Source organism: Sturnira hondurensis, unplaced genomic scaffold (assembly GCF_014824575.4).
Source record: "Sturnira hondurensis isolate 20B ecotype Veracruz unplaced genomic scaffold, ASM1482457v3 Scaffold0004136, whole genome shotgun sequence".
Taxonomy (NCBI): domain Eukaryota; kingdom Metazoa; phylum Chordata; class Mammalia; order Chiroptera; family Phyllostomidae; genus Sturnira; species Sturnira hondurensis.
Window position 1 is genome coordinate 51,749,315 of NW_028076767.1, and position 144,179 is coordinate 51,893,493.

At 37.6% G+C, this 144,179-nt stretch overlaps 2 protein-coding genes and 1 pseudogene across 2 annotated transcripts; all 3 read left to right on the forward strand.

Moving 5' to 3' along the window:
* The window catches only part of LOC118985171 (glucose-6-phosphate isomerase-like), a 9,197-nt pseudogene extending 7,828 nt beyond the window's left edge, over nucleotides 1-1,369 (forward strand).
* Nucleotides 1,370-10,510: 9,141 nt separating this feature from the next.
* FAP (fibroblast activation protein alpha) lies at nucleotides 10,511-83,536 on the forward strand. Its single transcript, XM_037044582.1, has 26 exons — nucleotides 10,511-10,638; nucleotides 10,967-11,051; nucleotides 26,599-26,697; nucleotides 27,637-27,731; nucleotides 28,633-28,707; nucleotides 30,383-30,435; nucleotides 34,428-34,500; nucleotides 35,164-35,284; nucleotides 36,180-36,334; nucleotides 38,333-38,436; nucleotides 40,558-40,693; nucleotides 44,400-44,444; nucleotides 50,110-50,214; nucleotides 50,313-50,383; nucleotides 53,061-53,114; nucleotides 54,793-54,917; nucleotides 60,002-60,049; nucleotides 65,437-65,535; nucleotides 65,869-65,938; nucleotides 66,675-66,869; nucleotides 71,842-71,896; nucleotides 79,693-79,792; nucleotides 80,842-80,906; nucleotides 81,379-81,451; nucleotides 81,714-81,787; nucleotides 83,164-83,536. The coding sequence occupies exons 1-26, from the start codon at nucleotides 10,633-10,635 to the stop codon at nucleotides 83,263-83,265; spliced, it is 2,283 nt and encodes a 760-aa protein (XP_036900477.1). The 5' UTR covers nucleotides 10,511-10,632; the 3' UTR covers nucleotides 83,266-83,536.
* A 21,140-nt stretch (nucleotides 83,537-104,676) lies between these two features.
* Nucleotides 104,677-112,879, forward strand: GCG (glucagon). Its single transcript, XM_037044743.1, is given in 7 exon segments — nucleotides 104,677-104,721; nucleotides 104,723-104,815; nucleotides 104,817-104,904; nucleotides 107,871-107,967; nucleotides 109,428-109,589; nucleotides 111,266-111,403; nucleotides 112,732-112,879. Coding segments are annotated over 7 exon segments (771 nt in total).
* The last annotated feature ends 31,300 nt before the right edge of the window (nucleotides 112,880-144,179 follow it).

A 144,179-nucleotide genomic window follows, 5' to 3' on the forward strand; every position in this document is an offset into this window, starting at 1 on the left:
TCAAGCAGTGCTGCTCGTGGCCATGTAGAACCAGTCAAGCACACTCATTCTTGGTGCCTGGCAAGGATGAGATGCCAGAGGTCAACAGAATCATGGAGAACGTGAAGTCTTTCTGACAGCAGCCTGAAGCAGTTACTGCAAGGGTTACTCAGGCAAGCCCATCAGAGATGTCATTAACGTCAGCATTGGCAGCTCAGATCTGAGACCTGTCACTGTGAGTGAAGCTTGTAAGCCTACTCTTCAAGAGGTCCCAGGGTCTAGTTTGTCTCCAGCATTAATAGGATCCCCACTGCCAAAACCCTGGCCACCCTGAACCCTGAGTCCTCCCTGCTCATCACCACCTCCAAGACCTTTAACTAGGAGACTATCATGAATGCACAGACAATGAAGGAGTGGCTTCTCCTGAGGACCAAGGATCCTTCTGCAGTTGTGAAGCACTTCGTGGCCCTATATACCAACATGACCAAAATGAAGGAATTTGGAATCAACCCTCAAAATATGTCCAAGTTATGAGATTGTGCAGAAAGACACTACTCACTGTGGTCAGCCATTGGACTCTTCAGTGCTGGGCACATAGGATTTGACAATTTCCAACAGCTGCTCCCAAGGGCTCACTGGATGGACCAGAACTTCTGCATGGCACTCCTGGAGAAGAACATCCATGTCTTGCTGTTTTTGCTGGGTGTCTGATACATCAACGGCATTGGGTGTGAGATGTATAATATGCTACCCTATGACTAGTACCTGCACTGCTTTCCTGCATACTTGCAAGAAGAGTGACATGGAGTCCAATGGGAAGTACATCATCAAGTCTGGTATCCTTGTGGATCACCAGATGGGCCCCACTGTGTGGGGGAGCCAGGGACCAATGGCTAGCATGCTTTCTACCAGCTCATCCACCAAGGCACCAAGGTGATATGCTGTGATTTGCTTATCCACGTCCAGTGTTACCCGCGGATAAGAGAGGGTCTGTATCACAAGATTCTTCTGGCTGACTTCTTGGCCCAGATTGGGGCCCTGATAAGAAGGAAGTCAACAGAGAAGGCTGGAAACGAGTTTCGGGCTATGGGAAATAGTCCAGGAGACTCTGAGAAGCTGTTGTCACACAAGGTGTTTGAAGAAAATCATCTAGCCAACTCTACTCTGTCCACCATTCTCACACCATTTATTTTTGGAGGCTTGATTGACATGGATGAGAACAAGATCTTCATTCAGGGCCTCAGCTGGAACATCAACAGCTCTGACTGATGGGTACTGGAGCTGGGAACGCGGCTGGCTAAAAAAATTTAACCTCAACTTGATGGCAGTAGCCAACTGACCTTTCAGGATTCTTTCAGCAATGGGCTGATCAACTTCATCAAGAGGGAGTGGGAAACCAACAGATTCGTGCTGGGCTACAAACCAAACAAATAAAAATGCCCATAATTCTGGCATGTGTATCCCAAAATATTTTTTCTAGATCCCTAGTATGCTTAGAATTTAATCAAATGATTGCAATTGTAATTAATTATAAGATACTGGTACTATTATTTTGATACAGTATATTTAAAATTTCAATTTGCTAGAATAATCATCAGAATGGCATGCAGCATTGATTAGATTATGTATTCATTGAAATTTTGCTAATTAGAATGTCAAAAGGAAGTAGCCGTGGAGTTCAACTAATTCTCACTTTACTCATCCACACACAGGTACTTCTCATAAATAGCTGGTAATGTTTCTCCAGTTCTCAGGAAAAACTAACTGAATAGTTTTGGCAAAGTCTCCTATTACTAATTCTCTATGTTATAGTGAAAAAAACCGCAATTCATGTTGAAAAACACCCTGAAGCAGTAGCACAAGGATTAAATGACCGTTGTTCGATAACAATAGTTAATATCTAATTGCTTGATAATAATGAGCTTGGCACTTTAATGGTCGCAGCTGGAGATGCTGCCCTTCCCCATTAATCTAGTTTGGGTCCATGGTAAGCAGGTGAGCCCCATAGCTTCCATTTCCTCCCTTTCTTTCTTCACTCACTCATTCATTTAGACAGCAATCTTTATTAAGCACCTAGTTTATAGCAGGTATTACTCCTATATCCTTGGGACATATGAGTGAAATAAGGCAAAAGTGGAGCTACATGTGGGCTGAAGAATAAGCAGTAGAAATTATATATATACATATATATATATGTAAGCCTCTTGTACATTATATATAATAAAGTGCCTGATATATATTATATATAATATATATAAGAGGAATAAGCAGTAGAAATTATATATAGAATGTATATACGCATATATGTGTATATGCACCTATTTACACATTGCATATATATGTATATATATACATACACACATATGTGCGTATGTGTAAATAAATATTACAGGACATTGAGAAGTGATAAAATCTGTAGGAAAAAAAGAAGAAGAAACTAAGAACGATTGGAGGTTGAAGGTGGTCAGTTTTAAATGAATGAGTCTGCCTCAGAGAAAAGGTGGCATTTGGGCAAGGACTTGAGCCCACGTTGTAATGTCTTTCTTATTTTCTGATCCATAAATCATATCCTTCCTGATGTTGACTATTAGACCCATAAGAAAAGTACTTATTTATAGGCTTAAGACAACAGAGGTGTTAGGTCAGTGCGAGGTGATATTTTTTTATGGTAGCCTATGATTTACCCTTTGAGAGCGCATTTACCCTGTTCTTATGCTGTGACGTGGGTGTCTACCAAAAGTTGTCTCTTGTCCTCCCTCAGTTTCTTTCTGTTTGAAAATCTGCTTCTTAAAGAAGCGGCATAATTTTCCCATCAGTCAGCCAACCTGCCTGAACTCACCACCATTAAGATACTCATTATGTTATAGTAGTAGTAGCAATTCTGTTTTCAAGTTCAAATTTGCAATGGGAAATTTGACTCAAGCAAAAAAGCATTCGCATCATGAAGGGAAAAGGCTGTGACATAGACTGCTTTACAGACAGAGGACTTCAGGCTTATACCAGTAGACCAGGGTCAAATGTGGGGTGGGGGCAAGAGAATTAGACAGTACAGATAGAGACCAGAAAAAGATTGTAAGGCCTTAAACTTGTCCTCATACTTAAGAATGTTGTGAGTTCCCCCTGCAAAACAGATTATCTTCTGGAGGGTGGTCCCCTTATAGTAAAGGCTTGCCCCACTAGGTGAGTATTCTAGGAACCCATCTGTATCATTGTACCACCTGACATTGCTATGAGAGGCTGCATTCAGCTTCAGTGAAATTTTTTGAAGACTCAGTGTGTTTGCCCATTTGTGATGGCTGATTTATCGGTGTTCTTGCCCACTCATGCTGAGTGTTCAGCAGTTTTTGACCAAAAAAAAAAAAAGGCATGATTCCCATCTCCCACTCTCCCTATTCACCTGATTTTGCCCCAAATGACTCTTTTTGTTGTTGTTGTTTCCCCAGATGGAAAAAGTCTTCTAAGAGAGATGTTTTGCCAATATGGAAGAGGTGAAACAAAAAACGGCAGAAACACTAAAAGGCTTCCAAATCAATGAATTCAAAACCTGTTTTGAGCAGTGGAAAAAAACATCTCGGTAGGCATATTGCACCAAATGTAGAGCACTTTAAAGGTAACTGAAGTTTAAACATATAATAATCAATACAATTTTTTAAAATAAATCTGAGCCCCCCCCCCCCTCCGCAGCCCATACTTTGTATAATGAACACACAGGATTACTTTTTACTCTCACAAAGAACTATGTTCTCATATAATTTTCTCAACCACCTGGCCCTCTGATCTCCCTTTATTTTCTACTAGGGAAACCACTTTTTGACCTTCAATGGAATCACAGACTGAGATCAGGGTATATGGTAGGAGTGCAGTGGTCTGCTTCAGCAGGAAGGAGCATTTATCACTAAAATTCTTTAGAATTTCTGGACATGGTGGTAATAAAAATCAGGCTGACTTTAGTGGGTTTTATTATTTTTTGTAAATGTGCTATAAGCCAGGTACTCTCTTTATTTTCTGCTTCCAGGGAAGACAACACCCACCACACTCTCCTTTTTTGCCCAGTGCTCTGAGGAATGTATTTACAGAGTTTCTACTAATCATACAACCACATGAGTATTTTCTTCTTCCTTCCAGAAAAACGAGATCATACTGTACATATTAAGCAATAGATTGTGGATATTTTTCTATGTCAATACACTTAGATCTACATCATTCATTTACATATGTTCCATATTGGAATTTTTAAATTTTCTTTGGATTCCCTGTCAGACAGCTAATCAGTTTCTCGATATTGTAAGTTGAGCTTCAACGATATTCTTATATTTGCATTTTTGTATACTTATTATTCATGTGTGTTCTTGTGTGTTTTGCGTTTCAGATATTTTATTCTTCATTACTAACTGGCACTTTTTCATGGTTTTTATGTCTTTTTTTAATGCTGTTGAAATTCCCACTAAGTTCCTTGAAGTTCTCGCTAAATTCCTTGAGCATCTTTATAATCATTTTTTAAAAACCCTCATATCTAGTAAAGTGCTTGCCTCCATTTCATTTTGCTCTTTGTCTGGAGATTTCTCCCGTCTTTCATTTGGAGCATGTTTCTTTGTCTCCCCATTTTGGCTGCCACTTCGTTTCTGTGCACTAGACAGACCTGCCCTGTGTCCCAGCCTTTGTGGGTGGCCTTATGTGGTAGGTGTCCTGTGCTGCAGTCTCCTTGATCACCTGAGCTGGGTGTTTCAGGAATGTCCCTTCTGTGACATCTGTTAACTGTTACACAAATGAATTTGTTCATTTGTTGATGGACATTTGGGACAGATTGGTAGTCACAAAATAGTTTCCATATCTTGGCTACAGTAAATGGTGTAGCAATGAGTACAAATAACTCTTCGATACTCTGTTTTCATTTTCTTTAGATGTGCAGCTAGAAGCGGGATTGCTGAATTCAAGCTTGTTTAAAGGTTGGTGTCTATTTTCAGAATTATCTCCATGGTCATTTTTTTCTATTTTCCCTGAGTGCCTTTTTTCTCTCTTTTCTAGTTGTTCTTCTTAGTATCTTTACTTTTCCTTTCATGTTTTGGAGTTTTGACTCTTCTCTTAAAAATATTCTCTACTGATTTAGGGGGGTTGTAGCAGACATACGAATGAGGCAACAATGGGGAGACCCTAACATATAGATAGGGCTTATCGGCTGCTGGATGTTGTTTAAGGATAAGAAGTAAGGATGCCTTTAAGCTGGAAAACTGGATTTACTCTGGTGTGCTGACCCCCAGCTCCCCTTCTGGTATTCTCCAGTAATAGTTTATTACCTCTTAATATTAAATCTCCTATTTTTTGCCTGGAATAAACACCTAGCTGCAGATTGTTGAATACTAGCTTGTTGATACTAGCTCCATATCCAGAGGTGAAGCATCCATATAAAATTATCTAACTAGCTCCCTATTTTCCATCCCCATTTCTCTCACCTACTATTAGTGGTCAATGTAATCTCACCTCTGAATTGTTCCATGCAAGTTCCTTCTTAGGTGTGTCCCAGCTGATTGTTATTTCTGTTCTGCTTTATTCACTGATGATACTGTCTCCATTCTCTCTACTGCTCTCTGTCTTACCCTTTCCCTCCACTTACAGTGAGTGTAATGGAGTTTCAGAAAGCAAAGCAATGATGTCTAAGTTTAGTCTACCATCTTGAACTGGGAACCTCACCAACTCTTTAAAAAAGAGATTAGAATGCAATTCAGAGTACTTTCTCCACCCCCTTGAGTACTGTCATAATTTGTCAGACATCCCAAATGACACCCTCGCTATTCCTTCACTTCTTTCTTCTACCTCAGTCACTCATTTCTTGGATCCATACCTTTGTCCTTGCACTGAAATCTTAAGCCGATGACTGCTATTTTCTGGTCCAATTTTTCTTTTTTCTTTTTACTTTGCACCCTCTCACTCAGTTACTACTACAACACATGCTTTTTGGCTTTTCCAGATGTCTAGTAGCCCATCTAATTTCTTCCTTTTGTTTCACCTCCTCTTAGATCCAGCCTCAGTTACACATTCCATCACTCTACCTATATACACCCTCCTGTAAAAACCCAAAACAGACCAATCAGACCAATCAGATTATGCCATAGAATAAGGCTGCCTGGGTTCATGTGCCATCTGTACTAGCCATTTGCTTATGAGCACATGGTCATGAAAATAACAATAGTATTGATATGCTGAGGATAAAGTGAGGTAGCATGTGTCAAGTGCTCAGAAAAATGTCCAGCTCAATAGAAGTGTTCAGGAAACATTAGCTAGTAGTAATAGTATTATCTAATCTAAAAGTATGAGTAAAATAGCACTGTGGTTTAATGAATTACATCAAAATATAGAAGGCCCCTACACAGTCATTTTATAGTACTTACTCAGTCTTCCTACTGATAAACCACTTCTAAGGAGATGTGATATTTGCATTTTTTCATTATATTGAGACACCCCAAAGAAATACGTTTTTCTCTAATGTATCGTTTCTAATCCATTTTTGATATTTAACTAGCTGCACCTCCAAAGCCAAGTTGCCTTAATTCTTATAGGATAATGAACCAATGACACCCAATTATAATATTTATTTAGGTGGAAGGTACCAGTTACAAACTGGAGAGCAGGTTACTTCATATTCTCACTTGTGGAACAATTGTAGCTTTAGAAAACAGGCCAGATTCAATAATTACTTTAAACTGTATCTTTTAAAAATATTTTTGTATTTATTTGTAGAGAAAGGGGAAGGGAAGGCGAAAGCATGGGAGAGAAACATCAGTGTGTGGTTGCCTCTCACATACCCTGTATTGGGGACCTGGCCTGCAACCCAGGCATGTGTCTTGACTGGGAATCGAACCAGCGGCCCTTTGCTTCACAGGCCTGTGCTAAATCCACTGAGCTACACCAGCGAGGAAACTGTATCTTTTCTCATTGATGCTATGTTATGCTAATTCTTCCTGATCTGTTATGAACATATGATAGTCATTATGTGCTTCAAAGATCTTAGGACTCTTCTCAGCTTGGATCTCAAAATCTCTTTGATGATGGGTATTCTGATGAATATATTAGTTCAAACAAGTTCCCAGAGGAAGATCTTTAAAACGCAGGCACATTGTAATTATTGCCCTAATTTCTAGACCCCATATTCAAAAAAAAATTCTAACTTAGTATTTTTGACACCATCCCTCTAGAGCAAGACTGTGGACTTCTGAGACATGTGTAACAATGTCCTCTGAAGACATCAGGGTTGTACACGTCATTCTGGTGCTAATGGTTCTGCCATCACACCCTTTACATGTCTTTCAGTAGAAAATCAGTGAGATGCTAATCAGATTTTTTTAGAAGATACTAATTACTTTGAAATTAGTCTCAGAAAGTCACAAAGAAACAGCATGATACAGTAACGCTGGCTCATGTTGCAGTCTTGAGCAAGTTGCCTACATTTTCCTAGGTTCCATTTCTTAATCAGTTAAGCGTGGTTGGATATGAATGAAATGCATCATGAATGACTACATTAAGTGATATAATGTATTAAAGCACTTTATGTATAATGGTAAACAGGAAACGTTTATTGAATCTGAAGAATCAGAAGCATAGACGTAGCCTCTGAGGAACAAACCCTTATTTTAAAGAGTATAAAATCAGGGCTGATGTTGGCTCTACTCTTGCCTTCTAACCGGTTACCTATCACTTGTCTTTACATAATGTCTTAGCTTTCAGCAAATAAATGCATCCCTCTTTTTTAATCTCCCTACTCCCAAATAAAAAGACAACATCTTTATTTATGCTTGCAGCATGGTCTTACCTTAACACTTTAGGAATGTGTTTTCTGGGAAAACAAATAAATAAAAATGATTTTTGGCAGACCTACAATGGCTATTACTAAATAGTTCTAGAAATCTCTCTTAGGAAGTTAAGGATTTATGTTCTAGCTACCTTAGCCAGCATATAGTCATATTCCAAACTGAGCCTCATAAAGTTTGGGAAAAACTCAGATGAGCATCTACTATACTAATTCTTGCTCTTAATTTTTACAGGCCAAAGTCTTACTTTCCATTTTTTGTAGCATTCTAATGGACATACACAGCTGCTTTCTGAGAAAAGTTCCAGTCTTGACAAAAATCAGACTTGAGTTAAGGATTGAAAATATGTGCTGTGTGTACTTCCTGTCCTTCTTCCTAGGTCCATGAAGAAAGCAATGACCAGTCAGGGCACTCTTTCCTGCTAAGCACAAACCCAGCTTCAGGCTCATTCTCAGCAAGAGCTCCAGGAAGGGGAAAAACATTATGTAAGAACTTACGTGCCATGCTTGTCCAAGAATGTAAGCTCTCTGAGGACACAGACTGAGACTTTTTATATTTTTTCCCAACGAAAATGTTGACTGGATGCTAACTGTGTAAAATAAGAATGGTAGTGAATTTCATTATTTTTTGAAAGTGCTAGCATTTTTGTTTTGATGCCAAAAGGAGAAAAAGCAGGTAAGGGTGTTCTAATATAAAAGAATCCAAATTTTTGCAGCAAGCCCTGTTTGGAGAAAAATTGGAACACTTAGACATTATCTCAAAAGGATGGAGATGTGTGGCTCTGCTATAAGCAATACATCGCTAATCCAAGAAATCAAATGGAAAAGCTCTTGACATCTTTATTCCCATAGTCAGTTTCATTTTTCTTCAAACAGTTCATAACACTAAGTTGCAGTTTGAATCACCCAAACTTCAAAATAAAAACTAAATAAACATATTTTAGATTCATAATTTCAACTTAAAGTTATTTCTCTTAAAGCATCTCCATTTCTTCCTGGGACCTGTTCAGAGAGGCTCCTGTGGGTACCCACACTTGGAAGCAATCCTGTGTGGTACACAGACCAGCCACGTGTCCGTGCATTTTTTATTGCTAAAGCAAATAGTATTCATTTTAATAATACCTTAATTGTTTATTACCGTTAATTTTTTTTCCGGGCATACAGTCTTGGAAATAACCCACCACAAAGTACTCGTGGACTGTGGGGCTTTGGCAGGCTGGGCCAGAGCTTCTGAGAACATGCTGTGTGAAGTGTCCAAAGAAGAGAGCCAATCTGAGAGGACCCACGTGGGAGCAGTTCATTTGGAACCAGGCTGGTGGCTTTTGTCTTAGATTTGAGAATCTTACAATCACATGAGATGCCTACAAGGGTGTAGCATAGCTTGGCTACTTCCGTTACTGATTGTTTCAGTTTGTAAAGAGCTGGCCCCATCAACGGCAAGGGAGGAGGCCTCCTCTGGAATCAGGGTGGCTACATTTCTCTGCCAGTAAGTGCTTAATGACTCATTTTCCTCAACAGAATTTCCATAAGGCTGGAATTCAGGAAGGGCTGTCTGGAGAATGTCTGAGAGGAGTTTCACAAGCATCCATCCCGATATTCACTGGAGGAAGCCTCCGGTGAGAGCTGGACCAGTTGACAAAGGGAAACAGCAGCAGACTTCAGTAACGTTTCCTCTTTATCTTCCATGAACAGTTCATGAAAGGTCACCCTGCCGTTCGTTTTAGTCAGGCTGAGAACATTATACACTTCCAAAGAAGAAAACTATTAGTGGAAAAACTGAAGACACAGTAGGTCAGCGCCTGTGTTTATGTGGAACCACAGCCGCTGTCCAGGGGAACTGCAGTCACCCATTTTACTGACCTGTCACGTTGACCAATTGCTTTGAAATTATGTGGAGTTATCCACAAAGAAATTGTGCATAAGTTTTCCTTCTATTTTCAAATGTTTTTGTATTTATTTTAAAGGTTTTATAATTGCAAAATGGTCCTCTCTCTCAGAAGATATTCTGAAATGGAAGCAAAAATACCACTTTTGCAGAGCCATTTCCTTTCTTCCAAAGGTCTGCTGGTAAATTATTCTTGCTGATCTTTCCATCTTTCTGGCCTGTGCATACACACCTAACCCATACTAAATTTCACCAGATGGCATTTTATTTCTCTAAAGGAAAGCAGTCGTGGGTTTAGACAGTTGAATTTTTAAACTTCTGTATTTACTGAAAGTGCATATGGTGCTACATGGACAAAGAAATTGTGCTGAAAGAAAAACATTTCTGTCTGCAGTACCTCACGATCTCTCAGAGGAAGAAGAACGTGCAATTATCTTGTACATTTCTCACAAAATCTTCCGTGACTTTAATTTTCTTCCTCTCATCAAAATTAGAGTATATGTACTGCAAATACCTGAAAGTTTGTATTACTTTTAAATTCTTCTTTTGGTAGCAAATAGAAAAGTTACACGAAATCCAATAAATTGCCAAAGTCAACAGTGAGATATTTGTCGAAGAAAATGAAACATAAAACTAAACTTGTTTTTAAAAAAGTTAAAAACCTCTGTATGTCAACGTAAGCAGATGTTGGTGTAGAATTTACAAGGATGAGAAGGCTGTAAAAATCTCCCTTGAGCCACTCACAGTTCATTTCAAGGCCAAGAACGCCCCCAAAATCTGTTTCTAATTTTACAGAAATCTTTTGAAATTTGGCACGGTATTGGAAAGTCCGTGGAAAGAAAAAACCTTGTCCCAGCTTCGGCTTCCAACTCTGAAGACAGACTTGCTTCCTTTCAACGGTTTTCAGAGATCCAGTGACCTACACTCTGAAGTCAGAATTAGCTAACTTTCAAAAACATCTGGAAAAATGAAGGTTAGTATATGCAAACTCAGGTGTTGCTAGAGAATGAGAGCCGGCAGAATTGAATGTGATCAAAGTTTTACGTTGTTTAGAAGGTGAAGATTTGTACGTAAGTATGTACTTCCTGGAGTGGGTTGGGATTGGGAGATTGTTCTAAATATACTGTAGAAACATTTGTCCTTGTGAACTGGAAAGATTCCAGCAATTATAGCCAGACCAGTGGAAGACAATGAAAAGTTTTGTGGGGAAGGCGAAATAAGATTTAGTCATAAGCAAAATCTTGCCTTTTCTACTACTCAGCAGAAACTATGTGTATGTCTAATTTTTTAATTTTATGTAGATTTGGTTAAAAATCGCATTTGGAATTGCCACGTCTGCTGTGCTTGCTTTATTGGTGATGTGCATTGTCTTGCGTCCTTCAAGAGGTAAGAACTTTTCTCTAATTTGCTCCGTCAGCCTTGAAAAATGCACTAACACATGGTCACTTGTGACTGATCGTTCCCTTAGTGCTTATTTTCCAAAGTAAGTGTGTTATTTCTAAGACATCTTATAAGCTCACAGATATGTTCCTGTACAGCCAGAAATAATGAGGAATGTAAGTCCAGAGTAGAAAGAAATTTCCAGTATTATTTCAGCAATAGAAAAATCTAAGCAGTATTTTGTATCTTCCCCATCCCCCCAAAATATATGCTATGACAGGTCTTTAAAGTCAATATGTTAACGTTGTTTTTATCATGGCATTGCCTCATAGAAAGTAAAAATGCGTATGAATGGAAACCTTAAAGCAGAAGCCATGTTTTTTTTTTAAATCATGAGTCTTTACAAAAATTTAGGAAGTCTAAAATAGAAATGTTGAGAATAGCTGTATAGAAAAACTGAAGGTGTTCCAGATGCAATATCAATGAACAACTAAATTAGAATGCTGACTTATTAAGCAAGTACTATGTTTAGTGATAGGTCAATTATTTTTAAAATGGTTTAGGTTAACATTTGTCTCCTCTTGCTGAAAGTTGGAAGCTACTATGGACAAATAGTGGGCCAGTTTACATTTAAAATAAGACCTTGTCTATAAATTATTCAGCAATATTAAAGAAATAGGCTTCTGTGAAACTATTATGAAGAGAAGCTCAAGCCTAAAACAGGAAAAAATACAATAATAACCAGTCTCGTGACTTGCGGTCTAGGGAAAGGGAAAAGTTTGTAGCAAAGCTATTAAATAGTAGCTAAGGTGGGAAATACTTTTGGTTCAGAGTAAGTGTCAATTAAGGAAAATCAATGATAAACCTTTAGCTAAAAAATGTGTGAGTTCTAAATGCTCCATTGCCTCAAAAAATTTAAATACAGAAAATATTTTGAAAATTTTAAAATAGCGATGGGATTTTCACAGAATTACAACAGGAAGAGGTTAGTCAACTAGATGAAAGCAATATGCTGGTATCTTCAGTGTTAATTGTCAGTCCATTTCCCGCTCTCTGCTAGCACACAATTATCCTTAGGCTGTTGAGATGTGGTGTGTCATCCACATATTTCCCTCACACAGCAATAGTCAGGAGACAGATTAGGTCCCATTGACTTGTTGAATGTGAATCCATTCAAAATTAGCTCCTTACTTTAAAAGGAACTCCCCATTACTTGAAGTCGACACTTTCCTCCCTCAGAAATAAATAGTCTGAGAACAAAAGCGTATGGATTAAATTGTGAGCCTGCTTCCACATCCACGGGCAAGGATGGTTGCCCTTGCACTTTGGAATTTGAGCCATAATTTCTAATAAGAAATATTCTATAGTTATACATTTACAAATAACATGTAATTATTTACACACATAGATACTCGTGTAATCATCTATAAAACCAATTCTTACCTTCTCTCCAAGTTCAGCAGACATGCATGCACTATATGCACATAAATGTATGTTATAAAAGTACATATACTATGAAAATTTTATGTCATTTAAAACTGAACTTTTTGTTTCAATCAATGGGATAGTTCTCAGAGCAAAATAATTGCCTGATAGAGTGAAGTGATCAAATTAAGCTTTAGGAGAAATTTTATTGCTCATTCAGAAACAAAAAAAATTATTAAAGAGCTGACATATTTTTTCGTCTATAATATCATTCTTTTTATACTCTAAATTGGCCAAAGAACTTCTCAGAATGTCACTTAAGTGACTTGAATAGGGGACTTTCCACTCACCTACTTTCTTGAGGATGACCAGGGTTGAAGCCCTCCTCCCCAACAGTCAGTGGTCTAGGCAGTCTTGATGCTAAGTGGGTCCTCTGACTCCCCTCCTTCTCCCCATATCACTCCCTCAATCTCGTTAGTCTAGAGCTCCAGGTCCAGTTCTCACTTTCACAACTGCCCAGTGCCTGGTGAGCATAGGATCTAAGGTGGCAAGGCAGGGGAATGGAAGGGGGAAGGAGGAGGGGGAAACAGAGAATTTGAAGCCAAGGAAGCTTCTGCTTGTCCTTCTCCAGCTTCCTCAGAAATTCTATTACCTCACATTTTCCTTAGATGCTCTTGTATTCTTCGCCCAGGATTATGTGCTAGCATAAGAATAGTCTTCTTTTAAGAAATGTAAAGACACACTTCAGAAACATTCATTTGTTTATGTGTTAAGGAATTAAGTCCCACTGACTACCTGTCCTCGTGCCAGTTGTTGGGGAAACAAAGGTGCAGCCTTCTAGATTTCCCTCCGAACGTCAGAGTGAGAATCCAGACGAGAGGCGTGGTCTTCGCCACAAGTAGGAGAGCACAATTTCCCTCCCGGGTCTAAGTGAAAGAAGGAAAAAGAGGGGCTTTTCCACGGAAAGGGAGGGTCTCAGGAACACCAGCCTCAGGATCCAAAGAGCCACGAAGAATCGGGTCAGAACTTTAAGAATAGAAGAATGTAGTGGTGAAATGAGAAAGATCCATTTAGGTTTGCTTACACAGTAATAAAAATAAGGGGCAACTCTTTTGAAACTTTCAAATTTTCCCACTTTAATTTTTACCCGATGAAAAACACATATGGGTTTCTACCCTTTCACCCCAGGCTGTGCTGCTTGGCCTCAGTCTACTCCCCTTCGACTGATTCCTTTCCTCCTCTTCTGCCCCTGTTCACGTTCTCTCCTCTTCCCAAACACCTTGCCCCTCCCTGTGTGAAGACGCAACCAGGTGGAGAGTGGGCACTGAGCTCCACACCTTCCCCTGGGTTTTGTCAACCCCAAAGAGAAACACACAGGCCTCGTTTCAGGAGATTTACAGAGGTGACAGTGACAAAAAACAAACAAACAGGAAACTAAAATTGGAAAGCGATAGAGGTTACAGAATTTCCAAAGTAGATTCTATAAGATCTTGCTTCGTGATTTACAGTTTCTGAATTCTTGGACCTGCCTTTGTGAAATTAATTTGTGAGAGAATATGTAGGAGCTATCTGCTCTCTCCTTGAGTTTATATTCAGTGTAGAGTTTCTCACATGGTGATAAGCAAACAATAAATGTCAGCTATTATTTTTCTATAATTTCTAATATGCAGTAGCTACTTAGTAAGTGATAGCTAGAATTTTATTGTGTTCTTCATCCTCATGTGCTTATACACACAAAGATGGCAACTAGGTCCTTCTGTCCGATATATTTCAATTTCAACAATGTCGTTAATTCTGAGGGGTGGGGTCTTTATTCTTGGGTATCACCCCTCTTCCTATTTCCCTCCTCCTCGGATCAAAAAAAGCAAATTGATTTTTCAGAAAATTTTATGTGCAAGGTACTCATATGAGACATAGGCAGGTCTGAGGCGAAAACAAAAGAGAACAAAGGAAGAAATAAAGGGAACTGGGGAATCAAGGTGAGTGAAAGAGAAAAGAGGGGTCCCGGTGCAGCGGGGAGCAATGAGACAGCCTCCTAGGCACGGCCTCCAGGACCGCTCAGTGAACGGAGAACCGCTTCATCCGCCTCAGGCCTGCCTGGTGTCCGGCCTAACTTTGACCACTTTTCCTCTTACTGTTGCTGTTTGGAGCCTGCTGTGTTTTCACAAGACCTTGTATTAGTTGCCAACTTTTAAACATCAGGAGATTTCATTTAAAAATTTAGATTTCTGCCGTCTCTTTAAACATTACACTGGCAGCCTTGGGCCTATGGTAACAGCTGGGAAGCAGGAGTCTTTACACGGAAAACAGACCCCTCAACTTTCCATTTCATTACGTCCATATTCATTTCAACATCTGCCTGGCGTCTATGAGCATTGGACTTTTAACTCTCGGACTGAAAAAAGTACACGGTGCCTGCTGGGGTTAAACATAACTACCCACTGAATATGAAGAAAACTGAGATGAGTGTCTCACAGTCATCCACGATCCATGATGTCAGTCCCTCGTGGCTCCTGGACACTTTGCTTGTTCGTCCAACAACTATGTACTAAGTACCTGGCAAATATCAGCCACTGGTCTAGGGCATGAAGGACAAAGTCTCTACTCTTAAGAAAGAACAGTTTGATGATAAACAAGTAACAAAAAATGAATAGAATGTTTCAAATTCTTAGAAGTGCTATCAAGAACAACCGAAAGGAGGGTTTGTGTTAGATACCTAACAGCTACCATTGTGAAGCACCACAGGCTGGAGCCCTTAAGCAACAGAAACTCACGTCTCAGAGATCTGGAGGCTAGAAGTCCAAGATCAAGGTATAGACAGGCTTGGGGTCACCAAAATCTCTCTTTCTTACCTTGTAGATGGCTGCCTTCTCTCTGTGTCCTCACAGGGCTTCTTCCTTCATGCAGGTGCACTCCTGGAGTCTCTTCCTCTTTTTGTAAAAACACCAGTTGTATTGGATTAGGGCTCCAGCATCAGGGTAGTGTGAACTTGATTACCTCCTTAAAGCTCTATTTCCAAATACTTTCCCAGTGGGGGTTACAGCTTCAATCTATGAGTTTTGTGGGGATACAGTTCAGTTCATAACACGGGCGTTTAATGAAGGCTTCTCAGAGATCATATTTGAGCTGAGACCTTAATGACAAGGAGGACACGTGCTGTGGGGAAAATTCTCACTACAGAGGGAAGAGAAGGCTCGAAGTCCTAGCAGCCAGAAAGTGTTTGGGAAGTCCAAGGAACGAAAGGGGACTGATAGCTCTTAGGCCAAAGTTATGTAAACAAATTAACACAGGATAATATGCATATGCATATATATTTATGATTATAGACATATACAGGGTGGGGTAAATGTAGGTTTACAGTTTTCATACGCAAAATAATATAACAATTAATAAATAATAATACACTAAACTCTGTTTAGTGTACTCACAACTATAAACCTACTTTTGCCCCAACCTCTATATAAATTATAGTGATTACTTACTTAGCTAAGTAATGCTTCATATGATTTATTTCAAGAGGTGTATGAACTCACAAACAATTTAGATAGAAAACAATATTTTGTAAGAAGAAATATCATTTAGAATGTCTGTATTTTAGGCAGAAATCCATTGTTATTAGTATTATTGTTACTATTACTACTACTCTAACCTCAACAAACGTTTTTTATAAAATAAAATATATGTGACATGACATCATCTTCAAAGGAGAAGTGAATTTTTTTTAAGGCTTGAAATTTTTCAAGTGTCAACATTTAGAACTGTGAAACAGACTCCCTCAAACATTCTCAGAGTTTTAAGCTTATTTATTCACTGTTCTTTTGGAGGAAATAAGGGAAGTCTAAAGGGTATACAAAGTTCACGAACATAAAAGAGCTTTTGAGTGGCAGTTAAATAAATCAGATTATATTTCTCTAATTTGCACTTGGATTTTAAAATCACAGAAGATAAATGTTGGCAAACACTCTTTGAGTTTTGCCAAATTCTAAATAATTTAGGAAATCACCCAAACCTTTGCATGATTTCCGTAATGCAGAGGAGTTTACCTGTCTTTGTTTTCCAAAGCAAGTTGTGTTACAACTTACAGAAGAATATCTAGTCATAGACACACCTTAAGAAAAACACGTCCTAGAGCTCAAATCATGTGGAATCAGAGCTAGAAGCTCTTAAGAAACAAAGGCAGTCATACAAAGCTTTAAAACATAGCGATAACTAACACAGTAGGCTCAAATTGAAATAATTTTTTTCATATGATAATCAAATACTAATTAGCCTATTTAAAATATATTGCCCATTTTAAGTAGAGCAAAGAACTTATTGTTCATTTTAGTAGCCTGATGAACTAACAAAAATTATGTAGCATAAATAGAGTAACATAATTTTTAATCTTTATTTCCATTAATATAACTAGAATAGGATTTCTTAGTGTCTAAATTAAATTTTTCATGCAAATTATGATTTTATACTTTGTAGAAAAACAGATGTGATAAGACTCTTTAAAAGAGCAGAATAGAAAGACTATATGTCAAAAATCAGATAACTTACATGAAACAAATTTCCAAATATATACAAACTGCCATGATTTACTAAAGAATAAATAGAAAACCTGCATAGAACTATAACAATTATAGAGATCTATTTAGTATTTAAAAACTTTGCCCCCTGCCCAAGAGAGAAAATAACATCAGGCTCAGATGGTTTGATTCAAGGAAAAATTGTTAATGATCACTTACAAACTCTTCCAAAAGATAGATATAGGGAGAATATTTCTCAACTCATTCTATAAGGCCAGTATTACTGTCATACCAAAAGAATACAAAGATGTCACAAGAAAATAATTTATAGACCAATACTAGTTACAGACCAATATCTCCTATGAATAGAGATGAAAAAATTCTCAACAAAAGGCTAACAAACCAAATCCAGCAATATATATAAAGAATTATACACCAAAACCAAGTGGGATTTATCCAAAGCATACAAAATTGGCTTAACATCCAAAAATCAATTACTATAATAAATCATAGTAAAAAGTCCAAACACCACATGGTTATCTAAATAGGCATAGGAAAAAATTTAACAAAATCCAGCCCTCTTTCATTATTAAAAAACTCATCAGACTAGAAATAGGACAAATTTCCTCTATTTGATAAAAGGTTTCTACAAAAAATCCACCGCTAACATCATACTGGTGAAAGATTCTGTGTTATCTCCTAAGGTCAAGATCAAGACAGCTTACCTGTTTTCACTACTTCTGTTTAAAATTTCATTGGTGGTGTTAACCAGAACAATTAGGTAAGAAAAGAAATAAAAAGTATTCGGATTGGAAAGGAAGAAGTACAACTACCTTTATTTGTAGATGACATGATCTTATTTATAGAAAATCATAAGGAATTTACTAAAAACTATTAGAACTAATAGACAAGCTCAGAAAAGTTGCAGGATATAAGATCAATATATAGAGGTCAGTCATATTTCTACATATTAGCAATAATCACTATAAAAGGCCTAAATAAATGGAGAGAAATTCTATGTTTATAGATCAAAATTTAATATTTTTAAGATGGCAATACTCTCCATATATATCTATAGATTAAATTAATCCATATCAAAATCCTAGATGACTTTTTTGTTGAAATTGACAAGTTGGTCCTTGAATTCATATGGAAATGCAAGGGACACAGAATAGATATCCTGGGAAGAAAAACGTTTGAGAAATCACACTTATTTGAAAACTTACTACAATGTTCACACACAAAAGCTGTGCAGTACTGACAAAAGGACAGATATATAGATTAATGAAATAGAATTAGAGCCTTACATTTATGGCTGACTTTCAGGAGGGTGCCATAACAACTTAATGGGGAAGGTCTCTTCAACAAATGGCACTGGGACAACAAGACATTCACATGCAAAAAAGTGTTGTTGGACTCCCTTTTTCACACCATGCATAAAAATTAACTCGAAAATGGACCAAAAACTTAATTTAAGAGCTCGAACTGTAAAACTCTTAGAACAAAACATAGGAATAAATCATGTCTTTGGCATAGGCAGTGGTTTCTTATATATGACCAAAAGTACAAACAAGAAAAGTAAAAGAAAATAAACTGGACTTCATCAAATATTTATTTATTTATTTACTTATTTATTTGACAGAAGAAAGAGGAAAGAAACGTCAGTGTGTGGTTACCTCTTGTGCATCCCCTATTGGGGACCTGGCCCACAACCCAGGCATGTGCCCTGACTGAGATCAAATCCGTGACCCTTTGGTTCACAGGTCCATGCTAGATCCACTTAGCCACACCAGGCAGGGCTGGACTTCATTGAAATTTAACACTTTTAGTTTGCAAAGGATTTCATCAAGAAAGTTAAACCCTCAAAATGAGAATATATGCATCCAGAATATATAAAGAACTCTTTTTTAAAAAATGTATTGTCATTCAGTTATAGTTGTCTCTCCTTTTCCCCCTTACTCACCCCAACCCCATTGCCCCATAGTCAATCAACCCCATGGTCTGTATCTGTGAGTCTTCTCTTTGTGTTCCTTTGCTAGCCCCTTCTCTTACAAATAAATATTAAAAAGGAAAAACAGAAATGAACAAAAGATAGGCATTTCCCTGAAGCAGATACACAAATGTCCAATAAGCACTAAAAGATGTTCAACATCATGTGTCATTAGGAAAATGTAAATCAAAACCACAGTAAAATACTAGGTGAAGCATTAGGCACCCATTACAGCCTGCCTAGTGAGAAGCGGGTAGGCATTACGGGTGCACTAGAAATAGAGAAAGAGAACTGCAGACAGAATATAGAGACTCTGGAGATAGAGTTGTTAGGCCTGGGTGTTGGACAAAAGGCAGAAAAGAAAGAGGGAGATCAAGGGTCACTCCTAGGTATTTGATTTGAGGAGCCATATGCACGATAGTACTATTGACTTGGAAAAATCTGGATGGGTGGCATGGAACTGTTTTCTTCTTTGCTTTATATAAAATGAGTTTGAAGTGCTTATAAGATATGCAAGTGAAAGTAATACAGAAGATGTTCAATATTCAGGTCTGGAATTCAGAGAAGAAATGCAGTGGGGGTCATGTGAAGCAGTGGAGGGGGGTTGGCCTAGCGATATGTAATGGAAAACCCCGGGAGCATGAAATGTCTGAGGAAAGTGGCTCCTTCTCAGGCCCCAAGTAACACCCATATGAGCCACACCAAAATTAAATTCAGAGACTAGAGGAAAGTGAGCTGGCCAAAGAGACTCAGTGAGCCTACATTTCGAGGACTAAATTATTCTACCCCTCACCTTCTGCATTGCTTGGCCCTTGACCTTGTTTTTGTTTGGCTTGTGTTGTTGTTGTTACTGTTGTTTTATTACACATGATTTTTCACTTTAAGTCATAGAATAATGATAAGTGTCCACCTCTAAAATTGGATGGAGCTGGATTTAAACCCAGGCTCTGTTGTATATTAGACAAGTTACTTTGCCCGTCTGATTTCTATGCCCTAACCTGTAAAATGGAGTTAAAACAGTATGTGTCTCAGAGAGCTGTGGTGAGGATTTAATGAGGCCATGAATGCTTGGTAAAAACTTACACTTATAAAAACTTACTATTGGTACTTAGTATTGGTCTACTTCAAATTCATTTTTTCCAAGTTGTCAGCTTTTGCCCATATATGATATTAGTTTTTAAGTAGAAGATTCTACATGTGAGTATTTTCTACATTTGCCCCTGTGGTGCTCACTCCAGAAACAAACATGATCTACGTGGTAGCTGGAGATGATGGCCCCTCATAGACAACATCTCTGCAGAGGCAGCAGAAAGACGTGTGGTCGCCTGGGAACCCACGTCACTTTCCCTGATGTAGCCCCCTAAGAATCAGTTCTGAAGCAAATACAAAAGGGAGAACAAAGGGACTTGTCACATTTGTGTGCCCACTTTAATAAGCCATATTTTCTTACGTAGTTTGTGGTACATATTAGAGCTAACATCGGATGTCTCCACTCTGACACTTATTCCTCATTTTTCAGGATTAGAAAATTAAATGGCAGAAATAGAAACAGAATCTTAATGAAGAATAAGCACAAAGTTTTAAGAAAGAATTAGAATAGTGAATCATTACTTGTGAATCGTTTCTGTGACTTGTAATTTCTTGGATTCATAATTGAAATAATTTCAGCCTTGCTTTAATAAGTTGAAATGCAAATAATTAAAGAATACTTAATTAGAGTGTTTAAGTGGTGTGTGACGAACTGTGCTAAAGATGGGCAAAATTGATTACAAGGACACTGTTGGTTATTAAGTGTTAATCAAATAAGCATCAGTTACATACAGAAGAAACATATGTTTTCAGAATTTATTTCTACTTCTCATCAAATATTTAGTTTAAAAATTATACATATCAAAGTTAGACTTGAAAGCAATCGAAAGATTATATTTCAGTATTAAAACATTATTTGGAAAGGGGCATGAAAATCCATTTATTCATTCAATAATTATTAGTGGAATCTTTTTCAGGTGATTGGAACTTGTTTAGTGTATCCGATGCTATGGAGGTACATGCTGACTCATCCACACACTTATCCACATGTTCCAGGCACTAGAAAACAGACTCTTAGTGCTTTCCCTGCAGTCTTGCTTAAATCTAATCTGGGGAAGATTCATTCTCTTTGCTCTGTCTTCATCATTCATGGATCAGCAGGGGGAATGCACTTAAAAAATACAATTGGGTATAACCTCACAAGACAGTGAGCAAGAGGATTGAATGGGCTATAAGCATTACAGAGGACCATCAACATTCCTTGAAGGCCACGATCAGCACTTAGTTATGGGGAATTTATGCCCCTAAGGTATGGAATGCTAGGCAGGCTATGCTTACCCACCTACCAGAAATTTATAGGCAAAACGAGATTCCAATGACAGGCACAGGAATACAACGATGTACAACTCACTGAGTACATTAAGTGAAATCACTAAATTTGGATTCTTTGCAGGAGAATCTCCTGGGAGGATTGGTAAAAATGAAAACTGCCAGGGCCCCATCCCCAGAGATTCTGAATCATTAGGTTTGAGGTATGGACTAAGCATCTGTTTTTCAAACTAGCATTCCAAATGACATCCAAGACTAAATTTTGTTACATTTTTAAATAAGGGCATATGTAGGCAGAAGAAGGTATACATGAAATTTACAACATGGATATGAGGGTAAAGAGTCAGCGCAGGTATATATTTGGGGGGAAATTAGTGAAAACAACTTAACATAAAATCTGTCAAGTTGATTTAATTTTTCATTCAACAAATATTCATATTGCTCCCACTATACAAGGTCTATCTGGGGAAAAAAAACAAGGATGGCTTGTGCAATATTAATGTAACCTGGCAGCCAAGGAGAGGGGACTGGAATGTGCGTATATGAACAATGACTACTTCACTGTATTAGTCCCTAGGGATGGTAGATGCCAACGAGTGAGCATGTGTTCTATGTGGCTGTTGCATTCAAAATGACTGAGGGAGGAGAGCGACAAATAGGCACCAAATTTTGCAGTATGCTTGAACATTCAGAAGGCCGCAGCTCTGGGCAACTGGGGATTGGCTACTTCAAGATGACAATGTGCCTGCTCATGCATCACATCTCGTGCTCATGCACATCTCACATCTCATCACATCTCAATTTTTTGGCAAAACATCAAATCACCCAGATGACTCCACCCCCTACAGCCTAGATATAGTGCCCTGTGACTTCTGGTTTTCCCCAGACTAAAATCACCTTTGAAAGGAAAAAGAGTTCAGACTGTTAATGAGATTCAGAAAAATACAGCGGGATAGCAGATGGTGATTGGGAGAATTGAGTGAGGTCCCAAGGTGCCTACTTTGAAGGGGAGTGAGGTATCATTGTCCTATGCACAATGTTTCTTGTATCTTCTTTAATAAAGGTATGTGTCATAGTGCACGGCTGGATACTTTCTGGACACTCCTAGACATATGCTAGTGAGACAATGAAACAGAGACTCTGTTCTTATGGATAAAGCCCTATGGCTTATACAATTCACATAAATATAGAAACAAAAGTGTTTATTTTCAGTAAGTTGAGCTCAAGTGCTGAGATAGCGAGGAGCCAATAGCATTTTCACAGAGCCCAATGGAAGGTCATTTCTACTGATGGTAGGGGTCAGCGTTGATGGCGTAGGGAAACATTATTATGTTCATAATCTTTCTAAACATACAAAGAACCGGAGTTTTGATCAGAAGTTCTAAGTAAATTTTATGTTTTGTAATTCTGAATTTGTGAACTGATGCAACATCTCAGAGCAGACACATTACTTCATTGCATTTATGAACATGTGGACATTTTCAGCAGAAAGAGAAAAAATGACTAACTTAAATTCTTCCCATTTGGTTTGGTATCATTCTGAGCCCAGCCTGGCCCCAGCATAATCACACCTTCTGAGCCTCACCTGACCACATGTGGGATTAGGAGCACCCGCCTACCCCAAGTCTGTGCAGGAACCCTATTTCTGCATAAATATAGCTGGCACTCTGGATATATTTTCTGTATGTCTACTCTTTACTTCTTGGATGCTGGTGGGCTCATTATCATCATGGTAATTAGTAACATAATTAATACATGATTAAAATTGTTATACAGATAATCTGAGTCATGACATAAAATATGCTAAATTCTCTATATAGATTATTGGCATTTATAGCTACTGTGAACATTGAAAATAAATGACTAACTAGGAAGTAATATGAAGTATACTCTCTTGTAACTTTCCTGGATAATCTAAATTAGATCTTATAAAAGAATAAATAACTAAACCTTGAAATGTTTTTGAAAAATCTGATAAGGGCCAACATAATTATTAATGGTATGAAAATGAAAATGAACTGGGGGGGAGGGCTGGGAATATAAGACAGAAAACTGTACTTGAACAAGAATTAAATTAAAAAATGATTTTAAACTACTGTTTTTATAAATTTATTTCTCCATATATGTAATATAAGTGCTAACTATATTTGTGATTGTAACTGTGATATTTCAGTTATAAAAGTATAGGATGACCAAAATGTTCCAAGTATAACTGCTAAGTTTTATAGTAGACTAAAAGTTAATATTAATTGTATATACTAATAGCCTAATCTGAGACTGCCTTTTTCCCAGACTATGATTTCAGTAGATATTACAAAATAAAAACTAAAATGTCTCATTGGTCAAATTAGCTTGGGAAATACTGGTCAGAAATGTCCATTTGAAGAATACTAATAAGCTATAGTAACGCCAAAAGTTGACAGGTATTGACTGTTTATCATGTGTCAAGCATAGAGCCAAAAATTGTATTTGAATTAACACACTTAATTTAACTTTCTACTAAAAATGAAGATTAATTTTAGCTAAGAACTTGTCAATTAAGCATAATTGCAAGTATGTACAATTATATGTAAGTATACTTAAATTAGAAATCTATTATGTGTCATTAGCCATAATCAGAGCATTCTTTATGCTAGACAAGACATCTCTACAGTTATATTTATTTATTGAATTATTATTTTTAGAAGTTTAAAAAATTTTATTGATTGATTTTAGAGAGAGAGAGGAAGGGGAGAGAGAAAGATTTGTTGTTCCACTTATTTATTCATTTATTGTTTGCTTCTTGTATGTGTCCTGACTGGAGATTGAACTCACAACCTTGGCTTATGGGGGCAACACTCTAACCAACTGAGCCACCTGGTTAGGGCCATCAAACAGGTTTTATTGGTGTGCTTTTAATAAAATAATTATATAGGGTTTTTTGGTATACACACTAAAGAGATTCATAAATTTTATATCTCTATGTTCTAGATTATAGAGACATAAATTACATTTACTTCAAAATAAAAATAATTTTCACTGCCAGTAATATTGCCAGAATTTCCCCTTGACTGCATTAGAAACAGATTGCAATTTGCTCTTAGGAGAGCTGAATAAAATTGAATTAAAATGCTTAGCAGTTATTACTATGCTGTTGCAGTAAAACGGTCTTTTATTCATTGAGAATAGAAAATCAGTGGTATGAATTTTGCACAAGGCTATTTCATTAAATAGAATAACTTTTATTATAAGTAATCATATGGCATGTACAGTCTTACTTAATATGTAAAAAGAATGTAGGAAAATGATCGTTTTAAAATATAGAATAAGCTAATATTATTAAGTATTTACTGTCTGGTAAAAAAGGGCTCGCCAGTCACTTGTGTTCTTATAGCTATCAGAGTAATTCTTAGTAAATTAAGAAAACAATGCGTGGCCCTAATCAATTGTGTGGAGCACACATACATCAGTGTTAATCAGGGAAAACAGAAGAAAATTCTATTATCCAGTTGGTCAGTTGGCTTTTATCACATGGCAGTGCATTTATATAACTACAAGGCTAATAGAGTATGTTGAGTCTCACACTTTTAAATCTAATGTGATAGAAGGTACTGTCCACATTTTCTAGTCCAGTCCTTTATATTACAGGCGAGAAAGCCATGATGCCAGAGAATGACTTACCAAAATCATACAGGAAATTAGCAGTGGAAGCATTCTGAAACGAAGAGGGCAGAGATCCCACCAGTCATCCATCCTTCCGTCCTTCATTTCATGCATCCATTTATTCAACAAATATTTATGAAATGCCTATTACATGCTAGTCACTAGGAATGTGATGATGACTAAAACTAGGCACAGATAGTCTCCAGCTTTATGGTGACTGTTTCAAGAATACAGAGGGAGGTGGAGAAATATTACTAAAATAGTCACTCAAATACATACATAGTCACAAAGACAAGGGCTCTTAAAAACAGTAACATGGCCTACAATAATGGAAAACAACTGAGCCAGACCTAAACCAGGGTGTCAGGAAGGGCTTCCCAGAGAAAGTGCCCTGACACTGAGTACTAAAAGCTAAATGAAAGTTATAAGAAGAGGAGAGAGGGTAGAAAGAAATGCCAAAGCTCTGGAGAAAGGAAGGAGCATTTGAGAAACAGAAAGCCCAGCACATTTGGGCTTTCTAGAAAATAATGGGAGAACAGGAAGATGAGGCTGAAGGGTGAGGCCATCCATACCAGGATATTTTTGGCCTGTACCCTAAGACTCATGGAAAGCTATGGAAGAGTTTAGCAGGAAGAGAAAACTCTCATCTTCAACAGTTTTATTTTTTAACATGAGCAAATACCAGATTTATAAAGTCTTTTCAAGATATAAGATATTTTTCTAAGTTTGGGTTCTGTGAGTGAGGCCTGGAGAAGGCATACAGAGGGAGGAACAGAGAAGGACAACATGGACATAAGGGAGATGGGAAGTTGGTCACTCCCCATTTGGCATATCTGACTGTTTCGGGGCTCTGAGAATAGTCATGTTTGACAAACACAGTTGTTTCGGAGGATTTAAACATTGGCGAATTTCGCTTATGGTTATAAACTACATTAGGTTAGCTTTTATATGGCAAAACTCTACTCTTGTAATGTCTGAGATTATTTGTGTAGATTATGTGGTTTTCTTTTCTCCTGGTCAAGTTTTTGTTTACAACAATCCAGAGTCAGGATGAGCAACTATTGCTATTAATTAATGCCTCTTTGGGGATGTCTGAAGGTCAAGATTCTGGCTGATCTCGTCTGACCAAACTGGGATGCTAAAATATATCATTGCTAAGTCAGTAGAAATTCAAAAGAAGCTATATGTGAGGAAATGCAATAAAGTGCATGAGAGGCTAGGTTTTTAGTCAAACTCACATGATCTTCAACCCCAGCTTTGCAAGGTTTAGAGTTGTTGGAATCTCATCTCACTTTCCATCTTAAAAACCCCTGACAACTGCTCACCGACTGAAGAATAAGGTTCCTGCTGCCCAGTGACATCCTCCCCCACACCCTTCATGCTCTTCAGCATTTTCCCACCAGTTTTTCCTTCAGGCAATCTGACCACCTGTCCAAGCTTCATTTACCCTGTCTATAAAAAAGGAGATAATACTTATAATAGCTATTAAGACAGGAATTAAACAAGTGTTTTGCAAACGGCAGATTTTTTTCCTTACATGTGAAAGAACAGACGAGAGAGAGGCTTAGAATTAATTTGAGTTATTAATCTTCTTTTTAGTAGTAATGTATTTCCTCTTCCTCCAAAGACCATAACTCTGAAGAAAATACAACGAGAGCACTCACACTGAAAGATTTCTTAAATGGCACATTTTCTTATAAAACATTTTTTCCAAGCTGGATTTCAGGTAGGTGAATTATTATTTTACTTTTGGGTTTTATTTTTTTAAATGTATGGTTTTGTTTTCGCTTTTAGTATCAATGCGTCTCTATGGTGACAGAAACCAAATCCTTTGAAATGAGGGGGAAAAAGAGCAATTATTTAAATAGGTCAAGTGGTCAGCAAAGAACCTTGGAAAGAACCAGTTAGACCAGATTCCCCAAATAATTAGGCCAATAGGAGTTTAGCAGAAAGTAAAAGTTGAGAATTGTTAGAAAAATCTAAGCATAAGGTATAGTTTTTCAGAATGGGAGGTAAGTATTGATGTGTATTTAGGAAAGGTTATGGGAATATTACCAAAAAAGAATTTCTTTGTTAATCTGGATTATCGCAGAAATGGACAAATCCCACCCTAAAAAGTCCTCTAAGAGCCCAAAAATTGACATTTACATACAGTTTTATAAAAGGGGATATTGTCAAATAAGTCTAATCAAACAAATAGTAAAGTCAACTAAATTATTTATGACATTATAGTTTGTCTACAGTGACACAAAACAAAATTAAGTATTTTCATTTTTCTCTTTAGGAAATAAAATGTACATAAGATAGGTTTTAAGTTAAGTCAAACACAGCCCAAATAAAATCCATTTTTATTGCAAGAGAAATTTACCACTTAAAACCAGTTTATCTTCTTTATATATGGATAAAATCTGATTTTATTCCTGAGTACCCTGAACTTGTTAAAATAAGGCTGCTGCTAATAAATAAGGCATATTTGTGGGAAATAGAAAAAAGTATTATTTTATCCCTTCCACCCTCAACTTATTTTAAATCCAACAAAGTAATATGTACTAGACAAAGAGGAAAAGCAAAGTAAGTCTGCGAAATAAGAGAGGTTTCTCTTTGCTATTTTCTATTTCCTATTAAAGGAAATTATTTCAAGTTTTGTTTTCCTTCTTGTTTAAAGGACAAGAATATCTTCATCAATCTACAGATAATAACATAGTGTTTTATAATATTGAAACAGGAGAATCATATACCATTTTGAGTAATACCACCATGGTATGTATCCAACATCACCTTCCTCCTCAAGAATCTTTGCCAGCTCTTCACTGACCAAGAAAAAGGCCAAACTCTTAGCAACGGATCTGAACCCAGCAACCTGCCTTCTCGGCTCCATTCCCACTGTAGCTCTCCTTTAATTATCTCTTTTAGTCCCGCTAGACTATGCCCTTCCCTCCTTTAAATCCCCTAACATCTTTCTTCCTCTGTGCAAATAACATGGTATGAGGAAAAGTTAAAAACTCAATCTTTGTCGTCAGGCAAACTGAGGTTCAAACCCCGGCTCTGTCACTGACTAATACGGAAACTCGGGTGAGATTCCACACTACACTAACCTCGCCACACCTCCACTTCTTCTGTAAAGGAGAAGTAATACTGCCTCTTTGCATTAACATAAGAATTAAATGAAGCAACGTTTAAAAGTGCTTAGGACAGCATCTGACGTGGAATAATAAATGCTACTCAGTCCTCCTGGACTCTCAATCCTCCTCCTTCCTCTCCCCTCAAGGGCCCATTCATCCTTTAAAGCCAAGCTCAGGTAACACCTTCCCGCTCTGTTGCGGGCAGTTACACTCAGTTGGATTCAATCACTTCTTCCTTAATGCTCTTGTGATGCTGTGTTTATATCTGTTTTACAGAACTAATGTGTAATATGTTATTTATTTACAAGTTTAACATTACATGCTTCTTGAAATCACAAAGTAGATCTTTATTTACTACATCCTTCTCCCATGGTACCTAACAAATTTCTTTGTATACAGTGAGCACTACATAAACATTTTAAAATTGCATTGAATATATATGTATGTAGGGTATATCAAAGATATGATATTCTCTTAGAACTACAAATTAACGTGATCTGTTATTTCTCTGCCTTCTAATCGTTTTTTAATAATTTCAGAAAAGTGTGAATGCTTCAAATTACGGCTTATCACCTGATCGGCAGTTTGCGTTTCTTGAGAGTGATTATTCAAAGGTATTGGCTATTTAATTTGGGTAATTTGAGTAACAGGGTATGTATAGAAGGAGATTTAATTTGGGGATTAAATCTCCTAATCCTCAACTTGGTTTATAATTGTAATAGGAGGCAGAAGCCTATTTTTATATCTAAATATTCAAGAAGTTAATGTGGGCTTGAGGTGAGCCCAAAAGCATAATTGAAACATATACAAATAGTTTAGCTTACTTGTCTGGTTATCATCCAGTCATAGATATTATATTCCTCTAGTGAAAAATACTTTGTTTGGGGGCACTGATATTGATCAGAAACAGGCGAATTATCCTTGTATTTCTAAAGCTATTTGACATCATAAATCATTAGCTAATTCCCACATTTTAACCTTATAAAAGTTTAGTGTTATTTAAAATTGAAAATCAAGATGTAACTTATTTAACTCAGTTGTTCAATCAAGATAATATGCAGTCAGTGATACATCAGGGTTAAGTCTCTGTCTTTGAAAGTCTAGTGTAGGAGAGCCACACCAAACTAGACCATTTACCCTTACCTAATTTTCCTTTTTTTCTATTTATACATCTTCAAAATGATCTTTATTTTTGAAAAAGGGAAAGAGGATTTACTATTGCTTTAAACATGTAATAATTACTTATAGATCAAGAACTTTTAGTTTTTTTAATATTTTACTTTTATTTTTTTAGAGAGAGGTAAAGGGAGGTAGAAAGAAGGGGAGAGAAACATCAATGTGTGGTTGCCTCTCACATGGCCCCCACTGGGAACCTGGCCTGCAACCCAGGCATGTGACCTGACTGGGAATCGAACCAGCGACCCTTTGCTTCACAGGCTGGCGCTCAAACCACTGAGCTACACCAGCCAGGGGAAGAACTTTTAGGTTTAACTGTCATTTTTCATACCCTACTTGGGATGCCAAACTCCTGTAATATTCAGAATGAAAAGTCAATCTTGCCACACTTCCTGTTGTTCAGTCCACGGACCAGTTTCCAAAGGACTACGTCTTGGTATCAGCAATCTCCAGAAAGATATGTTTCAACCCTCTGGAGCTTCTTTGCCAAGAATTTGAACTCCCTTTTAAGAAAAAGAAATCCAAAATAATACCTGCATTATTTACTAACCATGATATAAATATACTTGTGAGAAAAAAGCAGTTTTTATAAGGAGAAATTATAAACTATCTCATTTATTTTTCCATGTTTATTAACTTGGAAACCCATACTCAAAGAAAGGCAAGTATGTTGTAATAAAGCTACGTGTTGAATGAATTTTTTTTACCCAGTTTTAATGGGCATGATGATAACCAGTTACTCAGGTGCAGGATAATCCTTATGGGCCATGGAAATCATGGAGGTTTTACTTCAATCAAGGTAAAACATAAAAGGGAAAATTCTTAGGATAGAATGTGTCAAAGGGAAGCTTGTTATGTTAAGAGCTGTCTTCAAATATGGTTCTTATAGGGTGAGGGGTGAATCACTGGTGAGTTCTGGAACTTGGACAAACAGGACAAAAGTAAAATAGTTTAAATGAAGACTAATTAAGAATTGAAACATATCCCTCCTAATGCCATGTGGAAATAGTCCTTTCGTAATTTCAAACCTTGAATTAAATTATCTATATTATGCATTCTTGATATAAGCTTTTACAAATTAAAATTTTTCTTTGCCTCTCTTCTTCCCAACAGCTTTGGAGGTACTCTTACACAGCAACATACCACATCTATGACCTTAGGAATGGGTAAAACTTCACGTCTGTTTATGAATACTACTTAAGTGCAATGTATAGACTTTCTCATTTTAAACACTGACCTGAGGTTAAGACTAAGACTACATTATCTTCTTACTGATCATAGTTTCTTACGTCCTTCCAATATATGGGCAACCATAAATTAAGACATTCAAGAAAATATTTCTATGCAATATTCATCTCTTTTGTAAGTTAGTATTTTGCATTTTTATACACAATATAGTCTCCAGGTTTAAATACCAAATTACAAATATGCCTGTTATGGAAATAAACATATGCACGAAAGTACAAAACATGCAGGGGAATAATACGCTGTTTTCACCAGGGTAGCTCCTTCATGGGAAGGAAGCAGGAGGGAGGGAGATGCAGCATTAGTTGTATCTGAACATACACAGTGTTAGTTGATTTTACTTAATCGTTCTTAAAGTTAATATCTCAAATTTAGATGATGGATGAATTGGTATGTATGATATCATTTTGTTTCTTTGCCTGCATGGTTAAATATTAAAATATGTATAATTTCAAAAAGAAAAAGTAAGGAAGTCAGTAGACAGAGGGCCAAGAAAGAAAATTCCTGGCAGAAGGGATATTATTTAAAAATACAAAGGGGGTGAAGATCGTGGTGTGTTCAGGAAGCTCAGAGTAGGTCTGTGGAGGTGAAATTGGAGGAGGGCGTGCTGACTACTGGGAGGTGGTGTAAGGTTGGGAGGGAGTGGAGGCCAAGAAACATGGGCCAAGTAATAATAAGGAAGCCATTAAAATGAGTTTAGATTTCATTCTGATGACAATAGGGAATCACTGAGGAGTTTTAAATGGGAAATGACATGATCAGCTTTGCCCTTAAGAAAAACGGACAATGAATTGGTTTAGTTACTCATCTTAATGTGATATCTTATTTGTGTTATATAAAAGGGAAAAGTAAGACATTGTATGTCTTGGAGAGGTATTAAAAATCTTATGGTCTATTTCTCCTTTTGTTTAGCAAGAGCACAAAAATTCAAAAAATATTTATCTACTTTTTAAAATGTTCAGACTAAAACTTTAAAAGAGTATAACTTAAAAAGAAATTTATTTTGTTTTCCCATTGCCATTTAGTCCCCTTATACCTTCTCCCCTGCACAATCACCACACAGTTGTCCATGTCTACGAGTCCTTTTTCCTTTTTGTTCAACCCACCCACCTCTTAACCTCCCTCCATCCTGCTATCAGTAAATCTTTATTTTGCCTGTTAGTTCAGTTTGTTCATTAGATTCCATATATGAATGAAATCATATGGTATTTATTTTTCTCTGACTGGCTTATTTCACTTAGCGTAATCTTCCCCAGGTCTATTCATACTGTCACAAAGGGCAAATTTTTCTTCTTTTTTATGACCGAGTAGTATTCCATTGTGTAAATGCCCCATAGATATTTTATCCAAGGAATATAACTCTTATCTTCTTAAACTGTCAAATTAGGAAATAGGAACCAGTGCATAAAGTAGTATATAAATTTATCTAATGCACTCTGAGTATTTCATGTCTGATCCACTTTGTCACCAAATTCAAGAGATACTTATTGAGCATCTACTGTGTGAAAAGTGTATATGGGAGGACACAAATGAACTCAAGGCACTAACCCTACTCTCAAGAAACACTTAGACAAGTGAAGTGAATCTACTCTTTCGATCCAATTAAAAAATTGTACTGAATTGATTCTTTCCTAAAGAAAGAGATTAATCATTTTCTTATTTTTCTTTTAATCAATTTGAAATTTTCCAAGTTTTACCTATGTGGAGGCTCACAAAATTAAACAAATTCCAAAGAATAGGGCAATACTAATGTTTTAATCATGGTTTGTATGTTTTAAGGCCTAGAATCATTTTAAATATTTAGCTTTTGTGCAGTGAATTTAATCAAACCACTTTCATTGGTTTTTTTTTTCTTTCACAACTATTAATTTGCCAGATTGTTTTGTTTGTCAAGTTAACATACAATAATTTAGAAAGTGAGGGATGACAAATTTGTTGAGCTTCAAAACAAAATTGAATGTTACCGACTCCAAGTCTTCCACGTGCCTCAAAAGAGTCTATAAAAATCTACCACAGAGAAAATGAAGATGGTCTCATTTCAAGGAAGGAAAGGAATACTGAGGAGATAACAGACTTTGAAAAGCAGCCTCCTCCACTTTCTCTCATACTGTTAATTACTCAGAAAACACAGAAAATGGCAGCTGTGGTGACTTGCCAGTCATGAAGAGACCGTGTGCTGAGATTTTCTACTTGGCGCTGTCTGCGTAACTACATAGATGATTCCACAGCATATGGCAACATAAGGCAATGTTACAATGTCAAAGGTAACACGAAGGCGGGCTTGAGACAGAATTGTAAGCCAGGTGAAGAATGTTTTCTCTTTGGGTTATTCCTTTGCCTGTGCCCTCATATGTCTTTCACTATGTTCCGGACCTTCCAGGGGCCTGGTGCCCAAGAACTGCTCTCTGGTAGTCAGGGTTCCCCTTGCATTACCAATGGCCTTCTTCCCCCAGGGCACCACCCTTCGTCCAATCAAAACTGGTCTGTGCAGCGCCATGTTCCCTCATTGTTTGCTAGGTCTCATGCTGCGTGGCCAAATACGTTACATCAAGGTGATGTATGTTACATCAAGGTGATGAATGTTACAAGCCTTCGCAGTTTCCAAAGTTTCAAAGAATTAGAAAAGCAGACTCATAGACGGATCGAGCAAAAGGAAAAAGGATTCGTGGACATGGACAACAGTGTGTGATTGCTGTGGGGAGGGGGTATGAAAAGGACTAAATGGTGATGGAAAAAAACACAATAAAGATTAAATTTTAAAAAATGTCAGGTATATGTTAGGTCCAGGTTGGAGACATTGTTTTGAAGAGGAAGCTGAGGAGTCTTTCTTCAGACTTCTTATATTATACCTTGGAGGTAGGTCTTTTTGCTTTGTTGAGAAGTTTTATAAAAGTTTATTTGAGCCAAACCGATGGCATATGTTGGGGAGCAATATTTCAAATGTTCCCCAGGTAGGTCTTGCTTTGCATCTCCACAGAAGCATGTTTAGTGAAACTATTAATATAATCTTCAAAAAGATAAAAATTAAAACTTAAGCAGGACATCCTGTGATCCTTTAACACATAAAACCTGAACACATTCTTGCTGAAGAACTACAAAATCTCCACAGTAGGAGTCAGTCAACTGAGTATTTGCAAGATGACTCTAAGGATCAAAGTGAGATTTCTGGCCAAAAGGATATTTGAAGTTTCCCCACGGGTGTAGGACTTTGCAAGCTTAAGGCACACTGCCCAATATACGATCTGTTTTTCAGTTTAGCTTGAGATCAGATGTTCCTTTCCGTTTCTGATTGCAAGTCAGATCCCTGGAGAGATTGTCAAATGGCATCTTATTTTCAAAAATTCGAAATGCATATGCATTCACAGAGCTGAGGCTTGTGAATGGGAATGTGCAAGAGTACATATTGAACTTCAACACCATTATAGAATTTCAGAGCTGGAAGGCACTTCAGCGACCATCTTAGCCCATGTGCGCAAATGAGGGTTAGAGGCTTGAGTTTAATTTGGGGGTCTGCCAAGAACTAACAATGTGATTTTTAAGTCACGTCACTTCTGTAACCTCATGTTTATTTTCTATAAAATGAGGGATTTCTTTGAGACACTTGCTAGAGATTCCCACTTTTGCAGCCTATAGATCTTGAATCCATTTACCTTGCTATATAAAGGTCAGAAAGTGGAGACTCAAAGAAGGTAAATGACTTCTCAGTAACTAGTAAAGAGTTGCTAGGTAGTTGCTAGGTGGTCGCTCCCATTTCAAGTTCCAAGTGGCCACATTCTTTCTATTTGGTTTGAAGAAGCAGAGAGGATGAACCTTCATTTATATCAGTTGCTTGTTTTTTCTGCTCACCCAGAATACTATTTGCTTTAAATAGCAAGACTTATTTATTTTTCTCTCTGTCTGTCTTTCCTTCTAGAGATTTTGTAAGAAGAAATGAGCTTCCTCGTCCAATTCAGTATATTTGCTGGTCTCCTGTTGGAAGTCAATTAGTAAGTGTTTAAATTATAAAATGTTTAATCCTTTAAATAAAAATAAAAGAGGAGCCATTTGATTTTGGCCTCTCTTAAATTTCCTTGTGTAAAAGAAAAAATACATTTATTACTATTTTTTAGTGCTTAAAAACAAAAAGAGTTTTGATAAATTGAAACCCATATGAGAATTCCGCAAAATCTCAAGCTCATGGATAGACTTCTTTAAATATCGCAGTCAGAAACTTTATCCTTATACTCAGCCAGAATGCGTTGTGCCAGAAAGCTCAGGAAAAATATGGTTTTCACAAGTTTCCCAGACTAGCTTCAGACAACATGAAATTTTGTCCAAGCTCTTATTTAAGGACTCTAAATAAAGATGAGATCTGGCTAGCTATTAATATTCAGAGATTTATTTTACTTCCTGTTAATATACATAATTATTTACTTGGGTAATGAAACCACTAATAAAATATTAGACTTTATTATTTTTATATAGCCTTCAAAAATCATAATTGCTGATAATGTGAGTTGGGTTTTTAACCTATTAAAATTATATTTTAGTTATGAGTCTTTCTGCATCTGGATTAAAGGGTATTGGGTGAATAATTAACATAAATACACAGATTTAATTGTACTTCTTGTGGAATTTTCCCTTATTAACAAGCTTACCACCATTTCCAGGCATATGTGTATCAAAACAATATCTATTTGAAACAAAGACCAGAAAACCCACCTTTTCAAATAACACATAATGGAAAAGAAAATAAAATATTTAACGGGATCCCAGACTGGGTTTATGAAGGTAAGTTGTACTCTTTTTCTCCTGCTGCTGTTTTAAGCTTTTAATTGAGAATAATTGCATACATTTAGTACCATTTAGAAGAGTGGTGTGTTCCCGAGACGAATGGTGGCATTTCTGAAAGCTGTTATCCATGTTACGAACAGGGCGTGCGTGTTCTGCGAGAACAAAACCTCATCAGGCTGGTAGGGTTTATCCGAGCATTAGAAAGTGGGAGAAATAATTTATATTCCAAGGAGATTAAGGTCCTTAGATGCTGTTAGTTCATTTCTCAGGTTTGTTTCTTCTTGAGAAATAAATATTTTTTCCCTAAAACTAAACAACTGTCTATTTTATTTTGTGGGAAAATATTCTTAATTTTTGAAACTTTTGTGAATTTTGCCCTCTTTCTAGGTTCTGTAATATTCAAGACTTAACTGGACTTTAAAACGTGCTTTAACCTTTGCCTTTATTAAAAAATATATAGCTCAACTGTTTTTTAAAAATAATATTCCGAGGAGAGAAAGTCAACTTGTTTATGTCACTCTGTATTATAATTACAGTTTCCTGGTTTGGGCTATTTTAGGTGACAGTAAGAACCAGCAGCTGCCACAAAGGGAAAATTAATTCCTGTTAATATAATGAATTCCTGTTAATATGTTTAGTAGGTACTTTAAAAATTACATTTCTGACTAATATCAAATCCTAAGAATACTAATCATTTGATAAGTGATATAAGGATGAAATATTCTTAAAAGATTATTTGCCTTTTTAATAACCAAAATATAGCATGTGTTATATCTACATAAGTATATTATTTTGGATGATAAATAGATATATACAATAAAATTTGAAATATTTACAGTGATTTTAAGAGTAAGCTGTACTTGTGATTAATATATCAGTATTTATTTTTCAGAGGAAATGCTTGCTACAAAATATGCTCTTTGGTGGTCTCCTAATGGAAAATTTTTGGCATATGCAGAGTTTAATGATACAGAGATACCAGTTATTGCCTATTCCTATTATGGTGATGAGCAATATCCTAGAACAATAAATATTCCATACCCAAAGGTATGTTGAATACTTTTAGCAGATGCTTCTATTTTCCTGGTGTCAAAATGAGCAACCAATACCATGAATAGAGGTGGGATCAACAAGTTTGGAGAGCTTCTTATCCTTGTGCATTGTAAAGCAAACATTGTACTGTGCTCTATTATTTATGTGGACATCTGTTGCTTTGGACATCTGGTTGTGCTGGATGAAGGAGTCCTCGCTAAATCCTATTGCAGAATCTTTGAAAAACATATGGTCTAGATCATGGAGGAAAAACAAGCTTAACTTAAATTTAATTTTTTGTATTTCATGCTCCAAATTCAGAATAAAGTTCTGTTTTGCAGTTCCTTCTTGAATTCTCATGTAAATGCAAGCTAGATTGAGAAATACAAATGTTGAACTTGATGTTTCAGTCAGGTAGAAGCAAGTATGAGTTATAATCTTTTCTGCACATACAAGGTAGCTTAAGTTTGTGAGCCCTGAGTGAATTAAACAGGGTGTGAGTCCAAAGTTTTTTGCATAAATATTCCAGAACCCTCAGTGTACATATTTTTGAATTATTCCCCTGTTGAAGAGAAGAGACCCGTATGTGCATATGGAGAATGGCCAGGTCACAGTGAAGAACATTGCATCCAAATTAAATTTAGAAAAGAAATCTGAAAGGGGATCAAATAATACATTTTTTCTTGCACAGGGAGTGAAAGTGGTTTTAGAATATAGTTCACTGTCCTTTTGTTCCCATTGCTTTTACTTGCCAAGGGAACCCTGTCATGAATGGATCCAATGTGTCCCTAAGTGACAAAGATGAAGCGGATGTGCATATGCACCAGTGGGTTCTAAAGTGAGCCTAAGAGGCCATAGTGACAGAAATAGAAATTCCAGACAGTCTAAAATCTACGTTTAAAGTTATTTGAGAAAAACCAAAGGATAGAACATGAGCGTTTAGGTAGAAGATCCCTCAAAGGCTGCATATAAAGTTTGAAGTCTGAAGATACTTGGAAGTGAGAGATGAGATACTTGGGATCCAAGATGTACAAGGACTTGGATCTTTAGGAAGCTGGAAGGGAGCAGGAAGAGATGAAGTTACTCCCTGCAGAGTAACTGACACCGACAGAGAAGCTGGCACCCAAATTCTCATGTTTCATTGAAGAATGAACTTGGGGAATCCTCTGACTACGGACTGAGAGGTGAGACTACTTGGAAGAACTAAGAAGTCCCAGTGAAGCCTTGAGTAAAAAGGCAGGTCAGAGGAAAGCTTGAACAGTTCCTTACATAAATCCAACAGCAGAGAGTCATTTAAAACTACTTACCTAAACAGGGGATTTAAGTTATTTAACAATTACAAGATTCTCTTTTTCTGTGGTAAAATAGCAGAGAAAATATAAAAAGCTGAGTGTGAACTATACTGTCATATACTATTCAGGGTATGTAATAGCATAGAAAGCACAAAACAAGAACAGTATAAGTTCCATAGACCTTTATTTGGAGGTGAAATTTCCTACTTTTGGAGGGATGATAGCAGTAGTAATGTAACCAGCTAGGAAACAGAGTGGTGCTTGTCTGGACCAATTTATAGGGTAAAAGCAAAACGTATCTTTCATTATTTATTTGTACACTCTCCCCCCAGCACCAGTCTACCTCTGCATTCACCCTAGCACATGGAGAAATGATAATAAAAATAATAATAATAGCAAATATCTGTCTTTAAAAATTAGAAAAAACAATATCGATTACAGAACTGCATTTTCATGCCCAAACTATTTTTTTCTATGAATCAAAGGGCCCTCATTCATTGCTTTAAATATGTGTTTTTACTCTGGCTGATACAGCATTTGTAATTGCCCTACAAGTAAAATTGAAATGAAATTCCTCATTGTGTTGAAATGAGAATGTTTTCAACCGTAATACACTTCACATTTTTAGCTTATAAAAATATGCCTAAATTCCTAAAGTGTCTTGAAAATCTTGGTGATAACTATAATTTTATGAGCTTATTTATCCCCATTTTCTTGGCAGGCTGGAGCTAAGAATCCTGTTGTTCGAATATTTATTATTGATACCACTTACGCTGAATACGTAGGTCCCACAGAGGTGCCAGTTCCAGCAATGATAGCCTCAAGGTATACTATCTCAGATGGTTCCCAGAAACTGAAGTTTAACACAAATTTCTTAATCAGTGTATATACTTCTTTTCTACTGAGTAATTGATGAGTATATATACTATAAGCAAAAATAAATAATATTAGCATGCAAAGCTAAATACAGGTAAAAGTAAAAAATCACAATTAAGTTTCTTAAATTTTTAAAAAATATTAATACTTTTTAGATGTATAAAAATGACCACACTGAACCACCTAAGTGATACTTACCTCCAATGTATGATTGTCAACTTAAAACCAATAGGTAGATAGTAAAATTTATGTATGTCCTCAGCCTGGCTTCTTTCAAATCTGGCCACCTTCTTCCCAACCTAGGGTTTGTAGTTCATGCCTATCACATGTGTGTGGCAAACAAGAGAATACCAACTGACCCTCTCCAAATCTTTACCTTTTTAAGTAGGAGGTAGTCTGCTTGCAATTACTGGTTGTAGAATGAATTATCTGGGAGTAGCAAGACAGAGATATGAAGCATCCTCACTTCCCCAGCATGGTACCCAATGTAGATCTTGTTGGATTAGTCCTGATTAGAGCAGCCTTCCAGCCTTCCAGCCTTCCATCAGTCCTCTGTGGTCACTCTGGTTGAAGTTGATAAAAGGAAAAGTTCCCTAAGTCTGCCTGGTAAAAGGAAAAGTTCCCTAAGTCTGCCTCCTTACCACTTTCCAAATCTTAACCGACCAAGGCTTGGCTTCTCTCCTCCTGCCTCATGAAGAGAAGTCAGCTGTATGATATGACCAAACATTTCACTAGTATGAACCTGGCTGATGTGGCTCAGTAGATTGAGTGCCAGCCTGTGAACCAAAGGGCCACTGGTTCAATTCCTAGTCAGGGTACATCCCTGGGTTGCTGGCCAGGTCCCCAGAGCGGGTGTGAGAGAGGCAACCACACCGTGATGTTTCTCTCCATCTCTTTCTCTCTCCCTTCCTCTCTCTGTAAATATGAATAAATAAAACCTTTATGAAAAGTTCACTAATAAGGGAAAGAGTCTTATCATAAGCTTTTGCCAGGTCTTGCCAAGGTAAATCCACTCTTGGTTAATCAAAAATATTGTTATTTTTTTGAGTTATCCATTATTCCCAACCCTAACCTAACTTATAAAAACTTGACTAAATGCATCTTTGTGAGCGTGTGTCATTCTCCTTAGGCTGCAAAGGGAATGTTGTAAAGAGCATCATGTCAAGTCAAAAACCTTGTTTGACCATCTGTAAAATACTAACAATATAGTGAACAGTAATAACTAACATTTTTTATCGTTCATTATATAGCAGGCATAGTTCTTAAGCACTTTAAGCACTCAGCAAATCTTTACAGCAACCATTAAAACTGGGAATATTTTCATTTCCCTGTCTATATAGAAACAGCAGCACAGATATGTTAGGTAGTAAGCCTGAGGTAGTATTAACCAGGAGCAGATAAAGCCAGCATATGAGCTAGGGACTCCTACAACCTCTGTGATTTACATCAGTGTCCAAAATTCTGTGGGTTATTTACGTTAGTGTGTTTTTATCTGCAAGATCATCCTCACACAGTCATTGCTACCAGTCATTGACATCCACTACGTGCCAAGCACCATTGAGTTACTTCGTGTGCATCTTTATGATTTTTATATTAACCCTAACTTCAACTCCTGAACGTGGTCAGCTCAGCTTCCAACACAAATCTTCCCAGAGAGAAAGGTGATACTTGACCACACTTGGCTCTCTCAACTAGTGAAAAAGTGAAAAATTGAGGTTACCAATGCAAAATAGCTAAGTTAATGTTTTTTCCTGTACATTGATCAGTAGCTTTGGGTTTGTGCCTTAAATTCTTTTTTAAAATGTCAAAGTCCAAACTGGGGAGGAAACTCCCCAATAATGGAATGACAAAGTAATTCCATTAGATAAATGAACTCTCATAATAAGTATTCTTTAAATGTCAGCAGATACATTAAACTTATCCTGCAGAAAAAAAGAAAGTTTTGCCTTCCTCATCAATGGAATAAATACTTAATAATAAAAATACATCATTCAGCAAGCCAAAATGAAGGAATTATTTGAATGTGATATTGGTTTATGGTTGTGACTTTCTGTCTTGACTTATTTGCAGTGATTATTATTTCACTTGGCTCACATGGGTTACTGATGATCGAATATGCCTGCAGTGGCTAAAAAGAATTCAGAATGTTTCAGTCTTGTCAATATGTGATTTCAGGGAAGACTGGCAGGCATGGGATTGTCCCAAGGTAGGTTATATTGAAACCGCAGAGGTGTCTTTGTGAAGGTCAAAGTTCAGTAGTGGGGACTGACTTATAGCTAACTGTTATATTACAAAGCCGGAATTACTGCATTTGACTCCTGATTTACAAAAGCAGACAAAATAAAAACATTCTATATCTACAAGTTCATTATTTATTTCTATAACTAAGAGACTTCTTATTTCCTTGAATGCGTTAGCATTGGTTTTAGAATAGAGAACAAAACTAATCAAATAACATTACTTTGGAAAAATCAGGTATTTGGTTCTGAATTAGTATGGAAATTCATCCTTTTGGGATTACAAAATTGGCAGTCTAAAAATGAAAAATACTGAAGATGAAGAGATAATCTGGGTCTATAAGGGAAACAGCTATGCTCTGTTCAAAAGAACTGAGATAATATGCAAATGATGGCACATTCTATTCAATGTCAAAATCAAAAATAAAAATTCTAAAGGAAAGGAATACTATCAAAAGAAAGCTAAACATTTTTGTTTTAAAATCAAGAGTGGATAGTAGAAAATGAGATAAACTATTAGGTCAAATTATCCTGCAATCCTGTCTTAGGAGCGCCCTCCATACTGTGCTAATTTTAGGGAGAAAAAAAAACTTGAAAAGTAGGCACAGATTTATTGTTGAGTTTTAATTGTTTCTATCACTCAAATCCAAACATAATCTGTTGAATTAATGAGTCAGGAAACTACTTCACCAATCTGAAAGCTTTAAAATGTGCTTGTTCATAAGCACTCACATTAGAGACGAAGAAATACAAAAATGCTTTCTTTAAATAGGAAATTTGACGGGTACATTTCATGAGACTTCTAATTATAAAGAAATGTTTAATTAAACCAAATGTAGGATAAACCTATTTTATGAAGTAAGAAAAGAAGCACAGGCAATCAAAGTAAATCACTGAGTTCTATCTAGAAATTAGGACATTATGTTTTGCAAGGAAAAAATCCTGTGAATCTGTTTGGAAATATATCAGGACTATAATAGTCAAGTTACTCAGGCTAAAAATATTTTTTTAAATCACTACTGTGTCTGTAACAAGCTTGACTAATTTTGATGAAATATGTTAGAAGCTTATTTTTATCTTATTTATATTTTGATATACAAAAGAAAGATGTTGGCCTTAATGCAGTATCCTAGGCAAAAATAAAAAAGAAAGAATTAACTTGATTGTGTTAGTTAATTAGAAATCATTGTTCTGATTAGTCAGCCTTGATGTTTTCGTTGAACCTGGGTGTTAGAAATTATTGTTTTAATTTTTTAGTTTAAAACTATAATATTGATTATTTAGATATCATTTTAGCTCTTAAAACCAGGCAATTAAAAACAGGATCTGAAAATTCTAATTTATCAAAGCCAGTGACAACTTTAATCCAAACTGATAGAACATATAGATGCTCATTCAATAAGATGTGGAATTCCCTGAAATATCAACTTTAGTTTTGGGCCCAAAACAGTAATTACATTTAGAATACCAGGTTTGAATAAACTTAGGATCTCAAAACAATCTCTTTTTCAAAGTAATCTGGTAAATATATGGAGCACATTTTTAGATTTAAGAACAACAGAGTATTGAATTTTCCAGCAACCAGACTCATGATGTTGTGTGTGTGTGTGTGTGTGTGCTTAAAACAAATAACACTTAAAATTAAGTGACCTGGCAACATTTTATTAATGTTTGAAGATATATGCAAAACAAAAAAGTGAAGGAAACTGGCAATAATTACTTACAATATAATTATTTTAATGAAATTCATTAAGAAATTTATAACTTGGGGAAGAAACATCTTTCATATGGTTCTTCCTTCTCTGAAAAGGGGATTAAAATCAATTTCATCTTTATGGCTAAAAGTAACAAATCAAAATGTTTCACTATTTTTTTCAAGTCTTGTTCTCTCCGAGTCACTGGCTTATCCCTATAGGAGAAAATTTAAACTACACTATATTTTAATTATATTTGATTGATTATGCTATTACAGTTGTCCCAATTTCCCCCCTTTTGCCCCCTTCCATTTAGGACCCCCCACTTCCTCAGGCAATCCCCACACCATTGTTCATGTCCTTGGGTCATTCACATAAGTTCTTTGGCAACTTCATTTCCTGTACTATACTTTACATCCCCATGAATATCCTGTAACTACCTATTTGTAGTTCTTAATTATGACAGTACTTCCCTCATGGTCCTCTTTCTACTTTACTAACTGTTCTTTTTCTTTCCATCTCTTCTTCTGACTTCTCTAGAAATCTTATTATTCTCCAAGTTAACATATTTGCAAGGTAGGCTAACAGCTATAACAACAACAACAGACCAGCTCTAATAATTCAGTGGATTAATAGAGTAGAAAATTTTTGTAGATTTATGTACACATCTAATAGTGAGTCCAGGAAAGTGTAACTGGAGACTGGTGAGGGTATAGGGGGCTGGGGTGCACTGCCCTACACAGTCATTAGATCTCGGGTAATGGCATTTCTGCTCTCTCTTCATCCAGTGACTTCCAAGGCTAGTCCAAGGTTACTCACACCTGACCTTCAACATCCATCTGGGGGATGGGAGGAAAGAATATAGATTACATATGGGAGGTTTTTATAGATTAGGCCTAGAAGTAACATAAGTCACTTTTGCTCTCACACTATTGGTTAGAACTTACCACATGACCACATCCAACTGGAAGGGGCCCTGGGAAATGTAATCTTGCTATAGCACTAGCAGAGAAGAAGAAATAGTTATTAATTATCTTACACTCCTTGTCACAACTCTCTGCTTACTCTCTTTAAGTAATTTTTATTTATACCAGAGATTTCGGTTACTGGCTGCCTGTCAAATTCATTCTGAAAATTTAAACTTTTAAGTATCTCTAGATACGTCTTCTCTGCTCCGTCAGTATTAACGCAACCTAGATTTGGGTCTTTATCATGCTTTTCTAAATAGTACAGTCGCCTTCCAACCAATCTCTCTTCCTCTTTCTATCTTACCCACTTCTAATCTAGTTTCTATATAGTGTTCACAATTATGTTTTCCAAATCAAAGGATTTACCTACAGGAGAACTTTAAACTTCTTAAAGTGGTATAAAAGTTTCTCAGAGATCTTGTGGATATCTTGGATCCACTCATATCTTTTCTTTCCCAAAGTCGCTCTTCACTCAACATACTGAACCACCTGCAGTTTATTTACTAACCTTTCTCTAATTATTTGTCCAGAAAAGCCTACTCATATTTTTTAGGCTTTTCTGAATATTCGTTCAGTAAATGATTGTTTGTATTATGCCAACATATACACCAAAATAAGCTTCAGTGCAAGTTTTAAGATTCCTACCTATTTTGTAAGACTGAGAAAAGAAAAACAAATTAACCTAAACTCCACTGTAAAGTGCCTTTTTACCTATATGATACCAAGTACTTGGTTTGTGTTAGGCCTTCATTAATGTTGTGATACTTCCAGTCACTATGTCATAGGAAATTTAACCAGAATATTAAAGGCTTGCAATAAAATCTAGCCTTTAGATTATACATGTGCTGTTGTATAAGATTTTGGAAATAGTCATCTGAAATTCAAGTGTGAAGTTAGTTGGCTAGCAATACTACAGTCTGATGAAGCAGCATAATTTGTTCAAGTGTCCAGATTATATTTAGGAAAAACTGTCTTCCTAATACTATGCTTGATGTGTTCTTTCTTTCTTTTAGAGCCAGGAGCATGTAGAAGAAAGCAGAACTGGATGGGCTGGTGGAGTATGATTTTGCTATCTTTTCTTTATATTTTATTGAAACTCAACAGATTTTCTGCTATCAAAGAACTATTTGAAATGTATTTAAACCTTTTCTCATAGAAAAAATATCAAGGTAAAAAACCCAACAGTAGTGATCCCTTCAGCAATTTTGTACTAGACGTTTCAGTGTCTATATACTTAGAATTATTCGTGTTCCAACCTTAACTTTTTCAACTGACTCTGATATTTATAATTATTGCTTCTTAAACAAATACAGTAAAGATAATTTTGAAAAGGAGACATAATCCCTGACCTGCCTTAAAAGATCTTAGTAATCATTAGCAATTTGAACTCAAGAAAAAAATACACACATTGGGTATCCTTGGTAATTTAGAGATAGCCTAATTCTTATTAAATTTTATTATAAACTATAATAAATAAATAAATTTATATATATATACTTAGTCTAGGTTTTAAGTAAAATGGTAGCAAATAGAAAAATTTGTGTTTTGTTATGGTTTGTGATCATTTATATCTGGATTTTTGGGAATAGTTTAATTCAGTGATTTATGGAGATTTTCAATGTAAACAATTATGTTTTAGGAAAATATCAATTGTACACTATATCCTATATAAAATACATAAAATAAGACATAAGTGAATGTTCTGTGGTTGCTGTCACTTAACACAAATATATGATTAAAATCAACCATCATTTGGATTTTTAAAAAAGTTTGTTTCTCTGAGATTTGGACACAATTAAAGAAAGAATTAATTCTTATGACTTGCTTTAACACATAAATCCATAATACAAGAACAACAAAAAATTTAAAAGCCAACTCTAAGATGTTAAGTCTTGTAGAAATTTAGAATTAAAATGGGTAGGGAGAAAGTAAATTGTGAAGTAAAAGTATTCAGATACTAAAAACTCTATTGTACTTTTTTTGGATCCAGTGTTTTTAGCTTGCATATCTTTACTCAGTCTTCACCGTTATTTATTAGCTAAAGAATTATATGTAATAAATGTAAACTATATTCTAAAATAACAAAGTAACAAGGATAAGTGTAAGTCATTAAACAATGGGAAAGTTCTACTTGAATTTATTCTTTGTCATTGTTCTAACACAGGAAAAATTATTATTCAGTGAAAGAACAGGATTTTCTAAATTTTTTAGATTCTTGGTCAATCAGAAGCTCATCTTCCAGAAAGGTAATTCTTAGATCAGTGCTTGAAAACTTGAAGAAAGAGGAAAGTTAATCCATGAATTCATTCCCATTATAAAGATTTCCAGTCAAGAATGAGAGGAACAAAGATTTGAATCTTCCTTTAGTTGTGTTCTCTGTGATGACAAATATAACTAAGGTTACTATGAAGGAACATGAATGATGTGATTTTACAAACAGAAAAACAATGATACTATAACCTTCTGGACTGGAAACTGAACCCACCACTTTTTGGTGTACGGACAATGCTCCAACCAACTGAGCCACCAGGCCAGGGCATCACCAGCCTTTCGATCTCATCAAACATTAGCTGGATAAATGGGTGAATGAGTGAATAAATGAATGAATGAATAAACAAATTGCCTTCTAAAGCTGTAGACACTATTTTAAATACCCTCAGTGGAGGAACATATATGTCGTTTGAGGGAAGATGAAGTGCTACATTAAATCAAAAGCCATGCCAAAATAAATCTAGTGAATGAATAAATTACTTATCTGCAACATATGCTTTTGTACCAGATCTCTTTAATATCTATAGCTAAAATTCTATTGGGAAACATTATTTTCCTTATTTACTAATCTGAATCTCTTAAAATTTTTCCACAGTCAGTGAACTTTCTAAATATCAGAAGAAGGATTGTCAAAAATTCTCTGTGCTGATAGCTTTCGAGAATCAGTAAACTTTGTAAATACCAGAAAGGGAATTGTCCAAAAATGTTTGCAATGATAGCTTTTAAGAGTAAGTCCACACTCTCCCAAGGCAACTGCTTTGCTGAGGTCATTCATTCGATTTTGTATGTTCAGACATGTCTTTTGAAAACAGTCAGGGCACAACTTTGCACAGTCCTAACTCATTTGTCATATTTGTACTGCACAGCTTCCTTTGACTGATAATCAAATCAGCGACTTAATAAAATTGCCCAGAAATATGTCTTCTTGACTGTTGTTCAGGTAATATTTATGAGGAGTGCAGACAAAGTGTCAGTATAAATTTAAAGAGCAGTTTCAGAGTTCTTCCTTTAGAACTTGTCCAAGAGAGTTAAACTGGAAAAGGCCTTTAGAGATTACCTATAGATTAGAAAAGTGAGACTAAATGATTTGCTGGAAGTAATGGGCCTGTTTATTTGCAGGAGCAAAGCTATCGAGTAGTTGCTGGAGAACTTTACCTGTTACTTTCTTTCCTCCAGCGCGAGATAATCCACGTCCTAACTTGGAGGAAAATAGACAAACTTTTTTGGTATTTGATCAGAAAAATAACAACAACAAATTCGCTTTAAATAAATCTCTTCTTGCTCTGCAGAGAACAGACAGGAAGGGGCAGGGATTAAATCAAAGAATCTGGAATTTAATTGCTGAATTTTGGAGAACACTGCAAGCATAATGCTTAGACTACAAAGCCACATTTAAATTGTTTCAAAATAATTAAGCAATACACTACACCTATTTTAGGCTGTTGACAAAATCCCTGGGTGTGGAAAAATAAATTTTCTATTTGATGCTTAAAAGTCTGTGCTTTACTAAATGTGGACTCAGTTTAGACATCAGCCTTAGGTAAGTAGGACCTCAGGTCATTTGCCAACCATAGCAAAAAATTATCTGGTGGTAAATAATCTTACTTGCCAAGTAAAATGTTTTAAAAGGCTTTGCACATAGAGATGAGTAACTTATCAAAACATCTAAGCGTGATAAAGTGACCTATGAAGAGGTCTGGTTAAAACTGAGGACCACCTCGTTATACACGATTATCTAGGGTCCAGGTGTGACTTGTTGCCAGAAGCACTTAAGTGCAAATGCATTGTGGACCTAGCTTTGACAGAGTGAATGAGGAAATATTTTACACTCTCTTTACCTCATCCAAGCTACCTGTTCATCTAAAGCAGCTATCTTTGATGTGTGCAGTAAAAAGGGAAAAGATAACAATCTCTGCTTAGCAAAAATATTCTTCCTGCTTGCCTGATTCTAATATTTTAAGACATAGCAATCTGCCCTGTTATTTTCTATATTCAGTGAAAATAAAAATTTAAGTTTTAATCAAGAACAAAAGCTTTTTTCCAATTTCTCAACTGACTGCAGATGGGAGTAAATTTTTTTTTTAATTCTGACACCATGAAATATTTTGTGACCTCGGCTCCTTTCTGGCAGTTAAGACAACATAGCCAGTTTCTGAATTTTGCCCTAAGTGAGAGGGGGTACTCTGAAGTGGTTACTACTAAGTATATGATCATTTGCTAAGAAGGCAGGAACTTCATTCTAAAATAAGAGAAAGATTTTTGCCAGACATACACTAATGAAATTCCATCTACAAAACTGCAGATTGGAATTTCTTATACCTAGGACTCTTGGCTGTCAATTTCACTTAGAGTTATTAGTCTCAATATACAAAATCCTGCCAAGACTGGTCTTATTAATGAGGCTAATAAGGAGATCATGCAAGGAAACACTTCTTCCTCATGATTCCATTTGCGATTTTGTTAAAGATTTATTATTTTTATACCAAAGTGATAAGATTTAGAACACTGTATTAGTTTTCTGGGGCTGCTGTAACAAAGTACCACAAATTTGGTGGCTTAAAACACCAGGAATTCATTCTCTCACCATTCTGCAGAATAGAAGTCCAAAGTCAAGGTGTCGGTGGAGCCATGCTCCCCCTGGAAGTTCCAGGAAAGAACCCTCCTGCCCCTCCTCCAGCTTCTTCTGGCTGTTGGCAATCTTTGGACTTGCTGACCTTGCAGCTAAATCACTCCAATCCCTGCTTCCATCTTCATATGGCCTGTATCTCTCTGTGTCCCTTCGGGTCCTCTCCTCATCTTGAGAGAACACCAGTCATTGGATTTAGGACCTACCCTATTCCAATGTCATCACATCTTGATTCTTACCTTGATTACATCTGTAAAGATCCTATTTTTAAATAGCATCACTATCTTAGTTAGTTCGGGCTGCTTTAACAACATATCATAGCCTGAGTGACTTACAAACCTCAGAAATGTATTTCTCACAGTTCTGGAGGCTGGAAGTCTGAGATGAGGGTCCAGCAGAGTCAGGTGCTGGGAAAAGCACTCCTCTAGTTGCAGACTGCCAATGGCTTGTATCCTCACATGGCAGAGAGCAGAGCAAAAAAAGCAAACTCTGTGGCGATTCTTATGAAGGCACTAATCTCACTCATGGGGGCTCCAATCTTATGACCCTATCTAACCCTAATTACTTCCTAATACCATCTTATTGGGGGAAGATTTCAACATGTGGATTTGAGAGAAATACAAAGACACATACAGTCCATGATAGTCACCTTCTGAAGTTCTGGATGGAAATGAATGTTAGGGAACACCATTCAGAACACTGCAGATACTACATCAAGTGAGTTGCATTTTGAAATCACACAATCATAGTCATCAACTTTATCAGAAAGCATCAAGTATCAGAACATACGTGGGGCCATCACTAAAGAAGCAAACATCAACTTTCCTTGTTTTCTTCTTGCTCAAAAGGGAGTCTCAGACTGGGTGTCAACAGGACAGGTGTTTGTAGTTAAAAGATGATGGTAGTTTTTTGGTGGTTGTTGCTTGGTCAGTTCTACAGGAGCTGCCCATCTTGGTTCACTGCCATTTGCAAGGCACTTAGCTAGAAAGAGCTGGTTTTGGATTATGTGTGGGAATACTGACTCTGAGTGATGTAGACTAGCTGCTTCCTCATGTAGGCCTTTCACCGCTTTCCTGTCCTTTCAAAACCCTATAATTTTATACTTGTAATGGGAAAAAGTGCCAGCTAAAATTGGGTATAAGGGTATTGGCAGGATTTTAGTTATCTGTACCACTCAGGATGTTGACGTGTGGCTTTCTGGGCTCCAGGGCACAATGGAGCTGAGTGTCAGGGATTCTTTAGGGGGTTCCCAGCAGGGTCCTTAGGAAAAAATCAGGTGCTAATGAACTCAAGGAGTAAACCCTCCACTTGCTTGTCCTAGGTAACATTTTTCTCTCAAGTCCCTCCCTTAAAACTGTGGCTAGCAGGCCATGATATTTTAATCTTTAAAATGTCTTCAATGAATCATTCATATTAGGTACTTGGCACTGGACAAGTCAAGAATTAAAAGAGCCATCAGCCTTCATAAGAGGCACATGTTGGTCAAATACCACATTTTGAAGATTTGACTTGATTAATATCAACATTCATGTGTGATTCCTTTAACTCTATTTTAAAGTACATAATCTCAGAACATAGAAACTCAATCAAATTAAGTATTTTAAACCCAGGGGTGTGAGGTACCAATTAAATAATAGTTGGAAAGTGTAAGTGCCTATTAGAATCACTAGAAAAATCATCTGTCTAGCTGAAAGATGCAATTTCAGATGTGAGTGACGGACAGTAGGGGAGGGAAGGCATTCAGGTTCCTATATACATTCCTTTTAAAAAACCTATAGATTTAGTTTGGTTTGCCTTTTGAACATAACCTCTGGGGTTTTTTTCAGTTCTTTGTTTCAGCACCAGTTTTCAGCTATGATGCCACTTCATACTACAAAATATTTAGCGACAAAGATGGCTACAAACATATTCACTATATCAAAGACAATGTGGTATGTTCCTTCCAAGATTTATCTCCTCAAAGATCATTCACTTGAGGTTGCTCAAATAACACTCAGCTTCACACAACATAATGTTTGTCTTTTTATAGGAAAACGCTATTCAAATTACAAGTGGCAAGTGGGAGGCCATAAATATATTCCGAGTAACACGGGATTCACTGTAAGTGTTGCATGAAGCATGCTGCACCAATCAGGGTTTAATGAGCTGATGGGTGTACAAATGATCCTGGCCCACCTCCTTCCGTTAACAGCATTCATGCTCCGTGCTCTACGGTTTAGTTCGGACAGCTATGGGTTTCTTAAGACTGCACATTCTTTAAAATCTAGTCAACAGTTTTTTTGGAAAGAATATATAGTAAGTGGTCATTTCCCTTCCAGCGCTTGATAGGTAATTATATAAAAGCCTAAGTTAAAAAATAACTGGTATTAAGGGTATTAAGGACAAAATTTACTCCAGCACTTGAAATAATGAGCAAGCTCGACATGGCCACTGAGAGCAGCCCATAGATATAAAACATTGTGCACTGACGCGCTGTTATAGCAATGTATTATTTGTGACACCTATTGTTTACGGAGCAATTACTGTGTACCACGTCACGTAAAGTAGAAATGATTGTCCCAGCTTTACAGGTAAGAAAACTGACACTTGGAAATCTAACTTGGCCAAGGCCACAAAGTTAGGGGCAGAGCTAGGGTTCAAATGTAGAACACACTAAATGGAACATTCTTGTTGTTCCCCTTGACACGGGACTTCTTCCTTTCAGCCTCTCTTTTTCAGTCCGCCCTGCATACAGTCTAAATAAACACCCTAAAATAACCATTTTTAGTCAAATTTCTTTAATCAAGGGTGTAGGGTTCCTTTCTGTTACTCCTAATAAAGTCCATATTCAGGGTCTCCCTGATAATCCCCCTGCCATTTGCTGGAATTCTAACAACAAAAGAGAGGGGTTATTAGTTCAGGCTCACTGGCTAAAACCGGACAGAAACCATTGCCAGTCCATGGAGTTCTTTGACCAGTGAGCAAAGGAGTTTGAGCGTTACAGGGAGCAGCCATTAAAATCACCAGTGTAAGAGAAGTGACAAGATAAAAACAGATGGGAACTTTCAGACATATGTTTGCAAAGTAGGGGAAACTGAAAGCAGGAAGACCCAGCTATGGTCATAATCTAGGCCCGAGGTGGCAGAGACCTGAATTAGCACAGTGGAACTGAAATACGGACTGTAAGGGAAAAACTATGCCACCCTTTTTTTTTTGGCATCCCTGGCACTTGTCATAGTGCTTGACAGAGCCCAGGTTCAATGAATATTTGTTAAATGAATGAGAGGAAAGGTAGAGAGACAGTAAAGACACAGGGAGGCTGAATAGGACTGGTGAATGAGTGGCTGTGAGGATGAAGGGAGAGGAGAGAGGGACATGGATGCTCTTGTGTTAGATATGAAGACAGTTGTGAAGCCTTTGACATAAGAAAACTGCAGGGGCTGTTTGAAAAAGATCTGAGTCGTTTATTCACAAATAATCTGAGATGATGTGGCATAGGCAAGTACAAGTGATGACTGGAGTCGCATGAAGTTAGTAAAGACAGGTAGAAGGACGCTGGTAGAGAAGATAGATTTAATACTAGGAGTGAGTTGTATTCTGTTGCCTTTTCCTTTTATTGGAGAATAGTAAGAATTTTATGACAGTGAGGGCGGAGAGGTACCAAGAATTTAAAATTGTCAACCAAACCTTGGTTATTCCAAACTTTTCATATCTTATTATGCTCTTCCAAAAAATAAAAAGGATGGACACTTTGTAATGTTCACATGAACTCCAGAAGAGTAAAAATCGTGCGGCTAAATTGGATTTCCCACTTCATGGCTATATTAAGACAGGTTAGAACTAGGTTCCAGATACTTAAGTAACAAGTATGGTCTCTTGTGACTTCTTTTGCATCTGAGTAAATTAGCATGTTCCTTTGAATGGAATCCCAATGTGGGCGAGTTTCCTTTTTTTAAATTTTATTTTTCAATTACAGTTTGCATTCAACATTATTTTGTACTAGTTTACAGGTGTATATACAGGTGTATAGCATAGTGGTTAGAGGATCAGACTTTATAAAGGGTTCCTCCCAATACTTTCAGTACCCACCTGCCACTGTACATAGTTATTACAATATTGATGACTACATTCCCTATGCTTTACCTGACATCCCTGGACTATTTTGATTTCCTTTTTAAAAATATATATTTTATTGATTATGCTGTTACAGTTGTCCCATCTCCCCACTTTATTCACCTCTGCACTGCACCCCACCTCCTACCCTCACTCCCCTCGAGCCCATGTACCTATAAGTTCTTTGGCTTCTCCATGTCCTGTACTATTTCTGGTTTATGGGAAGCTTATCTAATGTCAAGGCAACTGCAAAATAAACTTAAAACGTGTTTAGAATCATAGACAAAATTAAATAATATAGCTTAGTGGAATTAGTAAACTGTTAATCATGGGAAAAATGGGTGACATTAATCAAATAGTTTATTTTCTGTGGCTATAGCTAATGAATCAGAATATAGTATTCCTATAATAAAAAAGAGTAGGCTGCATAATTTAATTTTTTATGACTTGAAAATTAGAGTAAGCACACAAAATTCAGTTATAAACAGTAGCAATTTATGTACATAAGTGCCAATTAGTAAATAGTTCGTTTATTATTAATTTATAAATTGAGTTCAAGTACTATTTATTAATAGAGTAATTTAGATGAACATGTGACTATATTGTTTAATATATTAGAGTTAGTTCTAAACTATCACCATTTAATTATTGATATTTATTTAATAACTTCTAAATATATTTTCAGGTTTTATTCTAGCAATGAATTTGAAGGTTACCCTGGAAGAAGAAATATCTACAGGTAGTTTATGCCAATTAACTTTGGTATTTCTATATATTGATATTTGAATAAAAATATGTCATAGCCCTCAGGATATATAGAATATTTGTAAAAAGCCTCAACTGTAGTAAAAAGCCTAAAATGTAATAGGAATAGTTTGTGAATTAAGATAAAATATTCAGAGAATGTTGTATCCTACATTAGTGTAGAGTTATATACCCCCAAGACATTAGCTAATTCAAATGTTTGTTTTCAAAAAGAAAAACCAAGAAATTTTAAGGCAGACATAAACACAATGCTAAATAATTTAACTAAATTTATAGGTAATTGAAGACATTTAGTCACACACATTTATTAAGTACCTACTGTATTGATTCCCGTACATGTGATTTCTTTTAACATCATTTACTTTGCCCATTATGATTGGAAGGAATTCATCTCTGTTCCTACATTAGTGCTTAAGTTAGTCCCGTTGTCCCTTTAGTGATCAGAATAGTGCCCCCAACAGCCTCTTCTGGATGAGGAAATGAAAACAATAGTTACTATAGGCTGGTAGTCTACCACTTGCCAAGTACCTTTTTATCTGCTTTACATTTTTATTTCACTCCCACAACCGCTCTGTGAGGCAAGTAGTACTGCTGGAGCCAGAATTTGTACCTGGGCATGCTGCTCTTGACCCCTTACTGTTAACAACCTGCCTAACACTTCCAAGGTCACACCAAACTATGAACATGAATATTAACCGTGATTGAGAAAATAAGACAAGTTCACCCTGCTATATTCTTCTGTTTCTCCTTGGAACATAGCTCCTTTTCTGTTGGGAAGAATCCCCCTATGGAGCTAGTCAAGTCTCTGACCACCCCCTACCCAACACAAAGTCAGGGGCAACAGCAGAGGGAAGACAAGGTCAGGAGCTGCAGGGGCCACATGTAATCTTACCCCCTATACTGTGTTTCTGACCCTGCCCCCATTCTGGCATAATACCACCTAGTCTGCCCCAAATGAGGTTCCAATTCTGATATGATCTGGGACTCTGTATGTTAAGGCCAATCACTGTATTCGGGAATCACGCAGGCAGCTCTGCTGAGGAGAGAGTAGGCCCAGCGTGTTAGGTAGGGGTTGACTTGTGCAGAAGTGTGCGGAGGGTGTATTCCCAGGAAGAGCTTTCACAAGCCCACATTTCCTGCCCAGTGGAATGAAAGGCACAGGACACCCATAAGCGGTGGTTTCTTATTTCCAATTTGCTTATTAGTAATCTCCTTCCAGTTATATGATAAAAACAGGGGCCCATTTCTCGGCGAGACCACCAGATTCTCCTTGTATGTCTTGCTGGTGGGAATACAAAAACAGAGGTGAGAAGATGAGGAACCACCCATTCCCAACCACTTTGTAAAGTGTAAAATATGAATGGCTCTGAGAAGTGATTACCTCGTACCCATTTGAGGTGTTAGATATTTCTCTCACCCCACGAAAATTGCAGAGGGCTCCTCCCTCAAGGCTAGTGCCTATTCCAGCAAAAATTGAAAATCAGACTACATCAAAATACTAAGAATTTAACTTTACTTTAAATGACCTTGGCACCAGAGAGAAGAGGGTGGTTTGATGTCAATATGTAAATCGGTCATTTTATAGGGAGTGGTACATTTCAATAAATACAATCTCAAACTTCAGACTTAGTTTTATTTTTATTTTTCTCTAGAATTAGCATTGGAAGCTATCCTCCAAGCAAGAAGTGTATTACTTGCCGTCTAAGGCAAGAAAGGTGCCAATATTACACAGCAAGTTTCAGTGACTACTCCAAGTACTATGCACTCATCTGCTATGGTAGGTAACAGACTTAACACAGCCTAACGCTTCACTGCTACTGTGCTCATCTTTGTTACCACTGTTTGATCAATCCTTAGCTACAGATTATTAAGCACTTGCTATGTGTGAGGGTCTTATCTACATAGATAAGGTATCTGTTATCTATGTTTTTGAGAAAAACAAAAGAAAGATGGGGAAGCATTAACATAGCCTTTTTTTGCAGCTGAGAACACCAAATAACTTGCAAAAGGTCCTCACTTCGGATAAGCACTGGAACCAGGATGGGAACAAGGGTCTGTTGATGTAAATCCCAACCTCTTACCCACCAGTGCCATAGCACCATCAGGTTATGTGCAAGCACTATCCACCAGCTATCACAGCAGGACTTGAAAAATATCATACAAGGAAGCAGCCTCTGATAGAATGGCTGCTGGTCTTCTCCCACTTGCCTGGAGAAATGCCAAACTCTTACAGTCAGGGGGAAGACGGATGGCCTAGAACCCTGAGCTCTTCCCTTGGAGGCCAGCAGTTTTTTACAGTACAGTTTCAGTGGGGATGAAAAAATGAACTTTTGTCACCTAGTAAGTATGTCTTTTCTAAATTTTAGAAACATAATAAGTATTTATTTAAATATTTTAATCATCATAGGTAATAAATTATACATTTCCAGCTTACTTAGGCCATGTGAATAATTTCTATCCAAATACTTTTATTTAATGCGTAAAATTTTATTCATATCTTGAATAAGGGACAAGCAATAAAGCAGGATAGGGTAGATTGAAGAGCTATGTTGGGGTCTTGGGAATTTAGAAAACAGACCTTGGAAATAGCTAGTCCTTGATTCTCTGTCCTGTTCCCCAGTTAATTCCTGAATGTCCCTGTGGGGGACAGAAAACAGAGGAGGTTATTCCAAAATGCCTGCCACTCCCCTAGTTCTGGTTTTACCTTCCCATGCAGGGGTGGGCTGCTCAGAGAACAAATGGAATCGACTGATTGAGGTCCCTGCCTAGTTGCCAAGGACCTGGGGGTGCCCTTTCCTACCCAGAAGGAAGGCCACCCTGACCTCCCACTTTTCTCACCTCGACCACCTGGCTCCAGAGCCTGCGCCACAGCTCAGCTGACTATATGGAAATGAATAAGCATCTTAACCCAAATGCTCCTTCAAGAAATCAGTTTGATACAACACTTTCATACAATGTTTGGTCAATGGCATCTTTGAAGAGTCAAGAGACTGTTGTTATGACCATATGTGTGACTATGGCATTAACAGGTATACATTAAATGTCCTCTCAAGTTATATGCAACATTTTTCAACCAAAGCTGTGTATTTATGCAACACATATGGAAAGCTTACATTCCAGGGATGTAGGATCATTCAACTATCTGTAATGAGTCATCTATCTTTCTTCCTCCAAAGGGACAGTCTGCTTTCTTTTAATCTCTATAATCATAAGGTCAAGAAGAATAGCTAATGCATAATAGACACTGAATGCTTGCTGAATGAATATAAGTGCTAGAAAGATCCAAGCATTGCCACCTTTCACAAAGTCTACCAAATAACTCATTCTTATGCTGATATATTTACTGGTAAAGATATCAATGATATGAGATCTGTCCAGGAGGTGTCCAGAAGTTATCCAGCGATGTACAATAAAGAATAAAGACATTTATTAAAGAGGATACAACATACAAGGAACATTGTACATTGGACAGTGATGCCTCAGTCCCCTTCAGAGTAGGCACCTTGGGGCCTCACACAGTTCTCCCAATTGCCATCAGCTGCCCCATCATATTTTTCTAAGTCTCATCAGCGGTCTGAAATCTCTTCTCTTTCAAAAGTGATCTTAGTTTTGGTAAAAGCCAGAAGTTGCAAGGCCCCAAATCTGGGCTGTAGAGGGTCTGAGTTACCTGGATGTTTTGATGTTTCACAGAAAAACTCTGCATGAGACGTAATGAATGAGCAGGCATGTTGTCATGATGAAGCTGCCAATCACCAGTTGCCCATAGCTTCAGCCCTCTAAATCATATGAATAATTTCTGTGGAGAAATGTTCAAGTTTAACACAAAATTTGATGCAGATTTGTTGCTCCACTTGTTCAGTCATTTCGAATGCTATAGCCACACAGCACACATGCTCACTCAACGGCACCTACTGCCCCCACTGACTAGTACAGTGAAGTTGTCATTGTTCACACATGCTCATTCCAATCCACTCTCCTTGGCTGCCAGGTTGCATCTATGTCATACAAACTGTTTTTTTTATATTAACAATGGCTGGACTTTTTCTGGACAGACGTGGTCACAAAGACCAAGCTCTAATCAAAAGTTGGTGGAAGAGTCCTTTCGAGAACTTGAATTGCCTGACTTTTCCACATTCACTCTTGCTTGGCAGTATGGTAATTTCCCATTTAGCAAAAAATATACTGTGTGGGAAGCATCACATCGTCTGGTGTTTTTGAAGCTCCAGTAATATGAGTCACCGCACCACCATAAGAAAAACCTTGAAATCGTTCCCTTTAGGATTAAGAGTAAAGCCTCATTATGTAACATCCAACTCCCTGAGAGATGGCGAGTAAATCCCAAATAATAGGTTTAAAATAGGTGAACTCACATTGATGATGCTGGTGGCACAAAAGGAATGCAGAGGAGGAATTCTAGACAACTGGAGCTTGCTGCACGACCCTTACGCTCTCAGGATGTCTGTGTCAGGGCCAGTCAGTCATTAGTGTGTCTTGGAGTTTGGGCAAAAAAAAGATATGCCAGTTCTCACTTCTGGAGCTGCATACCCATGAAAATTCCATAGGGCGGATGCTGGTTGCCTGAAGTCAAGAAATCCAGACTCATGTCTCATTTCCTTACATCCTGACCAAAAATATAATGTGTGCTTGTTCCTTTTAATAACTTCGAAGAAAAGCAGAACAAAATAAAAATCTCTGAAGTGAAATTCTATAAAATTCTGAAACTCCTCACAATAATAAAAAAATGTTGCTTTTTGAGGGATCTTAATCAACAATAGCCCTTCTCCTTACTCCCAAGTTGGACTGCGGTGTCAGGAAGGAAATCAAAATATTAGCTTTAGTACCTGGAAAGGTTAGTTGGAAAATGTGGCTAAGGTGTGCGGCTTCCTGATGTCGCACCCAGAATTAAGGTTACTCAGATAGATGTGAGTACAACCCGGTGGCCGGCCACTGGCTTCTCCTGGGGCTCTGGCACTGCCCTCCTGCAAGCACGGAGCAACAGCTCCAAAGCATGTGTCTGCAGGCAAGAAAATGCCACGAACAGGGCAGGATATGGAGTTACTTATACCCCAGCCTTCTCAGATCTCACCAAATAGGTCATTTCCCTTTACTCTTTGGGACCAAGGATGCCACTCTCATGCCACTCCTTCCACAAAGAAAGAAGTGGGCTTCTGAAGGAGGGAAAATGTACCCAGAGTCCATGTTTATTGCTTTTAACCCACTGACTGCCTCAGCAAATTTATCCTTTAGAACTCTATTTCCAGGTATCATTTTATTCTACAGTTAAAGTAAATGACAGATGGTGTTTAATGATTTGTAGATCTTGTTTAAATAGCCAATTTCTACACAGAGAACCCGAATTCCATGTTGGACTATGTGGTGGACACTGGGGTGCCACCCAGACTTCCAGACTTCAGGACTGAGTTGCTCATTTCTCCCAGCCCAGCCTCCATGCTCCCCCCGCCCTGCCCTGGGAATTGCTCCCAACCCAGGCACATCCAATGACTGCTCCATTATGTGGTATAAAAGCCAGTCCCATGGACACCATTCGAGACAACTCTGTGAGCCGTCCAGCTCCAGACCTCTCCTAGGGGCTGGCTGAGGTCCCCATTGTGACCGCACAAAAGCCCACCTTCCCTTGCTGCCCCAAATTTCCTCTCCTCCCCAACAGATGTGTATTCAAACACCAGCCCCCAGATAAACTTCTGTCCCACAAAACTCCTTCTGGGTCTGTTTCCTAGGGAATGTGACCTTCCACAGTATATTTCAACAGGCAACATATTCCATATAAATTTATTTCTTCATGTATTAATTACTTCAAAAAAGATACTGGATTCTACCTACCAATATAAACTGAACCAAGAAGATAGATTGAAAATAAAATGTGGGTACTGGTGAAGGCTACTTGATAATAAAGACACAGATAAAATTGGTCCATACAGCATGATGTCTTGCCAGAGGCCATACATCTCTGCCGCTTCTGGGGTTTATCTGTGTAATTAGATCTAAACTATTCAATATCACTTTTGGAAAAGTGCACAGGCAAGTCTTCTCACATCTGTTCTTTGACTGGGCTTGGATCTTATGTGTTATTTAAATGTAACTTGAAAGGTGATGTGTACTTCTCTATGGGGGAGAAATAGCTGCAGAATTAAAAGCTGTATTGAGTTGGCCAAAATATCCATTTAGTTTTTTTCCAAAAAGTAAAAGATACATTTCTCATTTCCACCGATGACTTTATTGATTTTGATATTTTTAGTATGTCAGCTATCTCCCACTATTGGCTTCTTGTGGGCAGAGACCTGGGGTGCACTGCACGTCTTCCAATGCATAAGACAGTGCACAGCAAATAACCATTTGCTCAAAATGCCAACAGTACCAAGAACTTTGCAAACCACCTTTTGACATGTTGCACCATGTTGACATGTTCCACTTTTGACACATTTATCCTAGAGTTTTAAAGGATAAATTTATCACCTCTCCATACATTGCACAAGTCTTTTTTTGCATTTCAGCTGCTTTTTACCTTTCTTGACATAATAAAGCATAATATGCTGAAAATGTTGCATATCTTCTTCCATCTTCAATTTTAAAATGGCTGCACAAAAATTTACCAATTCTGATAAGTTTTCAAAGTGCATGCTGATATAGCAGTTGTCACAATACAATCTAACAAAATTGTTTTTGAAGGAAGTTAAAGACCACTAAGCACTACAAGAGTCATCATAAGGGAAAAAAACAAACAAAATTTTTGTCCAACCCAATACTTGAGTTTGATACTAATCACAAACACTACTAGCAGTTCTCAGAAAACTAAGCATTATTTTAAAGTTAATTCATGCTATGTTTTCCCTTTGTGCACAGGCCCAGGTCTCCCCATTTCTACCCTTCACGACGGCCGCACTGACCAAGGTACTCTCTGCAGCACGCTGTTGCCCTGTCTTTGAAAAGAAACCCTGAAGTTTCAGACACTACACCAGGGGAAGCAAGAGAGTTTCCCCACACCAAAAAGGGGAGGGTATCCTGTTATCACATAGATTATTATTTATAGCTTATTATTATACAGAGTTGGGTATTCTTTGAGTCAAACCAGATCACATGAAATTCAGTAATTATTTGCAGTAGGAACCTGGTATAACACAAATGAGTTATGTCATAGGGGTTAATTCTATCTTCTCCACTCAGCTTTATAAGAAGCACAGAAGCTTAGCATTGGAAAGAAACTTAGGGTATTTAGTACAACCTCCCTCCCCCCCTTTTTTGTAACGTCTCAAACTGGAGATAAATTCTAGATATAACTCCAGTTCAAAGCAGAAGGTGATATCATGCTAGCTTTTTTGTTTTAACAGCTACGTCACACTGTTGCCACATATGAAAGCCCTGCAATTTGCAGGCTCTTTCTATTTTCAACTGCTAGCAAGATAGTCCTTGTCCAGCCCGTAATTGTAATACTGGTTCAAAATAGTTCACAGATCAACGATCGCCCTTTTTGTTCTCCCCAGTGTTTTCTAAGTGTAATTGACCTGAAACCCTTCCTGAGTTTCTCCATTATCCTTTGATGTACTATTAAACAATGTTATAGCATGGAAGTTGGAGGGGACTAGGCACAATGAGGGACTTCAGTACAATTTTGGTGACAGGTCAGGCCACCGCTTTGAGATTTGTTTGGCAGCCAGCTCAATGGCTCAAAGACAAGTGAAAATAAGGTAATGAGGAAAACAGAGTCAGTTCAGTACCTCTGGGCAGAATAGGCATTGTAATAATGAGATTGTGAATTTAGTTTCATTTTGAAGTTTTTTCTTTTCTTTTTTTAGTTTGGGTCTAATACTAAAATACTTTTAAGAATAACAGATTGTATTTCTTAGTTTGGCTCATCTCAATCTTCAGAACTTTTAAGGCAGTTATACTTTCAAATCTGTAACTCCTCGTTTTAATGGAAGTTGCCATAAATGTACAATTCCCATTTTTCCATGACTGCAGAATGAAGGTCGGCTTCTCTTTTCCAGACAGCAATTTCTGTAGGGCTTACAAAACTTTAATACTTAACCTAATATTTACAAATATACGTAATATGTATTTATAGGTTTTCTAACTCACAAAATAAAATGCACATTTCTTAGAGTACAGTTCTGCAAACTTGTCTAATGGTGAAATTCTCCAGAGATGTTTATTATAAATGTTCTGAGATTCTTCCTAGAAATTTCAATTAAATAGACCCTAGATTAGGTTGATTAGGTTAGGTAAACTGTATTTTTAATAAATTTCCAGACAAATTTTAGAGTAGCTTTTTATAGCAGATACTGTATCTTCTATTTATTTGTTATTTTTCCATCCATTTTTCCATTGTATTTGATGCTAGAAATTTCTCACAACAGATTCTTACTAAACACCTCTCACACTAAATCAGACACTGTGCTGGATAATAGATCCTTAAAATGAATTAATACTGGGTCAGATATGGTTTCTGTCTTCAAGGAGAATATAGATCAATGGGGAATGCAAATGTGTGAATGGACAGTTACAACACAGTGGGGTAGAGTACTAAGGTGAGGAAATAGAGAGAGCAGAGAAAGCACATAAACCGGGCAGCTCATCTGGGTTTCTGGGTTAGGAGGTGTTTCTCAATGACAGCTACATCAGACTGGTGACTCATGAATATGAAGGAGGGATTGATGCTGCTTGGATACCTGGCTTAGTCGGTGGAATGATATTGATGTTTTTTTATGGAAATGAGGGACTCTCAGTGGACAGAACACTTTGGGGAAGATGACAAATGTTGTTTTGTATGTTGAGTTTGAAGTACTGATGGGATATCCAAGTGGATCTGTCCTGAACAGTTTTGGGTGTGGATTTTGGAGAATAGGTTTGGGCAGAAGATGATGATCAAGAAGTCACTCATTGTATGGACATAAATGACATGGTTACTACAGCCACAGAAGTGGATGTGACAGTGCTGGGAGAAAATGAGGGTGGGCATGGCTAGTGGACAGTGAGCCTAGACTACAACCATGTGGAACACCAGCATGAGAAATGGAAAGAGAAAAAAATGAATTTGTAAAACAGACCAAGAGGGAACACAAGAAGGAAGACAATCTTGAGAGCATGTGGTCTTGAAGAGCAGGGCAGGAGAGGATCTGGGTCGAGTGCTACAGAGAGTGAGGGGAGGCCTGCTTTAAATCCATGCACTTAGAGGCAGGGAGATTAGCATTAGCTTGATCAGAGCCATTTTTATGGAACAATGGAAGTGGAAGGCAGATTGAAGTAAATTTAGGCCTGTGTAGATGGTAAATAAAAAGAGACACTATTTCCAATAGGTCCCACTGCTGAGAGAGGAAGGATTGATAAAGGGTTAATTTATTTTTCAAAGATGAAAAACATTTGAGCATGGTTAACTGTTGATGCAAGAAATTAGAGCAAAGTGGGAGAACACATACAGGAGGGAGGTCCCTGAAGAAGTTGGGAAAAGACGAAGTCCAAAGGCAGGTGAGGGGATTGATCTCTGGCATTCTAATGAGAGAGAAGGAAGAATTATTATGCAATTGGATGAAAGTTTGAAGACATTGCAGAGAACAGTACAAGAGCTTCATTTTCTTTGCAATGTGGATAAGACCATTTGAAAACAAGAGAAAGTACTTGAACCAGATGCTACAGAAACTCAGAAGAGTTGCCACTTGACATTGAGGGCCTGACTGAGGATTAGTTGCTTCAGGCACAGCAGGTGCTCATTAAAATTACTCGACTGGTGGAATGACCTCATTTATCAGCTTTTTAAAAAAACAATTCTTCACATAATTTAATTAATGGGCAAATGTGGTAGTTAATATGATTTAAACAAAATCTAATACATGATCCATCGTTCTTACCATTTAATTTCATCATAGTCAAAAGCCTACAAATGTATAGGGAAGACATACTACATGTAAGGTACTGGGTACTAAGGATGCTGGGTGCTGAGTATACAGAGAGGGAAAAAAGGTAAAAGGTGCAGCTGGGATGGGGGCACGCCTTTGCCAGATTATAGGCTTTTAATGCAAAGTCACATCAAGGAGCCAAGTCGCCCTCCTCTTCTGAGTCCTATGAAATTCCATTTTGCTCCGAGGGATGAAAAAAATTGCCCACTCACCACTTATAAAAAATGCAACCTTAGATGGTAAAAACATTAGCAAACTTTTAAATTAAATTTGTTATTTTAGTAAGTTATGAATCAGAAAAGTTCAATAGCTAGGAACAGAAAGGAGAAGAAATCAAAGTCAAAGCAACCTGGAAACATGTGTTTGTTGTCTCCAACTAACCTGCTGGAAAAATGATGATAATAGTAATACATGAATAAATAATGAAGCCACACTGTGTGCTTGATTCACACAGGATCCCTGTTATCTATGAAATCTTGACATAGAAAGCCCACAAGAGCAGGCTTCGTTGTACTGAAAATTGTGTGTATTCCTTTTATGTATTGATTGATTTGCTTTTAACTTTTAAGATGACACAAGTATTTCTTTCCTGGTGGGTTAGCCAAAGTTAAAACAAAATTTATGTATCTTTTACAGCTTATGAATAGGGAACCCCCCTAAAAAACAGAATTATCTTGTAAAGCCTTGTAATACAGTTCCTCCCCTACCCAGGTGAGTGTTCTAGGAACCCATCTGGTATTGTTGTGAGAGGCTGCGTTCAGCTTCAGCAAATTTTTTTGGAAGACTCTTTCAGTGCATTTGCCCATTTCATGATGGGTAATTTTTGAGTACACTTGCCCACACTGTGCTGCGTGTTCAACAGTTTTTGACCAAATATGGCATGATCTCCTACCCCACCCTGCCTATTCATCAGATCTCATGCAAAGCAACACTTTTTTTGTTTCCCCGGATGAAAAAAGTCCTCAAAGGAAAACATTTAGCCTATATGGAAGAGGTGAAACAAAAATGGCAGGAGCACTTAAAGGCATCAAAACCAATGAGTTTAAAAATTGTTTTGAGCAGAGGAAAAAGATGTCGGGATAGGTATATTGCATCAAGTGGAGAGCACTTTGAAGGTGACCGAAGTTTAAACATGTAAGAATAAATACACAATTTTTTATAAATAAATTCTGGGTTATTTTGGGGTCCCCCTCATATACCCAAAACACCCATAATTGTTCTAGAATTAAATATAGCATGTTGGAATAAAATGCCATGAGTACATGAAAACTGAGAGTCATAAAGGGGAGTGGCTTGGCAAACAGAGTAGCTCCAAGTACTATACTAGTTCCCCATCTTCAAGCATTACTTTTTTTAAAAGTCACAGAAATAAGTCCACAGAATGTCTTTTGCAGGAACCTCTGTATTTCAGAAATCATTCAGACCCTCTTTGAAAAAATAAAGCTACACACTCTACATATTATATGAAAGCCTAACTTTAGAAGATCTTTCGTATTAATCCCAGTTCAGAATAAAGCTTACAAAAAGCCCTCCATTGCTGGAAACTCCATCTACAACATCAGAAGATAAATGTATCTGTTCTGTTTCAAAGTTTAAAGTGTGAAACAGAACTAAGATGAAATATAAACAGCTGCTTTTTACAGGATCATATAAGATGAAAGACAGAGATCATAGTGTGTCTATATTGTTGTTTTAGTAAGCTATATAACGACTTTCAGAGAAAGAATTTGAAGAAATAGATACCAGGTAATTTAATACAAAAAAGGAAGACCATCCTATATTCAGTACAGAAGGAAAGGGTTAACAAAGAAATAGATATTTAAAAAAAACAGAAATGTGTTTGGATTCACACACTAGAAATTTTAAAACAACTTTTATAACTACTTAAATAATTATTTTAAATTTGAGGTTTCAAAAATATAGATTTTGCTTCTACTTTTTTTAGTTAATGATAAAATAAATGTCACCTACTTGGGTCATAACTACACATTAACAAAGAAAAGCTGGAGATAGGGAAATATGGTTTAATAAACACTCCTGGTTCTGTGATTCTGCTCAAAATGTGTTTTGATTCTGTAAAAATCAGTTTAGGACATAATGATTGCTGTCCTTCAGAAGTTCATATCTGCTTTAAAGGCTGGATTAAAAATAAGCTTGCCAATATGAAATTTCTTAAGAAATCCTTATGTAGATCAAGTTTCATCCATGAGGTGGGGGAGGTGAGGGTGGGTGGTTCTGGGGAAAGTGATGATGGGAAAATGGAGACAACTGTATGTGAACAACAATAAAAAAGGAGCAATAAAAATAAACTAAAAGGAACTTTTCAAAAGGGAATTTTCTTATGGAAATGTTACTAATTAAAATGGATATTTTATTTTATTTTTTAAGAAATTAAAATCCTGGAAGAAAACAAGGAATTGGAAAATGCTCTGAAAAATATCCAGCTGCCTAAAGAGGAAATAAAGAAGCTTGAAGTCAACGAAATTAGTACGTTCTTTAAAAACTTCTCCTTTATATATATGAAGTTAAGCACTTACTTACCTTGCTTTAAAAATGGTAGGATAAATTTTATAATTCAAATCTCATAATATCACAATATATACTTTTAATTTTAGAAAATATGTGTCTAGAAAAAACAATAATTCCGGATTTCTAGTAATTTTTATATTAGACAAAAACATATAAAAACCAGTTTAAAACATATTTTTGATGAACAGCTTATTAGTAGTAAATTAATTTTATGCTTTTAATGTTATTAAAGAAAGTAAATAATGCTGTAAGTATAGTGGAATAAAGATTTTTCTCCTTTTTTCCCCTAAGCTTTATGGTACAAGATGATTCTTCCTCCTCGATTTGACAGTTCAAAGAAGTACCCCTTGCTAATTCAAGTGTATGTAATATTTTCTTTGGTGTAAAAAGTATTTCCTGAAAATCCGTTCGATTAAATACACATTTATGAGATAGAATGAGCCACTCTCCTTAGTAGCATTTCTTAATGATGCTGTTTTTATATATTCCTCCACTAATAAGAGTAAATAAAATATGGCTATTTAAATAGACTGAGGAAGTTTGGGGACTTTAAATGGACTTGCTTACATTTGCTGTGTTGAATTTCCTTTGTATGGCAAATTGCCGAATGTGTCAGAATACCTTTGAGATAAATTGCAGCCAAAAAAAATATTGTAAATCATCTTAGCGTCTTATGTAATTGAGTTTGAAATGAAATAAGGGAATGGAATACATTTAGTGGAATCACACCCAAAATCAGTGCTGACCTACACACAATTTGCTTAAAACACCATGCATTTTTTTTAGTATATCTTATGTCTGCTTTTAGCAAGTGGCAGGTGGCAGAAATGACGAAAAACCCACACATATTCCTTGAAATGCCAACCCTAGATGTATCCGTTTTGGGGAATAGGAGAGGCTGTGTCCCAAAACAACTTCCTTGTAGCAAACCTCTGGGAAAAGCCTGGTCCTCTCTTGATTTTCAGCCAATTCTAATGCCACTGTTATTGAAATTTTATCATACACATGTACTGGGAAATATGAAAGGCAATTCTTGGCCATGATGGGAAGTTGAGTTTTACAAAAGAATCAGAGATTCTCTCTTTCCTTTTCTTTAGGTATGGTGGTCCCTGCAGTCAGAGTGTAAGGTCTGTATTTGCTATTAGTTGGATATCTTATCTCGCAAGTAAGGAAGGGATAGTCATTGCCTTGGTGGATGGTCGAGGAACAGCTTTCCAAGGTGACAAACACCTGTACGCAGTATATCGAAAGCTGGGTGTTTATGAAGTTGAGGACCAGATCACAGCGGTCAGGTGAGCACCTGTCATTCAAGCAGAAATTGACGTGCAACAGAAGTTATGGGCTTAAATTTTATTGTCTATGTTTATGTCTATTTTTCCAACTTCATCTAAAGATATCATTAATCTTAAAGGAAGATTTTTGTCCAATATGAGAAAAATTATTCATGGAAGAGAGCTGATAAATGTGTAGGAAAAGGACTTATAGTGATAAGTGACAAATATTCTCTTTCGATGTTTGTCATTCTAATAGTGTTTCATTTATTAATGTGGCTCACAATTAGCAGAAAATTTTGTATAACTGTAGGGATGGTCTGTAGAAAACCAGACAGCTGAATTTGCTCAAGTATTGTGGATTCTAGCTCGTAAATTTAGGAATAGGTCAAGATTTCATCAGCACTATATACTGGTAGATGTGAAGCATTTATTCGTAATTAAGCTGTGAAGCTCGGTTGTGTTAACATGAAAGTGTTTCTTTATTTTCATTTGACAAAAAGTTCATTTTACATTGTAGAAATATATCATGAAAACATTTAGAGAAAAGACACGTTCAAGAATCTGAGTTTTACTTCCCAACTACATTCTCAAGCACAATCTATGGCTCAATCATCTTTTCTTAAAAAAAGAAAAATAGTCACCAAATTGTTGCTTATTTGAAAATACTGTTCAGGATTTTTCCAGATATTTCTCTGTAGTTGTTGGGTTTCTGTTATAAAATGTAAGTAGATGAAGGTATGGAGTAGTAGTTTATAAATGTAAAAGCTGACTCAGGCTGACAGCACTCTGAGTCCTGGGTGTGTGTGCCAGAGGTCAGACACTGTGTCACACTAAATAGCGATTTGGAACATTCATTAATACGTTCTCCTTACCATCGTAATGTTATTAATAGTTATGGATTTTATTCAGCATCTACAACACAGCTTGTATTTAACATCTAGGAGCCAGGCCCAGACAACACTTTTCTGTATTTTGTCTGTAATTAAAGCAGAAAAGTTTAGACTCACAAGTAATTATTTTTTGAATAGAAAAGTAATCATAACCCATATGTTTGCAATTTTTCTTCCATTCTGTGAACAGTAATACACACAAAAATGGATTAACAACAGACTATTTGAATAAAATCTTACAAATCAGTAAGTAGATTATCAAATAACACTACACAAATCTGTAGACATCACTCATGCCTAAGTTGTAGGAAGTTTCATAATTTTTACTAATTCGTATTTTTGAACCTTCCTACTATTCACTCTGGGAGAGTCTTCTGTCTGACGGAGAGAAGTAGAAGAGATAGTTTTAAAAAACTCCACAGGGAGATCAGTTTCTCATATAAAGACTGCAGTGTGCCTTAATGTTAACACAATTGTCAGCATTATAGATTGAATTCTTTAAAGAATTTTATTTGGCACTGCAGGCAAATCTATTTGTACATAAACCATGCAATAAACACCAAAGACATGTAAATCCTGGGACTACTTCAAAAGACAAAGATATAAGTTGTGTGTCATTTTTAATTCAGTAGATATTCACAAAATTAATAGAGCTAAAAAGTGGTTTGTTTTGGTATTGGTTATCAAACAATCTCAGGAGCACCATCATTCCTCACCACAACCTAGCTATGACAACCAAAGACAGCTTTATATTCTTGTCCATTGATTTGCCACCAGAAGTACAGCATTCAGCATTTAAGAATATCTCAAAAACAGAAAAGATAGATTCTTAGTGTGTTCCTTAGATGAAGTGAAAATTTAAACCTGAAGCCCATTCTATAGACCTTAACAAAAATTATTATTTCTGATGTTCAATGTATAGCAAAGAAAGCCACAAATTTTCCTGATTTTCACAATGACTTAAATGCCTTCGGCATTTAGAACTGAAGATGGACCAGAGACATTACTTGGCTACCTTTATCTTCAATGAGCTATTTTTAGGATGGAACCTAAAGAAGGTCTCCTGCTGTAAATCAGGCATATCTTCACTCATTTACTCAGCCTTCAACAAAATCAAATACTCATGCACTACACTGCAACACACTTTGTATGAAAGTGTCCAGTTTACAATCCCTATTTTCAATGTACTTACAATTTTTGTAAAGTGGAAACCACCTACACTCTAAAGGGACAGCATTGCTGTTTGATAAAACTTACAGTAAACATCCTGGTGGCCAAGGGGCAGCTGAGTGGCCGGCCCACTCAAGGGACATACACAACAATGGAGGTGCCAGTTGGTGCTGGCCTTGGTTTTACGAAAGTGAGAGGGAAAGCTTGAAGCCCAGTGCTTTGAGAAAACAAGCTAACAAGGGTAGATTTATGAGCACAATCCTGGTAAAAACTCAGGCACATGACTCCCTGAGAGGTGTCTTAGGCATCTGACACTGAATGTCTGACCTAGGGGATTGGGATTTTAATCTCTCTGTCATAGGTCTCGCCTTACCTTCCCCCCAAAGAAGGAAATTTGTCCCTGTGAATCTCTTACAAAATTTAATCTGGATAAATTTTTGTATACTAAAAGGAAGTCATATATACATGTTTGGAAATAACAGTAAACACTAGTCAGGGTCAGTAAATAGATTCAAACAAAGGAAAGCAGGAAAATGCAAAATAAACCATACAACCTCACAACTTTTAACTATGCAAAGGAAATCTTTCAAAGGAGATGCTTGTGAGGTCAGAGAATAACTGAAACTAGAACCTGCTATCTTCGAGTTGCTCTGTAAATGTTACATATGTGAGAGCCATAAAACTCCATTGGTGATAGAGTGAATTCTGCTCATTTGGAGGGTACTGGGCATTTTTGACATATCCATAATTTTGAAATTTTATATAACTTAAGGGTTAGTGGTAAGGAGGAATTACGTGATAGAAATACATTATATCATACTGTTATACATGTTACCAATAAGAACATTTCCAAAACAGAATAACAACTAGAATTGTGAATTGACCTTTGGTCTAGGGCCATTTTTATGAGAGAAAAGTTGTAAAGTTCAGTCCCGCATTCTCAATTAGGAAAACGTGTTTTTTCATTTGTTGCTAACAGTTTGTTGATTTAACCACATTATCAACAGTATTTCTGATAACCCTCCTGGAAGCTCTTCACAGTTTGGAGGTAAATTTTATAGAGGCTTGTTGGTCTCAATGTACTCAGATTATCTAGGTAACCTTTAACCTAGTCCTGCCACATTAAGTGTTAATGTTTCATTTCCATGTTAACTGTTGCGCTATCACTTCCTGTAAATGTCATCCTTTCAGAATAAACCTAGGAAGGGAGCTGTTAAGAATTTCCTGTTCCCATGTGTAACCTGTTATTTGCTTTTGCCCTAGACGAAAGCAATATGACCGCTAGCTTCGGGAAGTCATAAAAATTTTGTTTGGTTTTGTGGCCCAGAACTGTCTTCAATCACTAGTGGCAAACTGACTTTTTTAGTGAAGGAAGTACTCTTTTTCTTCTTTCTTTTGTTTTTTTGAAGTTTGTGGCAGAACTGCCAGAATGCCACAGTTTGCTGCACATTTTTTCTGCTTCACTGTGAATGGCATCCACACAGGTAGCAGCTTCCCATTTGCTACTGCATTTCTTCCCCGTACTCTCCAATGTCCCTCAGACTCCGTGTTGGGTAAGCTGTGACTGACGGGGCTTCTTCCCATCTGCTTGTCCCGGGCACTTGCCCAACTCTGCGCATTGGAGATGTACACGTCGAATCGATGCAGTGAGCAAAATGGTCACTGTAGGAGACTCAGTTTTTCAACTAATGAAAATCACTCCATCCTGCTTTAGAAGAAGAATCAGATGGACCATTAACGTAACTGAAGGGAAAAAAAAGTCGGACTTTTCTGGGGCCATGGGGTCTCTTCGACTGATCCCCTCCTTCCTGTGACTGCTGCGTCCTGGCCTCTGCAATGGCTCCTCGGTTATTTTTTTTTCATCCATTGCTTCTGTTTCTCTGAGAGTTTCTTGAGTTTTAATCAAATTATTCTCAGAATAAATCACAAATTATAAATCACAAACACTAGCTCTCTCGAGGGAGCATGAAATAAATTAGCTTAAAACACTCTCAGTCTCTCTTTTTTCTTTTTTGTACCAACCTTGTAAAGGTACATTTCTGAGGGCTTCCCGTGCCTTTTATTTTTTATTTTATTTTTTTTAAATATTTTATTTATTCATCTTCAGAGGGGAAGGAAAGGAGAGGGGAAGAGAAACATCAATGTATGGTTGCCTCTTCTGCATCCCCTGCTGGGAACTGGCCCCTGCCGGGAACTGGCCTGCAACCCAGGAATGTGCCCTGACTGGGAATTGAACCGCGTTTGTCTGGTTCGCAGGCCCGCACTCAATCCACTGAGCTACGCCAGCCAGGGCTCCCGTGACTTTTAAAGGTTGCCCTTCGGCATGACTCTTGCTCCTGAGCAGAGATTTATTTTCAAAATAGTGTTCAAATGGAGGTTCTGCAGTGATGGAGCCCTGCTGAATCGTATTCATATCCTAAAAGATGCAAATCATTGTCCATACCATGATAAATGCAAGGTGCTTACATATGACATGGTATGGAGATGCATATTTTTCCACGGCTGAGTGCAAACAACAGTGAGATGGTGATGAATATCTAAGTAAAGAAGGTCATGAGAAATTAATGAAACAAAATAGCAACAAGAGGAACCTCTTTTTCTACAGCTGGGGATTTGGAAAGACGGTCCTCGCATGGTGACATGACTTGCTGTGTTTCTGAGAGCCACCCGCACAGTTAGGATACGAGGCCTCCCAGCCTGAAAAGTACCACTCAATAGATGTAGAGTAGAGCCTAGAGGATCTTTTTCTCCTTTTCAAAAACATGATAATATTATTTTAATTATTTGTAAATGTAGCCTGATTATGCATGTGTTTAAACAAAGACAATATAGCATTTCTATTAAATTTTTGGATTAAATATGCTTGTGTAATGAAGTAAATGTCATGTGTACACACTTAAAATTCTAAAAACTTGTTTCTTTTACTTTAGAAAATTCATAGAAATGGGTTTCATTGATGAAAAAAGAATAGCCATATGGGGCTGGGTGAGTTGTTTTATATGTTTTATGCCTGCTATTCAGTTCTGCAATTATCATCTTCTAAACTGTTCGCTTATAAGGTTTCTCATGAAATGTTAATGTTGGCACATAATTTAATCTGTCAATGAAAACAGTCAATTTTAATAATCTGGGCTTCACAGTGATGGCTATAAGTTGTTCCCTTTTTCAATCATTTAGTTTCTTCCCTGTTTAGCAAACTAAGTTATAACTGACAATTTTACTTAATATTTTGGTATTAGATTACAGTATAATGATCTGAACCATATTCATCAGAGGTTGAATTCCCTTCATTATTTTAAGGTTAATATATATCTTTTATTTTACATTTTATCATTCTATTTTAATGGCGAGCTAAGCTAAAATTTGAAATTACAGAAGCTTTCAGAATATAAATTCCCTAGTAGCTCTCCTGTATCAGGCATATCTTGCTCGGTTTGGGGGTGGAGGGAAAAGCAATATTTTTTTAACCAGACCTAATGTTAGTTTGTGCCCATCAGAGAGAGGGGAGTATTCGGTTTCCTAGTTGCAGGTCCCGGAGAACGGTGCAGGCTTCTAAAATACAGGTTAAAAGGAAGTGGCAGAGGTTATCGGTCACGGACTATGAAGTCAATAAAACGGTCGGAGAAATAGTGGAAAGGACTTAGATTTGCCCTCTATGAATAATGATAATTACCCTTCAAGAAAGATTTCCTGTTTCACTTTTTGGTCTGAATTTGTACATTTGCAAGTCAATTTGAAGCCATTTGTGCTTGGGTTGTTTTTCTTGGCTGTTTTCTACGAGCGGCCTGCACAGGATGGAAGGAATGGAGCCCAGTATCGAAGGGAATCTGCAGAATTTGGCTCGAGTTTCAGCTCAGTGACCAGGTGAAGAGCTGTTATGAATTTGTGGAAAGTTGTTACTTCGGGCCGTTTGCTCTTTCTTAAAACTATCAAATTGAAGTATCTAAACACACTGGTGGGATTCAAAGGGAATAAATAAAATATTTCAGATAAGACCACTCCTACCATCCATTTTTATGATGTTCCCTAAAGTAAATTCTTGAAAGATTCAAATTTCAAGCTGAACACTTACATATCATCATTAATATTTCTCTTAGAATTTTACTTTGGTTTTATTGTAGGCTTTGAAATAACCATAACGTGGAACTTTTAATTTCATTCCTGGAAAATTCTAAGTATTAGTTTGGTAGAGAACCACCTATGTGGGGTGATTTAAGGAACCCACTCATCACCCAGAAATACATCCGTCAGTCTGAAATTCTTCAATAAGACATTCTCACCATGTCTGTACAAATGCTCCTGGAAGAAACAGTATATCCAACCCCCTTTATTGTTTCCTTTCCAACCTGGCAGTGGTTGTGAGGTGAGCCCCGAGAGCATGTGTGGGAGAAGAAACGAGGGAATGGCTAACAGATAGAACACTTGAGCAACCCCTTAATCAGCAGGAGGACTTGGGAGGTCCTGAAGGAAAAAGACTTTACCCCTCTACTGTTTTTTTATCAGTTCTTTGAGTGTAAGACCAATACATATTGATTAATCCATCCATCTCATTGTTGACTCATTTGTTGTTTCTTCCATGTGCAAAAATTTTAGTGGCTCTCAACTAGGTCTTCTGTGAGGTTCTTTAGGGATGACAAGATGAGTAAGTTATCTCGCTGGACCTCCAGTAGAGTAAATAGACAGCAAAAAGAAAAGAAAAAGAAAGAAGAATTGCTTGGCAAATGTCACAACTATGAAAAGAGATATAACTTGTGGAGAAAACCAGGGAGAAGAGTGGTTAATTCTGGCTGTGAGAGCCAAGAGGAGATTTAGAAATGAGGCAGCACTGGGGTGGGTGACTAGAGGTGAGTTAAGGGGCATTCTAGGCAGAGCGAAGACCACGTTGCCTGGGTCCTAAGGTTAACAAAGAGTATGGTGAACGGGGCCTCTGAGTTGGTTAGGAATGTTTGCAATTTCAGGAATACCAGGCATATGATGAAGAAGGTGAGGTGAGTCTGGGTAAGTAGGTAGCCAGATGACAGGAGTCCTTTCAGGCCACATAAGGGAGAATGAGCTTTATCCACAGCTCTGTGACATGTGTCTCTCCTCGTTTTTCTATGTTCTATGGTCTTTACACCCCATTTATTCTTCAAGTGTTGGTATTTCCCTGGGTCTGGCCTTCACTCTCATTGTTCTTCACGTCCTTGGGGAGACCTGCGTGGTTTCCAGGATAATAAAACTGCCACATACCTGCCACTAGCCCGCATCTCCTTTCTGAGCTCCACCTTGCACAGACCTATTGATCACCTTTTTCCAGTGTCTTACAGGGGCCTCAGGTTTAACTTGCCCAAGCTAAACTTACCATAGTCTTCTTTAAGACAAGTCATCATCTTTATTAAGGACCTCACCACACACCTGGCCACACAAGTTATTAAGTTCAGAGCTGTTTTTAACTTTACATGCTCCCTAACTCCAAACATTCTGTTGGTTAGTAAATTCTATCAATTCTACCTTCAAACATCAAAGCCTGTTCTCACTGACATTGCCACAGTTCAGGTTTCTTCATACCTTATTTAGACCAGAGCTTCTCAAATTTGGGCTTACATGAGCATCACCTGGAGAACTTGTTAAAACATAGTTTCCAAGGACCTACTACCAGCGATTGTGAGTTGGTGCCCCAGGTGGAACACTAACTTCGAACACGATCCTAGGTAAGGCTGATGCTTTTGGTCCATAGGTTGCATGGTACCAGTTTTTAACTCTCCCAATTGCCTCTTAACTATCCTCACTTCTTTGGCCTCACAAGCTCCAATATTTCTCATAAAGTTACTGTTACAGAACACAGTTATTACCAAGTTGCTTTCCTGCTTAAATATTTTGCAGGGCTAAACATTGATCTCAATCTAGTGTACAAATATATTTCCTTGCGTGCCAGGCCCTTGGCACCCTGATTGTAACCTAGTTTTCCAGTCTCATCTTTCTCTCCATGCCTGTTGAATAATTTCACTTATGTCTGTGCTTCCAGTGATTTTGTAAATCCTGTTCCCTGCACCTGTGATGTCCATTATCTTCTTCCATTTCTGACCTACTCCTCACTCCGCAATGGTAAATTGTCACTTGCCCTTTCAGACCCAAGACTGATATGACTTTTTGTGCTCCAACAGCTCTTTATAGTGCTTTTATAAAAATTGTAATGTTTTATCTTCTCTGTCTATTGTTTTTTTTCCCACAAGAATGTCTGCTCATTAAGGGAATGGACTTTGTCTTTTTTAGCTTTGCTTCTCAAATGTTTAGCACAACACTTTGCCACATCATAAAATTACGCTGTTGTTTAAACTGAATTTAACCTTACAAGTCAGTGTTAGCCTAAATATGTTCTATTAGTTCCAAGAAATGTTTTGAGAAAAGATTCTCTGGTCTAACAATTTGGTAAATCATAAATTCTATACAATAGTGTATATAGGCTCTTTGTAGGAGGATTAAAGGATCCTGTCATATTTTTGTCTAATACAGTATTATCAAAAAGTATTCGATTCCAGGACACCTCTTTGAGAAGTGCTCTAGAACTCAATAGAGAGTGGAGTTGGCATCTTAGAAAGATACTCTCAACTGCCAAGTAAAGGATGGCCTGTGGCGCAGGGAAAGAGTGGGCCAGGGAGTTAAGAGACCAGTAATACTGGTGAAAATACCATGGGCCTGAATGTGGGCAGTGAACTAGGTGGTGGGAACAGGTCAGCTCTGAGGGTTCTTTCAGAGTGTAATACTCAGGGGCCAATGGGAGATTGGAGAGGGTGAAAAGGAAGACATTGAGAACGACCGTGAGGGTTATTTAGCTATCATTGTATTCCATCGTTGGGGAGAAAATATCTGACTCCATGACGTGTTAGGCGTGTCACTGGTCTGAGAAATACACTGTAGCTAACCACAAGGCACTGTAGGAAATCTGTTGGTCAGTAAGCTGCAAATCCTATGTTTTCCTCCACTATCCAGATTAGGAAGAGGAGAAGAGGAATTTTTAGCTTACACTTGAATTTTTTTTTTGGCTCACATAAACCAAAGTCCTATAGCCCTGTTTTTACCTGCTTATTAGATATCCACTATGCCTTCAGTATTATGCCTAAGAAGTGTCTTTGTGACAGTGGTTTTAACTGGGTTGTTTTGTGCCTCAGAGGACATTTGGCAAAGTCTGGGGAGATTTTTGGTTGTTACAACTGCTATGGTCCTAGTGGCATCTATTGAAGAGAGACCAGAGATGCTGTTAGTTACCTCACAACGCTCGGGACAGACTCCCACGAGAAAAGGACTATCCAGACCAGAATGTCAACAGCACCGAGGTTGTAAAACCCTAGTTTATGTGAAGAAAAATTGAAGCATTTATTTTCTGAGAATTGAAGAGCAGCAGGGGTTTTGCCTAAATTATTAGAATAACAACCACATTTATAGGCTTTGCTTTGTTAATATAGGCCTAGCCAGGTGGTGTTGAATAAGCATTAGTTCATGATTTAATCTTAGTTCCTTTCTCTTCCAGTGACTAATTATAAGCAATTTGAATTGCTATGTGTGATCAACGATGTAAAAGTAGGACAAATGCACCTCTAATGAGACCACATTAGATTCTAAACTTAAAGTTCCCCAAAAACATTTGCTCTGGCGTAGGGATGCAGTGGATGTGGCGTGGCGTGTAGAGCCAGGTGTCCTGGGACAGAGTCCCACCATTGCTGCTTACTGACTGTGTGACTTCTCTCATTTACTCTGAGCCTCGGTTTCCCCACCATGGAACTCAACAGTGATTTCCTCACCAACTCACCTTGTGGCTTAGATGAGTTAATAGAAAAGTCATATATTAAACAAATATATATTCTATTCCTACTGTGTTTCAGATCATATTCCCAGTGCTGGTGATATATTCATTAACAATAAAAAATGTTCTACCTTTCTGGAGTTGGGCATGGTTGGGAGAAATATAATAGGCAAGATAAAAAAGTAAAATGTTTAGGATGTTACATGCTGTTAAGTGCAATGGAGAAAAACAAAGCAAGAAAAGAGCAGGGTGGGTAGATTTTTAGATTAGAAGGACAAGTGAACTTTTTCTTTTTTCTTTTGTGTTAAGATTTAAAATAGGGAGAAAGTAAGTCATGCCAATTTCTGGGGCAAGAGCCTTCTGGGCAGAGGGTGGCATCATTTGCCAAGTTTCCGGGGCTAGGTCATGCTTGGAGAGTGCAAAGAACATCAGGATGGCCCGCGAGCAAGGGGGAGCTGGGAGGTGGGAGAAGGGAAGCAGATTGTGTAGGATCACAGGGACCTTTGTGATAATCTCGGCCATATAGACATTAGCTCCTTATTATTGCCTGTAGGTAAAATGTTCCAATGTGCTTTATAGCTCACATAAAAATATTCCATAAACCCCTCAAAATTCTGTGCCCTTCTAAAAATGTTTTTAAAGATATCCTTCATTTAAGCAAAATGGCAAGGCGTCTAAGTGCAAAGGACAAAATTCTAGAATTCTCATGGCCAATCTGCTCCGTGGGTTCTTTTCTTGCGGCAGCCACCCACTCTGCCTTGGAGGCCCACCCAAGGGAGAGCAGAAAAAAGTTAACTCTGGTGCTTTTTTTCTTCTTCGCTTCTACAATAAGAACAGTTTTGCTTAGGCTGCCTGAGAATTTAAACTACACCTTCTTTTGTTGTGCTGCTGCTAGTATGGTTTTGCTCTTAGAGATAGTTTGTATTCATCCGGAGAACATGAAAATTTTATTTATATACAGCACTATTATCCAATCATGGAGTAAGTACAGACTAAGAATTTCTAAGAATTTGAATAGATATATTCAAAACCCTTTTTACTATGTGCAAATGCTTTCAATTTCCAATCTCACTCCATGCTGTTTTCTGTTCCGGGGCATAGGAGAGGAGGAGGAGGTCCCAGCATTGTTATTTGCAGTGAACACACTTTCCCAACAAAACCATAAGCAGTAATAATTTTTGTAAAGAACTCAGGCTGACTCTACTCTCATTTGAGCCTAAAATTATGAAGGAAGGAAAGGTCTTCTGCTCCAGGAGTGGTTGTTGCTAATCCACTTATTGGAAAAAATTATTTTGGTATTACAGGTGAAAGTTGGACCCTGATAGAAAATTTTCACTTACCAAAAAGACTTTAAAAAATGTTTAAAGCAAAAAAAAAATTCTTCAATGTATTTTTTATGTTTTTTTATTTTAAAATTTATTGGGGTGACATTGGTTAATAGGATTATATAGGTTTCTAGTACATTTCTACTGACATGATTTTGAAGTCCAAATCTTTCTTCTGTTTTTAAAATATATCTTTCCCCTATTAAAACTTGTTTTAGTTTTCCTCCATGTATGATAAAAAGAGCCAGCAGAGTACAGTCAGAACCACCTCTTTATTCTGCATTCTGGAGTCAAGGGTCCTCAGCAAAACTCTCCAGAGTGAGAAACATAAAGCTATGAACTAGAGAAGTCTTCCTTCAACTGCTGAATTCAGCAAGGTCGTTTAGCTTATTCCCCCATTTCATGTATTTTATGAAGATTAGTCCCCCGCCACTGCCCTGTGGACTTGTCCATTTGTCTGTCTGTCTGTCAGTTTTTCTCTCTTGCTTTGTAGAGCGCTCACTCTCATTCTTTCACCCTCTAAAGACTGACTTTTCTGTACCGAATGTCGATACAAGCTTTTCTGACCTGAGGAAAATGATTTCCGGAAATTCGTGGTAATGATACTTTAAAAACAAAGTATATCATTAGTGGGAGAGTCATACTGTCCTCCTATGACTTGCACGGATGTCCCAGCGTTGGGGCAAAAGTAAACGCAGAGACTCACTTCCTACTGGAGCACGCACGTTTGGCGGGGGAGGGAGGACCCACGTCCCGGAACACTGCTTGCTCCACGTTTCCAGAACAGACTCTCCCAGCAAGTGCATACGGGTTAGATGTGCCTTCCAGGGAGAGGCGCAGCCTTATTGTGATGCTCTGGTTTCTTCTTCGTTTTTTAGAAAAAGGTTCCAATTTCCAAGTGACATGGGCAGACGACTCTTCTGTTTTTAGGGCCATATTTCTGGGTTACCTATTGATTGCTGGGGGAAGGAAAGGGGCTCCAGCCACTTTGGAAAGCGAAATCTGCCCTTTGTCCTGAAATTTGTGTTCCTTTGTGTATTTCTTCATTTTCCTATCAGATTTATGGGAGGGTATGTAAACTTTTTAAAAACACCATTGGCTTTTTCTTATTTGAGCTGCCTGCCAGAAATCCTTAAAACAGAATATGTAACATGACATTATACAAAAACCCTGGCCGTGTCTTAAACTATCTGCAAGGTTCTTATGTCCTTCCCTTGCTGTTCTGTTATGAAAATAAGTAACTACACAGATACAAGTCTGCCTCACAGGACTTTTGCAAATTATGGGAAGTAGCTTGCATTTACATTTTAGGAATAATCTTTTTTGGTTCATTTCTTTCAAGTAAAATTCTGTTTTTGCTGTAGCAAGGCCCTGGTTGGAAAAATATAGAAGAGAAAAAAAGAGAAATTTTTACAGAAAAATTACAATTATAGCCATGCCTTAAACTGCTCCTGCCATGTTCTGATCAGCACACCAAGTATTTATAATTTACTAAGGATGAAATTACTGTTATGCCTCATAGAGCTTGCTGCCAAGGGTGTAAGGTAGACATTTAATCTCCCCCATGCATGTTCCCCAGCTCCCATCAGCACTTGCTGCGAGGAAAGTTGCTATAAAATACAGAGGAGAGTTTATGAAAGCAAAAGTGGGACTAACTCATAACAATGTCTCTACAGTCCTACGGTGGTTACGTTTCATCACTGGCCCTTGCGTCCGGAACTGGTCTTTTCAAATGTGGGATAGCAGTAGCTCCAGTCTCCAGCTGGGAATATTACGGTATGGAAACATTTTATAAACATTGCTGAAAAAACATTTAACACATAATTACTCTTTATGTGAGGTTGCTAAGAAAACAAATGATACAGTAAAATTCACCAGCATTGTTTCCAGCATCATTGGGGGAAATACAATGTATAAACAAAGTTATTTTTATGATTCATTATAATCATAACAATCAAAGAAATTTTAGAGTGAGGAAGAACTTGTTCAAAATCCAACATATCTTGTTCTCTCCAGACATCTTGTTCCTCCGGCTGAAACAAACCTTTATAGTCAGAGGTGACTGGGTTTCTGGAAGCTCACAGTTGCAACATAGCTGGATTTTAAGCACATCCTATACGAAGTCAGATCGAGTTTAATAATTTGCCTCCACACCACCATTTTGCAGCTCCCAGCACCATTGCTCCGGGAATCAGAACAATAAATATCTGTTCGAGAAGTACCCCTCTCCTGGTTGCCTATTTCTATGATTAATATCAATGAAGGATGATTATTTGGAATTAACTCTAATAATTATATGAAAAATAGATTTCATCATATCCTCTTCTCTGTGTTGGGGAGAAAATGAAATAATTGTGACTCTCAGGAATTTTTATTCAGGAAAAAAAAGTATATGTATGTTGGAGGAGGGGGATTTAGGGAACATATTTCCATCCCAGATTAATTAACACTAAGGGAAATAATACAGGTGGCTGCATTTGTGATTTCTTTTAAAATATAATGAGGTCATTCCATGGGGTCATCTCTATATCAACATTCCCTCAACTGATGCGCTTTGGGTAGAAGTTAAAGAGCTAAAATTCAGCTCTTTCTAATGATAGATGCTCCTGTTTCCAAAATCTCCTCCTCCATCACTTCTCTAGTCCCACGAAGGCAAATTGCAGAGTGAAAGTCTTGGGAGGAGCATCACAGTGAAGGAAAGCAAAGCTCTTCCTCAGCAGCTGCACCCGGGAGCACTGAGGAGCAGTGACCGAACCAGGGGGTCTCACTGGTTCGTGACAAGACACGTATCATATGTAAACAACACATTCTTGTTTACTTTGCAGCATCAATCTACACAGAGCGATTCATGGGTCTCCCAACAAAGGATGACAATCTCGAGCACTACAAAGTAAGAACTTTTTGTTTTATTTGGGCCATTAATTTATTTCAAGTGTGTAAAATAATTTTAAAGCTGCCACCCAGAGTTCACACTTTTGCTGGGTCCCCGAGCAAATGTGATGATCTTTTGTTAGCTGCAAAACACCTCCCTAGAAAGGAATTTACTCCATTTGAATTTTATTCTTTCTTTCCCCTTCCTTCTCCCCACCCCCCAACCCCTACACAGCTTGAGCAGGCATCATTTATGCCTAAGGTCTCACTCATATGTAACATATGACACATAAACTTTCAGTTTTTCAAACCAAGAATCAGATGGAAGTAATGCAAATGATGAAGAAAATGTGTTGCTCTGACTCTTAAATATTTATCAACCAAAGCAATACATAATTTCAGTATTGGTGCTAAGTCCATTGCACAATGATTTAGCTAGTTTTCTATTAGAACTTGCAGCAACTAAAATGTTAATTTTTCCTCTTTTCCAGAATTCAACTGTGATGGCAAGAGCAGAATATTTCAGAAATGTAGACTATCTTCTCATCCACGGAACAGCAGATGGTGAGGTTTAAGCAAGACTCTTACACATAAAAATACTGAGCCAGCATCACTTTGTTTAAGAAACATTAAGCATCCTCCTATGCCCATGCTCAGGGTCAGTACCTAAGAGTCAGGGACATTTCCATAAATGAGTGTGATTACGCACTGCTGACAATGTCAACGGCATGACTAGATAATTGTTGGTGCTCATTTCCAGGCAGTACATTGTCACTCTGTGCTTTCTGGTATTTAACGGCACTTTAACTCTCTCTCTTTGTTGCAGATAATGTGCACTTTCAAAACTCAGCACAGATTGCTAAAGCTCTGGTTAATGCACAAGTGGATTTCCAGGCAATGGTACGTAATTTTATTTCACTCGTGTTCACGACCTTAGACCCCTACGCGAAAAGGAGGAACCTTCTTTTTAATTTCCTTTTTTAAATTAAAACCTGACAAAGAGGCTGAAGGGTAGAGTAGGCATAACATCAGCAAGTGAATCTGGATCTTTCATTAACTCTCCGAAGGACACTAGGCTAGTCGTGGCCCCTCTGGTGATTCCAGTTGAATCATGTGTAAAATAAAGGCATCCACAAGATGAGATGATCTTCTAGCTCATGCACCCAGTAGGTCTGTGATCCTATGTGCTGAGACCCTGCAAAAACCTGGGAGCCCCGAAGTAGCTGGAAGGTCCTGTTTATTCAGTAACAAGCCATTGCAGAAAGTCATCGGAGACCCTGGAGGCTCCCTGAAGTCACGCAGCTCCACTGGCGTTAGAAAATGTTTTCTTTGGTTGTGCCCTCGGTTCCTGGCACACGCTTGGCCCACCATGGGAGCTCCCATTTTTACTGAGGGAAAGAATGAATGAGCTAACTGTAAGATCCAGGTTGCGTGAGGAATGGGAAATGAGAACAGAGGAAAATAAAGCAAAGCCAAGGCAAGGAAGACAATCTTTCCTCCTCTTTGGGAAGCATAAATTCTTCCTCACTCACTTATATTGAACAACAATCCAGAAAAGGAAACCCCCATCTTTTTTATATTTTTTCTTAAATAATGTACGAGGGTGAGGTGAGATTTTTCTGGTTTTTTTTTCCACTGCAACTTGCCCCAAAGCAAATTCAGCTTATAAATCTATAAGATTACACATGACCACTAGCCACCTTTATTCAGTGAAAACTATAATCTTATCAGCATCTTTCCAACAGTAGAGTTTAATCTATGACACCATATTTCTGCTTTTTTAATGATACTATTTTTAAGTCCTTTAAAGGATGTTTATGGTTATATGTGTAGTAGATTTTCTACCATAGAAAGGAATTAGAGTCAGAGACTAAAAACCCCACGGAATGTTTGAGATAAAAGGAACCTTAGGGAAAAGCAAATTTAGCCCCTTTATTTTACAAATGAGGAGACCAAGCTCCAGAGAAGCAAAGTAGCAGTCCCAGCACACGAGCTCTGGAACCCATGCCTGCCTCCAGTCCGCCAGCCGCTGGGGGAGCTCAGCCACCGAGAGCCAGAAAACAGTTTCAAGTATATGAAACAGTAGTGAAGGTTAATAGGAGCTCTTTAGATCTTCCTGCTCCAAACATTTATGTTTCTTTATTTGAGTGTTCTTAGGTAGAATTTCAACTATAATATGAGAAAAGCTAACCAGGTCCCAGGAGCATCTGGAAGTCAAAGCTGGGTGCGTGGCGTGGCTGCAGAAATAAAGCAGGCTCTTTCCTTTTGTGTTTCAGTGGTACTCTGACCAGAACCACGGCATCACGGGCCTGTCTACAAAGCATCTCTACACCCACATGACCCACTTCCTAAAGCAATGTTTTTCCCTGTCAAACTGAAGATGGTACCGATACAAGCCTGTTTCGCAGTCTGAATACTTGGGATAAAAGCCTCAGAATGCTTGCTTGTTTTACTCTTTATATTGTTAAAATGTTGGTATAAAAAAAACAAATGTTGTTCGAATGGCTGGCAAAAATATTAGGACTCAGAAGTTCAATGAAGATATTGTCTACATTTCCTGTTACTCTGCAAAGGAAGAGAAAGGAGAGCCATGCCTTTTGCTTCAGACACAGTATTTTATCACCTGTTTATATGAGGAAAAAAATAAAGTTGGAAGTTAGAGTGCTGTTATTTTCTCTATGTTCACTAATTTCAGGTTCCAGTTTCTGTCACAGAGAGAAGTGATTCTGCTGGGCAAGCACATGAATAATATTAGGGTGGTTGGTCATGAAGGAGGAGAATGTAAAAACTGAGATGCATTTTGTAGAGGTTTGCTCTCCAAGAAATGTTTATTAGATGTCTCTCAGAATATTTCTTCAACATTGCCAAAATCTTTTCATAAGGATAAAGTCAGAATTTTGAATTAAGGCTCCTGTTAAGGAACACTTCAAAATTGGAAACAGTCCTATTTTGTATCCCTTTTTTTAAAAATTAGTAATAGTAATTGCCTTCCTATCCGATCGCTAAACCACACCAAACTAAATGAAACAAAAAAAATTAAATAAAATAACATCAATAGCTGGAAAGGAAAAACGTTCTATCTCTGAAATTGTTCTGGGGTTTTAGTTTACATTATAGTTTACTTTGAAAAAAGGAAAAAATACATAATGACTGAAATCGCAAAGACAGTGCTCTCTCTGCCAGTAATGTCCCCACCCATCAGAAAGTCATGGGCAGCTTGCCATCTCTGTGGTACTACAGAATTCAAAAAACCACACCAGGTCTCCAGGAACCATTTCTGAAACTAATTTTAGAAGTCTCCCTGAAGCCACTGCCTAGGGGACTGTTGATTGACGTCTTTCCCAGCTCTGATTGCCCTAGATGATTATCCCCCATCCCAAGCTTGATTCTCCTCAGTTGGAGGTAGAAGACCCTCAGGCCTTCTCTCACACTCTATAGCCAGAAGAGCCAAAGCAGACCTGGTCCATTACAGCAGGAAGGGGCCACAAAAGTCATAGAACACAGGATCCTCTAGAGTTTTCAGATTTCTCAGTTTACCACTCTTTCCACCACTGTTTCCTGAACTCATTCTCCCCACTCGGGCCTTGGAGTCCCACCTTGGCCCTCCAGAAGGGCTGGTTTGTAGTGGTCAGGAAGCCTAGGCAACACCCTCACAGATTCAGAACTGGCCAGAGCCTCTCTCCTCCACAGCAGCTGCTGGAGTCGGGAGAGAAGCCCATGCCTCCCCTTTCTGTTCTGTGTGGAGCAGCTTCTGGAGCAAGCACACATTTCCTCATAACTTTTTCATCATTCACTCTCTCCAGCCAGGGAGAGGAGAAGAATGAACAGTCGTTTCCTGCTCCATCAAGGGACACAACAGGGCAATAAACAGCAATAGAAAACCTTGGTATTTCCACTTATTTTCTGCCATTGTGGAATCCTCAAGCCTGGCATTCAGCATCACCGTGCAGTAAGTGGTCTCCAGTCCCAGGCCTTTGTTCCCACTGTCTTGGGGCAACTTCTAAAAGACAAATCCAAGTATGTCATTGTCCCATGCAGAAACCTCCAGTGGTTGTCCGCCGCCTACAAAACAATATTGTAGATATCAGCTGTAGAGCAATGCCACCATCACGAAAAATGCTGTTAGTGGGTGACATCCTCAGGGAGTCTTCACAGACTGCGTGATGGAACACAGCCTCCGACAGAAGCTCAGCAACGGGTGAAGGAGTGGTGGCCTCTGTGCTCAGGGAAGACTCAGGTTTTCTGCATTACTGTTGACGAAGCCTTCCCTGGGCCTCCGGCAGAGCCATCCGGATGCTCCTCGGGACTGTCAGCATGTGTTTATGTATTTATTCATTTATTCAGCAAACATTGATTGACTTTGTCTGTATACTAGAGACTCTGCAGGGTGTTGAGGATATAATGGAGAGCATGACAGCAACTTGTGAAGTGGTATTTTGTGGGGTTTTTTTAATGTTCTCATTTTGTGGAACTTTATTAGTTTCTTTTATTTTGGCTTGGAAGATAAAGGGTACATAAACTACAAAGGGGAAAGATTTTAGTAGAAAGTACTAAATTAAAAGGGAATTTTTTAAATCTTCCTTTGTATACTTGTAGGAAGCAAATTATAATAACTACTATTCACTACACTTTATGCTTGCAGATGAAGTTTAGGGAGAAGGGTTTCCCAGCACCATAATTAATGCACAATTATCCTCCATATAAATAAAAACTTGAGATTTTTCTTCATTTATTCAGCAAGTGGAATTGAAGTCACTGTTTTTGGTACCCCCACCCCTCAAAAAGACAAGTGTATTCAACAGGCAGGAGCTAAAAGTGTTGTAAAGTTGAGAAAGGAGTGTCATCACAAGGCAAGTTTGAATAAGATCAGTGCTCCAGGGTGGGAGCCTAGTGCGTGCTAGAAGGAAACCATAAAAAATCATTCCATCTCGAAATAACCTCATGTCTTAGTCTCACAATGCTGACCTTAGAGCTATATTTAAAGGTTTCAAAATTCAAAGTGACTAAGATTTCTTAGAGTGAACGAGAAAGAAGCAGCAAGAAAATGGATATTCTGTTAAATTTAACATAAACGAAGGAACTTTATCGAGGCTTTAACTTTTTAAAAATCTACCCCAAGGCGTAAAATGTATGCTTTGTTTCTTCGAGAACCCTTTCCTGGACGTCTGCGCTGTGTGGGGAGTGCTCTCACACCGCAGAGGTCACAGAGATGGCTTCTGTGACAGTTTCTCCGTCTCCGGGCCATTTCAGTGAGGGCGACTCAACGAATCTGATTTTCCCAACATTTGAGCATTTTTCAGAAACTGACAGATCTTTATGCAAATGTTGTTGCCAAGCTGTTTGTAATGGTGAAATTATACTTTGACAGTAACTCTTTAAAATATATTAAACCCAGCTAAGGTTTTTTTGGAAATGTTGCCAATTAAGTGACTTTAATGAGCTTCTTGATGGTAATGTAATTAAAATTCAGATGTTCTAATTGTAAAAAAAATACAGTTCTGGGAAAGTTAACAGTAAAATAAGCAAATGTAAAATGAATTAGGGCTAATTTAAATAGTGATTATGTGGTCTTCTGAGAAGATTCTACCAAAACAATGCTTTTAAATATGCTGTTTGTAAAGAAGAAAGAAGGCACCTACCAGATCATTTAAATTTAATCCAATAGAGCAGATATTTTGAGTTTATCCAATAAAACAGATCAAAAAAATCTGAACACTGTAAATCATTCTCAGCTTGTGAAAGGAGAAATGCTAAAACTCTTCTGGCATTACAGCCAGGTATCTTGGCAATTGGAAATAAAATAATAGAGTAGATTTAGGGAGAAATAAGTGCCTGAATCTTACCAGGCTATTCACGGGGAAAATTATCTAGCCTCTAGCGAAAGTCTCTAATGACCACCTGCTCAGATTATTGGCATACAGTTCCAACATGCTGGTGATAATCACTTTCTTTCTGGCAAACAGGTAATGTCTTTGGCAAGCTAGAGCAATATGATTTCATTCTATTAACCTCTAATTATTACTCCATTACTTACTTTACTTAAAAATTACTTTGACAGTATCTGTTTTCACCAATATTAGTTGGTACAGCATCTCACCCTTCACTCTGTGGTTACAGAGGGTCTGTTTCCTGTGAGTGAGAGAGAGCAGTCAGTAAGCCAAGGTCACACCACATGGTTGGAAAACTCATTTTCCTTCTTTCATAATTACTGTTAATTGACAAGCAAAGAGAGGAGCATCTTTGCTAGTCATTCACTACTAGGGGCAGGAATTTTTCTCATTGTTACACAAGGTGAGTTTTTGAGATAAATGTCTTAAACCTTTAAAATGATATAAAAAGTGTTTGTTTAAAAGAAACTATGATCCACTCACACATCTTCAGTTTGTTATTAAAACATACTTTTAGATATTTATGGGCATAATATGTACTTTCAGTATGTCATAAAAGTTGCTTATATCACACTGGACCTAAGCTATACTCTCAGCTTTAAGAGATGATAAAAAGCAATAATGCTTTGTACAAGTACTACATATATACTAACAGGAAACAATGTGTCTCTCTTGTTTGGTTGGGTTTTTTTTCCAGAAAATTAAAGTAATACTTTGCAATATTGCAAATTACTCCCTTTCAGGTAAAATTCAAGATAGCCCATATGTCAATTCTCAAATATACTATGTTCCTGGTAGCTCATTTTGGAGGTAGTGGATGTTATACACAAGGGCACAAAACTAACTTGGACTATCCGGTTTGCACCCCAGCTCAGCAGCCTGCTAGCTGTGTGACTGCTCAGTTTTCAAATATTCTCTCTGCTTCAGTTTCCTTGTCTGTGACATGGAGGGTAATAATTGTTACTACCTCATAAGGTTGTTTGGAGATTTAAATTATTTGTTATCTGTAGAGCTAACAGTGTTTGGCATACTGTAAGTATTTTGCCAGGGTTTGCTAAATACATGAAGGAAACCACTTTTTAGTTAGCATCTTCTTTTGTTTTAGTTTAATCTTTTTGTATTGTTTTCCAGTACCATTTAGTCTTCTCATACCCCCTTCCCCAGCAGTCACCGCACTGCTGTCCACATCCATGCTTCCTTTCTCCTTTCTGCTCAATCCCTCCACCCACCCACCACCAGCACTAGCTGTCATCCTGCCCTCCATCTATGAGTCTGTCCCTGTTTTCCTTGCGAATTCATTTTGTTCCTCAGATTCCACATATGAGTGAAATCATATGGTATTTGTCTGTCTCTGACTGGCTTATTTCACTTAGTATAATGTTCTCCATGTCCATCCATATTGTTGCTAAGGAAGAAATTTTCTTCTTTTTTATGACCAAGTAGAATTTCATTGTGTAAATGTCCCATAGTTGTTTTATCCACTCATCAACGGATGGACACTTGGGCTGCTTCCTTAGCTTGAAGATTGTAAATAATGCTGCAATGAACATAGGGGTAAGATTAATAGTCTGATTCAGAAGCCAATAGTTTCTTTCCCATATCAGTGAATTTAGTGTAAGTGTTAGAATCATCAATCACTTACAAATTAATCTTTTTCTGAAATGATGTGACCTTGTAGGAATAACCAATATAGAAGTCATGAGTATCCAAGGAAACCTTGGTACTTTATCTCAAATAAGCTGTTCATCCTTGTATCTCATCACCTGTCCAAGAAGTCAAATAGTTGATAGTAGTGATGGGAACACCTTTGGAGAAGACGGACAGTCAGGGAAATGTGTATTTGAAGGACATGGACAGTCCAATGCCCACGCTTCATGCACAGCCTACATGGCACCACACAGGACTTCTGCTCCAGCCTGTCTCCACCACCTCTCACAGCCAGCCTCACTGGTCTCCTTTCTGCGTGTGTCTGTGTGCCTAGACCAAGCTTATTTCTGTTTCAATGCCTGGAGTGTGGTTTACTCAAGTTTGCTCCTGGCTGTGTCTTTGTCATCTAAGACACAGCTTACATGTCACTACCTTAGAGAGGACTTCTCTGGTCACTGTATTCTACCACACACATCTGAAGACTGCCAACCACATTATCCAATTGTGTTTTCTTGATAGCACTTACGAGCATCAGAAATTATTTTACTTACATATGTGCTTCTTTGTTACCTATTTCCTCCATTCAAATGTAAACTCACTACGAGCAGTGACCCTCTCTGTCTTGGCAAATTCTGCACCCAGGGCCTGGATAGTCCTGGAATTTAGGTAGGAGGAGCTTGATAAAATTTTGCTGAATATATTCCTATTCTCTGTGGACAGGGGGCTCCCATGAGACTAGAATCCTTACCTGTAATCTTACAGTAGAAACGGTTCTCATCCTTTTTGGAAATAACTATGTCATAGAAATTTGCTTTTTCCCTCTCAAAGCAAAAAGAAAAAAATTCCCTGAGCAGCAGGTGAGCCACAATTAGGAGAATGGGGTTAGGAAGGACACAAATCTTAGAAATCTAAAAGGGGTTGGTCTTTTAAACACAAAGGATTCTGGTTAGGAAATGACAACACAACTTACTGTACTGTCCTGCCTCCGATTCTTGCTGCCTCTAGGTGAATCATCAGAATACCATAGACTAAGAAACTTTGGTAAAAATATTCACACTGGAAAAAGTCAGGTAAACTCCTGAAATACTTCTAATTACTCTAGTAGCCTTAAGGATTATTTTTAGATTTTATCACTTATTTTTAGACAGATGGGAAGGGAGAGAGAAAGAGAGGGAGAGAACCATTAATATGTGGTTGTCTCTCACACACCCCCAACTGGGAACCTGACCCACAACCCAGGCATGTGCCCTGACTGGGAATCGAACCGGCAACCCTTTGGTTAGCAGGCCAGCACTCAACTCACTGAGCTACACCAGGCAAGGCTAGTAGCTTTTATCTTGTAGAAAAAAACAGTAGTTTTAAAGATATATTTTACTTAATAAATATATTTCAAGCACTAATAGTTTCTTTATAAAACAATAATACCTGTGACTTACACAATGATGCCTGTTTCTGTCTTCGAATCAGGTAGATCATAAGTTCCATCCCTGAAAGTTTGCTTGGTTGGTTCTTTTAAATTCAGATTATAAACTTGGAGTCATCAGAAAGAAGCCACTGGGGATATACACACACACATATATATATAGTCTTAAAATAATTGTCATCACCGTCACCATCTTCCTTAATGAGAGTGATTTTATATGAATTAATTAAAGGTTGAGAATCTTGTATTGGAAAATGTAACAGATGCCTTGGAGTACAGCTCCCAATCTCACGCAGCTGCTGAGGCCAGCCAGGCAATCAGAACGAACGAGGAAACGCAAGGAGGTGTCAGCACAGTCTCTCATAACCTGAGGGTGGGACACTGGCAAGCTGGTGGGCACAGGAAAGAGACAACTACTGGTTCAAATTGTCGCCATGTGAGAACATGAGCCTATTGTCTCCTGGCCTGATTTTTGTCAAGAGAAGTCAGAACACTGGATTGCCAAATGGAGACTCTTAATTTTGGACCCTTGACAGTTAATATATGAGTAAATAAAACTCATCTGTGTGCCAGATTTGATCTGTGGGTATCAACTTCTATTTTGGCTACGGGTTACATACCAAGGACTCCATACACATTGTTTCATTTAATTATCCAAGTTCTGTAAATTAGAAATTAAAATACATCTATTTCTGATTGGGCAAATGAGGTATAAGTTATGGAACTTCCCTGAGATGTCACAGTGCAGGTGTGTCACACAATGACCCTCCTACCCCTGCCTGCCATGCGTCCATGTACGTGGAACGCCTGTTCAGATGGCTTTGTCACAATTCCTGTCACTAATGAAATGTTCAGTGCAGAGTATTAATAAACAATCCTAGTAATAGGCCCTTATCAGTCGTTATGAGAGTTTAAGTACAGTTAATGAAGGAGCTATGAAGTCACTGCTTAAATAAACATTTATATGTTGGCTTTGAAAACAGAGTTTGGTGCCTCCCTCGATAACTTAGTGACTTCTGCGAGGTTTGCATCTTGTTTCTGGCCCCAGCAAAACGTTGTGCGTGTACAGCAAAGTTATCCAATATGTAAATCCAATTCGTGACTGGACTCAAAATAACGTTAGCTTTCCAATCTTCCTGTCACCTTTCCTCCACTCAACAGTGTTTTTTGTCGATGTCTTCTCTCCGATGTTACCCCTGCTCTGTGCCTTCCCACACCTGTTCTCCTGCCAACTCCTACACCACGGCCGTGGAGCTACAGAAGGAGGCAGAATGGGGGGGAAGCTTCGAAGATCTCACACGAGAATGGTCCCCAAATTGGCATCGGGTGCATCTTGCCAACAGCACTCAGGCTGCCAAAGCAGAGGCTCCAGAAATAGAGAACAATGAAAGTGTAAACCTGCGGTTTCATTCCTCCAGATTAGGTTTTTAGAGAAACAAAAAGTAAAAAATTTTAACTCTATGTAGAGTAAGTATTTCTGTGTCTCTTCCCTGTTTTTAGTTGGTGGCTGTCAGTGTCTGCTGTAAAAACACACACACATGTGTGTGCCTCTAGATTGCCAAAACAGTTTCAACATAATATCTGGAGTAATTTTATTTACTTTTTCAAGTTACAGTATCAGGAGCCATAGAATGTTTACATAGTCTTCTCTGGTGAAAAAGCTGTGCCCAGGGAAGCCTGCTATCAGAAGCCCTGGTATCAGTTCCTCGATGCAGACTTAAGAGTCTTTTGCATGGTATTGCTTGTTAACAAATATTGGGAATTCATCATTATCAAAGAGTTAAAACTTTGTGATAAACCCTATAAATCACTACTCAATAGCAACATGATCCTTGAATCATAATTCCCAGAAAATAAGTAGTGACAGAGACAATGTATGCAATTGTTAAGATATTTAATTTATTAAAATGTATATTTTATTAGAATTTTATTCATTTTAAACAATAATTTTTGTGTTATACTCATATGTCTTATATGTATAAAACACATATTTGTATATACATAAGCATGTATAAGTGTGTGCATATGTATTTATTTTTAACTTTATCTGTAGGGTGCCAGTATCTAGAATACATAAGGAACCCTTACAATTCAGCTGCAAAATTTAAAAATGGGCAAAGGACTTGAATAGACATTTCTCCAAAGAAGATACACAGGTGGCCAACAAGCCCATGGAAAAATTCTCCGTATCCTTAGTCACTAGGGAAATGCAAATTAAAACCACAAGGAAGTGCCTACAAAGATGGCTACTTAAGAAAGAATAGATACAGAAAACAGACTGACAGCTGTCAGAGGGGAGGGGGTTGGCAACTGGGTGAGAAGGGTGCAGAGATTAAGCAAAGAAATAAAAAGACTCGTGGCCACAGACAACAGTATGGTGATTGCCAAAGAGAGGGGAGGTGGAGGGAAGCAGAAGACGATGAAGGGGGGATAAGCAGTGATGGAAGGAGACTTGACTTGGGGTGGTAAACACACAATACAGTGTACAGATGATGTACTGTAGAATTGAATTCTACCTATATAACTTTATTCACCAAGGTCATGTCCATAAATTAAAAAAATGAGAGAGAGAAGAAGATCTAGACCAGTCAGTGTAGCAGTTAATTTGAAACACATGAACAAGCGCAGGCATGATCAGCGCTATTGCCCAGCTGACCCATACACTGAAGGAATAACAAATTCTTGTTGTTTTAGGCTTTGACCTCCCCACTCCAGAAATAAGAAAAGAAGTGTTGACAAGGACTTGGATGAGTTGGAACTCTCATACACTGCAGGTGGGGAGGCCAGTTGGCTCAGCTGCTGTGGAAAGCAGTTTAGAAGCTCCTCCAAAGGTTAAACATAGAATCACCACATAACCCAGCAATTCCACTCCTAGGTATACACTCGAAAGAATTAAGAGCAGGTTCTTAATCAAATACATGTATAGGCATATTCATAGCTGCACTATTCACAATAGTCAAAGGGTGGAAACCATCCAGAGATCAATAAAAGGATAAATGGATAAACAAATTGACATATATATTCAGCCATAAAGAGGAATGAAGTAATGATAAATGCTGTTATGTATATAAACCATGAAAACATGCTAACTGAAAGAAACCAGCCACAAAATGCTATTGTATGATTCTATTTATGTGAAATACCCAGAACAGGTAAATCCATAGAAATAGAAGGCAGATTGCTGGTTGCCAGAGGATGCAGGAGGGGAAAGGAAGAGAGAGTACTGCATAGATAGGAAGCTTTATTCTCGAGGGAAGGAAATGCTTTGGTACTAGACAGGAGTGGAGGTTGTACAGCATTGAGAATGTATTCAGTGCCACTGAATTGTTCATTTAAGGTTTTGGTTTTGTTATATACATTTCATCTCAATTTTTAAAAATCTGTCATTTTGAAATTTCATCTGTAATAATTTTTAGTAAAAGTAATCTGTATTATTTATAAACAAATAACTATGGCATTACTTCTAGAATCAGTGGAGTCAAGTTTTGATATAAGAAAAAAAGTATATTCCAGGAACTGAAGTGTTATATAAATATTTATTGTGCCCCATCCTCATTTCCAGTAAAAGAAATCCTTTCATTCTTAAAGAAAAAATAAAATTCGTTATACTTATTTTAACCAGATGTTGTTTACTCTATTGTACCTCTGGATAGAAGAAAGAAGAAACCCATAGGATTATTACAGGTCCACACCTTAAACCTCTTGAGCATTCAAAATACTTAGACCTCTCAAACATTGGAAATTCCCTTGTCTGACAAATCCTGTTCTTCCAGCTTCCTGCTCAACTGCACTCACCGCAGCAGCTTTTCCAAAGTAATTTTTCAACTACCAGAACTGAGGCCGCCTCTGTTTTTAGTTCTGCCTTTCCATCTTCCCATCGATCTAGAGAAAACAGCCCGAATGGGCTCTCCTTTCCGAGACCTGCCCCACTCTTTTGCCCTGCTCTGGATTGTATGTTTTTTTTCATGTCCCCAGCTTCATCAGCAGAACGCGAAACCACAGCTGTTTTAAAGGTGAAAAGTCAATTGTGTGACATATTTAAAACGCATGGATCTGATTCTTTAAAAATAGAATCTCCACCATCACTTTAGAAGGCAGTTTGGCAGTCCCTCAAAAGTTAAACAGAGTTATATAACCCAGCAATTCTACTTCTAGAATTATTTCTCTCCTTTTTTTAAATTTAAATATAGTCTACAATATTTATTACTTATGTTAGTCTCAGGTGTACAATATGGCAATTTGACATGTCTTTACCTTACAGTGTCATGGCCCCAGTAATTCCAGTAAGCACCGGTCATTGTGCAAACTTATCACAGTATTATTGACTGTACTCCCCTCACCTTTTCCACCCATCTTTCCATCCTCATCTCCTCAGGCTACCATCCCTTTGGTCTCTGTTTCTATGCATATATTTTGTTTTATTTGTTCATTTGTTGGGTTTTTTTAGATTCCACTTGTAAACAAAATTATATAACATTTGTCTTTGTCTGACTTATTTAACTTAGCTTAATACCCTCTGGGTCCATCCATGTTGCCCCAAATTAAAAGATTTCATTCTTTTTCATTGCTTTTGAATTCTTCTAGAATTTTACTTTGCCTACGAGAATTAAAAGCATAATCCAGGCCAAAACTTATACTCAAATATTCATAGTTTTATTTATGATAGCCAAAAAGTGGAAATAACCCAAATGTCCATAAACTGATGAATGATTCAACAAAATGTGGTATATTCATACAATGGAATATTATTCAACTACTGAAACTATTATGCATTATTAAAAGAGATTATAAAAGACACAATGAAATGGAAAGATACCACATACTCATGGATTGGAAGAATCAACATAGTTAAAATGGCCATGTAATCCAAAGCAATATGCATATTTAATGGAATTCCACCAAAATACTAACATCATTTTTTAAAGAAATAAAACTTGAAACCATAAAATTTGTATTGAACCACAAAAGACCCCAAATAGCCAAAGCAATCCTGAGAAAAAAGAACAAAGCCTAGGGTATCATACTACCTGACCTCAAGTGATACTACAGAGTTATAATACTCAAAACAGCATGGTATTGACAGAAAAATATACACACAGACAAATAGAACAGAACTGAAAGTACAGAGATAAAATCTCATGTATATGGGCAAGTAATTTTTGACAGAGGAGTCAAAAACACACAATGGAGAAAAGAAAACCTCCTCAATAAATGGTGCTTGGAAAATTGAAAAGGGATATGCAAAAGATGAAACTAGATTACATTTTGTTCCTGTGCACAAAACTTAATTCAAACTAGATCAAATACCTAAGTAAAGATCTGAAACAATAAATTACATAGAAGAAAACATAGGTAGCAAACTTATAAACATTGGTCTTACAGAACATTTTATGAATTTGACTCCAAAGGCAAGAGAAGCAAAGGCAAATATAAACGAATGGGACTGTATCAAACTAAACAGCTCTGTACAGCAAAAGAAACTGCCAAAAAAACAAAAAGACAAGCAACCAAATAGGAGATGATATAGCAAATGGGTTAATATCCAAAATACATAACCAACTCATATAACTCGACACCAAACAATAATCCAGTTAAAAAATGGGCAGAGGACATGAACAAATGTCTCTCCCAAGAAGACATAGAAATGGCCAAGAGATAAGTGAAAAGGTGTTTGACTTCTCTGGATACTAGAGAAGAATTACCATATGACCCAGCAATACCTTTTCTGGGGATCTACCTCCAAAACTCAAAAATGCTTATTTACAAAGATATATGCATCTGTATGTTCATTGCAGCATTGTTCATGGTGGCCAAAACATGGAGAAAACCAAAGTGTTCTTTGATACAGGATTAGATAAAGGAGATGTGGTATGTATATACTATAGAATACTACTCAACTGTAAGAAAAGATAAAATACTGCCATTTGTGACATGGACAGACGTTGAGTATACTATGCTAAGTGAAATAAGTCAGTAGAAAAAGCTAAGAACCATATGACTTCACTTGTATGTGGGATAGAAAACTGGAACTCATAGACACAGACAACAGTATGGTGGTTACTAGAGGGAGTGGGGTGGGGGCCTAGTAAAGGGAACAGGGGGGCAAATATATAGTGAAAGAAGATGATCTGAGTATGGGTTGTGGGAACACAATGCAATATACAGATCATTACCATAGAAATGTATGCTTTAAACCTGCACGATCTATTAACCAATGTCACTCCAATAAAATTTAATTTTTAAAAAGAAATGAAGTACTGAGTTATGTCACAACATTGATGAACCTTGAAAATACTATGCTAAGAGAAGTCAGATGCAAAAGGCCGCATGCATACGGAGTCAATTTTTATGAGATATACACATCAGGCAAATACATAGAGAGAAAGTAGATTAGAGGTCATAAAAGGCTATAAAAGGGGCAGTACGTAGGGACTGTTAATGGGCACAGGATTGCTTCTGGGACTGATGAAAATTTCTGGAAGTAGACTGTGATGAGGGGTATACAACATTGGGAAAATACTAAAAAGCACTGAATCATATACTTTAAAAATGAAAGTTAAACTATAAAATATCTGGGGTTGCCAAGTATTTAATCTCTAAATGTTTTGTTACCTTAACCATCTGGCATCTATGAATGGATTCAGACAGCAGTCAAGGCAGGTTCCAAGGAGGTTAGAAGACTTTACCTGGACTACCCCCACCACCTTGCAGAGCCTTGCTCTAGAAGGGCAATGTGGTCTGGACTCAGATAGAGCTGTGGCTTTAAACAACTTGGTTACCTGTTCTAAAACCTCATCTCATTATTTGTAAATTGAAGCAGAAATATTTAACTTACTGTGTATTGTGAGGATTAGACAATAACGTACTCAGAGAGTTTTGCCTTTAGTAAACATTCAATAGACAGTAACTATTTGTATTTTTAGGGGACCTACTCTTCCTCCCTGACATGGAAATATTTCTGACTTAAATAGTAGAAGTATCTCCCCGGCTGGTGTAGCTCAGTGGATTGAGCGCGGGCCTGCGAACCAGACGATCTCGGTTCGATTCCCAGTCAGGGCACATGCCTGGGTTGCAGGCCAGTTCCCAGCAGGGGCCAGTTCCCAGCAGGGGATGCATGAGGAGCAACCATACAGTGATGTTTCTCTTCTTCTCTCCTTCCCTTCCCCTCTAAAAATAAATAAATAAAATATTTTAAAAAATAGTAGAAGTATCTTCTATTCCATTCAAATTATTATTATTTCTATATCTATTGCTTATAGTTCCGTCTGCATATGAATTCCAGATAAAAAATGAAAGCAATAACCTACTCAGATGGTGGGTACTGTGTGCTAACCACATATGAATGGCTATTACATTTTCAACCAGGTGCTTAGTCAGAAGGAGCCCTGAAAATATAATTTATATTTGATTCTTTTCATCAATGTCAACTGTCGTAAAAGACACATTTATGTAGGGCAAGTGTCTGCAAAATATTAGATGCAAATTGGTGCTTAATAAATTAAATCAATTTTCAAGATATTTATTGAGTCATCTCTTTTGCTATGCTTTATGCCTAATGTCAGGAGAGAGAAGTGCAAAAAAATGTGGAAGAGCCACGTTCTTTGAGTCCAGACTTGAGCTGATCGTGTTCATGGAGAAGGATGCTGGTGATCATGGACCAGATTTAGGAGAAGAAAATGAAAATTTATCTTCCTTCAGCATTAGAAAGGGCCCACAGTTAATATTCTGTTTTGATCTAGGAAGAGAAAAATTATTTTATTAAAACAAAAGTAAAAAATCAGTCTTTAATTCCCCTGGCAATGTGGCAACAAAGAAATGATTCACTTTTTAGCAGGAGTCAGCATTAGAACGCAGTGTGGAAGACTTCCTAGCCATAGAACTATTTGAGTCCCGAAATAAATTGTTTTGTTTTGGTAACTTATTACAAAATAAAATTGTAGGAATTAATTCTGTATATTTGAAGAATAAAATAACCAAACAGGTATTATAATAAATATAAATGTTTTCTACTTAAAATAAAATAATAGACTGTAGGACTTCATAAAATATCCTCTACTTTATGCTCCTATCGTTTCAATATCACCAAAAAACTGGGCATATCTTTACAAAACATCCGATACAATGTGAATTGGCAACGCGGAACAAGTTTCAGGCAGGGGGCAAGTGTCATTACAAGGCATAAGGAATAAGAAAAAGTGTTTCTAACTCCATTTTGCATTTTCTGCACTTCTTTAGTATACAGATTCCAAATTTTAAATTCTCTAATGGCTGAAGTTACTTCCTCTTACAAAGGCCTTTGAAAAATTTTCATTTCTTACTTGGTTCACATTAAAAACTCTAAGAAGCTTGGAGAAGAAAAAGTCTTTCCAGATGAGCAAGAGGTTGGATAAATGTAATGACATATGGTTTGTTTTTTATAGCTACAATATGGAAAAAATAGAAGCATAACACATGTATTCAATGATATATATGTATTTATATATAAAAATATATATTCTAGTTACAAATTATGAGATAAGATTATTTTGTACAAATGTGATATTGTTTTCTTTCTTTTTCTTGTTCCCTTTATGAATAAAAATAACAACTGAAATTTAGAACAATTTTAAACATCTCATTATACTCAGGATCTAGCAAAAGATAAAATCGACATATGCAGAGCCATGGTGCTGCACAGTCCCTGCTCAGACTCAAGAGTTCTCTACAGGGTCTCAGAGCCTCAAGGCAGGAAGACTGTCCACTGAGCTTATTGCCAGGTCTCTCCCCTGCCCCCCATATTGATGGGGGAACTCAAAAGCTGAAAAATATTAGCTTCAAGTTATCGCTAATAAGATTAGTAATTGATGCATGGAAAAAGCTGTTGTTCCAGGAACTGAGGGTGTGACCAACCAAATTCCAGCAGACCCACAGGCAATACGAGCTTTGTACCCCAGGGAGACTGCAAGTATCAAGATGGTATCTGAGCCATTGTGCTCCAGGGAGAGGTGTTAGTTTGCAGCCCAGGACACAGATAAAGAGTCACAGAAAGAAGATCAAAACTATGAACGTTAATGTGGCAGCAAATTCCCAACTATCAACAATTGAAACTAAAAAACAAGTATTTCAAGCGTTACAGAAACACAGTCATAGAGATGGAGATCATTTACAGGGTTACCAGCTGGGAGAGAGCAAGGGGAGAATGAGAGAAAGGTACAGGGAATAAAAAGCATGATTGGTAGGTACAGAATACACAGGGGGAGGTTAAGAAGAGTATGGGTAATAGAGAAGCCAAAGAACTTAGCGGGGCATAGCTAGAGGGAATGAGGGCAATGAGTAGAGGGGGCAAAAGGGGGAAATTGGGACAACTATGGCAGAATAATCAATAAAATATATTTTTAAATAAATTTAAAACATAAAGAATCACAGGTGAACAGAGGAAGGGATGCTAGGAACATTGCCAGACTGCAGCTTTTATCCGATTAACGTTTCCCCTAAGTTTCAAACTCCTTACCTACACTTTTCTTCTACTTATAAAAAAGGTCAGCCTGAGGCGGGATGTAAGACAGTCTATTAGGGCAATGGTCCCCAACCTTTTTGGCATCAGAGACAAGTTTTGCGGAAGACAATTTTTCCACAGTGTGGTGGGGGTGATGGTTTCAGGACAATTCAAGTTCATTACATTCAGGTTCACCTCCTGCCTGTGGCCTGGTTCCTAATTTTGGACACAGTGGACCAGGACCAGTCTGCGACCCTGGGGTTGGAAACCCCTGTTTTAAGGTACATAACCTGCTGTTTTCTCAGATCTCTGGCCATCTGAATATAGCGCCCATAAAGATTCAATCTTGTTTCTACTTATTGGTTCTGGTCGTGACAGGCAGCACGAAGGTCGGACTTTTTCTGGTTTCAGTATTCCAGACAGATGGGTCACAAACTGTCTCTTAAATTATCTCTTGCTCAGGATATTTTTCACATCCTGTGGCAAACTCAGAACTTTTTAGAAGTTCTTCTTTTATTGGCCCTGAATCCCTGATCCCATGAAGTCACTCACAGAGAGGTAAGGGGCATCTGATCACAATCTGTACACTCAGTTTTTTAATTTTCAAAAGCTATTTTCAAATGACTATATTCTTTTCTTCAAAGCTAAAAATACTCAGTGTAAACTTTTTTCTCATGCGCTATACATAACTGCATTTCCTTTTTGTTGTTTTTTAAAAATCTTTTGAAGGCTGACACTTATCTTCAGAAGACCCTTATTATGAAGAAGGGTGTTCTCATTTAGGAAAAGCATGCCGTACTGGGGGTGGGGGGGTGACCTCCCAGCAACAAAAATGGACCTCAGACTCAGAGGGGAAGTTTCACTGCTGTAACTAGGTCTCATGTAACAGAGTGGAGGCACTCCCTCGAGACAGGCCTGGAAGAAGGTTAAAAAGAGGAAGCTATAACCATTCTTCTATGATCTCTGAGTAGTGAGTCCCTTGCCCTGCCTTCACTGCAAATGTTTTTCTCCCATGTAGGCCCTGCCCTGTGCTACCATTATACCTCCAGGCTTGGTTGCTACCATCTGGCTCCAAACTACATTTACTTGACCTAGGTCACACTTCATAACTGAAGGGTAAGACTGTTTAGCTTCCAAAGTAACTGATTAATTGGTGCATTTATTTTATTATGGTTTGATTTAACTTTTTAGTTTGGAAAATTTCAAATATATATATATATATATATATATATATATATATATATACATAAAGTAAGCAGAATTTCATAATAAATCCTGTTTACTCATCAACCAGTTACCATAATACAAGTCATGCTTGTATTATTTATCCCTTCACCCACACCCATCTTTTAATTTTACTACTTTCTTCTTTTAGTTAAAATTTACATGAGTTGAAGTTACAAATCCTAGCCGCTGTGTTTTGCCAATCAAACATACCTGGGAAGCACATCCTCTTTCACAGTATAAAATGTCATGTCTCCCCAGAAAGTTCCATCCCAGACCATCCCTGCTCCAATACTTCCAAAACACAATCACAGTTCTAAGTTTTGTTAACCTTAGCTTCACCTGTTCTTGAGCTTCTATCAATTGGTCTACACAGTGTATTGGGCGTTTCGTGTCCAGCTTCTTTCACTCTGCACTGTGCTATAAAATTCATCCATGTTGCTGCCGGTATCCGTTATTGGTTTTGTTATTGTTGTTCAGTAATATTCCTTTGGATGAACTCCATAGCATAATCTGCCTAGTCTTTCTTTTGTTGGTGACAATTATCTTCTTGTGGATACATTTCTCTTGGGTAAAATGCCTAGAAGTGGAATTACTACTCGAAGTGTAGTTGTCCATTTAGCTTTAAAGTCTAACCTTTCCCCCAAGTGGTGTACTGTCACTCCTTTTTAAATTGCTTTTTTGGTTATTTAAAATAGATAATTACATTAAATGTTCAGAAAATGGAAACAGCCTCAAAGTACATAGAGAGCAGTATTCTTTGTCCTCTGCTCCTGTTTACCCAACTACTTCGAACTACGGGAAACACTTGCATTAGTTTCTCGGGCACTCTTTTATTTTTTTAATATAACTACAAGTAAATACACATGTTTGTCCTCTTTCATCTCCTCCCCCCAAAGGGGAGCCTGCTATATATCCATATTGCACCTCCCTATTTCACCTAACAACATATTCTGGAGTCTTTCCGTTTGGTGAATGAAGAGCTTCCTCATTCTTTTGTTAAACACTGTTCTATTGATGGCTCCTTGGATTGGTTCCCAGTGGTTACCATTATACACAATGCTGCAGTGAGGTGCCTTGCATACATCATTACATATATAATGATAACTATGTGTATATATATATATATATATATCATAACTTTTCAGAATGGTGCTTTAGCCTTAGTAGGCCAAGGGTTACAGGTATTCGTCCTCTGATGATATTGTCCACTTGTGCCTCTGATCATTTGTGAAATGTTGCACTCCCACCAGCAAAGCATGAGCATCCCCCTTGTCCACAATCTTGCCACCAGAGCGCACTGTGCAGCTGGATCGTTGCCATTCTCTAACAATTGAACCTAAGCATCTTAAACAACTGAGAAAAAGACACATGCAGCAACCCCACACTCCGTGATTTCGTGAGGTGAGGCACTAAGCAGGATTGGCTTTATAACTGGGAGCCAAGTACAAAATGGAACAGTGAAGCCCTCATTCAAAACTTACTAAAATTTCAAGATGGTAACAGTACAGCATTAAGCCAAGCAGGGGCCTTCTAAGCACGCAACGATAGAGGTCATAAGCCCATAGATGTTGTCCCTTGTCCTAAGCATCATAGTAAAAGCAAAAAAAAGGTGTTTTGAATAGAGATCTTATTTTATCTAAAATGATGTAGATTTTTACACACCATAGAGTGATTGTGTTTTAAATTCCTTATATCAAATTTAACTGACCTTTCAGGAAGGCATATCCTGGCTGTGGACAATAACCCCTAGCAACCACGAGACGCCTTTCATGCAACCTGATGGGAGAACTCCAGAAGATTCCTCTTAGAACTCCCCTGCTTCTTATTTATTTGTTTTTATTTTACTTGTTTATTTATTTATTTTAAGTGTTGTTCAAGTACAGTTTTCTGTCTTTTACTCCCACCCCAGCCCACCCCGACCCCTGCCCAGTGCTCCCCACCTCCCTCCCACTTCCACCCCTTACACATACAGGGTTACTGCTTTCCTTGTTCTCATCTAAATCAATCATTGCTATGAAGGGGACTGAAGGCCCAGTGGAGGCTGGTGTTGGGACAGTCTTTGGAAGGTCTATAAATTCAAGACACTTGCTGTTTGTCTTAATTTCTCATAACACAATGGCCATTAAGGAGTCTGGCGTGCCCCTCAGAGGGACAGGAGCGGTGCCCTGTACAGTGAGGGTCTAAATGTTTCTGCAGTCTCAGAATACTCCTCATGGTGGTGTCGCAGACCCCCAAGGATCAGTGTTGGTGGGCTAGTGATGAAGCCAGAGGAAATTTCCTGAGAGAACTTAGATTGTCACTTCTGAAATAGCAGAAAGCAAGTGGGATGGAGGGAAAGAAACAAGTTTCAGTGAGATATTGGAAGAGGACATTTACTGAAACGCCAGATGCTGTGTTAAGCGCTTTATATCTTTACATCTTTACATCATCTGCAGAGCTCCCTTCTTAGGGCTGCTCCAAAAACAGGTAGCACCTGAAGAGGAAAGAAAGACAGAGACACAGAGAGGCAAAGAAGCATCTACCCACATAAGCAAAGGGAAAAAAAGTAGAACTAAACGCCAAACAACTAATAAAGTATAGCTAATATGTTCGTGAGGACTGAGGCTGGAAAGAAGGACTATTTGATTGTATATTAAACTAATTCACACTGTCCAGCCATTACTGCATTTACAAGTGTTCATCCAGCTGCCTGGGAGTGCGATTGTTCTCTGCTCTTTCACGCCCCCTGCTGGTAGTGCCAAAAAGCAGTCATCCGGTCAAAACAGCGACAAGCACCAGGCAGGAGGTGAAGAAATGAGGTGGGTATTTTATGCAGCTGTGCTTCAGAAACCTTAATATACACATAAATTTCCTGGGATTTTGGTAAAATGCGAACTCTTATTTAGTAAGTCTGGGCATGGGCCTGAAAGTCTACATTTCTAGCAGGTGATTCTGGTCCATACACCATATTTTGAATAGCGCCACCTTCTATCCTCAAAAATCAGCAGCACAAAAACCCGTTCTGAAGGTTTCCCAGTTCCGTGTAGAATCTATCGCTATGGTGTTTAAGCAGTTCTCGACCCAACGTTGGGTCCAATCCACAGCTGCAGAGTTTAAATTCACTGAGGATGTTTCTCCGGTTGCATCAGTGATTTACTTCTGCAAAAGTCATCAGCTTCATCATGCTTTGGATGGTATTAGAAGATGAGAATCTAGTTAGAAAACGTTGCAATGACTTTGTCATACAGAATCAGTTTTTTATTTTTAGAAGAGTCATTTAACCTACCATCTCATTTGACAAATACGGAAGCTGAGGCACAAAGAGATGTGTGACAGGACCACAGTCACACAACGTGTTGACAGCAGCCAGACTAAAATAGAATTATATGCTGCCTGCCAAATCACTCCTTACTTTTCTCTTTGTCTAAAGTTATCAGACTCGTATCTGCTAAATCCAATGGATCATTGAAGTCTTAAGTAGCAGATGAGAAAGCTCAGCAAATACCTATGACAGTACACATAGTAGCTTGTCTTTTCATAAATTAGTGTCCCACTCTCTTACCAGTAGACTTAGCCTTTAAATATCCATCAGAAGGAAAAAGAAGTACTAGACCCTGTGGTTTTAGCATGACCCATCTTGGATGTTTAATCATCATTTTGCTTTATCCTTTCTTCTCAACTCCAGTTTGTTACAACAAAACGCATTAGGTTCCAGCTGATATTCTTAAAATTCCCCATGAAAAATGCAAATCAATTCCATATAGTGGGGGCTTCGAGGATTAATAAGCAGGTTCTAAGTAAAAAATGTATTATTTGGGTAGACAAAGTGATTAATTGATTATTATATTCAGACAAATTTATCATAACTAAATAGCAAAACAAAAACTCATAAGATCTTCAAATGAAGCCATCCTCTAAGTGACCCCCCCTCTAAGTGGGGTTAACCATGAACTAAATAATTTTACATCTTCAGCATTAAAATTCACTTTAGAGTAGTTAAGTGAGTTTCATGCTCGACTGAGAGTGAAAGGTAAATTTCCAAACTGTTCTTTCCATCATCCCCCCAACACACACAGAGAGAGAAAAAGGCACGAGAGTAAATAAAGTTTCCTGTCCTCTGAGGTCCCACCCAACAAAAGCGTAGAATGAGATGAGCAAAGTGAGTGGGCGAGTGAAATCGTTTGTAACAAAAGCCCATTATTTACAGATGAGAAATTTATATTGTCAGCATATGATCTGTGAGGCTAACCAGCGGTGGAGGGTATATAAAAGCAGTGTGCTTTGGTGCCCAAGTACAGAGCTCAGGACACAGCTCTTCCACAGTTCCACAGAGGCTCGCTCTGCCGCCTCCTGCTGTTCCGCGCCCCAGAGTCAGAAGGTAAGATTAATACTGGAGGGTTGTAAGACTGTATATTCTGTTTTGGGTATGGTGAAATATTTATAAGGGGACAAATTATTAAGAATTAAAGGGTTGTTCTTTTATCTTATACTTTACTAATAATAATACATGGGCCAGAATTAAGAAGGAAAAGTGATATAAAATGTATTTATCTATATGTCAGCACAGTGAAGCTGCAAAATGAGTTGGAAAAATAATTCAATGAAAAGATATAAAAAGAAAAACAGATTTAAATCAATGCTCTGATTACAAGATTTAACTGTTATGAAGACTGCCTTTTAAAAATAAGGGGTAACATTTTAAAATAAATATTACCCTTGGACTTGATAAATGTGTATATTACTTGGAACAGAAGGCGCCTTTTAAATTCAGCAGAAATGTGTCCATTAGAGAGGCTATAATAGTAATTTCTCCTTACCAATGAAAACTTACAGTTTTCCAAAAGAGAAGACTCAACATCATCATTCAAATATTCAAATTTCTGATAAGTCTATCAAAAAATCAAAGTCCATGAAATGAGCTCTTTGTGAATAAGACATAACTTATTTGGTGCAGTGAAAAAATATCAATTATTGGGAAGTTTTACTAGAGCTGAATAAAGCCACAGATAAATGATTATCTACTAAGGATTGAGAACCAATAGTGATAAATAAAATAACTAAAATGTCCACATTTTGAAATGAAACTTTAATAAATCTCTTTAGAGTCAAAATCAGATGTCCTAAAGTTCCTATTTAAGTTCTTGAGGAAAGAGAAAGATTTTACAAACATCTTCAATGAAGTAAATGATTCAGTGGTGTGTTTTTCCACACCTGCTAAAGATCTGTGAAAGGAATGAGCCAACCAGTTTAAAGAATGTTTATTTGGCCTACAACACCAATACATTTAAGATTATTAGGTAATGTCACCTTGCCTAGGTCTAAGATTAATCTTCTAAAAGACTTCCTACACAAGGAATACTATTGTTACTACATAGTCCCTTTAAATTTGAGTGGAAAGGTGAAGTTTTTATAAAACTACAGATTTTCTTCTTAAGCTACCTAAATTTGGGGTAGGGGCAGGAGAGTAACTGGAAATTATTATTGAATGAGATTTTGAAACTAAAATAACACACATTTGCTTTCTTGGTAGACGTATTCAAAGAATTAAAGTATTCTTTTTGTTTTCACAATGTTATAGATGTCTACACATGAATAAATGAAATTTTAAAAGTCATTTTCTCTTTCAGCAGAACTCACTGTATTGTCTGTAGAGGACTTTGAACGTTCACTTCTGTATGGCTGTTTCCTCTTCCATCAGCTCCCACAGCCGCTGAACACCACATGCTTGGAGTCCACCTCCGCATAATATAATAGAAGATTTTGTAAAGCCTTTAGGGACTTTACACAGAAGGAATTATTTAGGACTAAACTGACTTTGCCATAGTGGTGTAATTCTAAAAAGAAATGTTTGCCTTAATTTTTTTTAATTCCTGAAAGTGTGAACTTATAATTGAGAAGTATAATCAGAAGACACTACTCACATACATGGCAAAATTTCCAAAGTTTGCCTACTCAATAAACTGAAGAATAGCAAAATGCCAAACTAGTAGTGTAGTGTTGGTGAATGGACAAGTGTGACTGTGTAAGTCCTATTGTATTGCTTTGTCTAACCGACACTTAATCTAAAGAGACTTAATATTTCAAAGAAAAAAAATACCACTGCTGGTATTACAGTTTCCATGTTTGAGTGCCAAAGATAGATAGTAAATATGGCCAGGATGTTAAAGAAAAGATTGATAGTTTAAAATGATAATATTTGTAAAATTGTTATTTCAAACCAAATGCCATTTGCTAAAAATACTCATTCAAATTATTTATGGGTAAACATAACCAATGTTGAACTGAAATCCCTACTTCTCAAAGTAAACGTGGTTGGACTAAAGTAGCAGAGAGACGCAATTGACAGATGCTGGACTTGAGTTTCTGCTCAGAAGGTAGAGGGACGTGCCCTGTAGGGGCAAGTTCATGTTAGCTCCTACCCCATCCACTCTGCACCATTGTGTCCTGGGGATCCTGTGGCTTCACAGGGCATCTGCTGTGGTACGAGGGTAGGCAACCAAGTGTGTCCTACAACCAGGTCTAGAGTGTCACAAGAAGTAAATGACATGCCCTGGACTGAGTCCAGTTATAAAACAACCCGAGGACTTCCAAGACTTCAGAAGCAAGCATTAATTTTCATTATGACAGTGATCTCTGAGTTTCTTAGTTGTGATTGTTCAAGTTGCCAGAAGCATTAGTTCTTGTTGCAAATTGCTTGTCTTTAAAATGATTTTTTCCCTTTAATTTAGAACAGGTCAAAGCACTCTAAAATACCTCAAATCTGTTGGCCGCTTTATAATTACAAAGTCTAGACCAAGTTACACTATTTAAAATATAAATGAATAATACATCTGAACCGACAGCTGGTATGCCAAGTTGTAGCCTGAGGCTGCTTTAAGATGGTTGAAATGCAGGATAATGTAAATGCTTGGAAGTGAAGGACTATTAATTGAAAGCCAGACTGATAGGGAAGGGGGTGGCATTATGGATAAGGTGGCTTTCAGACTAACCATATGTAGCATATCATCCACAGTGGATATTTTAGATGTTTATCATGGACATTTTTAATTCTAGATCTGGAAATGAGTATTCTAATTATTAACAGAAGTGTCTTACATTAATGAAAAAGCCTAATAGTGGTACACATCTTTTGTATTTTATTTTTTGCCATCTAAAAAATCTGGGGGAAATATAATTTACTACTTGAAATTATGCTGGAAATGTACTCAGCATAAAGTTGATGAATAGTATTTTCTTTTTATTTATAATATTTATTTTATCAAAATCAAACTAATTTAGCCTGACATGTTTAAATATGTTTGCCTGTCGCCCTCCCCGCATTTCTCCTGGACTGTGTTTCAACAGCAAAAATGAAAAGCATTTACTTTGTGGCTGGATTATTTGTAATGCTGGTGCAAGCCAGCTGGCAACGTTCCCTTCAGGACACAGAGGAGACATCCAGGTATTAAATCTTTAGACTTGAACTAATATAGCACTATGGTTATGGTATAGCCGGTGAAAACTATGATTAGTGAATGGGTCTCAGTAATTTAAAATAAATACTCTGCATAATTTTCAAACGTTTAAAATATCATTGTGATAAAGTTGTTTCTGGAGTATAGATTAAAGTATGTTGTTTCACAACCAGAGGAGTAGGCAAACTTGAAAAATGTGTTACATGGGAAATTATAGCTTGTTGAAATCTTCAGCTGATCCTATCTACCCATTCACTACTCACACACTGCAGAGTAGATTATTTCAATTACAAACACCAACTTTTTATTTTTATTCCTTTTTAAAAATAACACCATCTCTTGCTAATTGTAAAAGTCATACATGTTCATGATAGAAAATATGCAAAAAATGTCATGTATTAATATGTACTACATATAAAAATATCTCAGATCATTATCCAGCTTCATATCATGCCTTTTATCTTAGCACTGTATTGTTACCTTTTCCTTTTTTCATTAGGAGTATCTATCAAATGTGTGATATCCAATGGCTGCATACCATTTCACCTCATAAATGTACAATATTTATTTAGCTCTTCCTCTTCTATTGAACACTTGGGTTCCTAAATTTTTCCACAAAGAATGCAGCAAATAATATTTCTCCCTACATTTTTTTACTGTTTATCTGAGGCTGGATTTCTAGTAGTAAAATTACTGTGTCAACGGGTTTGAATGACTTTAAATCTTTCAAGTCTTTGACAACTTGCTTTCCGGAAAAGTCATACACACACACACTCCCATCAGCATTATGGAAATACTCTACTCACAATACACACCCCTGTATTTAATCTTGGCAATTTGATAGATGAAATGGCATATCAATTCTATTTCTGAATATTAATCACATTGAATGTTTCCCCATATTTGCCATGCCAATCAACTGTTGATTACTAACACGTAGATTATACACTATCCAGTTTGAAACTAGCAAGAGCTTTTCCTTCTCTTTCTTTGAACTTTTAATTCTTTCTCTGTCACCATTAGCTATCATCTAACCAGGTAATGAAGTGATTTTTTTATATTAAATCATGCAAAACAAAATTGGGAACATAGATCAACTGCCCAAATGGTTTGAAAATCTTTACTTATTTAAAATAATCAAATCGTTGCTCTCTTCTGTCATTAATCTACAATCATAAGTAGATTAATTAGTTGAAAAAAGATTTACTTATTCTTATTTTAGTAAAGAAGAAACCAGTTAAAAATCTGTTAGTAGGATTCAGATTCGCAGTGTATTCAACTCTAATAAAGTTCTGAAATTCTCATGGCAAACAAGGTCTCTCTGACACCAGCTGAAATAGTCGAGGCACCTGCCTTTCACGTTCATGTGGTCTTGCGTTTCAAGGTTGTCCTCAATGAGTCTACTCTTGAGGAGAAATTTAGCTGTACCAAACATTGTTCTTCACAGCTCATTCCCAGCTCCCCAGAGAGACCCGCTCAATGATCCGAATCAGATGAATGAAGACAAGCGCCATTCCCAAGGCACATTCACCAGCGACTACAGCAAATACCTGGACTCCAGGCGTGCCCAGGATTTCGTGCAGTGGTTGATGAACACCAAAAGAAACAAGTACGCGTCTCAACCTAGTCTAAAATGTGCACACAAATGTATTACTTAAATGTGTCTAGAAGTTCTCTCAACTTCCTTGCATTATCAGGCTCATCAAACAATGCCCATAAGCTTTTTCAGTTTTGCTGATTTTCAAGCCTGGTGATGCTATCCTCTGTATTATGCCTCTAAATGTCTCAACTATCACCCCACCAAATGCCTTATCCACCCACTAATGGAATGTAGGCTTTAAATTATTTTCCCAACTCTGGCCTCATTGTTAATATTGACTCTTTTGTCCACTTTCTATTAACGTTGAAAGCTGCATTTTGTAGACTTGCAAGGTTAGGAACTTAATTGCTGGCCAAAAGTTGAGAGCAAATTCAGCATTCCCTTCTAGGGTTCAAACTCATGGCTGTGATCACATTCAAAGTAACCCCCAGCCAAGTTAATCATGGTAAGGAATGGAAACAGATGCAGTCTTTTTCTTGTAGAATACAATCCAAGATACACATTTAAAATTATAGCCTAGCTTCACCGCATAAAGAGAGAAGAAAGCAAATAAGAACACAAGCCTATGATAAGGCATACATTTTAATGTTGGATTTTCATTCACAGTGTTGGGTTTTATGATGCATGTGGGCTACTGAAGGAAATCATCCACAAGGGTTTCACAGAGATGGTGGAATTTCACAATTTCTTTGGAAAGTGGCCCATGAGGGAAGGGAGTTATGCATTCAAAGTAGCTGAAGGAATCTAAGAATCAGGAAAAGGGCATAGATTTATCTGGATAGAATGGAAAGGGGAGAAAGAGAATGAGAGAGAGAGAATGCACATGGGTCCGCAGGAAGAATTGGAAAGACAGGGTTGTTCACCAAAAGTTCTTGAAGTGGAGGGCATGCCAGGAAAAAGGCTGGTCCTGGTGAGAGCAGACCCTGGGAGTAGCCCTGTTAGGAACTATAGACATGGCCACTGGTAAAATATGAAAAATTACAAGTTTGAAAAAGCTGAAGACAACTGTCCTCATGTCCAGGAAGAGAATGCCACAATTTGGTAAATTAACGTAAAATAATTCTTGCTTTCAAAGATTTCTATTGTGTTTAAGATGAAACCTCCCAGGGGTAATAAATGCAGGAGAAACTGAGGGTGGCTAGTCAACCACCTACACAAAACACCGCACACACTCGAGGCTGACATGGGGTCATCATCCTAGCTTTCCTCGTTGCTGTCCCATCTCACATTTCCTCTCATCCATCATCATGTGGTCTTTTCCATGATATTTCTGAGATGGTCCTTTGCTTTCCCTTGACTCAGTCATCTGTCTCTGAACCCATACACACTACTGACAAACAGCTGCCTTGTTTGTTTGTTTGCAAACAGCATAGCCCATTGGGAGTCCACTTACACGAGGACTAAAGTAAATGCAGCACTAATAATCAAGGGCACAGATAAGCCCTGGAGGTGAAAATGTGTGCACAGAGTGAAATAAGAGAGCATTAGCTCTTCTTAGTGATCATTATCCCTCTCCCGTCAAACTCCAATTCAAATAATTAATGTAGTTTTGAGGTGAGCTACCCTCATCTCCCAGACCTCCTAAGCTCCTTGTGCATAGAATCCTCAACCTGAAGCTGCCACTGCTTATAGAACCACACTGCTAAAGACACAGATCTTCAATTTAACTGTCACATGTCTTTCAGGAATAACATTGCTAAACGTCATGATGAATTTGAGAGACACGCGGAAGGGACTTTTACCAGTGATGTAAGTTCTTATTTGGAAGGCCAAGCCGCCAAGGAATTCATTGCTTGGTTGGTGAAAGGCCGAGGAAGGCGAGAGTAAGTCTGTATACTCTTACTTTTGTGTGTGTGTGTGTGTGCAATGCTGAAAACTTAGATTACAGTTGTCTACATATGGACTTGAATTATGGAAGAAATTACTATAGTCTCACAAAGTAAGGAAATAACTCCTATTGTAGGAGAGAGTCTATAGGAATCTAATCTGTTTTATCGATAGTAGCAAGTATTAATAAGAGAGTCAAACAGGTGACATTTTTATCCCACATTAGAGTTGTGTTATAATTAGACTATTAATTTCTTAATCCAAGACACTTTGGAGAATACAGTGCTTTTGAGAACTACACCAGGACAATAAGCTTAAACCACAACTGTCCTAAGTAAACTAAGGACAAGGAAAAAAGAATGTTGAAAACTTAGTTTGACTTTAAATATTTACAAATGGGATCAATATATATTTATGTGTTAGTAAGTATTTGGGTAAAAATCTGTTGAAGACTGAAGGGAACTAAACTTAAGATGCTTAATGAAATGACACCCCAAATAGAGGTGTGTTCAAACATCCATATATTTAACAACACACCCATTTTTAGGGGACTGTCACATAGATAACCATTGCATTTTCATATTTGAAAATGAGGCTAAGACCTGTAGGCACCACCTTGGATCTTACCACAACCAAACACACCCCCGAACCATCTCATTTTCTTCCGGCCATTTTGATTGACATTTGAATTATGAGAAGCAGGAAATTCACGTGTTAATTCATTCAACTTTTCAGTGAGATTTAAACCAAGCTTACGGAGACTTAAAGCAATCTTAAGACACAAGGGAACTGGTATTGTCACTGTTTTCTTTTTAACATTAATAATCCAGTTTACAAAATCAATGGTAAAATAGTTACCTACACTTGAGGATAATTTATAGTGTTTTAAAGGGACACCAAAAATTCTGCTAATTAAACGGATCAAAGAGAGTATCTGGTATAGACTGAGGTTTAATCCCTTAACACTGCACTTTGCAAGGCTGTTACATAGCATATATTTTCTGAATCATACACAAATTAATAGTCTTAATAATAACTTCTGTGTTGCCAGTGTACTAAAATCTTTGAAGCAGCTGGAACATTGAAAAAAGCATGAAGTTATACAGTCTGGGTTTCCCATCCCAGCAATGCCCTCTTCTTCCTAGAGTATGCCCATTCTGCCATGGCCGATTCAGACAGGTTTCTGTGAAGCTTTTCATAGCAGGCCCTCTGTAAATAGAAACTCAGTTTTCTCAATGACCCTTACGTGTCTCCAGTGATAGGCAACCGGTAAACATTTATTTAACACATCCTACTGACTACTGATTTTTCTCCTTTTTCTCAGTTTCCCAGAAGAAGTCACCATCGTTGAGGAGCTCCGCCGCAGACACGCCGACGGCTCTTTCTCCGATGAGATGAACACAGTTCTTGATAACCTTGCCACCAGGGACTTTATCAACTGGTTGATTCAGACCAAGATCACTGACAGGTGATTGCATTTTAGTTCATTCTGAAAACCATCAAAATTGTCATAAATATTATCATACTGCTACAGGTTGTTCCCTATGTGGGGAGGGGAGTCTTGGTATATAACCGAAATTATGAATCATTTAGGAGTATGTTATTGTATTTGTTTTAAATCATTATGCTCTTATCCATTTACCCATTTATTCCAAAAATATTTCCTGAGTTTCAATAAGGGACAGGGCATTAGGAACACAGATAAGAGTACAACATGGAACTGTCATCCACATGTTAATGTCACATTACAAATTTCTACATATGCTGAATTTTAGCACAAAATAAAATTCCAGTATATTTGGTAGTATGTACTTAATGTAGTAAGCATATTGATAGAAAATCTAAACACCAAAATTAACCACTTATCTTGATAGGCTGTAATTGCTTTTTTATAATTATTTATACATTTCATATTTCCTGTTAGGGAAACTGTTTAGGATAAATCATCTTTAAATACAAATATTTGAAGAGTTCAAAAGACTAAGGGATTTATAAGATATAAAGATTAATAAATAACTTTATCAGAACAAATGTCTTAAGTGCTGCCTGGATAATGTATGTCATCTGAGTATTCTAGCAGTTACATCACGCCTTCTGTTTTTTGTCTTTAGAAAATGAGTATGCCACTGTTCGGACCACCTTCATCACCTGCCAGCCACGTGGGATGTTTGAAATTTTAAGTTCTGTAAATTGAAGAGGTGTGTTTTGAAGCCATATTGCTTTGCATGCCAATGAATAGATTATCTTTTGATGTTATGTTGCCAAAAGATTATAACTGGAATAAACCATTGTCAAAATATTGCTAAAATATCAGCTTCAAAATATAAAAGTGAAGAATCTCTTATTTTCTTATTTTGAATGAAATACCCTAACCTACTTATAGTTAGCCATGAAATTGTTTTTCTATGATACAATTTGTATATATAAATTATTTCAGTCACAAAATGTCTGCATTATAATAAGGGTAGGGCTGGTAGCCACAGTGGTGAAACTGGAAAGAGAACTTTCTTCTAGAAACTTTTGTCATAAAAACACTTAGCTTTCAATATATCAAAGAAAGACTTAAATAAAATACTCAAGCTTCTTTCCCATTGTCTGTTTTCTCTCTTCTTCATGCCCCCACTCCTTCCAAATACCTCTTCTTCTTGAGCTGGTAGCCCACCACCCAAATCTGGTCAGGCATCCCTTCCTGTTGTGAACGGCTGCATGTTAACATTTGGAGCCAACATTGGAAACTCGTGGTATTTTATATATATGTGTTGATGTCAGGCTTCTCCGGAAAGATTGGGACTTCAGGCAATATCGGATCCACAAAACAAATCTCTTCTGCCCCCTTTGAAGAGTCACAGATTTTCGATCACTACTGTGCCCCCTCCAAACACACACACACACACACACACACTACACACATATGTGTGTTCGCACACCACACACTCATAACACACACAGGCAGGCACTTTCCCCTAGTCCACTTTGTTCATACCTCTCACCGGCTTGGAGCCTGCTGACACTTAAGTGTCTGTCATGCCCTGTACTCATATCTCCCCGTCCTGCCATGTCCGGCGTCTCATGCCAATCTGGCGGTGACTGCCATGCCAGAGATTATTTTTTTGGTCTACAGCATTGCCGACCCTCTTTCTCTCTTTTTTTATTGAAATATAGTCAACATATAACATCCTGTAAGTTTAAGTTGCACAGTGAGCCAATTTGATACATTTATTTATTGCCATATGATTGCCACCTTAGTTTTAGCCAACCTTCTATGAAGTCACATAATCATTATTACTTCTAGGGATGAAAACATTTAAGATCTAGTCTTTTACAAATTTTTAGTGTATAATACAGTATTGTGGATTGTAGGAACTACGCTGTGCATTAGATCACCAGAATTTATTCATCTTCTAGTTGCAAGTTTGTACCCTTTGACAAAATCTCCCTGATTCCTGTCCCCCCATCCGCCACCAGGCCCTGGTAACCACCATTCTACCCTCTGTTTCAATGGGGTTGAACTTTTTAGATCTCATATGTAGGTGATTTACAGTATTTATTATTCTCCATCTGGTTTATCTCACTAAGCATAATACACTCAAAGTTCATCCCCATCATTGGCAAATGGCAGGATTTCCTTTCATCTCGTGGTTGACAGAGCAAACAAAAAATCAGTAATATCTGATAAACTCAATTAACAAAATAAGCTTGACATTTATAGTATATTACATCTACTAATAATAAAATTAATATTCTAAGCACACAGAGAATGTTTACCAAGATTGACTTTATGCTGGGTCAAAAGTCTTCTATAAGCTTCAAAGATGAAATTAGTCAGAGTATGCTTTCTGACCACAGTGGAATTAACTAGAAATTAAAAACAAACGATACCTTACAAATTCACAATTGCTTGAAACTAGGCAATTATTTCTATATAATCCATTCGTCAAAGAAGAAATCATAAAGAAAAATAAAAATATATACTTTTGAATTATATGATAATGAAGATACAATAAATACAAACTGGAAATAAAACTAAAGCAGTGTTTAATGGTAAAAGATAGCTGTAAATGAATTTGTTAGAAAAAAATAGGAAATCAATAGCCTAGGTTTTACCTCAAAAAAGTTTAAAAAAAAAAACAAAACAGCCCTGGCTGGTGTGGCTCAGTGGATTGAGTGTTGGCCTGTGAACCAAAGGGTCACTGGTTTGATTGCCAGTCAGGGCACATGCCTTGACTGTGGGCCAGGTGCCCAGTTAGGGGCATGCAAGACACAGCCACACATTAATGTTTTCCTCTCTTTCTTCCTCCCTTCCCCTGTCTCTCAAAATAAATAAAAATAAAATCTAAAAAACAAATCTCAGTAACTCTCAAAAAAATTAAAAGAAAATAAACAATTAGGAGAAAATAATGAAATACAGAAAAATTGATAGTAAAAATTAAGAAAGCCCGAAGTTGGTTCTTTGGCCAGGTTAATAAAATTAGTAAATCCCTAGCAAGATTAGGCAAGAAAAAAGATATTGCCAATATCTATAATAAAAGGAGACAACTCTAAAATCTTAAAGACAATGAAAATAAAATAAAAATATATGCCTGATAAATTTGACAATTAGATGAAATCAATAAATTTCTTTAAAACTCTTACTAGAATAGACACAACTAATAGAAAAATCTTAAGAGTCCTCTGTGTAGTATAAAAGTTGGATGTGTAATTTTGAAATTTTTTCCAGAAAGGACTTCAGGCCCAGATGGCTTAGCAGGTGAATTTTTCTAAACATTTAAGGAAAAGAAAACACCAATATTACATAAACTCTTCAAAATAATGGGAAAATAAGGAATATTTCCAAGCTCATTTTATAAGGCCAGGATAACATTGATATAAGAATCTGAATCTGATAAATATTTTACAGGAAAGGAAAATAAAAAAACCAATCTTGATTCATTAACAGAAGTGAAAAATCCTATACAAAACATCAATTAATCAATCTAGCAATATATAAGAAAAACTATTACAGTATAAAGTGCAATCTCAGAATTTCAGAGTGGCTTATTATTTCTTAAAAATTAATATAATTTACAACACAACAGAAATAAATAGGAGAAAATTCATACGCTCATTTCAATAAGTGTAGCAAACATATATGATGAAATTCAAAACCTATTAACATTTTATTAAATTCTCAGAAGGAAATAATAAAGTTAAAATCTTTAACTACTTTGGTAGAAAAAACAATAAATAAATAGATAATTTTTATTCATTATTTATTATAAGAATAATAAATCAAAATTATGATTTAATGAAAAGCAACAGAGAACACCACTAGCCAACCTAAGCAAAGAATAAAAGGAAACAATATATAATATAAAATGAACTGGTAAACAGCCATTGAGACAGATAAAATTAACGCAAATTTGAGACTACTGAAAGTGCTGAAGAAAAATATTTATATATATGGCAGACATGGATAAAAAAATTAAATATATTTTATTGATTATGCTATTACAGTTGTCCCAATTTTTCCTCCTTGGCCTCCCTCCATCCAGTACTCCCCATTCACTCCAGCATCCCCCCTCCCCTTTAGTTCTTGTCCATGGACCACACATATAAGTTCTTCGGCTACTCCATTTCCTATACTATTCTTAACACCACCCTCTCTATTCTCTATCTACCAATTTGTAGTTCTTAATCTCTGCACCTTTTCCCCCATTCTCGCCTTTCCCCCTTCCAACTGATAACCCTCCAAATGATTTCCATATTCATGATTCTTTTTCTGTAATGCTTGTTTGCTTACTTTGTTTTTTAGATTCAATTGTTTGTAATTGTGGATTTATTGTCATTTTAATATTCATAGTTTTCATCTTCTTCTTTTCTTAAATAAGTCCCTTTAACCCATTAATATGGCTTAATGATGATGAACTCCTTTAGCTTTACATTGTCTGGGAAACACTTTATCTGCCCTTCCATTCTAAATGATAGCTTTGCTGGATAAAGTAATCTAGGTTGTAGGTCCTTGCTTTTCATCACTCTGAAAAGCATCACTTTCTTGCCTGTCCCTTCTAACCTGTAGCTTCTTTTGAGAGCTCAGCTGACAGTCTTATGGAAATTCCTTTGTAGGTAACTATCTGCTTTTCTCTTGCTGTTTTTAAGATTCTCTCTTTATCTTTAACTTTTGACACTTTAATCATGATGTGTCTTGGTGTGGTCCTCTTTGGGTGTGTCTTGTTTGGGATTCTCTTTGCTTCCTTGACTTGTATGTTTATTTCCTTCACCAAACTAGGGAAGTTTTGCTCTTTCTCTTCTTTTTCTTGCACCCCTATGATTTGAATGTTGCAATGCTTGAAGTTGTCCCAGAGGCTCCTTAGCCTATTCTTGTTTTCTTGGATTCTTTTTTCCTTTTGCTATTCTGATTGAATGTTTTCTTTTCTTCCTCACATTCCAAATCATTAATTTGATTTTTGGCTTCATCCATGCCACTGTTGGTTCCCTATACATTTTTCTTTATTTCACTCAGAGTAAACTTCATTTCTGCCTGGATCTCTTTTATGCTGTTGAAGTAACCAATGAGTTCCTTACACATCCTAAACATCAATATTAGTATTTTGAACTCTGCATCTGATAGATTGCTCATCTCCATTTTTTTTAGTTCTTTTTCTCAAGTTTTTTTTTCTATTCTTTCATTTGGGCCATAGTTCTTTGTCTTCATTTTGGCAGCCTCCCTGTGTTTGTTTCGATGTATTAGGTAGAGCTGCTTTGACCACATGTCTTAGTAGCATGACCTATTGTAGAAAATCACACCAGGAAGTTGGATGGGGCAGAGCCTTAGGTAATTGCCAGCGTGGGGCCACCCATGTGAACCGGGTTGATGGAGTCTTCAATATGGAATCACCACTCTGTGGCTCTGTGTCGGGGGGAGCTCAGAAAGTGGAGAGTGACAGTGCCTGACCTCTGGATTTTTGACTGGGAAGAAGTTGTCCCCCAGCACTTGCCCTGATGTGAGACACTTTAATTCCCCCCCGAATGCCACTGGTGCTCTTCCAACAGCTGCCCCAGTGCTTGAGCCCAGAGGGAGTGAGTCCACATACATCCTAAATCCATTGTGGGCTTTTTAAGAGGAGACAAGTTTCTTCCACTGCCCCAGTCCCCACTGGTTTTTACAGCCAAAGGTTATGGGGATTTATTTTCCTGGCACTGGACCCCTGGACTGGATGGACTGGTGTTGGGCTGAGATCCCTGTCTCTCAAGGTATCCCTCCTGATTTTTATCCACCCCAGGTGTGTGTGGGACCACCCCACCTGTTGTGCATCTCTGTCCCTCTCTGCACATCTCCATGTCTTCACCCTTCCTGCCCATCCGAATGAATGTGACTTCTTTAATTCCTCGATTGTTGGACTTCCATACAGCTTGATCTTCTGATGATTCTGGGTATGCTTCTTTGTAGCATAGTTGTAATTTTTGCTGTGTTTGTGTGAGGAGGCGAGCCGTGTTTACCTATCCTTCCATCTTGACTGGAAGTCTGGATAAATTTTTTTAATGTGATTTTTTTAAAATTGTCACTAGTAGAGATTTTAAAAGGCTCAAGTAATCTGATTTTTATAGAAGAAATGTTCAAAAGTATCAAAGAATTATCTCATAGAAAAGTACCAGATCCAGATCATTTCATGTGGAACTTCTATCAAACTTCAAAGAGTAGTTAATTACTATCATTCAAATATTATTCCAGAGTCAAGAATGGCCTAATCCTTTTAATAGAGTGAGCATAACTATGGGGAACCATTCTGTGTGGCATGGGAATATAACCCACCTCCCACTCGGATAAGCTGATGGGACGCAAGGTCCTTTACACAGGACCCACACCCACAGAGGTCCTCCTATAGGGAATCAGGCCTGTATTGTACCTATGCTGCCTTGAGATTTGCCTTTGCTAAAACTCCCTCACCCTGGATTGAGGCAGAAATGTTTTCTGCATATCTTTAACTTCCTAAAATCTGTGCTAAACCTCCCAAGTACGGAGTGTAACCAGTTCAACCACTTTTCTCCTTGGTCTGCAACATCCTTCCCTTTGAAGTCATTAGCAATATTCTTTCCTTTGTCATCTGAAAAAGGTCATCACCTATAGCAAACCTGTGCATAGTAAATGAGGGCCATTCTCAATGTAATGTACCCAGAAAAGCAATAAAACCTGTCCAGGCAGGGGCTGGGGCCCTCGATCTCACTTAGAGAGCAGCCGTGCTGTCTCTTTTCTCCACAGTATTTCCATGTGTATCCATGTGTATTTGCTCATTGTGGCCACAACACACAGATTGTGCTGGCCAGGATCCGCATCATATAACATTGAAACTTAAACTTGATAAAGAAAGAAGAAACAAGAAGAAAGTTGTGGGTTAATTTCACTTACGAATATTGATTTTGAAATCTCAAAATATAATCAGCAAAAAGAATTCAACAGAATATTAAAAATATTAACACACAATGACCAAATGTAATTTATTCTAAAATTATCAAGGATATTTCAATATTAGGAAATCTAATGATGTAATTATATCATATTAAGAGATCTAAAAAACTTTGTTATTACTATTTCCACACACGCTGCATGGGCCTTAGACAAATGTATATACATAGTCCTTGTACAAAAATTCAATAAAATGATATTAATACATTATATACTGATATCAATTTTGCAAAATCCAGCAGACTTTTAAATGGTGGCAAAGATATGCAACAAATAGAAGTCATATACATTCCTGGTGGTAATATAAAATTAGACAATCATTTATGAAAAAATATGGTCATTTATTAAAAATTTAAACATATATTTACTCTATATATTAACAAAAAAGCCAGATTATTATAAACAATGTAAATACCCATTTATCTATCCATAAGCTACTGCCTGAATGAATCATATTGTATTGAAAAAAATTGGAACTAAACAGACATTAAAAATATTTGTCTTTATATATGTGCATATATGGTTTGGACAATTGTGTTCTTAATGGCTTTCAGTATAGATAAAAAATTGGAAACAACATGAATGTCCATCAATAAAAATGTGGACAGAAAAACTAGCATATTCATAAAATTAAAAATTACAAAATAAAAAGATAAATTATTAATTCATGTAGCAACATGAATACATGTCACAAACAGTGTATTGCACAAAAGAAGCCACATACACAATACAACATAGCACCTGATTCCATTTATATGACATTTAAGAAGCCAAATACAAAATAGAATATAATACATGATTATCTTTACATGAATTTTAAGAACTGTATGAACTAAGTAATAGTGGTAGAATGGGTTAGTAGTTGCCTCTGGGCATGGGGGAAGTATGAAATTTGAGTAGAAATGAGCAAAGTAGAGCTTTCTGGAGTGATGGAAATGTTTTATTTCTTGATTGAGTTGCGGGTTACATGGGTGTATACATTTATGAAAAGTCAGCAAAATATACACTTAATATCTGCGAATTTCACTGTATATAAAATTATACCTTAATAAATAAATCTCAGCATGCAAAATCCATATGATTAAATCAGTATGAAGACCTGATTTATACTGAGATTTACGTATGTTTAAATTCTACTGAGGTCTTATTTCTAATTCAAAATCTTTATAATACATCCTGTTGACAAAGATGCGTTACACAGAGTCTTTAAAACATGCAGATCAGCATGCAAAATGTTATTATCACTTAAAAAGGGGAATTTGACCGTACACCAAAACTACTTACACATTTTGTCTCTGACTCAACAGCTCCAGTTCTAAAAATTTACCCTGAAGAGTGATACTCAAAAATAAAAATCTGCAATGTTATTCTTTGCAGATATTGATTACTCATTATAAAAAAATCATAAACAACCTACATACCCATCCATAAGTTACTGATTGAATGAAATACACATCCACAAAATCAAAATTTCAATAACCATTAAAAAACAGAATAGTCATAAAGATAAGTATAATTTTAGTAGTATTATTAGTATGATAATTCTGAAGCTGTTAGAAATTAGGTTCTCACTACCTCACTACATGAGAAGGGGAAAACAATATGGAAGAGGAAAGGCATGGAGATGAACTGGAGGTATGTGTATATGTATGTCTGCATGCATATATGTGTGTTTCTTTATATACATATATGAATTACATGTGTAGAATACCTGTATTTATGTGTGTCTGTAAATATATACATCTATGCACACATGTATAACTACATATAATATACATGTGTGGTGTGCATGACATGTGCGTGGGGGAGAGAAGTTAGCTACACTACTCCATAACATTGCTGCATCAACACCACTTTGTGTGGCTAAGGGGCCGATAGGGGTCTTGAACTGTCACTAGCCTCTCCCTGGAGCACATGGCCTAGATAATAGCTTCAGAGTCATAATTAAATATAAGTCCCCGTGGGACTCCTCCAACAACCCTTTTTATAAGTATTCTTCATGCCTTCCAGAGCTTCCCCTCATGCACCCCCTAGATAAAACAAGACTCCCATGGGGCTTACCAAAAACCCACTCTTTTGATTTGAGTTGACCAATCCAGCCTTGGGCCAGAACCTCCAAAACATGTCACCCTCAGGCCCTAATAAAAACGTGTGCCACAGGTCTTCCCCCACTCTCTCTCTCCGTCTGCACAATGCCTTGACCTGCCCGTGCAGCCCCTCAAGGGCACTGTGTTATAACCTTCTCTATTTCACTTTCTCTTATGGTCTTTTGTTGAACCTTGGCTTACCATCCCACACTGGTGGGCTTTATTGAACAAATATTAATTTAACAAAGTCACAACGACACACATCACACACACACATGTATTTAGAAATACCATTTCCCACCCAAAATATGGAGAGTGCCTTGGAGAAATGCGTGAATCTCTGAGGTGCGTAACGTACAAGGTGAGCTTGGTACACCTTGCGTACCAAGAAAATAAGGAAAATGCTCAGTGCTCATGGAAGAGAGGGCGAACGTGACAAAAGGCTGCCAGTTGGCACACCTTGAGCATGAGACAGATATGAGTGTTCATGGCACTATTCTTTTGACTGTTTTGTAGGTTTAGATTTTTTCTATGTAGAAGAAAAAACCTTCATTGTCATTGAAGATTGCTGGGATATCAACTCATTACTTCAAAAAAGATAAACATAGGAAAAGAAGCAAGCATTTGTTACACTTTTTCTGAAAAAACTTCTTTAGAGTAACTACTAAATAGTTGGTAAAATATTTTTAATAAAATTCCAGTTAAATAACAAAAAAGAAATTATAAAACTAGAAAAAATCACCATTTGGCAATCTTTAGGAAACATAACAGATCCAGAAAACAATCACCATCAAAGACACCGAAAGCATTAGGTGCAGATTTGATGAGGGACTGTGCCTGCGTGGACCAGGCTGATGTCTGACCCCAGGAAGCACAATGTGATACAGTAGAGAGAATCACCCAAACTAGTGTTGATCAAAGATTGTGCCTGAATCTATAAAACATCTTAATCTAAATACAAGCTAATAAAAAAAAACGCAGGAAAGTATGAGTCAAATGCAAAATATTAAACATTTTATAGAACAAATTATTCTGTTTCTATATCAGATAATTATTTTTAAATATTTTTTATTTAATTATTGTTCAAGTACAGTTTTCTGTCCCCCACTCCCATCCCATCCCCCCCACTCCCCACCTCCCTCCCATTTCCACCCCCCTTAGTTGTTGTCCATGTGTCCTTTAAACTAGTTCCTGTAAATCCTCCCTCTTTTCCCCTGAAATTCCCTCCCCTCTCCCCTCTGGTCACTGTCAGCCTGTTCTCAATTTCAGTGTCTTTGGTTATATTTTGCTTGCTTGTTTGTTTTGTTGTTTAGCTTCCTGTTAAAGGTGAGATCATATGGTATTTGTCTTTCACCGCCTGGCTTATTTAGATAATTATTTTTTTAAAGGAAAGAAATTTGTTACAGAATAAAACAGATGTGGTAAAGACAGCAAGCAAGGCAGTGTGGACCTCATTTGGATTTCAAACTATGGAAAAACATTTTGATAAGATTAGAGAAATTTGAAAATAATTTAGGTGTTAATATTAAAAACTAATGGTTAATTTTGAGAACATACTAATGGCCATATATTACATCTAAGTTATGTGTATAATTTAGATATACATATTGAGCACTTACGGGTGAAATGATGAAAATGAAATTTACTTAAATAACTCTAGCCTCTGCCACAAAGGGAGGCAGAATAGACAAAATATCAGCAAAATATTTATAATTATTGAGGTTGAGTGATACATATATGGGGATTTATTATGCTATTCTCTCTATCTTTCTTTGTGTTTGAAAATTTCTATAAGAATGAAAAATGTAAAAGAAGAAGGAAATAAAACAGTGGCTGGTCCAAGGATGTAGCAATGGATCGGAGTCCAATGAGCAGATTTAAAATGCAATCTGAAGAAGAACAGAACTAATTGGATATGGGAGATAGGCAGTAGCATGTTGGTTAATGCTTAACAACCTGTCCTCTGGGGGCGGGGACAGAAAATCCTTGATTTGTAGTTATCGCCAATGTTCATGATATGCGAGCTCCCACCAGGGCCGATCTCACACGGACTTGGGAAGAACTGTCCACTCTCCCCTCTCCCTGAGAAATGAGGCCCCCCCATCCCTCCACAGGCTGGGAGGGGGTGAGGAACAAAGGATTACTCCTAAAGTTTTATATTCAACAATTGGGTAGTGTAGCTGAGACACTATGTTAGGTGAGTGAGAGTCATGTGATTTGGACATTAAAAGTAAATATCCATTGGAATAAAAGAATAGCAATTTCAGAACAGTGAGTTACCTCTGGCTGGGAGTCAGAAGAAGCAAGGACTGGGCACAGTACTTCAACTGTTATGGTATTTGGAATTTTTTACGTTAAGGCTGTATATGGGTGATTATGTGAGTGTTCACTTAATTGTTTTTTACATCTTTTTGAATTCTTTAAATGGATCATAACATACTATAGATGACATGAAGATAAGAAAGAGAATGAGAGGGAAAAGCTATGGAGTGCCAGCTTCTCAATAAAATACCCATGAAGACAGAATAATGAGAGAGGCTCATCACCCTCATCATCCACCGTTATTCTGTAGCCATAGCTGGGGGATTCTGGTTACGTCACCATAACAACTCCCATAGCATAACATACGGGTGTTTACATGGACTGTATTCCACCCACTCGTATTCACTTGAATCATAATATCTTGGGAGATGGGTGGGTGTTTAGAAACAGTGGTCCTTATGTATTTTGGAGCAGTCACTGTGACCCTTACGTTTTAGCCCAGTCTTCTAATTTCATTTCCCCTTACCATTGTAATTCTTCCTTTGGCAATATTATTGCTCTGGCTGTCATTTGCTTTAGTCACAGATGTCTAGGTCTCCTCCACCAGATCAATCCCCTCTCTCTTAATTTTTGTTTTTACCTGGAATGGACTATTAACCTCATTAAAAAAAAAAAAAAACAGAGAGAAACCTAAAAACTGGAGAGAAGCAGCAGTTTGGACAATATTTTGGTAATTCAGTTGAAAAATGATAAAAACTCAGTTAAAACACCAAGAGGGACCAGAAAAGAAGAGGTAAACATGATATTAAGGAGATGGACTGGGTAGAAGACCGCGGCATAGAAGTTACATTCTAGATTTCTGGTTTGCCTTCTAGATGGTGCCGTTCACTGAAGAACACTACACTAATCCTCACTCAGCATCATTGATAGGTCCTGTGACTTTAAGATAACATACGAAAAGCCAATTTTACCACAGACTAACCGATACACAGAGAGTTAAGTTCCTGTGGCATCTCATCAATGTGATGACAAAACCACATGAAGGGAACAACATTATTCAAGAACTTGCTTAAATATTGGATGAGGAGGAGGTCTTAGAAGTGGGAGGGGAAAGAGTAGATTTATTTTGGGACACAAAAAAGATGTCCAGTTGACTTCTACATCCACTCCTACCCCACAAGAACCCACTCAGCTCATCCCACAAAAGAATGGTGGGGGTCAGCTTACAGTGGACTGAGAAAAGACAAGAAAATGACAGGTAGAGATAACACGTGTGAACTAGACCATTGTGGTCTTTGTGGTCAAGTTTTTCCCGAAAGAAGTGTCCTTATACATAAGAAGGACATAAGCACAGTAGGTTTGGAAGCAGTATGTTTGGACTTGACACTGTATTTGCAAAATGTATTAGATAAAACTGAGAAAACAGTAGTCTGAGAAAACAGACGTCTGAGAAAACAGACTACTGTTCAGATGGAAGAGAGAGGGAAGATTGGTAGAACCCAGTGTTTCGTTATTGGGTGGTTTATTACGTGAGAGTTGATTCATTTGGAGAAGATGCCTGGAGAACAAACTGTGTCTCCTCCCAGCCTGAGCAGAGCACGCAGAAGGCAGAGTTGGGAAAGGAGAGTTTTCCCAGTGAAAGTGCCCTCTCCTTTCTTTCCAACAGAGAGAACTGAGAGAAGGAAGAGGGCACAAGAAGAAAACAGCATCAGTCTTTGCTTAGCGTGTCTCATTACGTAGGTAACAAAAAACAGCTGAAGGATAATACGGTTTCAGAAAACTCACAGGCAGAACATGAGTTGGAGTTTAAATCATAACTTTGTTGAGTATTAATTCAGAAGTTTTACTCTTTAGAGATGACATTCCCCCAGGCAAACTGCAGGTTTCTGCCAAGACACAGAGAGGTTTTTGCTTTTCCCCCAACATTTTTGAGTGATCCCTCTCACTTTTCCAACAATTACAATTTCGTTTTGGTGTTTGAAATAATTCCCATCTGACATATGAAACAAATACATGACATTTCTAGGAAACTAGCTTCTCCACCTCCCCCCCCCCAAGAAACATGTATTTATAGCAACACATCTTCCTTGAAAATTCATGGGGCTTCAGATTCTTCACGTTATACCCCAGCTAGAGAGACTGAACATAGAGCAGTGACGGAATGATGTGGCAGAGAAGAGAGGAGACAGGCTTTAACATCAGGCCCCCTGGAGCTTGAGTGTCCCCTCTGCCAGTGGCTGGCCACACCGCTCCCCTTCCCCACGCCCCAGCAAAATGGGGATACTAATTCCTACCTCGTGGTTTTATTGTGACACTTAAGTAAGACACCCCATTCCAAGCTCATGGTACAGTACTTGACACATAGAACCCTTTCAATAAATGAAATCTCTATTCCATAAACTATATTAAAACAATTGATAAGGGGTTGAGGTTATCAGTAGTTTATCAGAAGTCTCATAAAAACCCANGATTCTTCACGTTATACCCCAGCTAGAGAGACTGAACATAGAGCAGTGACGGAATGATGTGGCAGAGAAGAGAGGAGACAGGCTTTAACATCAGGCCCCCTGGAGCTTGAGTGTCCCCTCTGCCAGTGGCTGGCCACACCGCTCCCCTTCCCCACGCCCCAGCAAAATGGGGATACTAATTCCTACCTCGTGGTTTTATTGTGACACTTAAGTAAGACACCCCATTCCAAGCTCACGGTACAGTACTTGACACATAAAACCCTTTCAATAAATGAAATCTCTATTCCATAAACTATTTTAAAACAATTGATAAGGGGTTAAGGTTATCAGTAGTTTATCAGAAGTCTCATAAAAACCCACTGGTTTTGTTGTCAATGTGGGTGATGGGACCATACTACTAAGAAACCTTTATAAATCCCAAACTGATCTATTGAATAAAACCATGAAGTTCAAAACAAGCCCACATATTTTCATGAATTGAGCTGTGTTCATTTCTTATTGCTGTTACAAGTTTCCACAAACTTATTGTTTGAAACAACCCACCTTTATTGCCTGACAGTTCTGCAGGTCAGAAACTCAAAATGGGTTTCACGGAGCTGAAATCAGGGTGTCAGCAAGGCTACACTCCCTCAGGGGCCATAGAGAAAAACCCCTGCCTTTTCCAGCTCCTTGGAGACTGCCTGCGCTCCTTGGTTTGTGACTTCTTCCTCTGTATTCAAAGTATAGGTCTCCAATCTCTGCTCCCATCATAATATCTCTTTTCTCTCAGACCCTAGTCCTCCTACTTGCCTCTTCTCGGGACTCAGTGATTACTTGAGAAATCCAGGGTAATCTCCCCATCTCAAGATCTTCAAGTTAATCACACTTACAAAGTCTTTTTTTCCCAGGGGGAAAAAAGACTTAATCACGAGTCCTGGGGTCCAGAGGTGCACAATTTGGGGGGCTTCTTTTAGTCTACTCCAAAACCCAGGACAAATTACCCAGCAATGACATGTAGAAAGTGGCAGTTTGACAGTAAAAGGCTTGAGACTTATTGTGCAACATAATTTAGGCCAGAAATAAAGAAGAAATGCGATACTGTAAACGGTAAGTATGATGCTGGGATAAGATAAGAAGAAATTGTTGCCATTTATTTACAGCTCATTAGGACTTGAGCAGAAATGCCATTACCAGTTTGTATGGTGAGCTATGGAACAGACTCAAAAGAGAAAAAAAATTTAATTACAAAAATTCTCATAAGGGGGAAAAATAAGTCTTCTAAAAAATAAAGGAATCACAACTGTGTGACTTGGGAGAGGGAATAGCATAAATCTCAATGATTAATTGCAACAGTATGGAGTGTGGGCCAGAGATAATTAGCCAAAAAGGTTGACCATGTACTTACCATATTCACAGAGAGCTGGGGAAAGAGAGAGAGAGAGAGAGAGAGAGAGAGACTAGGCCAAACTGCAGTGGAAAACTGGGCTTTTAAAAAAGGAAGTTCTTGACCATGAAGATCAGACTACCAAGGGAAGCTGTGTAATCTCCATCCTTAAAGAGCTTTAAAAATAGTATAAACAGCCATCTGCACAAGATGATTTATGCATTGACCTTCAGGAGGCGGGCCCAGATCATCTCGTGAAGTCCCTTCCAAGTGTGGGATTCTATGATTTAATCAGTATGTGATTTTTTTTTCTCAGCTCCACATTTTGTGAGATAACCAGCAGATGGAAGCCACAAATCCCCCAACATCGTACCAAAACCATGGTTCCTCACATCGGTAGGGCCCGGTCAAGCTTGCCAAATTGGCATCGGTTGTAAAAATCATTGAAGGACCCACCTCAAACATTTATTTATCTCCTCATGAGTGTCTGGACCACCCATGTTCACAAAATACAGATAATCTTTGTATCAATTCACATGCAGTTAGTTTTGATTTAGCGTAAGGGGAAGTTACATATGTTAGAATTATTTGTCTAATTTGGAAATCTGAGGCAGCAGCTCTCAAAAACATTATTGGAGATTCACAGGCCCTTGTCTAAGCAGAAATTAGTCTGATTGGACACTTCACTCTGAAAATACTCACAGCTCAATTGGGATTTAGTGTTTCTCATTTAGGTAACAGTTACGGGTCTCTGTGTACATTTATATGTTCACTGAACAAATATTTGAGTGCTGACTGTGTTCTAGGTTGTGTACAAAGCATGGACATGCAATAATAAAGCTGACTCTGACCTTTCCTCAGGAAGCTTAGAGTCTCCTGAGAGAAACAAGTAAACAGAGTGATAAAAGCTATGATGGGGTCAGAGACAAAGCGCTAACATAGGGGGAGCAACCAACCCGGCTTGAGGGAATCTAAGAGGATTTCTGGAGCAAGTGATGCTGAGCTGGGGTTCAAAAGATGAATAGAAACTGCTCGGGGGAAAAGGGTGTTGGAAGAGTATTTCTGGGAGAGAAAACAGCCTGGGCGAGAGTCTGGTAGAGTGCTGTTGTATAGCAAGTGAGAGTCCTTGGTGTGGAGGCTTGAGTGTGGAGGGTGGAGAAAGAGGGTGAAGGGTGCCTGGGAGGATGGAGAGAGAAGGGGAAGTCAGCTATGAGGCCCGAGCTCACGAGAAGCTTCATGAGCCATGCATAAAGAATTTCAACTTGATGTGAAGGAATTTGAACAGCTACCGAAAGATATAGATCAGTTTTGTCCTTTGAAACAATGCATTAGTACACTTGAATTTGAGGGTAAAAATATTTACATTTGCTTCAGCAAAAGAAAGAGTTTATCAGGAGGATATTGGGAATATAAGGAGTCCAAAAAGAAACGAAATGTCCAAGCTTAGCAAGGGGCCAAGATATTTGTCCAGAGGAACAGAGTCAAGGATGGGAGCGTCAGGCACTTCATGCATGGGCTTCATCCCTTTCACTTGCTCTGTCTATCTCTCCAGTTCCATTGATGCTCACCAGAAACTCCTGAAGTTCAAGCTAATCCAGACAAAGACTGACCCAATTTTCTCAGTCCTGAATCCTAAATGCCAGTGGAGGGGACTCATAGGCCTAGCGTTAGTCTTGGAGCTCATCTCTGCACTGAGGAGGAGTGGAGGTGCATCTGGGCGTCTATCTGGGCCGCAGCCACATGGAGGTGGATGGGAAGGAAGGCTTGTTCCCAGAAAACGAAAGGCTTCTTTGCAGATTCACCCGTGCATCCCCACAACCACTTGGATGGGTTGATAGAAAGCCAATGCGGAGACGATTGCATGTGTGCGGCTTCTATCTGGGGCCAGTGAAAAGAGTCAGATTTTTCAGTAAGCCCAGGAACTGTGTAGCCGCCCTAGCCACAAGCCTCAGGCAACCTCTGGACCTCTTCAGGCTCCGTAATCCTGAGAGCAGTTTCTAGATGTGCTCTTACTCAAAACTATAAAGACTGGCAGATTCTACTCTGACATATAAATTTTAAGTCGGTATTCTTTTACTCGAATTATTCTTTTATCGTGTTACTAAAAAATGTATGACAGGTTGGCATGTTTGTTTATGTAAGTGTAATTTTTTATATTGTTACTATATACATACTACTAGATACGTACCATTTATAATATTCTCAGGAGCAGTAAAATCATATTATCAGTATTAACAAAAGTTTTCTTAAATTAGTGTTGAAGTGTGAGGTATAAGTCTTTTTATTAATGAATAACTTACCTCCTTGGAGTCTCCTGTTTTAAATTTCTGCTAACGCTGCCAGTGCTGCATTAAACAATATGCATGCAGTTTTATATTTCACCACTAGATGGCACCATGCATCTTTCCTTCTGATTTTACCTCAAACTAGTTCTTTAAGCAGTGCGATTTACTTTTTTGTGTGTTTTTTTCTCCAAAGAGTTAATGGTATTTTTGCACCACTTATTGAATAGTCTTCAGTGTTATTAGTTATTAGTGGTGCTGCCTTTAACTGTACACTAAATTTCTATATATGCTAAACTATGTTTCCAGGCAATTTTATCTTTCAATCAAAACCATGCTTTTTAAATTATCTTATTTTATAACACATTTTAATATTTGCTATAACCACCATTACCCCTCAATTATGTCTTGAATCTTAAAATCTTTCTTATCTATTATGGTAATTTATCCACATGATATAGGACTCTTTTAATCACTTTTTTAAAAAATCTACTGGGTCTATTATTGGAATTGCCAATAAACATAGCAATATATTATAAGTCAATTCAGGAGGATGTTAAATCTTAGCAATATTTATTTCCCTTGGTAAAATGAATGCTTTGGAACCAGTGATGTAGACAAGAACAGGAGCAGAGTTCTAGGCACACACATGTGGGTGTGCACACGTGTGCACAGAGTAGATGGGTGTACAGAGGGCACAGATTCAACTATTCGCTGTAAAAATGTCCAACTGTGGCAGACTGGCTAAGTAGATGGTATAATCTCAATGGAATATTTACTCCACTACAAATGATGATTTCAAATGTTTGTCAAATTAGAAGTAATAGTAATAAATGTAAAATTATATATACAACATGATAACAAGTTTGTTTAAAAGCTAGGGACAAAAGAAAATACGTAATATACTAACTAACTCTTCTTTGGGAGGTAGAATTATAACTAATTAATATTTTCTTAATATTTTTCAGAATTTTCTGTATTTTCTACAATGAACAGATATTGCTTTTATAATTAGAAGAAAACAAAACTTCTAAACCTTTAAAATAAGTGGGTTTCATGGAGATTGCAAGAATAGACCATTTTCTTATTACATAGACATATATATCTCTATCATAAAAACTTGCTTAATAAAAAACCCTCAGTATTACTCAAAATAAAGAAACCTCTCATAGGAATATCTTTATGATATTTTCTACATACTTTCCCTGCTATTCTCTCAGAGATGATGCTACTTGTCTCAAGTTGTAGGTCACAGTTGCCAAAAACTTTATTGTTCTAGGACTGTCAACCTCCATTTCTTTTGTGCATGTCCAATTGCAAGAGTAAATATTTTTAAATAAACCCTGACTGGTGTGGCCCAGTGGATTGAGTGCTGGCCTATGAAACAAAGGGTGATGGGTTCGATTTCCAGTCAGGGCACATGCCTGGGTTGTAGGCCAGCTCCCCAGTAGAAGATGCATGAGAGGCAACCACACACTGATGTTTCTCAATCTGTCTTTCACCCTCCATCTCTCTCTGTCTAAATATAAATAAATAAAATCTTTAATAAAATGAAAGAAGAAGGTTGACCAAGATGGCCACATAGGAGGCTACTAAACTCCTCTTCTCCAATGTACACACAGAATGTACAGCTACAAACAAAGCAACTATCTCTGAAAGAAACACAGAAACTAGCCGAGTAACTCCTATACGTTGGGCAATTAATAAAATGCCTTCATCAGAATTGGTAGGGAAGGCTGAGACACATGCTCACCATAAGCCCCAGCCCTAGCACACAACATACAATCAGGGGGGTACTCCCAACTCCCAGCTGCTCCCTGAGGAATGAAGGGTTTGAACCACACATTTGGTGTCCCAACTTTTAAGACTTCCACCTGAGGGCCCCAAGCACCTAACTGCAAAAGCAATGAAGCTTGTCCTCAGAAGAGCCTCAAGGTTACAACAAGCCAAAAAAAAGAGCCCCACTCATGTCCCAGTTTTTCCCTAAAAAGTGTTTGTTAGCAAGCATTGAAAGCTGATGCCTGCAGGTCAGGCTTCTCATTTAACACACGTTCAAGGTCTGGCTGCTGCAGTCCTTCCTGGAGCTTCCCTACTCCCACTCACCACTTTCCTTCAGCACAGTACTGGGAGTCCTAGCCAGAGCAATTATGCAAGAAAAATAAATAAAAGTCATCCAAATCAGCAAGGAAGAAAGCAAAATTGCCTTTATTTGCAGATGATATGGTATTGTATGTACAAATTATTAAGTACTCAAAAAACTGTTAGAGCTAACAAATTCAGTAAAATTTCAGGACACAAAATCAATAAGCTGTTGGATTTTGAAACACTAACAACAAACTACAAGAAAAAAATTAAGAAAACAATCCCATGTATGATATAGCATAAAAAAGAATAAGATAGTAAGGAATAAATTTAACCAAGGAAGTGAAAGATCAATGCATTGAAAATAAAAATATTAATGAAAGAAACTGAACAAAATAAAAATAAATGGAAAAGTATTCTGTTCTCATAGATTAAGAGAACTGATTTTTTTTAAGTGTCCATACTAACCAAAGCAATCTACAGAGTCAATGTAATCCCTATAAAAATAACAATGGCACATTTCACAGAAATAGAGAAATTTCTAAAATCTGTATAAAACTGTAAAAGGCCTCAAATAGCTAATGCAATCTTTAGAAAGAAGAATAAAGCTCGATGCACCATACTTCCTGATTCCAAAGTATTATTTCAAAGCTATAATAATCAAAATATTATGGCATTGTCAGAAAAACAGACACATAGATCAATGTAATAAAACAGAGATCCCAGGAAAAGCCTATGCATATATGGTCAATTAATTCTTGACAAAGGAACCAAAAATACGTTGATAAAGGGTAGTCTCTTCAATACACGGTGTTGAGAAAACTAGATTATCACAATCAGAAGAGTGAAACTGGTCCCCTAACTTGCACTATACACAAAACTCAACTCAAAGTGAATAAAAGACTTGAATGTATGACCTGAAGCCACAAAACTTCTAAAAGAAACCACAAGGAGTAAGGTGCTTAACAACAGTCTTGGCAATGACTTTTTGGATTTGACACTGGGAAAAAAAACTAAAATAAACAAGTGGTACTATATCAAACTAAAAAGCTTCTGCTCAGCAAAAGAAGCCATCAACAAAATGAAAAGGTGACCCATAGAATGTAAACAGCATGTCCAATTAAGGGGTTAACATCTAAAATATACTAGAAATTCATACAACTCAACAGCAAAAAACAAGTAACACAATTTTAAAATGTGCAAAGGGCCTGAATATTTTTGTAAAAATGACACACAAATAGTCACCAAGTACACGAAGAGACGTTCAACATCACCAATCAACAGGGAAATGCCAATCAAAATCACAACGCGATATCCCCTTGTACTTGTTAGGGTGGCTATTATTAAAAGAAAAGAGATAAATGTTGGCAAGGATGTGGAGAAAAGGGAACTCTTTTACACTCTTGGTGAGAACATAAACTGGTACAGCCACTATGGAAAACACTATGGAGGCTCCCCCCAAAAATTAAAAATAGAGCAACCATATGATTCACAAATCCCACTCTGGGTATGTCTCCAAAGTAAACAAAACCATAGCTCAGAAAGATCCCTGTACTTCCATGTTCAGTGAAGTATTAGTCACAATAGCCAAGATATGGACACAACCTAAGTGTCTGTAAAGGGATGGATGGACCAAGAAAACATGGTGCATATATTATAACAAGCTATCACTCAGCCTTTAAAAAGATGGAATTCCTGTCACTTGCAACCACATGTATGAACTTGAGGGCATTATGCTAAGTGAAATAAGCCCAACACAAAAAGACAAATACAATGCATATTGTCACTTTAATGTGAAATTTAAAAAATTATAAAAAGGTCAAACCCTTAGAAACAGAGAGAAGTAGTGGAAAGGCATGGGGTATGGCCAAAATAAGGAGAGATTGGTAAAAGAGTACAAAGTTTCATTTGTAAAATGATTAAGATCTGAGGATTTAATGTGCGACATGGTTACTATAGTTGATAACACTGTATTGTATAATTGAAATTTGCTAAGAGAATAGAACTTAAATATTCTCAGCAAAAACAAAACAGTAAATATGTAAGGTTATGAATGTGTTAATTAGCTACATGGGGGAATCCTTTTACAATGCATACATAAATCAAACCATCACATTGTAGACTTACAATTTTATTTGTCAGTTATACTTCAATAATGCTGGGAGGGTGGGGAAGATTTTGGCTGAGACTTTAGCCTCATCTGCGTTCTACTTGGGAAGAATATACTTCCACACTCACTCAGGTTGTCAGCAAACTCCATGTCCTGCAGCTTTAAGACTGAGGGATTTCATTTCTTGCAGGCTGTGGACTGGAGGCCATCCTCCACTCCTGAGGCCACCTTGGGGTTTCTTAACAGATGACTTACTCCCTCAAAGCCAGCACAGAGAGGGCCATGGGCTCCAGCAAAAAGGGCACAGCAGTCCTATGTAGAGAACCATATATTCATGTATATCCTACCACATTTGGTATATTCTGTTGCTTGGTGTCTTCAAATGTGTTTGTCAAAGAGGCTGGTTGTAAGATACTTCAGATGACTGATTTGGTAGGGTGAGGAGGCAAAGAGGTTATTTTAGCTGAGACCTCAAAGGATAAAAAACCAGCTGTGAAAGAGGGGATGGAGGGGAGGAATGTTCTGGGAAAAAGAAACAGAACGTAGGGAATGTAGCTATACCCACACACAGAAAATATTATCATACTCCTTTAGCACTGTGTTTTGTTTCTGCGTCTGATTTCTCAGTAAGCTACACAAAGTATCTCAGGATCTTCTTCAAGATCTACTACATAGCTGGTTCTCAGTGACTTTGTTTAATAAATCAGTGGACTTTGACATAAAGAAAAAGATAAGAATAGGCGTGTTACAAATTAATATAAATAAAAGTTTTATGGAAAAAGTTGTTTTTTAAATGGTAGTTTTACATTTTTAAGAACCTCTTTAATTTCTAGTTTAATAGCAGACAGCTGGATTCTCAAGTCTACTCCTTAACCCACTGTGCTGTCATGCATCAAGTAGCCTCTGGAAAAACTCCACTGTACCTTCATAGTAAAAAAGATGAAGTAGGACGAAAAGCAAAAACTGCAGGTGACATCTTAACATTATTATGCAAATAGTTACAACATGAAAAATGTCCTGGGTAACTCCAGGGGATGCCAGGCCACACTTTGAGATTAACGACGGCTAGATTAAACTATCATTATTCCAAATTCTTCCCTCCCTCTTTGTTTTCTAATACTCATATATTAAACTGAAACTAAAAAATAATGAGGAGAATAAGAACACTAATATAAAACAATGTTCCTCATTGTCCAGTTGTCTGTGTTGAACAGCTAAAAGAACATTTTAAGCCAGACCAGTACGTCATTCTAGAGGTGACTGAATTTGTTGAAGTCAGCTACATACACCCCACCCCACCACTGTCCTCATTACTTCTTAGTTATTCCTTGTTATTCCTTGCTATTTTTGAAGTTTGTATAAGGTCTACTCTTTCTAATTCTACTCCTCTCATACTTCTTGGTCATTTCGATATCCATGTACAAGAAGTTCCTCGTGTCTATCCGCTCAATTCCTTGCCCTCCCATCTTCCAATGACCTTGTCCTTCTCTAGACCGTGGCCCTTCATTCCCATGGATATAACTTTGGACTTAACTGAGAATCCCTCATTATCTCAATTTTAAATGGCCTACTTTTAACCCAATAACTAATTTTTTATACACAGCTAACTTCCTATGCCCTAATTTCAACAATTCTTTAACTCTAAAAACACCTCCAGTCCATTGATTCTAATACAGCACTTTCACTGGCTCTTCTTGTACCCTCACTCCTGTATTCCATTTTCCAACTGAAATTCCACAGTCACTTATCACTTCCTTAAATTTGTCCCCAATTTCTCTGCCCTGCTCTTCCTTCATCAAACGCTCCTGGAGAAAGCCCAATCCTGGTTAAACTGAACCTTCTAGATGCATGATCACATACGTTTTGTGGGTGATTAACACCGTTCAGCAATTGTATTGTATTTTCTTAGATCATTTACACTTTTATCTTCTGAAGTGTCTATATCTTACCTTTTCCTCTTAAATTCTGACACCTTTTCTACCCTCATTCTCAGAGGATGACTTTTGCCTACTATGTGACTAGGAAAACTAAAGCAATCCAAAGATTCCCTTCACATCTACCCACCGATTTACATGTGTGCACATGTGCTGATGTCCTTTCTGCACTATGGTTGATCCGTCCATGTTCTTAAAGTCCAGTCCCTCCAGCGGAGCACTAGAGCCTTTACCCTCCACAACCTACACAAGCCATTGCTCCAGCAATTCTCTCTGTCTCTGTTGCCTCATCATTTTAGTCCTTTCTACTGTGTCTTTCTATTTTCACTGATTAAAAAGTCTCTTTATCCTATTACTCTCTCTCTGGACTTTGCCCATCCTTCTCTTTTCCCCTAACAACAACACTCCTTGAAAGAGCTGTCTATACTTGTCTCTAATTTAGCTCCTTCTCTTCCCTGTTGGATCTACTCTAATCAAGGTTTTGTTACCATTCTTTGTTCCCCAAATTTGTTCCTATCAAGCTCACCGATACCTTTCATGTTGCTAAATCCGGTCACTCATTCTCAGTCTTCATCTTCTTTGATTGTCAATATTTGACATGGTTGTTCACCCTTTTCTTCTTACAACACTTTTTACCTGACTTCCAGAACACTTTGTTCTCCTGGTTTTTCTCCAGACTTTTCTCTCTTCTGAGGGCAGAAGAGAGAAAAAGTGCTAGTTAAGTTGGAATTATACAGGTCTCTATAGTCATTAAGAGATTGGGTTAGATAGAATATTCAAACAGAAGAGACTTAGGAGGCTCATCTAAGATTGAAAGAGAGAAACTGACATTTACATGGTGTGATAGGGAGATGGTCCAGATAGGCAATTGAATGTTGGCATTCAGGATATCAGGTTTCGAGGATCAGGGATTCAGGTGAAGGGCCAAGGGGTGCAGTAATGATAGGTAAGGGTAAAGATAAACTAATAGTATTGCGATCACAGCTCCATCTTGGTAACCAGATTGCTCCACAAATAATACCATTCATATATTTACTTTCTAACTTGTCCAAATTGCTTTTATGTATATTGTTTCTTCACAATATCCCTGAGCAACACAGTTTGTTTATCCCAATTGCATTGATGACAAAATTGAGGCTTGTAGAGGTTAAAACAATTGCCTGAAATTAAACTGAGTGTTATTAACAGAATTGAGACTAAAATCCAGATCCAAAATAACCAAGAAGCAGCAACCACGGCCCTGACAAGGCAGCAGAGTCAGATGCTTCAAATGGCTTGGTCCATAAATACCAGAAAATCAACACCACATCAGAGACTAGGTGCCAGGTATGGGTGAGGGAAGGAGTTGGGGGGAAAGCGCAGCAGTTCTGACAAGTCAGCAGGAAGGGGCATTTCCTGGGTGGCAGAACTCAAAGCAGATGAAGCGAGCTGAGCACAGGTCGAAGAAACAGATGGGTGGGTTCACCTGACTGAGGGGTGTGGAAGAAGCTGAGTCATTTTGGACAATCATCCCAGAAAATCAGTGAACCCAAAGTTCATGTGGAAGGTCTGACATCTTTTGGAATCCTGGAATCCTTTGACATCTGGACTAAGGAAGAAACAAATACCTGTCATCTTAGTGGTATGGCCATCCCATATGAGGCAAGAGATGGGATGTGTACAATGTTTTTCTGCATCTAAATAGATCTCATCTTAAGGATTTTAAATAATTCATGGAAAATGCAAAGTTCTGAAAGAGTGAGTTAAAAGAACTAACAAATTATTTTTTGACGTGCAATGTGTTGTCTCTTATTAGAGAAAGGCTTTTAGTTTTTTGCATTTTATTTTTTAATATATTTTACTGATTATGCCATTAGAGTTGTACCATTCCCCTCCACCCCGCACACACCTCCCACCCACATTTCCCCCCTTTAGTTCATGTCCATGTGTCATAAGTTCTTTAGCTTCTACATTTCCCACACTACCCTTGCCCTCCCCCATTTTCTCTCTGCTGTCTATGCTACTTATTCTTTGTGACTTCTCCTTCCTTCTCCTCCTCCCACTCCCCTGTTGCTAATCTTCAATGTGATCTCCATTTCTGTGGCTCTGCTCCTGATCTAGCTGTCCACTTAGTTTGCTTTTGTTTTAGGTGTGGTTGTTAATAACTGTGAGTTTGCTGTCCTTTCATTGTTCATATTTTTTATCTTCTTTTTCTTAGATAAGTTCCTTTAACATTTCATATAATAAGGGCTTGGTGATGATGAACTCCTTGAACTTGACCTTGTCTGAGAAGCACTTTATCTGCCCTTCCATTCTAAATGAAAGCTTTGCTGGATAGAGCAATCTTGGATGTAGGTCCTCACCTTTCATGACTTGGAATACTTCTTTCCAGCCCCTTCTTGCCTATTAGGTCTCTTTTGAGAAATCAGCTGACAGTCTGATGAGAACTCCTTTGTAGGTGACTGTCCCCTTATCTTTTGCTGCTTCTAAAATTCTGTCCTTCATTTTAATCTTGTCTAATGTAATTATGATGTGCCTTGGTGTGTTCCTTCTTGGGTCCACCTTCTTTGGGACTCTCTGAGCTTCCTGGACTTCCTGGAAGTCTATTTCCTTTGCCAGATTGGGGAAGTTATCTTTCATTATTTGTTTAAATAAGTTTTCCACTTGTTGCTTTTCCTCTTCCCCTTCTGGTACCCCTAAAATTCAGGTGTTAGAATGTTTAAAGATGTCCTGGAGGTTCCTAAACCTCTCATCATTTTTTCTGAATTCTCGTTTCTTCATTCTTTTCTGTTTGGTTGTTTCTTTCTTCCTTCTGGTCCACTGCCTTGATCTGAGTCCCAGTTTCCTTTCCATCACTGTTGGTTCCCTGTTCATTTAGCTTCATTTCCCTTAGTGTAGCCTTCATTTTTTCATCTAATTTGTGACCAAAATCAACCAGTTCTGTGAGCATCCTGATCACCAGTGTTTTGAACTATGCATCTGATAGGTTGGCTATCTCTTGGTCGCTTAAAAGTATTGGCTCTTGGGCTTTGATTTGTTCTTCTGATTGAGCCATTTTTGGTCAGGTCATGCCTGTTACATATGAGGGCTTGAGCCTTAGGTGCTCATCAGGGCAGGGCAACCCAGTTCCTGGGTACGTAGGGGTGGGGTCAGAGGGGGAACAATGGTGTTTGTTCTGCTCTCTCTCGAATTTCAGTCCCCTCTGCCACTTCCTGCAAGCTGGCACCTTTTCTATCGGTGTTTTTAGACGTTATTTTCCCTCGCTGGGGCCCTGGGTTGCCCAGTCTGTCTTGCTGCCCATTTTTGCCTAGTTTATCTGCGTGAATGTGTGACTGCAGTCAGCTCTGTGCCGCCTGAGCTCCTGGGTCTTGCAGCCACTGCCTTTTCCTGCCTCAGTCCCTCTCCGCAGGCCACCGACTCTGTCCCTCTTACTGGTCTGATTGACTGGTTTTCAGACTTCCATACAGTTCAATTTTCTGTCTGTCCTGGTTGTGTTTTTGTTTCTAAATCTTTGTTGTCCTTAATTTTGGTTGTGTGAAGAGGCACAGTATTTCCACCTATGCCTCCATCTTGGCTGGAAGTCTGAATTTTATTTTTTATTATTGCTTTATTGTGGTTCTGTTACAGTTGTCCCAGTTTCCCCCCTTTGCTCTCCCTTGCCCCTTACCTCCCACAGTCAATCCCCACCCTGTTCTCTATGCCCATGGGTCATTTATACTTGTTCTTTAAATAGGCCCTTCCCCTTCTTTCCTCCCTTATCCCCCAACCCCCTCCCCTCTGGTCGCTATCAGTCTGTTTCTTGTTTTCATGCCCCTGGTTCTATTTTTCTGGTTGTTTGTTTTGCTCTTCAGATTCTGCTTACAGGTGAGATCATGTGGTATTTGTCTTTTGCCGCCTGGCTTATTTCATTTAGCATAATGCTCTCCAGCTCCATTCATGCTGTCATGAAGGGTAGGAATTCCTTCTTTCTTTCTATTACATAGTGTTCCGTTATGTACATGTACCATAATTTTTGATCCATTCATTTAATGGTGGGCACTTAGGCTATTTCCAGCATGTGGCTATTCTAAATAATGCTGCTATGAACATTGGAGTGCATAAGTTCTTTTGAATTGGTGACTTGGGATTCTTAGGGGATATATATATATATTCCCAGCAGCAGAATCTCTAGGTCAAAAGGCAGTTCCATTTTTAGTTTTTTGAGGAAATTCCATACTGTTTTGCACAGTGGCTACACCAGCCTGCATTCTCCCCAACAGTACATGACTCCCAGCATCCTCACCAGAACCTGTTATTTGTTGATTTGTTTATGATGGTCATTCTGACCAATGTGAGGTGGTATCTCACTGTATTTTAAGTTGCAGCTCTTATGGATAGTGATGCTGAGCTTCCTTTCATATGCCCATGGGCCCTCTGTATGTCCTCCTTGGAGAAATGTCTGTTCTGGTCCTTTGCCCATTTTTTAATTGGATTGTTTGCCTTCCTGGCATTGATTCATATGAGTTCTTTATATATAATGGAGATCAAACCCTTGTCCATGGTATCCTTGGCAAATATGTTCTCCCATATGGTTGGTACCCTTTTCAGTTTGATAATGTTTTCTTTTGCTGTGCAGAAGCATTTTAATTTGATGTATTCCCATTTGTTTATTCTTTCCTTTATTTCTCTTGCCCTAGAGAATGTATTGACAAAAATATTGCTGCATTGGATATCTGAAATTTACTGCCTGTTTTACTCCAGGAGTTTATGATGTAGTGGCTTATGTGTAAGTCTTTCATCCATTGTGAGTTAATTCTGGTGTATGATATAAGTTAGGGGTCTAGTTTCATTTTTTTGTAAGTACCAGTCCAGTTTTCCCAACACCATTTCTTGATGAGACTAATTTTACTGCATTGTATGCTTATGCCCCCATTGTCAAATATTACTTGACTATAGAGACATGAGTTTATTTCTGGGCTCTCTATTCTGTTCCATTGACCTGTATACCAGTTTTTATGCTAGTACCAAACTGTTTTTGTTACAGTGGCCTTGGAGAATAGTTTGATATCAGTTGTTGGATCCCACCTACTTTGTTCTTCTTTCTCAAGATTTCTGTAGCTATTTAGGGTTGTTTATGATTCCATGTAAATTTTTGAAATATTTGTTCTAAATCATGAAATATGTCATTGGTATTTTAACAGGAATTGCATTGAATCTATGGATTTCTTTGGGTAGTATGGACATTTTAATAATTTGATTTTTCCAGTCCATGAACACAGTATATGCTTACATTTGTTTTGTATCTTCCTTATTTTCTTTCTTCAGTGTTCCATATTTTTCTGAGTACAGGTCTTTTGCCTCCTTGGTTAAGTTTATTCCTAGGTACTTTACTTTTCTTCTTGCTATAGTCAATGAAATTTTCCCCCTAGTTTCTGTTTCTGATATTTCATTGTTGGGGTACAAAAATGCCTTTGATTTCTGAATATTGACTTTGCATCCTGCTATTTTGACAAATTCACTTATTAGATCGAATGATTTTTTGGTGGAGTTCTGTATGGTTTTCTATGTACACTATCATGTCATCTGCAAATAATGACAGTTTTACTTCCTGTTCCCCAATTTGGATGCCTTTTATTATTTTTTTCTTGTCTGATTTCTGTAGCTAGAACTTCCAATAGTCTGTTGAATAGAAATGGTGAAAGCAGCATCCTTATCTTGTTCCTGATCTTAGGGGGGAAAGTTTTTATTTTTTTTCCCATTGAGTATGATGTTGACTCCAAGTTTCTCATATACTGCCTTTATATGGTGAGGTATGTTCCCCTTATTCCTACTTTGCTGAGTGCTTTATCATAAATGGGTGCTGTACTTTATCAAATGCTTTCTCTGCTTCTATTGACATGATCAAGTAATTTCTGTCTTTCATTTTATTTCATGGTGCATTCCAGTTATTGATTTGCAAATAGTATACCATTCTTGCATCCTTGAATGAATCCCACTTGATCGTGGTGTATGATCTTTTTAAGTTATTGCTGGATCTGGTTTGCCAATATTTTGTTGAGGATTTTTGCATCTATGTTTATCAGTGATATCGGCCTGTAATTTTCTTTGTTGTTTCTTTACCTGGTTTTGGAATTAGGATATTATTGGCCTCATAACAATAGTTTGGGAATCATCCTTCTTCTTGAATTCTTTTGGAATAGTTTGAAAAGGATAGGAGTTAGCTCTTCCCTAAAATTTGGTAAAATTTACCCGTGAAGCCATCCAGCCCAGGGCTTTTGTGTTCCAGGAGATCTTTGATTACTGTTTCAATTTCACTAGTTGTTGTTGATCTATTCAGGCTTTCTGCTTTTTCTTGATTCAGTTTTAGAAGACAATATGTTTTTACAAGTTTGTCCATTTCCCCTAGGTGTTCAAATTTCTTGGCATATAGTTGTTCATAGTAATTTCTTACAATCCTTTGTATTTCTGTGGTAGTGGTTGTAATTTCTCCTCTTTCATTTCTGATTTTATTTATTTGTGTCCTCTCTTTTTTTCTTAATGAGTCTGGTAAAAGACTTTCTGATTTTGTTTGTCTTTTCAAAGAACCAGCTCCTGGATGTGTTGATCCTTTGAACTAATCTTTAGACTCATGGTCTGACTGGACAAAATGGCTTCTGTGGTACAGGGGATGACTCAGCACCAGGATCTAGAAGCTGCTCTCTCAGTTCTCTCCCCAGACTCAACATCCCCAGTCTCTCTTCAAGCCTCACTAGACTACTCTGCCCTGCCTTTGTCAGAGCCCAGGTTAAGTGACTGAAAATGGAAATTTATGCATTGGCCTTTTAAGAGGCTTTCTGTGTCTCCAACTGTCTGTCCCTGGCAGAGAGAAACCCTGCTGCTTTTCTCAGCTGGATGTTATCTAAGTATTCTTGGGCTCTGATGCTATAGGCTCCCCATCTGGTTTAGACCCCATAATTCTCAGAGAGAATCCCCCAGCCACTGAAATATCCCTGTAGCACTTCCACTGCCACCTGTCAGAGCCCAGCCAGCCCTCTCTTGTCTCCTCCACATTCCACACCAGCCATGTTGTGGTGAAGCTGTTGCTTCTCTTTGTCTGTGGTTATAAGGCTTCTCTCCCACTATTGTTCAGTTGTTTATTCTGGATGATTTCTCCACAGTTCAATTATAATTCCAGATTGGTTCTGGGAAGAGGTTAGTGTAGACTCCACTCACTCCTCTGCCATCGTGGATCCTCTGAGAAAGGTTTTCATTTTTAACTATAACAGATACTGAACTGGCACGATGAAGACAAAAATCATAGCACCCCTGTTTTTATGATACACTCTGCCTCCACATGAGTTCGGTGAAGCTGACCTTCCTTTGCCCCTGGATGAACACCCAGACACATCTCAGGAGTTTTCTAGACACTCTTGGGTGTCTATGTCAGGACAAGGACATCGCACAGTCACTAAAGTAACAAATAGAGTTAAATTCAGTGATTAGACTATCTTATAGAATCAAAAACTGAAGTTGATTTTACTCTAAACCTTCTCCTGGCCTCTTGCTTGGGCTGCTTTTCTGTGGGTGCCTTATTCTACACTTTGTGCTTTCTTTCCTCCCCCTCCCACCCCTTTCCTTCCTCACAGCTTGCTAACCAGTGTCCAAGTCAAAGACAAAACCAAGAGAGGAGAGAAAAAATGATAAGGGGATAGGAAGTGTCCATATCACGAACTGGCTTTCTTCAAAATGTTTACAAATGGGTCTTTCTTTCATGGACACTTTCATAGGTGTATATGGGGTCTCTTCT

Excerpts from the sequence above, each read along its gene's own strand:
- FAP (XM_037044582.1), top strand. Across the intron at positions 66,870-71,841 it reads GACCAGATCACAGCGGTCAG|AAAATTCATAGAAATGGGTT; the intron begins GTGAGCACCTGT and ends CTTTTACTTTAG. Across the intron at positions 80,907-81,378 it reads ACAATCTCGAGCACTACAAA|AATTCAACTGTGATGGCAAG; the intron begins GTAAGAACTTTT and ends CCTCTTTTCCAG.